General features: G+C 40.8%; 1 protein-coding gene across 1 annotated transcript; it reads right to left on the bottom strand.

The window, feature by feature from the left end:
• Window positions 1-48,416: 48,416 nt before the first annotated feature.
• On the bottom strand, window positions 48,417-138,973 carry LOC118938938. Its single transcript, XM_036945601.1, has 5 exons — window positions 138,878-138,973; window positions 134,890-135,153; window positions 134,111-134,837; window positions 130,663-130,696; window positions 48,417-48,888 (listed from the first exon to the last, which is right to left on the bottom strand). The coding sequence occupies exons 1-5, from the start codon at window positions 138,971-138,973 to the stop codon at window positions 48,417-48,419; spliced, it is 1,593 nt and encodes a 530-aa protein (XP_036801496.1).
• Between the last annotated feature and the right edge of the window lie 5,206 nt (window positions 138,974-144,179).

Raw genomic sequence — 144,179 nt, 5'->3', positions numbered from 1 at the left:
CTGATCCAATGAACCATGGTGTTTCTGTTCAAAAAATTGGTTTATTAATAACTTTTCAAGTTAATAATTGTGCACTCTCCTCAAACAATAGCATGGTAGTCTTTCACCTTAATAGCTACTGTAAATTGGACAATGCAGTTAATTTAACAATAATTGAAGTTTTCTGCCAATATCAGATATGTCTTTGTCCTGGGAAATGTTAATGTTATTTACAACCTCATGCTAATCGCATTAGCCTACGTTAGCTCAACCATCCCATGGTTGGGACACTGATCTTTAAAGATCCTTAAGAGGTTTTTTAATCTAGTATAATTTTCATAACACTATTGAGGTAGAGAATAGTGTTTCCAGACCCACCTGTGTTCGACAACAGATGATAATCAGATGATAATTAGACAAGGGCACTGTAGCAAAATGAACGAATGGTGCAGCACAATGCAATTGCACATCCGATGAAGCATTCACAGTATAGGTGAGCCTAGCATGATGATATTTGATTCTTGCTGCTTACATTTTTGCTAAACAATATGTTCTAAAAAATGTTGAGTAGTACACAGTTTGTCGTTTTAGTAAATAGTAGGCAAGACACGGCCATGAACTTTCACTAAAGCCTCCATCTTTCTTAAGCTTTTTCTACCTACCTACCTACCTACCTACCTACCTACCTACCTAACTGTCTTTCTCTCACTCTCTCACTCTCTCACTCTCTCACTCTCTCACTCTCTCACTCACTCCCTCACTCCCTCCCTTTCTTTCTCCCTCCCTATCTTTCTCCCTCCCTCTCTTTCTCCCTCCCTCTCTTTCTCCCTCCTAACAGCAGGGACGGTGGCCTGCATCTAACGGCAGGCAAGATGGCCTGCATCTAACGGCAGGGAAGATGGCCTGCATCTAACGGCAGGGACGATGGCCTGCATCTAACTGCAGGGACGATGGCCTCTATCTAACTGCAGGGACGATGGCCTGGATCTAACTGCAGGGACGATGGCCTGCATCTAACAGCAGTACAGATGGCCTGCATCTAACAGCAGGGAAGATGGCCTAAATCTAACTGCAGGGACGATGGCCTGCATCTAACAGCAGGGACGATGGCCAGCATCTAATTGCAGGGACGATGGCCAGCATCTAACAGTAGGGACGATGGCCTGCATCTAACAGCAGGGACGATGGCCTGGATCTAACAGCAGGGACGATGGCCAGCATCTAACAGCATGGACGATGGCCTGAATCTAACAGCAGGGACGATGGCCTGGATCTAACAGCAGGGACGATGGCCAGCATCTAACAGCAGGGACGATGGCCTGGATCTAACAGCAGGGACGATCACTTTTTCACTATGTCAGTATCACTTTTTCACTATGTCAGTATCACTTTTTCACTATGTCACTATCACTTTTTCACTATGTCACTATCACTTTTTCACTATGTCAGTATCACTTTTTCACTATGTCAGTATCACTTTTTCACTATGTCACTATCACTTTTTCACTATGTCAGTATCACTTTTTCACTATGTCAGTATCACTTTTTCACTATGTCAGTATCACTTTTTCACTATGTCAGTATCACTTTTTCACTATGTCACTATCACTTTTTCACTATGTCACTATCACTTTTTCACTATGTCAGTATCACTTTTTCACTATGTCAGTATCACTTTTTCACTATGTCACTATCACTTTTTCACTATGTCAGTATCACTTTTTCACTATGTCACTATCACTTTTTCACTATGTCACTATCACTTTTTCACTATGTCACTATCACTTTTTCACTATGTCACTATCACTTTTTCACTATGTCAGTATCACTTTTTCACTATGTCACTATCACTTTTTCACTATGTCACTATCACTTTTTCACTATGTCACTATCACTTTTGAACACTCTTTGCTGAATACAAAAAAAGACACCTACACACACAATACCCCGTAATGAAAAAGTGAAAACATGTTTTTCGAGAAAAAAAAAATGAAATTAAAAATGAAATTAAGAGATATCTAATTTACCTAAGTGATATATGTTAGAATCACTGTTGTTGGCTGTGATTACAGCTGTGAGTCTTTCTGGGGGTCGGCTCTAAAAGCTTTGCACAGCTGGATTATCCAGTATTTCCATATTATTACTACAAAAACTCTTCAAACTCTGTCAAGCTGGTTGTTCATCATTGCTACTCAACCATTTTCAAGTCTTGCCATAGATTTTCAAACCAATTTAAGTCACATCTGTAACTAGGCTACTCAGAAACATGTAATGTTGTCTTGGTAAGCAACTCCAGCGTAGATTTGGTTTTGTGTTTTAGGTTATTGTCCTTCTGAAAGGTGAATTTGTCTCCCAGTGTCTGGTGGAAAGCAGACTGAACCACGTTTTGCCTGTGCCTCTACTATGCTTATTTTATCCTAAAACAAACACACACACACACACACACACACACACACACACACACACACACACACAAAACATACACTCACACAAGAAAGCAAAGGCACTGTTCAAGTCAACATAAATATGTAGGCAATCAGGTTAAGCAGAAATATCATCCTATCAAATTAAACTAGTTTTCTCGCAGTCATGCATCCCATTTATTTCCAGCTCTTATCAGCAATTGCTCATGTTTTAATTAACCTTGGTGACTTATTGTTAATCATGACAATAGTATCCTTAACTCCCCACTGCACCTTTGGGGATGTGGAGCAGGTTCTAAGAATGTTTCTTTAACAACAGGTTCTAAGAATGTTTCTTTAACAACAGGTTCTAAGAATGTTTCTTTAACAACAGGTTCTAAGAATGTTTCTTTAACAACAGGTTCTAAGAATGCTTCTTTAACAACAGGTTCTAAGAATGTTTCTTTAACAACAGGTTCTAAGAATGTTTCTTTAACAACAGGTTCTAAGAATGTTTCTTTAACAACAGGTTCTAATAATGTTTCTTTAACAACAGGTTCTAAGAATGTTTAACAACAGGTTCTGAGAATGTTTAACAACAGGTTCTAAGAATGTTTCTTTAACAACAGGTTCTAAGAATGTTTCTTTAACAACAGGTTCTGAGAATGTTTCTTTAACAACAGGTTCTAAGAATGTTTCTTTAACAACAGGTTCTAAGAATGTTTCTTTAACAACAGGTTCTAAGAATGTTTCTTTAACAACAGGTTCTAAGAATGCTTCTTTAACAACAGGTTCTAAGAATGTTTCTCTAACAACAGGTTCTGAGAATGTTTCTTTAACAACAGGTTCTAAGAATGTTTCTTTAACAACAGGTTCTAAGAAGGTTTCTCTAACAACAGGTTCTAAGAATGTTTAACAACAGGTTCTAAGAATGTTTCTTTAACAACAGGTTCTAAGAATGTTTATTTAACAACAGGTTCTAAGAATGTTTAACAACAGGTTCTGAGAATGTTTAACAACAGGTTCTGAGAATGTTTAACAACAGGTTCTGAGAATGTTTAACAACAGGTTCTAAGAATGTTTAACAACAGGTTCTGAGAATGTTTAACAACAGGTTCTGAGAATGTTTAACAACAGGTTCTGAGAATGTTTAACAACAGGTTCTGAGAATGTTTAACAACAGGTTCTGAGAATGTTTAATAACAGGTTCTGAGAATGTTTAACAACAGGTTCTGAGAATGTTTAACAACAGGTTCTGAGAATGTTTAACAACAGTTTCTAAGAATGTTTAACAACAGGTTCTGAGAATGTTTAACAACAGGTTCTGAGAATGTTTAACAACAGGTTCTAAGAATGTTTAACAACAGGTTCTGAGAATGTTTAACAACAGGTTCTGAGAATGTTTATCAACAGGTTCTGAGAATGTTTAACAACAGGTTCTGAGAATGTTTAACAACAGGTTCTGAGAATGTTTAACAACAGGTTCTGAGAATGTTTAACAACAGGTTCTGAGAATGTTTAATAACAGGTTCTGAGAATGTTTAATAACAAGTTAAAAGTAGAAGCAGAGGGGAGGAAAAAAGAGAGTGACTGTGTGCGTCCCTAATGCCACCCTCTTCCTTATATAGCGTGTATTACTTTTCACAAGAGCTCTATGGGCCCTGGTCAAAAGCAGTGCACTTTAAAACACCATTCTGTATACTTCTGGCCCTTCTTTGGACACTGTGTTAACAACCCTCCAGACGAGCTTCAATGCCATACAACTCTCCTTCCGTGGCCTCCAACTGCTCTTAAATACAAGTAAAATTAAATGCATGCTCTTCAACTGATCCCTGCCCACACCTGCCCGCACGTCCAGCATCATTACTCTGGACAGTTCTGACTTTATGTGGACAACTACAAATACCTAGGTGTCTGGTTAGACTGTAAACTCTCCTTCCAGACTCACATCAAACATCTCCAATCCAAAGTTAAATCTAGAATTGGCTTCCTATTTCTCAACAAAGCATCCGTCACTCATGCTGCCAAACATACACTCATAAAACTGACCATTTTTCCAATCCTTGACTTTGGCGATGTCATTTACAAAATAGCCTCCAACACCCTACTCAACAAATTGGATGCAGTCTATCACAATGCCATCCGTTTTGTCACCAAAGCCCCATATACTACCCACCACTGTGACCTGTACGCTTTTGTTGGCTGGCCCTCACTTCATACTCGTCGCCAAACCCACTGGCTCCAGGTCATCTACAAGACCCTGCTAGGTAAAGTCCCGCCTTATCTCTGCTCGCTGGTCACCATAGTTGCACTCACCCGTAGCACGCGCTCCAGCAAGTATATCTCTCTAGTCACCCCCAAAGCCAATTCCTACTTTGGCCGCCTTTCCTTCCAGTTCTCTGCTGCCAATGACTGGAACGAGCTAGAAAAATCTCTGAAACTGGAAACGCATCTCCCTCACTAGCTTTAAGCACCAGCTGTCAGAGCAGCTCACGGATCACTGCACCTCTACATAGCCCATCTATAAATAGCCCAAATAACTACCTCTCCCCCTACTGTATTTATTTATTTATTTTGCTCCTTTGCACCCCAGTATTTCTACTTTGCACACTTATCTACTGTCAAATCTACCATTCCAGTGTTTTAATAGCTATATTGTATTTACTTCGTCACCATAGCCTATTTATTGCCTACCTCCCTTATCTCACCTCATTTGCTCACATTGTATATAGACTTTTCTACTGTATGTGTTGTTTTACGTGTCGCACTGCTTTGCTTTACCTTGGCCAGGTCGCAGTTGTAAATGAGAACTTGTTCTCGACTGGCCTACCTGGTTAAATAAAAAGGTCAAATTTAAAAATGTAAAAAAAAATAGAATATTGTGCCATTTGACAAGACAAAATAGTAACAAAACTGGTTCATGGAACCAATTTGAGCTGTGAAGAGGAGGAAGTGGGTACGCCAGATTAGTGTAGCAGAATACCATGTCAATCAGTCAATCAAAGCCTTTACAATGAAATCATTAAGACACAGTCAGGTAGACACAGTCAGGTAGACACAGTCAGGTAGACACAGTCAGGTAGACACAGTCAGGTAGACACAGTCAGGCAGACACAGTCAGATAGACACAGTCAGGTATACACAGTCAGGTATACACAGTCAGGTAGACACCAGATTAGTGTAGCAGAATACCATGTCAATCAGTCAATCAAAGCCTTTACTATGAAATCATTAAGACACAGTCAGGTAGACACAGTCAGGTAGACACAGTCAGGTAGACACAGTCAGGTAGACACAGTCAGATAGACACAGTCAGGTAGACACAGTCAGATAGACACAGTCAGGTATACACAGTCAGGTATGCACAGTCAGGTAGACACAGTCAGGTAGACACAGTCAGACACAGTCAGGCTAGTGTATCGAACCTCGTCCTCCTCTTCTGAGGAGGAGAAGCGAGAAGGATCGGAGGACCAAAACGCAGCGTGGTAAGTGTCCATAATGTTTATTTTAAAACATAAACTGAACACTACGAAATACAAAACAATATACGTGAAATGAACGAAACTGTCCCGTGTGGCGACAAACACTGACGCGGAAGACAAACACCCACAACCCAAAACTGAAACCCAAGCCACCTAAGTATGATTCTCAGGGACAACAATTGACAGCTGCCTCTGATTGAGAACCATACTAGGCCAAACTCAAAAACCAACATAGAAAAACAAACAGACTGCCCACCCAACTCACGGCCTGACCATACTAAAACAAAGATAAAATAACAGAACTATGGTCAGAACGTGACAGCTAGAATATTGATGGAAACACGCCTAGATTGTCTCAGTCTACACTGAGTTGTGTTTGCACAGCCTCACTCTCTATCTTAATTACATGGCTGAGTAGATGTGTATTTCATCGTCATTGACGATTACGAAAGCCTGTAAAACATGTTCAGTTTCTGCTTGCTTAGGTAGCCCCAACTATGTACTAGTTAATCTGTGCTTCCTCGTCAGATTGGCTAATGGCTGTACTAGCTGGGTAGCCAGTTGTAAAGCTCTGTTGCCAATCGGTGTGTGTGTGTGTGTGTGTGTGTGTGTGTGTGTGTGTGTGTGTGTGTGTCTATGAATGTGAGAGAGTGTGTGTGTGTGTGTGTGTCTATGAATGTGAGAGAGTGTTTGCATTTGTGTGTGTGTGTGTGTGTGTGTGTCTGAATGTGAGAGAGTGTTGGGGCGGTGGTCTGTACCATTAAACCCATTACATTCATTCCATATGATCGTTGGGTGACTCTGGACAGTCTGTGACAACCACCTCTGTTTATTCGATAGCAGCCTAATTGAGAATCATAGCAGGTATGACCTTTTCTCAATGCAATATAATTGGCTACAGTGTCACAGACAAAGACAGGTGTTGTCTTGTCAGCAAGATTGTTACTATTTTTTAAACATGTCGTCCTGTGTAGGAGAATGCAGGGCAGGTCATTATGATGGGATTAATAACACAAGGTGCTGTAGCAACACACACACACACACACACACACAGGTATACACGTCTACGTGCCCCCACACACACGCATACAGGTATACACGTCTACGTCCACACACACACACACACACACGCATACAGGTATACACGTCTACGTCCACACACACACACACACACACAGGCATACACGTCTACGCCCCCCCCCCCCCCATACACACACACACACATACAGGTATACACGTCTACGTCCCCACACTCACACAAACACACACAAACGTACCCCTGAGCCTCAAAACCCAAGTAGACAGAGTTCTCGCCACTGTTGTTCATCTAAATTACAGCCTCAACACAACAAGGCATATTGTGCCTAGATGATGAGGAAAACAATGGGATCCTAAATGTGCTAAATGAAGATTAGTGGGACAGTCTCATCCAAACTCCCGTCTTTGCAGTATATAATGACAACATTCTCCAGGAGTAACGCGACGGCCTTCGTCTGTTCCCTTTCTCTCTGTCTGTCTGTTTACTGCAGCTCAAGGATAATCTCCTCACGCTGCTTTTAAAGCTATCGACAATATTCAACACAGACACTTCAGAGAAACACTCAGAGTACATTAAACAAAGAGCTCAGTGGTGATTCATCGACTGCGAGTAGTCCGTAATAGTGGGCCGTGCTGTTTAAAGAGTCATAACTCTGGTTCCATTCAGAGTGAAAGTATTACTGTGTATGAAAAGTTGCACTACTGAGATTTTTTTTTTTTTACCTTTATTTAACCAGGCAAGTCAGTTAAGAACAAATGCTTAGTTTCAATGACGGTCTAGGAACAGTGGGTTAACTGCCTGTTCAGGGGCAGAACGACAGATTTGTACCTTGTCAGCTCGGGGGTTTGAACTTGCAACCTTCCGGTTACTAGTCCAACTCTTACTTGTCCAACTCACTAGGTTACCCTGCTACCCTGCCACAAGTTAGACTAATGAGATGCTTAATCAATGGTCATATGACACCTTCACTCACTGTAGAACATGTTTATGAAGCTGTCACACACAACAGTCGGAAAAAATAACACGGTTGTGATGTAATGTAAAGTTTGCTTTTGAATGATACCTTTGGGATGGCTCAGCATAGATCTGATCCTCGTTCCTCCGTCCAATCACCTGTGAATGATACCTTTGGGATGGCTCAGCGTAGATCTGATCCTCGTTCCTCCGTCGAATCACCTGTGAATGATACCTTTGGGATGGCTCAGCGTAGATCTGATCCTCGTTCCTCCGTCCAATCACCTGTGAATGATACCTTTGGGATGGCTCAGCGTAGATCTGATCCTCGTTCCTCCGTCCAATCACCTGTGAATGATACCTTTGGGATGGCTCAGCGTAGATCTGATCCTCGTTCCTCCGTCCGATCACCTGTGAATGATACCTTTGGGATGGCTCAGCGTAGATCTGATCCTCGTTCCTCCGTCCGATCACCTGTGAATGATACCTTTGGGATGGCTCAGCGTAGATCTGATCCTCGTTCCTCCGTCCGATCACCTGTGAATGATACCTTTGGGATGGCTCAGCGTAGATCTGATCCTCGTTCCTCCGTCCAATCACCTGTGAATGATACCTTTGGGATGGCTCAGCGTAGATCTGATCCTCGTTCCTCCGTCCGATCACCTGTGAATGATACCTTTGGGATGGCTCAGCGTAGATCTGATCCTCGTTCCTCCGTCCGATCACCTGTGAATGATACCTTTGGGATGGCTCAGCGTAGATCTGATCCTCGTTCCTCCGTCCGATCACCTGTGAATGATACCTTTGGGATGGCTCAGCGTAGATCTGATCCTCGTTCCTCCGTCCGATCACCTGTGAATGATACCTTTGGGATGGCTCAGCGTAGATCTGATCCTCGTTCCTCCGTCCGATCACCTGTGAATGATACCTTTGGGATGGCTCAGCGTAGATCTGATCCTCGTTCCTCCGTCCGATCACCTGTGAATGATACCTTTGGGATGGCTCAGCGTAGATCTGATCCTCGTTCCTATGTCCGATCACCTGTGAATGATACCTTTGGGATGGCTCAGCGTAGATCTGATCCTCGTTCCTCCGTCCGATCACCTGTGAATGATACCTTTGGGATGGCTCAGCGTAGATCTGATCCTCGTTCCTCCGTCCGATCACCTGTGAATGATACCTTTGGGATGGCTCAGCGTAGATCTGATCCTCGTTCCTCCGTCCGATCACCTGTGAATGATACCTTTGGGATGGCTCAGCATAGATCTGATCCTCGTTCCTCCGTCCGATCACCTGTGAATGATACCTTTGGGATGGCTCAGCATAGATCTGATCCTCGTTCCTCCGTCCGATCACCTGTGAATGATACCTTTGGGATGGCTCAGCATAGATCTGATCCTCGTTCCTCCGTCCGATCACCTGTGAATGATACCTTTGGGATGGCTCAGCATAGATCTGATCCTCGTTCCTCCGTCCGATCACCTGTGAATGATACCTTTGGGATGGCTCAGCATAGATCTGATCCTCGTTCCTCCGTCCAATCACCTGTGAATGATACCTTTGGGATGGCTCAGCATAGATCTGATCCTCGTTCCTCCTTCCAATCACCTGTGAATGATACCTTTGGGATGGCTCAGCATAGATCTGATCCTCGTTCCTCCGTCCAATCACCTGTGAATGATACCTTTGGGATGGCTCAGCATAGATCTGATCCTCGTTCCTCCGTCCAATCACCTGTGAATGATACCTTTGGGATGGCTCAGCATTGATCTGATCCTCGTTCCTCCGTCCAATCACCTGTGAATGATACCTTTGGGATGGCTCAGCATAGATCTGATCCTCGTTCCTCCGTCCAATCACCTGTGAATGATACCTTTGGGATGGCTCAGCATAGATCTGATCCTCGTTCCTCCGTCCAATCACCTGTGAATGATACCTTTGGGATGGCTCAGCATAGGTCTGATCCTCGTTCCTCCGTCCAATCACCTTTGAATGATACCTTTGGGATGGCTCAGCATAGATCTGATCCTCGTTCCTCCGTCCAATCACCTGTGAATGATACCTTTGGGATGGCTCAGCATAGATCTGATCCTCGTTCCTCCGTCCAATCACCTGTGAATGATACCTTTGGGATGGCTCAGCATAGATCTGATCCTCGTTCCTCCGTCCAATCACCTGTGAATGATACCTTTGGGATGGCTCAGCATAGATCTGATCCTCGTTCCTCCGTCCAATCACCTGTGAATGATACCTTTGGGATGGCTCAGCATAGATCTGATCCTCGTTCCTCCGTCCAATCACCTGTGAATGATACCTTTGGGATGGCTCAGCATAGATCTGATCCTCGTTCCTCCGTCCAATCACCTGTGAATGATACCTTTGGGATGGCTCAGCATAGATCTGATCCTCCTTCCTCCGTCCAATCACCTGTGAATGATACCTTTGGGATGGCTCAGCATAGATCTGATCCTCGTTCCTCCGTCCAATCACCTGTGAATGATACCTTTGGGATGGCTCAGCATAGATCTGATCCTCGTTCCTCCGTCCAATCACCTGTGAATGATACCTTTGGGATGGCTCAGCATAGATCTGATCCTCGTTCCTCCGTCCAATCACCTGTGAATGATACCTTTGGGATGGCTCAGCATAGATCTGATCCTCGTTCCTCCGTCCAATCACCTTTGAATGATACCTTTGGGATGGCTCAGCATAGATCTGATCCTCGTTCCTCCGTCCAATCACCTTTGAATGATACCTTTGGGATGGCTCAGCATAGATCTGATCCTCGTTCCTCCGTCCAATCACCTTTGCTCCGTATGACAGAACTCCATGCCTTCCAACGTGACCCGCCTGCATGATGACGATCACGAGGGTCACTCACACTTTTCCTCCTTGGCCAGCTCCATCAACAGAGTTTCTAAACCCAGAGGCACAACATCGCAAGACTTACCTGGAAACACTTGAGAAACACACCAAGCAGACCAGGCAGTTTGCAGACCAGGCACCAAGCAGACCAGGCAGTTTGCAGACCAGGCACCAAGCAGACCAGGCCGGGTTTGGGGTTTGAGAAGTCAGTGAGAGAAGTTGATAATTTTCTTGAAATCTAAAGGCTTAAACAACGTCGATTCAAGCAATTTATTAAGGACTTGAACTTGTTATTACACCAACCTCGTGAACGTGGACGTTTTTCGGGCAAAATCGAATTCATATCGAAGGAGTGCCTTTGATTTTACAGCCAGCACAGTAACGCTAGACGACCGTTAGACCCGATGACATGTTTCTGCGCAGGAGCTCAGCTAGCCAAAGTCGTCATGACATCACCTACGAGTGTGATCAGCAATTTCTATTGGAGAAGGAGTTTCTGCCTTTCTTCATACTGTACTGTCTTTGGTCTCATATATGTAGGTAGAGGGGGGGTAGATAGAGGTCAAGGGTGAGGGGTCATTGACAGGTGAAATGACCCCTAGGTAGTGAGAGCATATTTTGTAATTGTAGCATAAATTTATGTGGAAGTATTTGAAGTAAAGTATCAGAGAGTACACATTTTTAATCACAATATTTTTCATGAAATGCAAAAGTAAATGTAATATGAAACTGGACAGAAACATGTCTAATTATCAAGCCTTAGGGAAAACATAATGTGGTTGGACAGAACTGGAAGATGTATTTTGTCTCACACATCACATTGCCACAAAATAGAAGACACTAGGAAGTTTTCCTGCTATGTTCAAAGACCTTTAATTTCATATGAATTTAATGAAAAAGAAAAAACGTCAGAAAAGTGATTCAAATTACATTTCCCAATCCTGGAGAGGGAGGGGGGTGGCATCCTTTGCTCACACGGTTTCCTGAAATTGTCTCAGTTGACATCAATGCTCACGCTTCACACAATACAGAGTTTTTTTCACATCATGTGATGTGAAGGTTACTTCCGCCTAAAAGAGGCCTTAACTCAATATACTTTATAAACAAACTTCATCAGTGAGATGAAATTCTAGCAGCTTAAAACTGTCGGTTTCAGTGGGAAAAAGGAAAACAGCTCTTGATAATTACCTTGTTTTTTCCTCATTTCCTTAGAGCTTATTTTTGGGCGAAGCCATGGCAGCACAAGGTGAGCTCTGACACGATGGGTGACTAAAGTTGCCGTTGGACAAGGACTCCAGAACGTGCTGTTCTGTCAACTAGAATAGCATCAACAGAAAGACCTAAAACTTTTAATTACACTCACAATCATAACTAATATAAAGCAGTTGAATAATGTAACTTAAACGTCAGGTGTTACTTTAACTGAAGGTCTATTACATCAAAAGTGGATAAGATTCCAGACTGAAGGGAGTACGTGAGTCAATGTCGTGCTTCAAATGCAGGGATGTCCTTTGAAGGAAAAGTCAAAAAAAAAAAGAAACAGTGCTGGCTGTGATATCCTTCCTCTCTCCTTTGAAGACATGGTAGACCCGCTAGGCACCGCAGCGTTGTGTCTCCTGCACCCAGCACGATCACCGTGCCTTGCAGATGCACATTCCTAAAGGAGCAGAGGGAAAAGGAGGTACAATCTGATGATTCATTGTTCATTTGGAGATCTTGATCTTACTAAATAAACACATGCAGTACAGCAGAGGCGGTTGGTGACATTTAAGATGAGGGAGGACGATTTCTTTATGAGCAGGGCCTTATTTCTATTACAGCATATTGGATGACTGACATTCATATTCCATTCACCCAGGTCAATGTAACATCGATAGGTTTAGGCTACTACATGTTACTCAGATTTCTCCTATTACCCATCATGAGGCTGCTACAACCTAGCCTGTGAATGAAAGTTTACAGGTCGAGAGAAATTAGAGTAATCAAGGTGACAGACAGTGACACATTCAACACCGCCTTACACAATCTTACCTGCGTCTAGCTGATCTAGCGTGTAATAATTAGTCCAACAGTTGCAAACAAGAGTTTCTATTGGATAAATTCAGGTATGTTAATCCCCGTTTTATTCTGTTTTAGAAACGTTTTTCAAAAGCAACGGCGGAATGATCACACGAAAACACAGTTCACTTTCATAGCATTCACATAAAAACAGCATGATAGTTGGACAATTCCTTCTCGCATCAATGTGCTCTCCTCCTCCTCCTCACCTTTTCCCTTCGCTTGTGGACTTCAGTGCACAACATATCAGCTGTCTGTGACCAGACTAAAAATAATTTTCAAGCCTTCATTTCATAACCGCTAACCGCTACACACAGCCTAAATCGTTGTCACCATATTAGCTAACGTCATAGTCAACATAGCTACTAGAACTAGAACGCGTTAGTAAACCCACTACAATCACACAGTACAGTGTACAGTCAGAAAGCAGTTTAGCAGTTACACCGGTGGGCCAAGGAGGCAACACATTTATAAAATCAAAGGTTAACCTTGACTTAAAAGAGTTCCAGTGTTGGATAGCTAGCTACGTAACATAGCATCCCTCTCTGTTGGATAGCCATAGCCAGCTAGCTAACATAGCATCCCTCTCTGTTTGATAGCCATAGCCAGCTAGCTAACATAGCATCCCTCTCTGTTTGAGCCGGGTGGTTGAGTAGGCTAAACTAGCTACCTGTATTCGCTAGCTAAGTAAATGAAAGTGGAAAAAAATATGAAATATAGCTCTCTCTCTCTCTCTCTCTCTCTCTCTCTCTCGCTCTTTCTCTCTTGTTTCTCCTTCATTTTTTAAGAATTTAATTTGTTCAAAACTGTTCAACTATTGTCTTTATCTCTCTTTGAGTCAACTAGTCACCACATTTTAGGCACTGCAATGCTAGCTGGCTGTAGTTTATGCTTTCAGAACTAGATTACATTTCTGATCCTTTGATTGGGTGGACAACATGTCAGTTCATGCTGCAAGAGCTCTGATAGGTTGGCGGATGTCCTCTGGAAGTTGCCATACCTACTGTGTTAGTCTATGGAATGTGGTGAGAACCACGAGCCTTCTAGGTTTTGTATTGAAGTCAATATACCCAGAGGAGGACGGAAATTAGCTGTCCTCCGGCTACACCATGGTGCTACCCTACAGAGTGCTGTTGAGGCTACTGTAGACCTTCATTGCAAACAGTGTGTTTCAATCATTTATTTGGTGAAATTAAAATATTGAGTATATTTGTATCTAAAAATGAAAACCTTTAAAATGTTTTGCTATTTACATTTCTATGAAATTCACTGAGGAGGATGGTCCTCCCCTTCCTCCTCTGAGGAGCCTCCACTGGAGACCACATAGAAGTGCGGCTCATGATCTAGTAGTGTGTGGTTTACAAACTACAAAAGCTGTTCAGATTAAATAAGATAATGATGTCTATGTATTTCTAAAACGGTTTCCTTCATCACATGATTTTTGTTCGCAAAATAATTCCATTATCCTCTCACCTGACTGTGACAAAATTGCACAATCATTTATCTTGTTTAAAAGATTCCAGGTCAAAACTTTGTTAGTGCTATTACTCCAGCCAAACCCTCTCTGTGCTGCACATAGTACTCTATCGACCATGTCCATGTCTCCCTTCGCACCAGATTGTTCGTGAGGACCACACAAAGACAAACTACTCAGTACGTATCAAAGCGACATCACTGCAATGGAACAAGGCTCAGATGAGGTCTAACACAATAGATCCTGGCTCAGATGAGGTCTAAAACAATGGAACAAGGCTCAGATGAGGTCTAACACAATGGAACAAGGCTCAGATGAGGTCTAACTCAATAGAACAAGGCTCAGATCAGATCTCACTCAATAGAGCAGGGCTCAGATAAGATCTCACTCAATAGATCAGGGCTCAGATCAGATCTCACTCAATAGAACAGGACTCAGATGAGGTCTAACACAATGGAATAAGACTCACCTCAGATCTAACATAATGACAGGGCTCATTGATGCGAACAAGGCTCAGATCTAACACAATAGCACAAACTGAGACTCGTTGGCTGCCTTTAAAAAATATTTTCTTATGCTAATTGATATCTTGTTTTTAGGATTTAGAGGGTGGGGATGATCGACCAATCAGATCAGCTCTTTTTCCCATAATTGGGAAAAAGATCCGAGTAGAGCTGCCTGTGTAAGCACAGCCACTGAGGAGAATATGAAAGTGATACAACCTGACATCATATAGCAAAACAACTTTCGGAACAATATTGTAAAATTTATACCGATGTATATAAGTCTGCTTTTTTGTAATGCATATTTAATACCGCCGTCTAGTGTATACCAGTGTTATCATAGCTTTGTAAAATGTGACATTTTGAGCCGTGAACTCGGCAGCTTTTAGATAGATATTATCCGGTGCTATGTTGCTCCTGTGTCAATGGTAACACCGCTGGTATGGCTCCTAATGGAGATAGTACTGCACATCACGGCCGAGAGCTCATTAAACCTGTATGTAAACTGTTAAGTAATGGCAAACTGGGAGGTTATATTGTGACACAGAGCAGAGCGGTTTTCTAACAGGGGAATATAAACAAAATGGCGACATTTTCACTACGACACCGTGAGTAGTGGCCCTCATTACTAGGAGAAGGCTTATGTTAAAACATATTGGTCAGTACAGCAGTAGCAATCCAGAAAAATTATACTCTGGAAACTGCTCTGATACTGACAACATACAGTATTATACTCTGGGAACTGCTCTGATACGGACAACATACAGTATTACACTCTGGGAACTGCTCTGATACGGACAACATACATTATTACACTCTGGGAACTTCTCTGATACGGACAACATACAGTATTACACTCTGGGAACTTCTCTGATACGGACAACATACCGTACAGTATCTGTATAAGTAGTTTAACTATAAAAACATGAAACATCGTATTAACATCGTATTATTAACATAGTATTAACACAATTATTGAAGCATTTCTATACGTGCCAAACAAACAAAAATAGCATTTGTTGTCAAAAAGATAAAGAAGAAAACACTGTGAACACCGTTATTCACTACGTTCTGATGGTATGCAACTAAACAGCAACAACAACAGTGATGTGTTTTTTGTAAAGTGAAGTTACGAAACGTTACCATAGCTCTGGGATTAGACTGTCTTCTTCATGCACCTTTCTGGTACTCTACCAGACTGCGTCGTCGGCGTTAGTATTCAACACCAAAATCAAAAGTGCGTGAACAACAAATCATCAGTACCCTCAGTAGACGATCATGACAAAGTGGATTTTAACAATAACTCTCTACCCTCTAACTACGTTGTGATGCGGCTCCATTTGTCACGTATTTCATCTCATTTCCTTTCTCCTCTCTCGTTCTCTCTCCCTCTCTCTCTCTCTCTCTCTCTCGTTCTCTCTCCCTCTCTCTCTCTCGTTCTCTCTCTCGTTCTCTCTCCCTCTCTCTCGTTCTCTCTCGTTCTCTCTCGTTCTCTCTCGTTCTCTCTCCCTCTCTCTCTCTCCCTCTCTCCCTCTCTCCCTCTCTCTCTCTCTCTCTCGTTCTCTCTCCCTCTCTCTCGTTCTCTCTCTCGTTCTCTCTCCCTCTCTCTCGTTCTCTCTCGTTCTCTCTCGTTCTCTCTCCCTCTCTCTCTCTCCCTCTCTCCCTCTCTCTCGTTCTCTCTCGTCCTCTCTCACCCTCTCTCTCGTTCTCTCTCTCGTTCTCTCTCCCTCTCTCTCGTTCTCTCTCGTTCTCTCTCCGTCTCTCTCGTTCTCTCTCGTTCTCTCTCGTTCTCTCTCGTTCTCTCGTTCTCTCTCATTCTCTCTCGTTCTCTCTCGTTCTCTCTCTCCCTCTCTCTCGTTCTCTCTCCATCTCTCTCGTTCTCTCTCGTTCTCTCTCCCTCTCTCTCGTTCTCTCTCGTTCTCTTTTGTTCTTTCTCCCTCTCGTTGTTCTCTCTCCATCTCGTTGTTCTCTCTCCTTGTCTTTGTTCTCTCTCCCTCTCTCGTTCTCTGTTGTTCTCTCTTGTTCTCTTTGTTCTCTCTCCCTCTCTCTTGTTCTCTCTTCCGCTCGTTTTTCTCTCTCCATCTTGTTGTTCTCTCTCCCTCTCTTTGTTCTCTCTTGTTCTCTTTATTCTCTCTCCCTCTCTCTTGTTCTCTCTTCCGCTCGTTTTTCTCTCTCCATCTTGTTGTTCTCTCTCCCTCTATTTGTTCTCTCTCCCTCTCTCTCGTTCTCTCTTGTTCTCTCTTGCTCTCTTGTTCTCTCTTGTGCTCTCTCCCTCTCGTTGTTCTCTCGCCTTCTCTTTGTTCTCTCTCCCTCTCTCTTGTTCTCTCTTGTTCTCTTTGTTCTCTCTCCCTCTCTCATTCTCTCTTGTTCTCTCTTTGTTCTCTCTCCCTATCTATCTGTCACACCTTGATCTGTTTCACCTGTCTTTGTGATTGTCTCCACCTCCCTCCAGGTGTCACTCATCTTCCCCATTATCCTGTGTGTATATTCTGGTGTTCTCTGTCTTTTCACAAGTCGTCTTGTTTGTCAAACTTACCAACATTTGCCCTGTCAGCTCCTGTTTTATCCCAGCCGCACTTTTTTTTCTGTCCCGTCTCTGTACCCACCTGCCTGACCCTGACCCTGAGCCTGCCCTTGACTCTGACCCTGAGCCTGCCCTTGAGCCTGCCCCTGACCCTGAGCCTGCCCCTGACCCTGAGCCTTAGCCTGCCCCTGAGCCTGCCCCTGACCCTGAGCCTTACCTGACCCTTAGCCTGCCCCTGAGCCTGCCCCTGACCCTGAGCCTGCCCCTGACCCTGAGCCTGACCCTGAGCCTGCCTGCCGACCTGTACCCTTGCCCCCTCTCTGGATTATTGACCCCTGCCTAGCTTGACCGGTCTCTTGCCCCTTGGACTATTAAACCATTGTTTATTCAACGTGTCTGCATCTGACTCTCTGATTCCTGAAACTATCTCTCTATCTTCCTCTCTTTCTCGCTCTCCATTTCGTCTCTGTTGGCAGGCCGTCCATGTACAATGAGTGAACCATTTACAATATAGAATAATTTAATATGATATGCTGTATAATAAGTCATCTGTTGCAGATGTTTTCATTCTCTGCTGGGCCCTCCTCTCATTTATCAAACCATATCAGTTACCGTCAAATGAGAGAGAGAGAGAGACAGAGAGAGAAATGGAGAGAGACGGAGCGAGATGGAGAGAGAGAGGGAGATTTGTTTTTTAAATGTTTTTATTTCACCTTTATTTAACCAGGTAAGGAGGTTGAGAACAAGTTCTCATTTCCAACTGCGACCTGGCCAAGAATAAAGCAAAGCTGTGCGACAAAAACAACAACAACAGAGTTACACATGGAGTAAACAAACATACAGTCAATAACACAATAGAAATGTCTATGTACAGTGTGTGCAAATGAAGTAGATTAGGGAGGTAAGGCAATAAATAGGCCATAGTGGCGAAATAATTACAATTTAGCATTAACACTAGAGTGATAGATGTGCAGAAGATGAATGTGCAAGTAGAGACAAAGGGGTGAAAAAAGAGCCACAAAAAAAATATGATGAGGGGATAATGTAGTTGGGTTGGAGAGGGAGAGAGAGAGAGATTACACAGATCCACAAAGAATTCGAAAAACAAATCCAATTTTGAAAAACTCCCATATCTACTGGGTGAAATTCCACAGTGTGCCATCACAGCAGCAAGATTTGTGACCTGTTGCCACGAGAAAAGGGCAACCAGTGAAGAACACACACCATTGTAAATACAACCCATATTTATGCTTATTTATTTTATCTTGTGTCCTTTACCATTTGTACATTGTTAAAAAACTGTATATATATATAATATGACATTTGTAATGTCTTTATTGTTTTGAAACTTCTGTATGTGTAATGTTTACTGTTAATTTTTATTGTTTATTTCACTTTATATATTCACTTTATAAATTATCTACCTCACTTGCTTTGGCAATGTTAACACATGTTTCCCATGCCAATAAATCCCTTGAATTGAATTGAATTGAATAGAATTGAGATGGAGATTGACACAGAGGGAGAGATGGAAAGGGAGAGAGACACAGAGAGAGATGGAAGGGGAGAGAAACAGAGAGAGAGAGATGGAAAGGGAGAGAGACACAAAGAGAGAGCGAGAGAGAGAGAGAGAGAGAGAGCGAGAGAGAGAAGGATAGAGACAGACAAAGAGATGGAGAGAGACCGAGATGGAGATGGAGAGAGACAGAGAGAGATGGAGATGGAAAGGGAGAGAGAGAAGGAGAAGTAGAGAGACAGAGAGAGAGAGAAGGAGAAAGACTGAAAAAGAAGGAAGAAGAAGAAGGTGGAGGAGGGGAGCGCTTGGTCTGCTTTCTCTCGCTATCTCTCTCTTTCTCGCAGTCGCTCTCACAATGACTTTCATTCACTGTGCAGTCAGTCCATGACCTTAAACCCTTATGAATTGTGTATAGATGAACACGCACCAAGGGCAGAGTGTTAAATGATGCAACGGCACACTAAGTACATTAAGATTTAACATAAAGACCTCTGAAGCCATAACTGCCCTCTGTCCTGGGATCCATTAACCTTGTCACTGGGAGAAAGGGACATGTCCAGAGAGAGAACATGGCCGCTTCTGCCACGCCTTATGGAAGACACCGGTACTCAAATAGGCCTTATGTTCGACAGACATAAGGTAAGCCTACCATTTCAAAAGATAAAAAGTGGTAGTAATAAATATATCAAATTAACTTCTTAAGGTATAGGGGGCAGCATATTCACTTTTGGATAAATAGCGTGCCCAATTTCAACTTCCTGCTACTCATGCCAAGAATATAAGATATGCATGTTGTTAGTATATTTGCATAGAAAACACTCAGAAGTTTCTAAAACTTTTTGAATCATGTCTGTGAGTATAACAGAACTTATGTAGCAGGCAAATACCCGAGGACTAACCGTTCGAGAATTTTTTTTTTTTAGGTCTGTCTGTTCAGTGAGTCTCATTGGGAAACTATATTTCTTAGGCACCTGTTTTCAGTTCCTACCGCTTCCACTGGATGTCACCAGTCTTTGGAATTTGGTTGAGCTTATTATTTTGTGCAATGAAGAAGTACGGCCATCTTGGTAAAAGGTAACTCTGTTGAGAGTGCGCAAGACTTGAAAATGAGCGTTAGTTTCCTCTCGTCCTCTATTGAAATCAGATAGACCCGTCTTCAATTTGATCGATTATTAACATTTAAAAATACCTAAAGTTGTATTACAAAAGTAGTTTGAAATGTTTTGGCAAAGTTTACAGGCAACTTTTGAGATATTTTGTAGTGACGTTGTGCAATTTGGAAGCTTTTTTGTTCTGGATCAAACGCGCCAAATAAATTGACATTTTGGATATATATGGACGGAATTAATCTAACAAAAGGACCAATTTTGATGTTTATTGTATTCAAAGGTAAGGCATGTTTTATATTTTATTTCTGCGTTTTGTGTAGCTCCTGCAGCGTTGAAATATGCTCTCTTTGTTTACTGTTGTGCTATCATCAGATAATAGTATATTATGCTTTTTGCCGAAAAGCCTTTTTTTAAATCTGACATGTTGGCTAAATTCACAACGAGTGTAGCATTAATTTTGTATCTTACATGTGTGATTTAATGAAAGTTTGATTTTTATATAATTTTATTTGAATTTGCCGCTTTTCCCTGGCTTTTGGCCAAGTGGGACGCAAGCGTCCCCTATACTAGAAGTATACAAATTCAAAACAACAGAAATCTCATGATTAAAATTCCTCAAACATACAAGTATTTTACACCATTTTAAAGATACACTTGTTGTAAATCCAGCCACAGTGTCCGATTTCAAAAAGGCTTTACGACGAAAGCAAGTCAGCACCTAGTCACAGAAAAACACAGACATTTTTCCAGCCAAAGAGAGGAGTTACAAAAAGCAGAAAGAGAGATAAAATTAATCACTAACCTTTGATGATCTTCATCAGATGACACCCATAGGACTTCATGTTACACAATACATGTATGTTTTGTTCGATAAACTTCATATTTATATCCAAAACTCTCAGTTTACATTAGCGTGTTATGTTCAGTAGTTCCAAAACATCTGGTGATTTTGCGGAGAGCCACATCAATTTACAGAAATACTCATAATAAACATTGCTAAAAGATACAAGTGTTATGCATGGAATTTTAGATCCACTTCACCTTAACTTCTCTAGGGTAGGAGGCAGCATTCAGAATTTTGGATGAAAAGCATGCCCAAATTAAACGGCCTGCTTTTCGGGCCCAGAAGATATGATATGCATATAACTGGTAGATTTGGATACAAAACTAGTGTCTGTGAGTATAACAGCACTGAACTGATTTGGTAGGTGAAAACCTGAGAAAAATCCATTCAGGAAGTATTTTTTGTTGTCGGTTTTGTAGTTTTCTAATCAATGCCATTACAGTATCCATTGACTTAGGACTCAATTTGCGTTCCTATGTCTTCCACTAGATGTCAACAGTATTTAGAAATTGTTTCAGGCTTGTTTTTTTAGTTTTTTTTCTTATAAATGAGGGAGTAATCTCACTGGATGTTGGCCAGAACATACCCTAGAGACGTTAATGCAACCGCTGTGTCAGATTTCAAAAAAACTTTACGGAAAAAGCACGCCATGCACTAATCTGAGTACAGCGCTCAGACACAAAAACAAGCCATACAGATACCCGCCATGTTGTGGAGTCAACAGAAGTAAGAAATAGCATTATAAATATTCACTTACCTTTGATGATCTTCATCAGAATGTACTCCTAGGAATCCCAGTTCCACAATAAATGTTTGATTTGTTCGATAAAGTCCATAATTTATGTCCAAAACCTCCTTTTTGTTTGCGCGTTTAGCCCAGTAATCCAAATTCATGAGGTGTGAGCACTAGGTCCAGATGAAAAGTCAACCCGTTCCGTTACAGTTCGTATAAACATGTCAAACAATGTATAGAATCAATCTTTAGGATGTTTTTAACATAAAACTCCAATAATGTCCCAACCGGAAAATTCCTTTGTCTTTAGAAATGCAATGGAACTCAGGTCGCTCTCACGGGTGCGTGCGTGATTAGCTCATGGCATGACACCTGGTTGAAACAGCTCTCTTTCTCTCCCCCTTCATAGTAGAAGCCTCAAACAAGGTTCTAAAGACTGTTGACATCTTGTGGAAGCCGTAGGAAGTACAATATGACCCCATAGACACTGTATATTCGATAGGCAATGACTTGAAAAACTACAAACCTCAGACTAGAAAAGGGAGAATAGCAAAAGCTGGAGAACTAGGAAAACCGCTGGTTGACTGGGACAAACAAGACGAACTTGCACAGAGAGACCGGAAACACAGGGATAAATACACTGGGGAAAACGAGCTAATTTGGAGGGGGTGGAGACAATAACACGGACAGGTGAAACAGACCAGGGTGTGACAGAAGTTGACATCTCTGATTTGTACCATCCAGTCTACTAATTCAACAACCTGACGTTGACATCCCTGAATTTACAGAACCCTTTTTAACCATTCAAAATAAGTCCACTTCTATGGCTTGTTTTATCTTAACGTCAACATATTTCTTCCACCTTTACTTTCAAGCCTATCCAACCAATGGACCGTTAGTTCGTCCGTCCTTTGAGACGTTCAGTAATACTCAGAACATCTGTTGTCTCTCCAACTTTAAAAAACATCAAAATGTTGTCATACACCAGAGAAATCAAAGAACCAAGACAATTGACCATCGCCACCAGAGATCACTTTGTAGAGCAGAGCTGAGAGGGTTAGTCCACTGTTGAAACCCCTGATCATATTGTAGAGTCTAGCTGAGGGTTAGTCCACTGTTGAAACCCCTGATCACATTGTAGAGTCTAGATGAGAGGGTTAATCCACTGTTTAAACTCCTGATCATATTCTAGAGTCTAGCTGAGGGTTAGTCCACTGCTGAAACACCTGATCATATTGTAGAGTCTAGCTGAGGGTTAGTCCACTGTTTAAACCCCTGATCATATTGTAGAGTCTAGCTGAGGGTTGGTCCACTGTTTAAACCCCTGATCGCATTGTAGAGTCTAGCTAAGAGGGTTAGTCCACTGTTGAAACCCCTGATCATATTGTAGAGTCTAGCTGAGGGTTAGTCCACTGTTGAAACCCCTGATCACATTGTAGAGTCTAGATGAGAGGGTTAATCCACTGTTTAAACTCCTGATCACATTCTAGAGTCTAGCTGAGGGTTAGTCCACTGCTGAAACACCTGATCATATTGTAGAGTCTAGCTGAGGGTTAGTCCACTGTTTAAACCCCTGATCACATTGTAGAGTCTAGTTGAGGGTTGGTCCACTGTTTAAACCCCTGGTCACATCGTAGAGTCTAGCTGAGGGTTGGTCCACTGTTTAAACCCCTGGTCACATTGTAGAGTCTAGCTGAGAGGTTTTCCCCTGTTTAAACCCCTGATCATATTGTAGAGCGGAGATGAGAGGATTAATCCACTGTTTAAACCCCTGATCATATTGTAGAGTCTAGATGAGACGATTAATCCACTGTTTAAACCCCTGATCATATTGTAGAGTCTAGCTGAGATGAGAGGATTAATCCACTGTTTAAACCCCTGGTCAAATTGTAGAGTCTAGATGAGAGGATTAATCCACTGTTTAAACCCCTGATCACATTGTAGAGTCTAGATGAGAGGATTAATCCACTGTTTAAACCCCTGATCATATTGTAGAGTCTAGCTGAGATGAGAGGATTAATCCACTGTTTAAACCCCTGATCACATTGTAGAGTCTAGATGAGAGGATTAATCCACTGTTTAAACCCAAAGAACCTTTGAGCTGGCTTCCTAAACCTATAGCTCAGAAACAATGCCCTTATTTCTGTCACTCAACCTGCCCCCATTAGCATACTGCCAGGGAGATATTAGCATGTCAATTATGTCAGAGGATGACATTTTAAAAGCTTGTAAAGGACTAGTATGAAATCACAGAAATGAATTGCAAAAACCCTGCCTCATTCCTTTTTCATAAGGAATTGAAAGTCCTTTACATCCCTCCGTGAGAAAAAGGAGAAAAATCCCCAAATAGTTCTACATTACGGAGACTGGTATCAAATGATTCAGAGCGTTTTGGAACAATGGATCATTGTTGAATTTTTTTATATAATAATATTTTTAACCCCTTTTTGAAACTTTTGTGTTCGTGTTTTTGTTATTCACCCAATGTTCACGGGTCTGGTGGACCCACAAAATGATTTGGTATTTAAAAAAATACAGCCATAACAACTTACATAAAAATACTTCATGGTTAGATACTGACTTTTATCAATTGCAAGCAATATAGACAGCATACAAGTTCACATATTGCCACTTACCTCTGCTACATCACATTTATCCATAAAAGCTCTATTCGGTTTTTTTTACTCTTATATAAAATGTGATTTTTGTCAACAAAAATCAATTATAATCAAGACGCAGGGTGGAATAAATCATGTTTATCTTGAACAAATACAAATTAAAGAAGGTTTTCATCACTTGTGATGTTTATTGCTTTGATTTGAACAAATTGGAAGGACACATTTTACATACAGTATTTTATGGAATGAATGAGTCCAATTGAACACATATTAAGGCTGTTCTACACACTACATGAGACAACGTTTTCCTGTGTGTGTGTTGCAAAGGAGTTTCTTGCACTTGATGCATGTGTACTGTGTCTTCCTGTCCTTTTTGGCCGTGAACACAAACTTAGGAATTGACAGGCCTGTTCCGTGTATTCAACAGCTGAGGTGGGAGCTATGGCTTGTTTTTTTTTTCATACTGGTCATACCATCATCAGCTTACTCTTGAGGAGCTCCGTTCCCAGCTTGTGCGATGTAAAAAAAGTTATTGCATGTGTTGTTGTGGTCACGGAGTCCCTGTGTCATGACCAGGACAACCCACATCCCTTGGTTCTGCTCAGGGGTTCCTCCATCTGGCTTCCCGATATGCAATTGCAAGTTCCACTCACATGATGAAGCAGCATCACAGGCAGCCCAGATCTTGATTCCATATTTTTCAGGTTTAGACAGTATGTACTGCCTGTAGGGTTATAATAACTCCAAAGTAAACATGTAAATGAGTTTGGTCCGTCTCCTTCCATCTCTCTCCAAAAACACGCCTTCCCTCCAAATTGGTGCAGTCTAGAATGATTTTCTGGATGGTGTCTGGGATGAACCGTTGAAAACAAGTCTGTTCTGCAGAGGAGTAACCGGCACTGGTTGCATCCTTATCACACAAAACATGTTACATCCATATTTCTAATCCTGCAGGCTGCTGATGAGCTGGTTGCATCCTTATCACACAAAACATGTTACATCCATATTTCTCCTCCTGCAGGCTGCTGATGGGCTGGTTGCATCCTTATCACACAAAACATGTTACATCCATATTTCTCCTCCTGCAGGCTGCTGATGAGCTGGTTGCTGATGGGCTGGTTGCTGATGGGCTGGTTGCTGATGGGCTGGTTGCTGATGGGTTGGTTGCTGATGGGCTGGTTGCTGATGGGTTGGTTGCTGATGGGCTGGTTGCTGATGGGCTGGTTGCTGATGGGCTGGTTGCTGATGGGCTGGTTGCTGATGAGCTGGTTGCTGATGGGTTGGCTGCTGATGGGCTGGTTGCTGATGGGTTGGCTGCTGATGGATTGGTTGCTGATGGGCTGGTTGCTGATGGGCTGGTTGCTGATGGGCTGGTTGCTGATGAGCTGGTTGCTGATGGGTTGGCTGCTGATGGGCTGGTTGCTGATGAGCTGGTTGCTGATGGGTTGGTTGCTGATGGGCTGGTTGCTGATGGATTGGCTGCTGATGGGCTGGTTGCTGATGGGCTGGTTGCTGATGGGTTGGTTGCTGATGGGCTGGTTGCTGATGAGCTGGTTGCTGATGGATTGGCTGCTGATGGGCTGGTTGCTGATGGGCTGGTTGCTGATGGGTTGGTTGCTGATGGGCTGGTTGCTGATGAGCTGGTTGCTGATGGGTTGGTTGCTGATGGGCTGGTTGCTGATGGGCTGGTCCTGGGGTTGGCTGAGGGTCAATCTCATCCTCTTCTTCCAACTCACTGTCAGACTCAGAGACATTATCCTCATAGTCGGAACATTCTTAATCTTCCAAACTGGAAGACTCCACTACCACACTAACTCCTCTCTCCACTAAAAATTATTTTTAAGGCCTTATTAGCAGAGATTATTTTTGCCATACTGATTTTTTTTTTGTGTTAAGGAGCCACACAATACAAAGTTATTTATTTACTCACAGGAATAACAAATGAGAAGTGAAAAGGTTTGATGCCGTGAGGCTGGTCATCACATGACCTCTGAGAGAACAGCTGGCATTCCTCAGGTCTTTTATTTTACTAGTTCTTAGAACGTCATGTGACGATCCCAAAGCGTCTCTGGGGGGACATTTTCTAGTTCCCGGTTTGACCCGGGAACATCCCCCCAAAAAACGTGTTTTGAACGTTCTTGAGATGTTATGTCATGGTCAACTGGAGGTATTTTTTCGAGTTCCCAGTTTGTCCCGGGGACGTCCCCCAAGGAAAGTTTTCGGACGTTGTTGAGACGTTTTGTTATGGTCCCCTGAAGCTCCCCTGATTGTCCCAGGTGTCAGAATGGTGTTATTTTTTCAATTCATTTTTTATTGCTCTTAGTGCTTGAAATAGGGTATTTTTCACATGATTTTATACATTCAATATAACATGGGAACATGCTGTAGGAATGCATATGCCCCTACAAAAATATAAAATACTTAAGTAATACTTTCAGAACAAAACATACAATAGAAACTACAAAGTACACACAAAAAACATGCCTGAATATGTCAATTATAATAATAAGACTCACAAAGGTAGATCCATTACATACGAAACTTAGTTAGGCAGTTTACTGTAGAGTAGAAGGAAATTGCAGTTTTCAAATGAAGTTCTCTAGGTGGAGTAACTTTGCCAGATCACGGTCGATGCAGGGACTGAACCTGTTAAAACGTGTTTTAATTGTCATTTTCTTTATTGGGTGTGCTTGTTATTAATACCAATTAAAGTTTTTCAGCAAGCAATCTTTGACAAATCAGGACAGGTCGTTTAACTGAGCAGTCAATACGATCGCATGCTGTAAAACAGTTATCACTAAGGTCACTACAGAAAACACCAAACTGATAGCTTTCAGGATTATTTGTGACATCAAGGAGAGGAGCCTTTTCTGTGTGTTTGGAGTCTACTCCCTCCCTCCACTCACTCACTCACTCACTCACTCACTCACTCACTCCCCTCTCCTCCACTCCACTACCTCCTCTCCACTCTACTCCTCTCCACTCTACTCCCCTCCACTCTACTCCCCTCCACTCCCCTCCACTCACTCACTCCCTTCTCCTCCACTCCACTACCTCCACTCCACTACCTCCACTCCACTCCAATACCTCCACTCAATCCCTCTACTAAACTCCCTTCCACTCCCCTCCACTCCACTACCTTCACTCCACTACCTCCACTCAACTCCACTACCTCCACTCAACTCCACTCCACCACCTCCACTCAACTCCACTCCACCACCTCCACTCAACTCCACTCAACCACCTCCACTCAACTTCACTCCACTACCTCCACTCAACTCCACTCAACTACCTCCACTCCACTACCTCCACTCCCATCCACTCCACTCCCTTCCACTCCACTACCTCCACTCAACTCCACTCCTCCACCTCCACTACCTCCACTCCACTACCTCCGCTCAACTCCACTCCACCACCTCCACTCAACTCCACTTCACTACCTCCACTCCCATCCTCTCCACTCCCTTCCACTCCACTACCTCCTCTCAACTCCACTCCACCACCTCCACTCAACTCCACTCCACTAGCTCCACTCCCATCCTCTCCACTCCCTTCCACTCCACTACCTCCACTCCACTCCACTCCACCACCTCCACTACCTCCACTCAACTCCACTCCACCACCTCCACTCAACTCCACTCCACTACCTCCACTCCCTTCCACTCCACTACCTCCACTCAACTCCACTCCAATAGCTCTACTCCCATCCTCTCCACTCCCTTCCACTCCACTACCTCAACTCAACTCCACTCCACTACCTCCACTCAACTCCAATCCACTACCTCCACTCCCATCCACTCCACCACCCCCACTTTTTTCAGCAACCAAATCTGTAAGTGACCTAAGATGAATTGTGAGCAGGTGTGGTCTGGTCTGGTCTGCAGTGGCTGGCGGGCTAGCTGGCCATGGCGTGCACTATCGATTGCCCTTTCTCACCAATGTGGCATTCAGACAACAGACAGACAGACAAGCGAGAGCAGCACCCTGAGTTGCTGCCGGAACCAGAGACACAGGTCTCTGCAGCCTGGAGACTGCCAGCCCGCCCAACTGCCTACCTGATGCAGCTGTTAATTATTCTTTATTAATGCGCCTGACATTTGGGCTGGTGATCTTCTCCTAGACCTGTCGCTTGCCCTGCCTGCGATAGCCTCTGATGTGACAGAGGGAGAGGACAGGGGAGAGGGGGAAGGAGGGACGGAGGGACGGAGGGACAGAGGGACAGAGGGACAGGGGGAATGAGGGACAGAGGAAATGAGGGACAGAGGGAATGAGGGACAGAGGGAATGAGGGACAGAGGGAATGAGGGACAGAGGGAATGAGGGACAGAGGGAATGAGGGAATGAGGGAATGAGGGAATGAGGGACAGAGGGACAGAGGGAATGAGGGACAGAAGGAATGAGGGAATGAGGGACAGAGGGAATGAGGAAATGAGGGACAGAGGGAATGAGGGAATGAGGGAAAGAGGGAATGAGGGAATGAGGGACAGAGGGAATGAGGGACAGAGGGAATGAGGGACAGAGGGAATGAGGGAATGAGGGACAGAGGGAATGAGGGAATGGGGGACAGAGGGAATGAGGAAATGAGGGAATGAGGGAATGAGGGACAGAGGGAATGAGGAAATAAGGGAATGAGGGTCAGAGGGAATGAGGGAGGAGACTCATTACCTTTAAGCCCAAATCTGTCATCTGCGCCACCTTGAAGTTCACTACCTTGAATAGCAGCCTGAACTGAGGGACTTCCGCAGAGCTACGAGAGAGGAAACATTCATTTGACTGGAAGATGGAAGTAGGAGGAGAAGGAGGAAGAGGAGGAGGAGGAGGAGGAGGAAGAGACAGAAAGGGGCTCATGGAGAAATAGGAAAAGTTCATAAATATCCCCTTAGAGTCTAAGTAACATAATACAAGCAATCTAAATCTGTCAGTTTAAAACTAGAGATGTGTCTGCGAGCAGGAGTTGTGACAGAGCTTTCAATTTTTGGGCAAATATGGAATATTGATAATGATAAATATAGTTTATTTATTTATAGTCCTATCATGATGGAACGGTCCCAAACCCTAGACACCCACCTGAGCGGCCCACACACTAAGGATAAGTCGTTATCTATTTTATAGGCCTAGTGCAATAGTCTATACACAGCCGAGGCAGAGAGATACACGCGGTCAGAGACCCACTAAGGCAGCCCTGCCTTCTAAAGATGCCTGGCAGGTTTGGTCCTACAAAGCTAAAGCCCCCGGATGGCTGAGCATAACATAATATACAAGGAATTTCTCCAAGCTGCTAATGAGAACCTTGCCGATCTTGTACCTAGCCGGTGTGGTGGATTCCGGTGTGGTGTCCTTACCCAGGCAGTGGCAGTACTGGCAACACTAAGTGCAGTAACCCACGGGGATGGTGGTCACACTCAGACAATCAGAGAGGGGGCAAATTTTTGTGGCCCTGGCAACGCAAAATAATCGAAAGATCTGACTGTACAGAGAGGCTTGGGTGAAACGATCACAACAGGGGACCAGTGTGTGTGTGTTTCAGGGGGAAGGGGCTCTATCTGATCTCTATCACCTACGACGTGATGTTGGTTCATCAAATCTCCCCGTTCTCAGTTTTTGCAGGCCTTCTCAAACAGCTGCAACTGTATTTAGCCTTTTCACATCAAGTCTGCTCTTGAGTTGGGCTCGGAGTTGTTCTAGTCCTATTAAGTCCCAGGTTGGGATCAAAGAGTTGTTCTAGTCCTATTAAACAAAGTCCCCGGTTGGGGACAAAGTGTTGTTCTTGTCCTCGTAAACAGTTCGGGATCATTTTTGGATATACTTCTTGTTATTTTGTAATATTACAACCAGACTGAAATATTCCTTTCTTGTAGATGAATAAAATAAATGTTATGTCAATATCAACTCTAAAGAGGTGTAGGTGTGACAAGAAACAGTGGTGGCATTAGGAAGATTTACTTCCGATCTACTTTTGTTTTTTGAACATGGTGATGTCATCGTAGCGCAGACGAGCCAGCAAGGAAGTACAGCTGATGCTGGCAGTACCACATCAAATCAGAACGATACGGAAGTTTTTCTGGAATCCGATCCAGAGGAGGGAGAGCTGGTTTCCTCACCTGGAGGATTCACATTTTTACTGAAGATCTGAAGTGGGAACTGACACACATGGTTTGCTTACTTGCTTAATGACGTAGACCGTTGAATTCCCTGTGGAAAATAGCTAGGCATTCAATGAACCACAACCGCTTCCAACCCTGTTTGTCCTGTTTCATTCGTTCCATTGAATGTGTGCTTGGTTTATCCCTGTGCAATACTAGCGATGCTTGCCAATGCCTGTCTAAATTGACCGACTGTTTCCTGGTCAGTTTCGCTTGTCCTTGACGTGCTAAACCCAGACTAAGTGTTTGATTGCACATGTAAAACATTTCAAAACTCTAATTAGAAAAATGGCCTGCCAAACTAAAAGCTATAACTGACAATACTGACTGAACTAGCCAATGATTTACGAACTAGAAAAATACAGAAAGATAACAGCATTCATCTAATGATGTTGAAGAGATATACAGATTACTGGAACACAAACAGTTGAAAGAGAACACAGCAGCAGCAACACAGCAGCAGCAACACAGCAGCAGCAACACAGCAGCAACACAGCAGCAGCAACACAGCAGCAGCAACACAGCAGCAGCAACACAGCAGCAGCAACACAGCAGCAGCAACACAGCAGCAGCAACACAGCAGCAGCAACACAGCAGCAGCAACACAGCAGCAGCAACATAACCAGGAGTGGAATAAACCCCCCCAAAAAATACTCAATGAAATAAAAGCCTTTTCGTGAACTAACTTGCATTACTGATAGCTAATTAATTGAGGAAAATTGTACTTACTATTTCTGTGACATGTGCTTGTCCCACCTAGCTATTTTAAGATGAATGTAAGTCGCTCTGGATAAGAGTGTCTGTTAAATGACTCAAATGTCAATGAAAATGAGAGGGAGGATGCTTGGTCTCCTTGTTAAGATTATATAGATCCATACATGAAGGATCTGCTGGTTTCTGCGGTATCATGCCTGAGCAGGCAACATAATACGTGATATTAATTTAGATAATTCATGAGTTTCATGAACTGTGAAGCTCAAATTTGCTGCATGGCAATGTGTTTAATAGTCCCTATGAGCAGTTCTGAGGCCTCCCTATTATCCCTGCTGCCGTGGAAACCAAACAACCCATCCATTTCAAACACCATCTCTGTTTTTCTAATTCTTCTCACACTCTAATTGAAACAGTGAACACCCAACTACTTGATTGATGTGTGGGTAACACTGGGTACAATTAGCCCACCGAACATTCACACAGAACCAGCAATCAAAAGCGGGGCTTAAAAATTCTGTGAACCAGGATATCTGGAAAACCTGGGAATTTATTGAAAGTTCCCAGACTTTTTGCTACCCTAATCAAAAGCACAATTCAACTTCGATGGATGAAACATGGCTCCCCCCTGCCCAGTTTACATCATCATAAAACAACTGGACACACATCAACGCTGCTTTCGCAAGATGAACTGAGCCAACCATGGCTTTTCCTAGCCTTTTGGGGGCCCTAAGCTAAAATTAAAAACATTTTGTGGCCCCCCCTACTGACGGCGGAGATAAAACAAAGAGTTTAGAGTTAATTTCCTGCTTTCTGCCATGGTGGGCAGAGAAAACGTGTCCGTTTTTAAGCACGTCTAATGTAATTCAACATATTTTGCCATGGGGCGAAGAGAAGATATTTGTATAACTGATTTTATGCAATTCTATTAATTTTGCCATGGGGTGGATAGTTCTTTTGTTGTTGTAGTTTTACAGGTAATTTACTGCAATATAAAACAAATGGCATAGGGTTGAATTTTTTCTTTTGCAGGTTTAAAACTAATTTCCTGCAATTTGTTGCTGCTGCGTTCTCTTTCAACTTCTACACATGACTTACAGTGCGTTCGGAAAGTATTCGTACCCCTTGACAAATAGGGAGGCCGGCAGTACTTGGTTAACAGTCGTGGAAAAGAGGCTTGCTTCCCCCGGCCGCTCCACACATCTGCTGTTCTTTTGGCCTTATTTATTGTGAGATGCTCTGGAGGTTTTTCAACAACACGTGGAGATGTTTCTACTTTCACACGTTATTCAGTGGAGAGAACACAAAGCTTACAGCTAGAGCTGATACACTGCCTTCAGAAACTATTCACATCTCTTGACTCATTATACAATTTGTTGTGTTACAGCCAAAATTGATTAAAAATATCATTTTTGTCCTTACCCATCTACACACAATACCCCATGATGACAAATTGAAAACATGGTTTAGAACTGTTCACAAATGCATTGAAAATTAAATAGAGAAATATTTTATTCAATAAAGTATTTACACCTTGGAGTCAATAATTTGTAGAACGACCTTTGGCAGTGTTTACAGCAGTGACTCTTTCTGGGTACGACTCTAAGAGTTTTGCACTAGATTGTGCAACATTTTCCCATTGTTCCCAAAATTCTTCAAACTCTGTCATGTTGGTTGTTGATCATTGCTAGACAACCATTTTCAGGTATCGCCACAGATTTGGCCTTGTGTTTCAGTATATTGTCCTGCTGAAATATAATCCTCTACGATTTTGCCTGTGCTTAGCGTCATTCTACTTCTTTTTTTTCCTGGAAAAGTCCACAGTCCTTAACCATAACAAACATAAACATAACATTATGAAGCCACCACTATAATTGAAAATATGGAGTTTGATACTTAGTAAAGTGTTGTATTGGATTTGCCTCAAACATAACACTTTGTTTTAAAGACAACAAGATAATTGCTTTGCCACATTTTTTTTTTTAAACATTTTTTTATTGCAAACAGGATGAATGTTTTGGAGTACTGTTCTTCTGCACAGACTTCCTTCTTTTCATTTTGTCATGTAGATTAGTATTGTGGAGTAATTACAATGTTATTGAACCATCCTCAGTGTTCTCCTATCATAGCCATTAAACTCTGTGACTGTTTTAAAGTCACTATTGGCCTTATTGTTAAATCCCTGAGCGGTTTCCTTCCTCTCCGGCAACTGAGTTAGGAAGAACGTCGGTATCTTTCTAGTGACTGGGTGTATTGATGCACCAACCAAAGTGACTGGGTGTATTGACACACCATTCAAAGTGACTGGATATATTGACACACCATTCAAAGTGAGAGAGTGTATTGACACACCATTCAAAGTGTAATTAAGAATTTGACCATGCTCAAAGGGATATTCATTGTCTGTTTATTTTATTTATATATATACAGTATATATATACAGTATATATATATAAATATATATATATAGGTGCCATTCATTTTTGAGGCATTGGAAAACCTCCCTGGTCTTTTTGGTTGAATCTATGTCAGAAATGTACTGCTCGACTGAGGGACCTTTCATATAATTGTATGTGTGGGGTAGAGAGATGAGGTAGTCATTAATATATCATGTTATATACTATTATTGCATACCGAGGGAGTCCATGCAACTTATTATGTGACTTGTTAATTTAAGGATTGGGACCTTTTTTTTTCAATTTTTGCCAAAAATGACCAAATCTAACCACCTGTAGCTCAGGACCTGAAGCAATGATATGCATATTCTTGACACCATTTGAAAGGAAACACTTTGAAGTTTGTGGAAATATGAAATAAATGTGGAAGACTATAACACATTACATCAGATAAAAGATTATACAAACAACAAAAAACATTTGTTTCCAAAAACATGTTTATTTTCATCGTCTTTGAAATGCAAGAGAAAGGCCATATTATAATATTGGAGTTACATCGTAATTTAGATTTTGGCCAATCTAATATATGTAAAATGTGGGCTGTGCACAACATGATTTAGAAAAAGGGCAAGGGGTGTGAGTACTTTCTGAAGGCACTGTATGTCATGTTAGTATGATGTCTGAGTTTTTATTTATTATTTATTTTACCTTTATTTAACTAGGCAAGTCAGTTAAGAACAAATTCTTATTTTCAATGACGGCCTGGGTGAGAGTGACTAACAAAAATCAATAGCTTCGCTAGACTAATTTACAAATCCAAAAAACAAAAAAACGTTTTTCGACATGGCTAAACTGACGTAAAAGAGAGAGAGAGAATCTGCTGACGCAACAACCACATTTAAAAATGGCACCTTGTGTATTCTACGATTCTAACTAGAAAACAGTACATTGAGAGTTTCCCCCAAAATAAATAAACAAAAATAAGGGTTCCTTATGTCGGTTACGGCTGGCGTTTTTCTGTCTTGAACTCCTGAGACAAAACAGTAACACGTTCACTCAGGACATATTGCACCCCTCAGTTCCTGGTTGTAGATAGACACTAATACCATTGCTATTGGATAAGGACGATAAAGAATCAAGAAAGAATTTTAAAAAACCTGCTGCCATGTGTTTTCCTCTAAATGAAAGGAGGATTTGATATCATCAGTAATGTTGAGATGGACTACAGCTAGGAGCATGGAGCTGAGAGGAGCTGAGCAGCGATAGCCCTCTTTATCTTCCTCTTTGTCTTGAGCTTATCTACTCATCTGCTAGGTAACCACCCTGACCTTACACATTTAACGAGAGAGGAGAGGATAACTGCCGCCCTTACAGAGATGTTAAATAAGTCACAGCAGAGGTGGCTGGCGGTGAGAGAGGAGAGGAGAGGAGAGGAGAGGAGAGGAGAGGAGAGGAGAGGAGAGGAGAGGAGAGGAGAGGAGAGGAGAGGAGAGGAGAGGAGAGGAGAGGAGAGGAGAGGAGAGGAGAGGAGAGGAGATTAGAGGACACATAAAGCTTTTGTAATTGTGCCTTTTATCCTCAAGGAAGTAATGAAACCTCACTATTGGGCTTCTCTTTCTTTCTGAGGGGTGTTAGCAGATTAGTCTTGGTAGGGAGGAGGCAGAAGGGGAGGCTGGGGAGGGGGGTGTTCAGGAGAGTTTTACCGTTGGTTACAGTTACGTAGCGCTGACTTAAAAAGTAAAGTGTATATACGGATCCTATATATACTGATCCTATATATACTGATCCTACTGATCCTATATATACTGATCCTATACATACTGATCATATATACACTGATCCTATATGTACTGATCCTATAAGAACTGATCCTACTGATCCTATATATACTGATCCTGTATATACTGGTCCTATGTATACTGATCCTATATATATACATATATATATATATATACTGATCCTGTATATATACTGATCCTATATATATATACTGATCCTATATAAACTGATCCTATAAATACTGATCCTATAAGAACTGAACCTACTGATCCTATATATACTGATCCTATATATTATAATCTTACATATACTGATCCTGTATATGCTGATCCTATATATACTGACCCTATATATACTGATCCTATAGGTACTGATCCTGTATATACTGATCCTATATATACTGATCCTATATATACTGATCCTATAAGAACTTAACCTACTGATCCTATATATACTGATCCTATATATACTGATCCTATATATACTGATCCTATAAGAACTGAACCTACTGATCCTATATATACTGATCCTATATATACTGATCCTATATATACTGATCCTATAAGAACTGAACCTACTGATCCTATATATACTGATCCTATAAGAACTGAACCTACTGATCCTGTATATACTGATCCTATATATACTGATCCTATAAGAACTGAACCTACTGATCCTATTTATACTGATTGTATATGTACTGATCCTATAAGTACTGATCCTGTATATACTGATTCTATAGGTACTGATCTTGTATCAACTGATCCTATATATATATATACTGATCCTATATATACTGATCCTATAAGAACTGAACCTACTGATCCTATATATACTGATTGTATATGTACTGATCCTATAAGTACTGAACCTGTATATACTGATCCTATAGGTACTGATCATGTATATACTGATCCTGTATATATACTGATCCTATAAACTGATCCTATATATACTGATCCTATATATATACTGATCCTATATATATACTGATCCTATATATATACTGATCCTATATATATACTGATCCTATATATATATATACTGATCCTGTTTATACTGATCATATGTACTGATACTGTATATACAAATCATATATATATATATATTGATCCTATATATACTGATCCTATATGTAGTGATCCTGTACATACAAATCCTATATATATTCTGATGCTATATCTACTAATCATAGATATATATATATATATACTGATCCTTTATATAAACTGATCCTATATATTCTGATCCTATATATACTGATCCTGTATATACTGATCCTATATCCTGATTCTATATGTACTGAACCTACTGATCCTATATATACTGATCCTATATATATGGATCCTATAAACTGATCCTACAAACGGATTCTATATGTATATACTGATCCTATATATACTGATCCTATATGTATACTGAATCTAAAAACTGATCCTATATATATATATATACATGTACGGATCCTATATATACTGATCCTATATATACGGATCCTATATATACTGATCCTATTTATACTGATCCTATATGTACAGATCCTATATATACTGATCCAATATATACTGATCCTATATGTACTGATCCTATATGTACTGATCCTATACATACTGATCCTATAAACTGATCCTATAAACTGATCCTATATATATATATATATATATATACTAATCCTATATGTACTGATCCTATATATACTGAACCTACTGATCCTATGTATACTGACTAACGTGACATGGAAATAGTTATTTTTCTCTAAGTTACTTGCGGAACCAAAACCAGAAACACTGGTTTAAATACCAGAATGACTATTTAGTCAAATTGTGGACGGATTTTTGGATCAGTAGGATGGTGTCAATATGCGTCAGAATAACGATCCATCAGTTGTTTTGTATGTCATGCCCTGACCGTAGAGAGCTTTTTATGTCTCTATTTTGGTTTGGTCAGGGTGTGATTTGGGTGGGCGTTCTATGTTAATTTTTCTATGTTTTTCTATTTCTATGTTTTTGGCCAGGTATGGTTCTCAATCAGGTACAGCTGTCTATTGTTGTCTCTGATTGGGAACCGTACTTAGGTAGCTTTTTCCCACATGGGTTTTGTGGGTAGTTATTTTCTCTTTAGCGTTTGCACCTTACAGAGAACTGTTTCGGTTTCATTTATTCTCTGGTTATTTTTTGTATTAGTGTAAATAACCATGAACACTTTACCACACCGCACTTTGGTCCGACTACTCTTCCTCATCCGACGACGAAAGCCGTTACACTGTAGAATAAGTAAAAACGTGTACACCCATTCCTCACAATGCTGTCATTTTGAAAGCGTTCATTACTGTAAAAGCGTTCATTACAGTGAAAGCGTTCATTACTGTAAAAGCGTTCATTACTGTAAAAGCGTTCATTACTGTAAAAGTGTTCATTACTGTAAAAGCGTTCATTACAGTGAAAGCGTTCATTACTGTAAAAACGTTCATTACTGAAAAAGCGTTCAGTACTGTAAAAGCGTTCATTACTGTAAAAGCGTTCATTACTGTAGGAAATGCATCCTTAGCAGCAGGCAGCCCTACAAGGTGACATGTGGGTTAAAAGCGGTAAGCCCACACACTATCAATGCCATTTTACTTGAATTAGCTGTTACCATGGGACTAAATGAAGCTCAGCATGATACCCTGAATATCTCTGAGCTACACTATGACAACACATACTCACAGCCAGGCAAACACACACACACACACACACACACACACACACACACACACACACACACACCTGGTGTTCTAATAATAATTCAACACGAGGAAAAAGAAGAATGGAGGGAAAAGACAGAAGGACAGATGATCAAACGAATATGCCATGTAGCAGTTCAAAACCATGAGGCTTTACGCAGACTGCTGTCATCAGTGATATCGGTCAGGGCCCATGAAGAACAATCCGTATGCTTCTGTATTTTTTTAGTTTATTTTTATTAAATAATAATAAAAAATAATAAAAAACGTGTCCTTTTCCTTTAGAACATAAAATGAAAATAACATAAAATTAATGTCAGTTGACGTTGACTCCTGTATGTTTTAGACAACAAAAAAAAAAGACAGATTCTCCCATTCAAAATGTCCCCTTAACAACGCGTCTCAACTGAGTCATCTGTGTTGACTTTGACATATTGCGTAAGTCTCCGTTCTGTTGTATTTTCCCTGGTTTATTTCCTCCTCCCGTCACCTGTTTTCTAACGGGGAATCTGATGTGTATCGTCGCAGAAGGCTAGGCTTGGATAATAAACTAGAGGGGGAAATGATGACTTTAATGACAGAGGGTGACAGACACGTTGCACCTGGGCCCGCACCGACACCATAACAAAGGGTTGAGAGACACCATTAATACCTAGCTTGATGCTGCAGCACCCCTCTAAATCACCCACTAAGGGGGACTTAGAGACAGGAGAATGTAATGTACAGTCAGAGGCAAGCGCAGCGCAGAGCAGCACAGTAGAGCTCAGTATAGTATAGTATAGTATGCTATAGTATAGTATAGCATAGTATGGTATATTATGGTATAGTGTAGTAGAGCTTAGTATCGTATAGTATAGCATGGTATAATATAGCATAGTATGGTATATTATGGTATAGTATAGTAGAGCTCAGTATAGTATAGTATAGTATATTATAGCATAGTATGGTATATTATGGTTCATTATAGTAGAGTATATAATGGTATAGTACAGTATATAATGGTATAATATGGTATAGTGTAGTATTGTATATTATAGTATGGTATGGTACGGTATAGCATAGCATAGTATGGTATAGTAGAGTAGAGTATAGTAGAGTATGGTATAATATGGTATAGTATAGTACAGTATATTATGGTATAATATGGTATAGTGTAGTATTGTATAGTATATTATGGTATGGTATAGTAGAGTAGAGTATAGTATGGTATAGTATGGTATAGTATAGTAGAACTCAGTGTAGTATGCTATAGTATATTATAGCATAGTACGGTATATTATGGTATAGTATAGTAGGGTCTAGTATAGTATAGTACGGTATAGTATAGTATAGTATAGTATATTATGGTATAATATGGTATAGTGTAGTATTGTATAGTATAGTATGGTATGGTATAGCATGGCATAGTATGGTATAGCAGAGTATGGTATAGCATGGCATAGTATGGTATAGTAGAGTAGAGTATAGTAGAGTATGGTATAATATGGTATAGTATAGTACAGTATATTATGGTATAATATGGTATAGTGTAGTATTGTATAGTATATTATGGTATGGTATAGTAGAGTAGAGTATAGTATGGTATAGTATGGTATAGTATAGTAGAACTCAGTGTAGTATGCTATAGTATATTATAGCATAGTACGGTATATTATGGTATAGTATAGTAGGGTCTAGTATAGTATAGTACGGTATAGTATAGTATAGTATATTATGGTATAATATGGTATAGTGTAGTATTGTATAGTATAGTATGGTATGGTATAGCATGGCATAGTATGGTATAGCAGAGTATGGTATAGCATGGCATAGTATGGTGCAGTATATTATGGTATAATATGGTATAGTGTAGTATTGTATAGTATAATATGGTATGGTATAGCATGGCATAGTATAGTATGGTATAGTAGAGTATGGTATAGCATGGTATAGTATGGTATAGTATATTACAGTATATTATGGTATAATATGGTACAGTGTAGTATTGTATAGTATAATATGGTATGGTATAGCATGGCATAGTATAGTATGGTATAGTAGAGTATGGTATAGCATGGTATAGTATGGTATAGTATATTATGGTATAATATGGTATAGTGTAGTATTGTATAGTATAGTATGGTATGGTATAGCATGGCATAGTATGGTATAGCAGAGTATGGTATAGCATGGCATAGTATGGTATAGTATAGTGCAGTATATTATATAGTATATTATTAGTATAGTATGGTATGGTATAGCATGGCATAGTATAGTATGGTATAGTAGAGTATGGCATAGCATGGTATAGTATGGTATAGTATAGTACAGTATATTATGGTATAATATGGTATAGTGTAGTATAGTATAGTATGGTATGGTATAGCATAGCATAGTATAGTATAGTATAGTATAGTATAGTATGGTATGGTATAGCATAGCATAGTATAGTATAGTATAGTATAGTATAGTATAGTATAGTATAGTATGGTATGGTATAATATAATATATGTAGGCCGTCGTTGTAAATACGAATTTGTTAGGCAAATAGTTAAATAAGTTTTTTTTAGTTTTTAACTATAGTATATTATAGTATTGTATAGTAAGATGCTGTACAGTAGATACAGTAGAGTACAGTGTAGTACAGTAGAGTAGATCACAGTACAGTGTATACAGTGTAGTACAGTAGAGTAGATCACAGTACAGTGTAATACAGTGTAGTAGAGTAGAGTACAATGTAGTACAGTGTAGCACAGTAGATACAGTAGAGTCCAGTACAAAACAGTGTGGTAAAGTAGAGTACAGTACAGTAGATAGTGTAATACAGTGTAGTAGAGTACAGTATAGTACAGTAGAGTACAGTGTAGTACAGTAGATACAGTAGAGTCCAGTGTAATACAGTGTAGTAGAGTACAGTGTATACAGTGTAGTACAGTAGAGTAGATCACAGTACAGTGTAATACAGTGTAGTAGAGTACAGTAGATACAGTAGAGTACAATGTAGTACAGTAGATACAGTAGAGTCCAGTGTAATACAGTGTAGTAGAGTACAGTACAGTAGATACAGTAGAGTCCAGTGTAATACAGTGTAGTAGAGTACAGTAGATACAGTAGAGTACAGTGTAGTACAGTAGATACAGTAGAGTGCAGTGTAATACAGTGTAGTAGAGTACAGTACAGTAGATACAGTAGAGTACAGTGTAGTACAGTAGATACAGTAGAGTCCAGTCTAGTACAGTAGATACAGTAGAGTACAGTATAGTACAGTAGATACAGTAGAGTCCAGTGTAATACAGTGTAGTAGAGTACAGTACAGTAGATACAGTAGAGTCCAGTCTAGTACAGTAGATACAGTAGAGTACAGTATAGTACAGTACAGTACAGTAGATACAGTAGAGTCCAGTGTAATACAGTGTAGTAGAGTACAGTACAGTAGATACAGTAGAGTCCAGTGTAATACAGTGTCGTAGAGTACAGTAGATACAGTAGAGTCCAGTGTAATACAGTGTAGTAGAGTACAGTAGATACAGTAGAGTCCAGTGTAGTACAGTAGATACAGTAGAGTCCAGTGTAATACAGTGTAGTAGAGTACAGTACAGTAGATACAGTAGAGTACAGTGTAGTACAGTAGATACAGTAGAGTCCAGTGTAGTACAGGACAGTACAGTAGATACAGTGTAGTAGAGTACAGAGTCCAGTGTAATACGGTGTAGTAGAGTACACTACTGTACCGATTTCGTCCTTGTTCCTCTCCTAATAATCATCAGAGCTTTTGATGAATGTATTCCCGCACATTATGAATCCTCAATATGAGCGAGACACCTCACCTCCAAATGAATTGTTCTACTATTATTATTGTGTGTGGCCAGATGAGCTTAGCAACAGAAACATGCAATTCTATAAAGCACCACACACCCCTGAGGGTTTTGCAATAGAAATGATCGCTTGTAGCCTCAATGTTTTCTCCGTTCACTATTGTCTTTGTGAAATGACTCATTTGCATTAATTTTCCACAACGAGGAAGAAGTAAGGAAAGTATTGCCTTCCCGTCTATTCACACCACTGATTGGATGATGTCTATCACCACCAGGAAGATATTGGATGATGTCTATCACCACCAGGAAGATATTGGATGATGTCTATCACCACCAGGAAGATATTGGATGATGTCTATCACCACCAGGAAGATATTGGATGATGTCTATCACCACCAGGAAGATATTGGATGATGTCTATCACCACCAGGAAGATATTGGATGATGTCTATCACCACCAGGAAGATATTGGATGATGTCTATCACCACCAGGAAAATATTGGATGATGTCTATCACCACCAGGAAGATATTGGATGATGTCTATCACCACCAGGAAGATATTTGATGATGTCTATCACCACCAGGAAGATATTGGATGATGTCTATCACCACCAGGAAGATAAATATCAACTGACAATTAGGGGTGACAATAGAAGCATTTGACTGATTACACAGAACTGAACTATCACGTGAAATCTGATATATCCTGTATCTAAAGTGAACCACGCTTTAAAGTATTATATAAAACAATGTTTTAAATAAATACACTATTGTAAGAAATTATATTCTGAGGCTGAAATAACATGGGTTTCATAACTATATTCAGACCACACTGTCAACTACCAGCAACATGGACATCGTAGGTCTACTCTTCACCCTTCACACGTATGTTCTGTCATCTCCATCAAGAGAGACAGGAAGGGGTGTATGGAGAGAGAGAGAGAGAGAGAGAGAACTGGAGTGTGTGAGAGACGGAGAGAAAGCGAGAGATGCCTTCATGTGTAACAGTAAGCTAATAGACCGAGATGCCACTTGGCCCTAATTTAAATGTAGCTTTAATGTTTTCTCTGTACACCATTCAGCATGTCAAAGAGAAATACTCAAAATAATTCACGTGACACTGAATAATATAAAAAATATTTACATGTCTGCATTTATTCATAACGTGTAGACGACATTTCCATCCACATATTCAATACGTTCATCTAATGCATTAGCTCGTTCAAACATCTGGTCCTCCTAATAGTCCTCAGCAATAACTATCATCATAAAATGATATCAATGAACTAACATTACCCAATCACAATAAACAACAGAACCTTACTCAAACAGATCACAAAGGAAACCTTACTTTTTTCAAGGTAATGTAAGATCCAATCTTTCTTTAACCGGGTATCTCGTTTAAGAAAAAATATATATATTTACAATGACGACCTACCAAGAGGCGGCGGTCATCCTGTGGGGACGGGGGCTGGGATTAAAAATAAATAAAGATGTTGAGATTTGTTGTTCTTTCCTCTCTACCAGTCCCAGGTATGCCTCGTTGTAACAAAGGGCATGACCAAAGATAAACATTTGAAAAGACAAGATGGCCGACGTTTTACGTGCCCCTAAACGATTGTGTTTTTATGTATAAAAAAAAATGGTGTTGCTTGTAAGTTATTTTTTTCAACTTATTTTGTGCATAATTGTCACGTTCTGACCTTTATTTCATTTGTTTTGTATTTATTTAGTATGGTCAGTTTTGGTCCGCCTCTCCTTCACCACAGGAAAACCCTTACAATAATGTTGCTGCTACCGTCTCTTATGACCAAAAATAACTTCTAGACATCAGAACAGCGAGTACTCACCACAAACTGGCAGAAGCTTATTTTTTCCATTAACTTGTCCGACGAGCCCGACGTGAACAACATACTGCTTTTCCGAGAACAGGCCCAAATCTCCAGTCATTTGAGAGAATTTGTAAGCGATCGAATAAATTCCCCCCTGCCATTCTACTAGCTAACATGCAATCATTGGAAAATAAAATCGACGGAAGATTAAAATACCAACGGGAAATTAAAAACTGTAATATCTTATTCTTCATGGAGTCGTGGCTGAACGACGACATTATCAACAGCTGGTGCAAGATGTCTAAGGAAGTCTCGAGGTTTTGCTCGCCTGAGGTTGAGTATCTCATAATGAGCTGAAGACCACACTATCTAACTAAATGTTTTCATCTGTATTTTTCGTAGCTGTCTACATACCACCACAGACGGATGCTGGCACTAAAACCGCACTCATTGAGCTGCATTCCGCCATAAGCAAACAGGAAAACACTCACCCAGAGGCGGCGCTCCTAGTGGCCGGGGACTTTAATGCAGGGAAACTTACATCTGTTTTAAGAAATTTATATCAAAATGTTAATTGTGAAAACAGAGGGAAAAAAATACCATAGACCACCTTTACTCCACACACAGATGTGCGTACAAAGCTCTCCCTCACCCTCCATTTGGCAAATCTGACCATAATTCGATTCTTCTGATTCCTTCTTACAAGCAAAAAATGAAAGCAGGAAGTACCATTGACTCGGTCAATAAAAAGGTGGTCAGATGAAGCAGATGCTAAGCTACAGGACTGTTTTGCTAGGACATCAGTCATTGGCTTCATAAATAAGTGCATCGATGACATCATCACCACAGTGACCATACGTACGTACCCCAACCAGAAGCCATCGATTACAGGCAACATCTGCACTGAGCTCTGAGGGGTGGCCAGTCCTCTTCTGGCTGTGCCGAGTAGAGATTATAACAGCACATGGCCAAGATGTTCACACATTCATAGATGACCAGCAGGGTCAAATAATAATAATCACAGTGGTTGTAGAGGGTGCAACAGGTCAGCAGCTCAGGAGTAAATGTCAGTTTTCTTTTCATAGCCGATCCTTCAGAGTTAGAGACAGCAGGTGCGGAAAAGAGAGAGAGTCGAAAACAGCAGGTCTGGGACAAGGTAGCACGTCCAGTGAAAAGGTCAGGGTTACATAGCCGCATGCAAAACAGTTGAAACTGGAGCAACAGCAGGTGGACTAGGGAGGACTGGGAACATCAAGGAGTCATGAGGCCAGGTCCTATGGCTCAGGTCCTCTGAGAGAAGAGAGAAAAGAGAAAAAGAGAGAAAGAGAGAGAGAGAGTTAGCATACTTAAATTCACACAGTCCCATTCTCATCGGAGGGGCTGTAGTGAAGCAGGTTGAGAGCTTCAAGTTCCTTGGTGTCAACATCACCAACAAACTATCAATGTCCAATTACACCAAGCCAGTCATGTGTAATTTCATTATTCCAATATGTTTTCATTAATTATCATTATTTTTTACCTTCATTTAACTATGCAAGTCAGTTAAGAACAAATTCTTATTTTCAATGATGGCCTAGGAACATAGCCTGTTCAGGGGCAGAACAACAGATTTGAACCTTGTCAGCTCGGGGGTTTGAACTTGCAACGCTCTAACCACTAGGCTACCCTAATTGAATATACTTAGTCGATTTTATGAGAATTTGTAAGATTCTTATTTGCATATAATAGACCGAGACCAGTCTTATCAAAATTAGATAATAGTATTTATTCTCGGAGCGCGCTCCCATGTAACCACGAACAACAGTTTATATACAAAATATGACGTCATAGGTTATAAAATATTCTTTCTCCCAACAGTTCAAAAGTTCATTCCCACCCCTTTGCTCTCTCTCACCCCAGATACAAAGTTAAATCGATTAAACTTTCTGAAGTCTTCATACCCATCACCATTCAGCAGACAGTTCCAGCTAATGGAACAACTGAGAAAACACACACTGCCTTATCTAAACATCCCAGAGCTAAGTTGAGTCGGTTCAACCATAGGTTAACGACCCTTTCTGCTTACTTAAAAACCCACACTTCCAGTCTTCTCCAACCTGGCTGGAATGGTATTTATTTAATTCAATTACCCCCTGTTACATGCTCCACAATCTCTCCCTTATGAATTAATATTATTAATCAGATATAATGAAACAGAGGATAAGTTTAATTAGTTATAGTTCTATTTAAAATGTAGATATTGTTTAGTCATTATTCATAAAATTCCTAACAGCATGACAAAACCTATTCCCCCTCAGGAGACTGAAAATATTTAACATGGGTCCTCAGATCCTCAAAAGGTTCTACAGTTGCACCATCGAGAGCATCCTGACTGGTTGCATCACTGCCTGGTATGGCAACTGCTAGGTCTCCGACCGCAAGGCACTACAGATGGTAGTACGAACATCACTGGGGCCAAGCTTCCTGCCATCCAGGACCTCTATACCAGGCGGTGTCAGGGGAAGGCCCTAAAAATTGTCAAAGACCCCTGCCACCCTAGTCATAGACTGTTCTCGCTGCTACCACATGGCAAGCGCTACCGGAGCACCAAGTTTAGGTCCAAGAGGCTTCTAAACAACTACAGCAAGCGCTACCGGAGCACCAAGTCTAGGTCCAAGAGGCTTCTAAACAACTACAGCAAGCGCTACTGGAGCACCAAGTCTAGGTCCAAGAGGCTTCTAAACAACTTCTACCCACAAGCCATAAGATTGTTCTCTCTGCTACCACATGGCAAGCGCTACCGGAGCACCAAGTCTAGGTCCAAGAGGCTTCTAAACAACTTCTACCCCCAAGCCATAAGATTGTTCTCTCTGCTACCACATGGCAAGCGCTACCGGAGCACCAAGTCTAGGTCCAAGAGGCTTCTAAACAACTTCTACCCCCAAGCCATAAGACTCCTGAACACCTAATCAAATGGTTACCCCCCCCCACTCTTTTACGCCGCTGCTACTCTGTGTTATTATCTATGCATAGCCACTTTAATTACTCTACCTACATGTACATATTACCTCAATTACCTCGACTGGCCGGTGCCCCCGCACATTGGCTCTGTATTGGTACTCCCTGTATATAGCCTCTCTATTGTTATTTTACTGCTGCTATTTAACTACTTGTTACTTTTTATTTCTTATTCTTATTAATATTTTTTAAACTGCATTGTTGGTTAGATGCTTGTAAGTAAGCATTTCACTGTAAGGTGGACCTGTTGTATTCGGCGCTTGTGACCGATAAAATTTGATTTTAAATGCTTGTCTGTTTAATTCCTTCAGTGGATCCCCTTACTGTGTCAATGATGTTGTGCCTTGGGAGGACGGATGTGGCGACCATCGCCCAGACCACAAAGTGATGACAATGGATTGTGAGTATGTAAATGAAAAGGTTGCCCGTAGCAACTGGTACTTGTTCCCCTTCTTCCAACTGGCAACTGGCACTCATTCCTAGGTACTGTACATACCAGCGGGTGAAAGGGGAGTGTGGCAACACCAGATGACAAAGGAAACATTTTAATATGAAGAGAGACGTTTTTTATATCTGAAGTACAGAGTCAAAGAAGAGACAACTTTCATCTTAGAGTATTTTGACAAGATAATAGTTTTGATCATGCAGCTGAGAAGGCCTATCAGACACCATCCAAATATTTCCCCACTGGGATGGATAAAGGAATTAAATCTATTAAAAATGGCAGAAAAAGTGAGTAAAAAATATCAAAAAGATATATACTTTATTCTTAATGATACAAATGTTATTCTATTCTGTCATTGTTTGAAAATGAGAAACATGAAAATATATATCCATTTATTTCTTCAAGGTTTCAGCCTTGATTTCCATGTTTCCAACAATGAACTAAATAAATACCCATCATCCTCTCCTGACAAGGGTCATTCAAAATCCTCCCAAGGTCTCTATGTTTTCATTAACTGCAATTGAAATTCATACAGCTATTCAACAAGGCCCGGGCTGCATACACAGCAGTATTCAATGACAATATCATCACTCATAGCACAGTACAGCTGTACACTGGCAGACAGAGACAGACAGAGAGACAGACAAAGAGACAGACATAGAGACAGGCAGAGAGACAGACAGAGAGACAGACAGAGAGACAGACAGAGACAGACAGAGAGACAGACAGAGAGACAGACAGAGAGACAGACAGAGAGACAGACAAAGAGACAGACAGAGATATACATAGAGACAGACAGAGAGACAGACAGAGAGACAGACAGAGAGACAGACTGAGAGACAGACAGAGAGACAGACAGAGAGACAGAGGAAATGAGTAGAATAAGAGCCCATCAAAATAAAAAGAGATGGGTGATTACGGTTTGGGTTAGGCTGTACATACATTGTTTTTGAGTCAAACTCTTTCATTTAAAGCAATGGCAGCCTTCGTTCAGTGTATGGACACTACATAATACTGCCCTCTCCTCCTCCACAATGACCGAGTGTGTCCCTTTGTATCATGCAAATATGCCACATCACTCCAATTCAAGTGTAGGCCTCCTACAACATTCATTATCATTCTCCACTACCAGCGAACAACCTATCCTTGCCACAGACAGACAGACAGACAGACAGACAGACAGAAAGACAGACAGAAAGACAGACAGACAGACAGACAGACAGACAGACAGACTGAGAGACAGACAGATAGACAGACAGAGAGACAGAGGAAATGAGTAGAATAAGAGCCCATCAAAATTAAAAGAGATGGGTGGTTACGGTTTGGGTTAGGCTGTACATACATTGTTTTTGAGTCAAACTCCTTCATTTAAAGCAATGGCAGCCTTCGTTCAGTGTATGGACACTACATAATACTGTCCTCTCCTCCTCCACAATGACCGAGTATGTCTCTTTGTATCATGCAAATATGCCAAATTCCCCCCGTTCTATCCCACTATCAGCAGGAGATCTGTGGAGGGGGCAGGAACTCTGTGGAGGAGGCAGGAACTCTGTGGAGGGGGAAGGAACTCTGTGGAGGAGGTCGGGGCTCTGTGGAGGAGGTCGGGGCTCTGTGGAGGAGGTAGGGGCTCTGTGGAGGAGGCAGGAACTCTGTGGAGGAGGCAGGAACTCTGTGGAAGGGGCAGGAACTCTGTGGAGGAGGAAGGGGCTCTGTGGAGGAGGAAGGGGCTCTTTGGAGGAGGAAGGGGCTCTGTGGAGGAGGTAGGGGCTCTGTGGAGGAGGTAGGGGCTCTGTGGAAGGGGCAGGAACTCTGTGGAGGAGGCAGGAACTCTGTGGAGGGGGCAGGAACTCTGTGGAGGAGGCAGGGGCTCTGTGGAGGAGGAAGGAACTCTGTGGAGGAGGAAGGGGCTCTGTGGAGGAGGAAGGGGCTCTGTGGAGGGGGCAGGAACTCTGTGGAGGAGGAAGGGGCTCTGTGGAAGAGTAAGCGGGAACTATGTGTTTCATTATACACAATTAAATACAAACTGAAAATGGTCTACAAGACGAAATGTTTGTTTTTGTTGCCTATATATTAATTTAATAGCATACATTAATTGTCAAAATGTATGTTTTGAGTGTGGACCCACTACATATTAATGGGGTATAGTTCAGTACGATTCAACATTTTACAACTGTCACCTGCTCCTGCCGATGCTGGATATCCATCACAAAATATCTGGCTTGAACCTCTATTTGTTATCACCGCCAGTCAGCAATACAGGTGATGAGATATCTATCTCCTCTCACAATCCGGGACGAATTGTATCATAATCTATGAGTCTTACACTTCCCTCCTTCTCTCTAACATTACAGGAGAAATACACTCTTTGAAGAGCGTGGCCTTCGGAAGCCAATGAACGTCACTGGTGGGTGTAGCCGGTGCATGGATGTCAGGCTCAGAAGAGCAGAGAGATGAGTGGACAAAGCACTTTACTTAGGCAATCATAAAACAGAACAAAACCGGGTCGCAAAACAAATGACCAAGGAACAAGTGAGGCAGCACAAAGCACAAAACACAAGAACAAAATACCGGCTGCCACAAAACAAGGGCATAAAACAAAACCCGGAGCAAACCAACCGGAAGCATGTCAAACAAAACCCCACACAGACATGGAGGGAACAGAGGGCTAAATACACATAGTAATGATGATGAGACGTAAACCAGGTATGTAGGAAAAACAAGACAAAACAAATGGAAAATGAAAAGTGGATCGACGATGGCTAGAAGACCAGCGACGTCGACCGCCGAACGCCGCCCCGAACACCGCCCCGAACAAGGTGAGGAACCGACTCCGGCGGAAGTCGTGACAATGAAGTCCCTCAGCACACTGAAAGAACATAATTTAAGGATTTATGGAATGTATGTCCACCCAATATTGCCCAAATTTTTACCCTGGCACTAGCATTTGAGGTTTATGGGGATAGGTGGGGAATATTCCATCTCTGATTTGTTTTCAGCGTAAAGGTGGTGGAGTGGAGCTAACCTTGTGTCACATCCTGACCTTAGTATTCTTTGTTTTCCTTGTTATTTTTGTTAGGTCAGGGTGTGACATGGGTGATGTATGTGTTTTTTGTCTTGTCTAGGGTTTTTTTGTATGTTTATGGGGCTGTATCCCTTCTAGGTATATTTTATGTCTATGGTTGCCTTGATTGGTTCTCAATTAGAGGCAGCTGTCTATCGTTGTCTCTGATTGGGAACCATATTTAGGCAGCCATATTCTGTGGGTACTTTGTGGGTGATTGTTTCCGTGTCTGTGTTTGTTTCGCCACACGGTACTGTTTCGGTTTTTCACGATTCGTTAATTTTTTTTTGTACTGTTTCGGTTTATTCATTAAAACTATGGACACTTACCACGCTGCATTTTGGTCCCTGCTACACTTCCTCTTCAGACGAAGAAGAGGAAATCAGCCGTGACATCTTATTTAAAACTCAAACCATTAAAGTCATATACTGGCGTTCGGGCTGGTGAGTTCAGTTTTAATTCTGGCTAATAACAGAGTATTATTTCTAAAAGGAAACTAATGTGTCGACTGCGTTTGAGACTCCCTGAATATGTATTTATCTCTGAGCTGTTTCAATTTCTCCAGGAATTTTGTTAATTTACATGCAGTTCTAATCCTATTCTATGTGTTTTTAATGAAGCCACAGAGATGAACTGAGATGTTCTCCTCCCTAAGCATGAAGCCAAGGAGATGAACTGAGATGTTCTCCCCCATAAGCATGAAGCCAAGGAGATGAACTGAGATGTTCTCCTCCCTAAGCATGAAGCCAAGGAGATGAACTGAGATGTTCTCCTCCCTAAGCATGAAGCCAAGGAGATGAACTGAGATGTTCTCCTCCCTAAGCAGTGATTTGAATTTCTCTGTCATCTTACCATTAGGATCGAGCCCATGGTGTAACGCTTCATAGATCAGTGGAAACATGGATTGCAAAATACATCAGAATGTATTGGTTAATTGGGTCATGGAAAACGGACTCTATTGGTTAATTGGGTCATGGAAAACAGACTCTATTGGTTAATTGGGTCATGGAGAACATTATTGGTTAATTGGGTCATGGAGAACAGACTATATTGGTTAATTGGGTCTTGGAAAACAGACTCTATTGGTTAATTGGGTCATGGAAAACAGACTCTATTGGTTTATTGGGTGATGAAAAATAGACTCTATTGGTTAATTGGATGATGGAAAACAGACTCTATTGGTTTATTGGGTCATGGAAAACAGACTCTATTGGTTAATTGGATGATGGAAAACAGACTTTATTGGGTCATGGAAAACAGACTCTATTGGTTAATTGGGTCATGGAAAACAGACTATATTGGTTAATTGGATGATGGAAAACAGACTCTATTGGTTAATTGGGTCATGGAAAACAGACTCTATTGGTTAATTGGATCATGGAAAACAGACTCTATTGGTTAATTGGGTCATGGAGAACAGACTCTATTGGTTAATTGGATGATGGAAAACAGACTCTATTGGTTAATTGGGTCATGGAAAACAGACTCTATTGGTTAATTGGGTCATGGAGAACAGACTCTATTGGTTAATTGGGTCATGGAGAACAGACTCTATTGGTTAATTGGGTCATGGAGAACAGACTCTATTGGTTAATTGGGTCATGGAGAACAGACTCTATTGGTTAATTGGGTCATGGAGAACAGACTCTATTGGTTAATTGGGTCATGGAGAACAGACTATATTGGTTAATTGGGTCATGGAGAACAGACTCTATTGGTTAATTGGGTCATGGAGAACAGACTCTATTGGTTAATTGGGTCATGAAAAACAGAGTCTATTGGTTAAAATGTAAAGTACATGGTTAAAGGTGTTAAATTGTCCAACATTGCGTCTTAAAAAACGTACCTAACGGGATATAATGAAGACACTCAAATACATCTTTCTCCAACCCCAGCTAGGGCATGAAATTATTACGTGCCCCCATTTACATGTGCAGTGTAAAGAAATCCTATGTAGACGGAACACATTACTGTATTCAAGCTCACTTCAAACAACCCTGAGCTAAAACAACAGCCAAACCATGTTCTACATCTCCAAGGGTTTTAACATCTTTACAGGACACCCATGAGCAGTATGGAGGGACAAATTAAACATTAACTAGGTGTGAGTGGTGTGTGTGTTTGGAAAATAACCACCGGGGGACTAGTTTAGATTGTGGGGGAGGAGGTTTCTCGGCGAGTACAAAGCTGAACGGTGGCGATTACCTAAGTCGTTTGTCCAATAATTAACAATTACTTTTTATCCCATCCTCTCCACCCCCCCACCCCCCCCCCTCCTCCCCCTTCTTCCTAGGACCCCTCCCTCCCCTTGCTTCATTGTCACATCTGGGACTGTTGCCATGGTGACCCCGTGGGTGAAGCCTTACCTCATGCTTCTCAAAGTGCTCGGCACTCACTCAGATTTGTGTGTTCAATGTCATCAAAGTTGTACTCTAGGTTCACGCAGCTCTGCTGTGAAAAGGAGAGGGAGATAAAGAAAGAGAGAGAGCCAGAGAGATAGAGAGCAGGATGTATTTTATTGTTTGTTCATCTGTTTGGTGTCTGATGTATTGAGTTGATTGTAGGGTTATTACCATGACTTTCTGTCTCAATCCACTTCAATATCATCACAGCACACACAGCTTTTAGGAAAAGAGAACAAACATTTTATCTCCTTTCATGCAAATTTCACTTTAGCTCCAAAGCCCAGGCTTTGTTTTGAATGAATCATCAAATACTGACATTGGAAAGTTATAACACTGGACTTTCTCACCGCCCTCCTCCCCTCCCCTCTGGGCGAGCCGTTGTCATGGCGACGCCCCTACCTTGGGGTTAGGGGATGGACTGAGCCGGAGAGAGAGAGAGGAGCCTGGGGTTAGGGGATGGACTGAGCCAGAGAGAGAGAGAGAGAGGAGCCTGGGGTTAGGGGATGGACTGAGCCAGAGAGAGAGAGGAGCCTGGGGTTAGGGGATGGACTGAGCCAGAGAGAAAGAGAGGAGCCTGGGGTTAGGGGATGGACTGAGCCAGAGAGAGAGAGAGGTACCTGGGGTTAGGGGATGGACTGAGCCAGAGAGAGAGAGAGGAGCCTGGGGTTAGGGGATGGACTGAGCCGGAGAGAGAGAGAGAGGAGCCTGGGGTTAGGGGATAGACTGAGCCAGAGAGAGAGAGAGGGGAGCCTGGGGTTAGGGGATGGACTGAGCCGGAGAGAGAGAGAGAGAGAGTTAATTTTTATTGTTTATTTCACTTTATATATTCACTTTATATCTTATCTACCTCACCTGCTTTGGCAATGTTAACACATGTTTCCCATGCCAATAAAGCCCTTGAATTGAATTGAATTGAATTGAGAGGAGCCTGGGGATAGGGGATGGACTGAGCCAGAGAGAGCGAGAGAGAGAGAGAGAGAGAGAGAGAGGAGCCTGGGATTAGGGGATGGACTGAGCCAGAGAGAGCGAGAGAGAGAGAGAGAGAGAGAGAGAGGAGCCTGGGGTAAGGGGATGGACTGAGCCAGAGAGATAGAGAGGAGCCTGGGGTTAGGGGATGGACTGAGCCAGAGAGAGAGAGATGAGCCTGGGGTTAGGGGATGGACTGAGCCTGAGAGAGAGAGAGGAGCCTGGGGTTGGTGGGTGGACTGAGCCAGAGAGAGAGAGAGCGAGAGAGGAGCCTGGGGTTAGGGGATGGACTGAGCCAGAGAGAAAGAGAGGAGCCTGGGGTTAGGGAATGGACTGAGCCGGAGAGAGAGAGAGGAGCCTGGGGTTAGGGGATGGACTGAGCCAGAGAGAGAGAGAGGAGCCTGGGGGTAGGGGATGGACTGAGCCAGAGAGAGAGAGGAGCCTGGGGTTAGGGGATGGACTGAGCCAGAGAGAGAGAGAGAGAGAGAGAGAGAGATAGAGAGAGAGAGAGAGAGAGAGAGGAGCCTGGGGTTAGGGGATGGACTGAGCCAGAGAGAGAGAGAGGAGCCTGGGGGTAGGGGATGGACTGAGCCAGAGAGAGAGAGAGGAGCCTGGGGTTAGGGGATGGACTGAGCCAGAGAGAGAGAGAGAGAGAGAGAGAGGGGAGCCTGGGGTTAGGGGATGGACTGAGCCGGAGAGAGAGAGAGGAGCCTGGGGTTAGGGGATGGACTGAGCCGGAGAGAGAGAGGAGCCTGAGGTTAGGGGATGGACTGAGCCTGAGAGAGAGAGAGGAGCCTGGGGTTAGGGGATGGACTGAGCCGGAGAGATGAGCCTGTGGTTGGTGGGTGGACTGAGCCAGAGAGAGAGAGAGGAGCCTGGGGTTAGGGGATGGACTGAGCCTGAGAGAGAGAGAGAGAGAGAGGAGCCTGGATGGTTTTGACATACTAAGGATTAGCGAGGAAGGAACCTTTGTCCTCCCGCCCCCGGGCCAAATAACCACTCAGCACAGCCTAATCTCCCTCATTCCTTCCATCCCTCAAGTTTATGGGTGTGTGCGTCTGTATTACCAGGTGTCCCATGTGTGTGTGTGTGTATGTGTGTGTGTGTATATGTGTGTGTGTGTGTGTGTGTGTGTGTGTGTGTGTGTGTGTGCGCGCGTGTGTGTGTGTTTGTTTCCAGACCCCACAAAGTCTAATAATCTACTCATTCTTAAAACCTTTTGTGACTAGGGGGCTGTATTTTCATTTTTGGAAAAAATAACGTTCCCGTAATAAACTGGATATTTTGTCAGGACAAGATGCTAGAATATGCATATAATTGACAGCTTTGGATAGAAAACACTCTAAAGCACCCTGAACTGATATTGCAGGCGAAAGCCGGAGAAAAATCCAATCCGGAAGTGCCTCATGTTTTGAAAGTGCTGCGTTCCAATGCGTCCCTATTGAGCAGTGAATGGGCTATCAACCAGATTACTCTTTCTCTGTTTTCCCCAAGGTGTCTACAGCATTGTGACGTAGTTTTACGCATTTATGTTGAGGAATACCCGTGTGGCTACATTGCGCAGCTGGTCACCTGATGCTCCCAGGGTGACTCTCGCGTAAAGTACAGAGGTAGCCATTATTCCAATCGGTCCTACTGAAAAAACTATTTTCCCGGTGGAGATATTATCGAATAGATGTTTGAAAAACACCTTAAGGATTGATTATAAACAACGTTTGCCATGTTTCTGTCGCTATTATAGAGCTCATTTTGAATATTTTTCGGCGTTTTCATGACTGCAAATTCCGGGCGATTTCTCAGCCAAACGTGAAGAACAAACGGAGCTATTTCGGAACATTGGCTATCTAACTGGGAGTCTCGTGAGTGAAAACATCTGAAGCTCATCAAAGGTAAACAATTTAATTTGATTGTTTTTCTGATTTCCGTGACCAAGTTACCTGCTGCTAGCTGGACAAAATGTTATGTTTATATTTTCAAGGAATATTTATGTCCGTTGCGTTATGCTAATTAGTGTCAGTCGATGATTACGCTCCCTCATGCGGGATGGGGAGTCACTAGAGGTTTTAATAGCTGGATCATACAGCCCTTGATGTTTAAAAACAAACTTGAACAATATTCTACCCTTCCAGTTAAAACAAAACAAGGCAGGTAGTCTAGTGGTTAGAGGACACAGGTAGCCTAGTGGTTAGAGGAGGCAGGTAGTCTGGTGGTTAGAGGACACAGGTAGTCTAGTGGTTAGAGGAGGCAGGTAGCCTAGTGGTTAGAGTAGGCAGGTAGTCTAGTGGTTAGAGGAGGCAGGTAGTCTAGTGGTTAGAGGAGGCAGGTAGTCTAGTGGTTAGAGGAGGCAGGTAGTCTAGTGGTTAGAGGAGGTAGGTAGCCTAGTGGTTAGAGGAGGCAGGTAGTCTGGTGGTTAGAGGAGGCCGGTAGTCTAGTGGTTAGAGGAGGCAGGTAGCCTAGTGGTTAGAGGAGACAGGTAGTCTAGTGGTTAGAGGAGGCAGGTAGTCTAGTGGTTAGAGGAGGCAGGTAGCCTAGTGGTTAGAGGAGGCAGGAGCCTAGTGGTTAGAGGAGGCAGGTATTCTAGTGGTTAGATGAGGCAGGTATTCTAGTGGTTAGAGTAGGCAGGTAGTCTAGTGGTTAGAGGAGGCAGGTAGTCTAGTGGTTAGAGTGTTGGTCCAATATTTGGAAGGTTGCTGGATTAAATCCTCGAGCTGACAAGATAAAAATCGGTCATTTTGCCCCTGAACAAGGCAGTTAACCCACTGTTCCCCGGAAGGTCGTCATTTGTAAATAAGAATTTGTTCTTTATCTTAACTTGTTTTAAAAAAGTATGTTCTTCAATAAACTTCTGGCAAATAAAATGCCCGAGGATAGCCAATTGGCTTGAAGCTCAGTTTGTTATTTTAACCATTGCAGCTTTAGAACATGTATATTATCTTAAAGCTCCTTAAAAATTGTGAAACTAATACACATATACAGGGAGGGAAGGGATTTTATCCATTAAGATAATGTTTACTGAAGGAGGGAAGGGATTTTATCCATTTAGATAATGTTTACTAAAGGAGGGAAGGGATTTTATCCATTTAGATAATGTTTACTAAAGAAGGAAGGGATTTTATCCATTTAGATAATGTTTACTTAAAGAAGGAAGGGATTTTATCGATTTAGATAATGTTTACTAAAGAAGGAAGGGATTTTATCCATTAAGATAATGTTTACTAAAGGAAGGAAGGGATTTTATCCATTTAGATAATGTTTACTAAAGAAGGAAGGGATTTTATCCATTTAGATAATGTTTACTAAAGGAAGGAAGGGATTTTATCCATTAAGATAATGTTTACTAAAGGAGGGAAGGGATTTTATCCATTTAGATAATGTTTACTTAAAGAAGGAAGGGATTTTATCCATTTAGATAATGTTTACTAAAGGAGGGAAGGGATTTTATCCATTAAGATAATGTTTACTAAAGGAAGGAAGGGATTTTATCCATTTAGATAATGTTTACTAAAGAAGGAAGGGATTTTATCCATTAAGATAATGTTTACTTAAAGAAGGAAGGGATTTTATCCATTTAGATAATGTTTACTAAAGGAAGGAAGGGATTTTATCCATTAAGATAATGTTTACTTAAAGAAGGAAGGGATTTTATCCATTTAGATAATGTTTACTAAAGAAGGAAGGGATTTTATCCATTAAGATAATGTTTACTAAAGGAAGGAAGGGATTTTATCCATTTAGATAATGTTTAATTAAAGAAGGAAGGGATTTTATCCATTTAGATAATGTTTACTTAAAGAAGGAAGGGATTTTATCCATTAAGATAATGTTTACTAAAGGAAGGAAGGGATTTTATCCATTTAGATAATGTTTACTTAAAGATTGAAGGGATTTTATCCATTTAGATAATGTTTACTTAAAGAAGGAAGGGATTTTATCCATTAAGATAATGTTTACTAAAGGAGGGAAGGGATTTTATCCATTTAGATAATGTTTACTAAAGAAGGAAGGGATTTCATCCATTAAGATAATGTTTACTAAAGGAGGGAAGGGATTTTATCCATTTAGATAATGCTTACTAAGGATGGAAGGGATTTTATCCATTAAGATAATGTTTACTAAAGAAGGAAGGGATTTCATCCATTTAGATAATGTTCACTAAAGAAGGAAGGGATTTTATCCATTAAGATAATGTTTACTTAAAGAAGGAAGGGATTTTATCCATTAAAATAATGTTTACTAAAGGAGGGAAGGGATTTTATCCATTTAGATAATGTTCACTAAAGAAGGAAGGGATTTTATCCATTAAGATAATGTTTACTTAAAGAAGGAAGGGATTTTATCCATTAAGATAATGTTTACTAAAGGAGGGAAGGGATTTTATCCATTTAGATAATGTTCACTAAAGATTGAAGGGATTTTATCCATTAAGATAATGTTTACTTAAAGAAGGAAGGGATTTTATCCATTAAGATAATGTTTACTAAAGGAGGGAAGGGATTTTATCCATTAAGATAATGTTTACTAAAGGAAGGAAGGGATTTTATCCATTTAGATAATGTTTACTAAAGAAGGAAGGGATTTTATCCATTAAGATAATGTTTACTTAAAGAAGGAAGGGATTTTATCCATTAAGATAATGTTTACTTAAAGAAGGAAGGGATTTTATCCATTAAGATAATGTTTACTTAAAGAAGGAAGGGATTTTATCCATTAAGATAATGTTTACTAAAGGAAGGAAGGGATTTTATCCATTTAGATAATGTTTTCTAAAGGAAGGAAGGGATTTTATCCATTTAGATAATGTTTACATAAAGGAAGGAAGGGATTTTATCCATTAAGATAATGTTTACTAAAGGAAGGAAGGGATTTTATCCATTTAGATAATGTTTACTTAAAGAAGGAAGGGATTTTATCCATTTAGATAATGTTTACTTAAAGAAGGAAGGGATTTTATCCATTTAGATAATGTTTACTAAAGGAAGGAAGGGATTTTATCTATTTCGATAATGTTTACTAAAGGAAGGAAGGGATTTTATCCATTTAGATAATGTTTACTAAAGGAAGGAAGGGATTTTATCCATTTAGATAATGTTTACTAATGGAAGGAAGGGATTTTATCCATTTAGATAATGTTTACTAAAGGAAGGAAGGGATTTTATCCATTTAGATAATGTTTACTAAAGAAGGAAGGGATTTTATCCATTAAGATAATGTTTACTAAAGGAGGGAAGGGATTTTATCCATTTAGATAATGCTTACTAAGGATGGAAGGGATTTTATCCATTAAGATAATGTTTACTAAAGGAGGGAAGGGATTTTATCCATTTAGATAATGTTCACTAAAGAAGGAAGGGATTTTATCCATTAAGATAATGTTTACTTAAAGAAGGAAGGGATTTTATCCATTAAGATAATGTTTACTAAAGGAGGGAAGGGATTTTATCCATTTAGATAATGTTCACTAAAGAAGGAAGGGATTTTATCCATTAAGATAATGTTTACTTAAAGAAGGAAGGGATTTTATCCATTAAGATAATGTTTACTAAAGGAGGGAAGGGATTTTATCCATTAAGATAATGTTTACTAAAGGAAGGAAGGGATTTTATCCATTTAGATAATGTTTACTAAAGAAGGAAGGGATTTTATCCATTAAGATAATGTTTACTTAAAGAAGGAAGGGATTTTATCCATTAAGATAATGTTTACTTAAAGAAGGAAGGGATTTTATCCATTAAGATAATGTTTACTAAAGGAAGGAAGGGATTTTATCCATTTAGATAATGTTTACTAAAGGAAGGAAGGGATTTTATCCATTTAGATAATGTTTACATAAAGGAAGGAAGGGATTTTATCCATTAAGATAATGTTTACTAAAGGAAGGAAGGGATTTTATCCATTTAGATAATGTTTACTAAAGGAAGGAAGGGATTTTATCCATTTAGATAATGTTTACTAAAGGAAGGAAGGGATTTTATCCATTTAGATAATGTTTACTAAAGGAAGGAAGGGATTTTATCCATTTCGATAATGTTTACTAAAGGAAGGAAGGGATTTTATCCATTTAGATAATGTTTACTAAAGGAAGGAAGGGATTTTATCCATTTCGATAATGTTTACTAAAGGAAGGAAGGGATTTTATCCATTTTGATAATGTTTACTTAAAGAAGGAAGGGATTTTATCCATTTAGATAATGTTTACTAAAGGAAGGAAGGGATTTTATCCATTTCGATAATGTTTACTAAAGGAAGGAAGGGATTTTATCCATTTAGATAATGTTTACTTAAAGAAGGAAGGGATTTTATCCATTAAGATAATGTTTACTAAAGGAAGGAAGGGATTTTATCCATTTAGATAATGAATACTAAAGGAAGGAAGGGATTTTATCCATTTAGATAATGTTTACTAAAGGAAGGAAGGGATTTTATCCATTTAGATAATGTTTACTAAAGGAAGGAAGGGATTTTATCCATTTAGATAATGTTTACTTAAAGAAGGAAGGGATTTTATCCATTTAGATAATGTTTACTAAAGGAAGGAAGGGATTTTATCCATTTAGATAATGTTTACTAAAGGAGGGAAGGGATTTTATCCATTTCGATAATGTTTACTAAAGGAAGGAAGGGATTTTATCCATTTAGATAATGTTTACTTAAAGAAGGAAGGGATTTTATCCATTAAGATAATGTTTACTAAAGGAGGGAAGGGATTTTATCCATTAAGATAATGTTTACTAAAGGAGGGAAGGGATTTTATCCATTTAGATAATGTTTACTAAAGAAGGAAGGGATTTTATCCATTAAGATAATGTGTACTTAAAGAAGGAAGGGATTTTATCCATTAAGATAATGTTTACTAAAGGAGGGAAGGGATTTTATCCATTTAGATAATGTTTACTAAAGGAAGGAAGGGATTTTATCCATTTAGATAATGTTTACTAAAGGAAGGAAGGGATTTTATCCATTTAGATAATGTTCACTAAAGATTGAAGGGATTTTATCCATTAAGATAATGTTTACTTAAAGAAGGAAGGGATTTTATCCATTAAGATAATGTGTACTAAAGGAGGGAAGGGATTTTATCCATTAAGATAATGTTTACTAAAGGAAGGAAGGGATTTTATCCATTTAGATAATGTTTACTAAAGAAGGAAGGGATTTTATCCATTAAGATAATGTTTACTTAAAGAAGGAAGGGATTTTATCCATTAAGATAATGTTTACTTAAAGAAGGAAGGGATTTTATCCATTAAGACAATGTTTACTTAAAGAAGGAAGGGATTTTATCCATTAAGATAATGTTTACTAAAGGAAGGAAGGGATTTTATCCATTTAGATAATGTTTACTAAAGGAAGGAAGGGATTTTATCCATTTAGATAATGTTTACTAAAGGAAGGAAGGGATTTTATCCATTTAGATAATGTTTACTAAAGGAAGGAAGGGATTTTATCCATTTAGATAATGTTTACTAAAGGAAGGAAGGGATTTTATCCATTTCGATAATGTTTACTAAAGGAAGGAAGGGATTTTATCCATTTTGATAATGTTTACTTAAAGAAGGAAGGGATTTTATCCATTAAGATAATGTTTACTAAAGGAGGGAAGGGATTTTATCCATTAAGATAATGTTTACTAAAGGAGGGAAGGGATTTTATCCATTTAGATAATGTTTACTAAAGGAAGGAAGGGATTTTATCCATTTCGATAATGTTTACTAAAGGAAGGAAGGGATTTTATCCATTTAGATAATGTTTACTTAAAGAAGGAAGGGATTTTATCCATTAAGATAATGTTTACTAAAGGAAGGAAGGGATTTTATCCATTTAGATAATGAATACTAAAGGAAGGAAGGGATTTTATCCATTTAGATAATGTTTACTAAAGGAAGGAAGGGATTTTATCCATTTAGATAATGTTTACTAAAGGAAGGAAGGGATTTTATCCATTTAGATAATGTTTACTTAAAGAAGGAAGGGATTTTATCCATTTAGATAATGTTTACTAAAGGAAGGAAGGGATTTTATCCATTTAGATAATGTTTACTAAAGGAGGGAAGGGATTTTATCCATTTCGATAATGTTTACTAAAGGAAGGAAGGGATTTTATCCATTTAGATAATGTTTACTTAAAGAAGGAAGGGATTTTATCCATTAAGATAATGTTTACTAAAGGAGGGAAGGGATTTTATCCATTAAGATAATGTTTACTAAAGGAGGGAAGGGATTTTATCCATTTAGATAATGTTTACTAAAGAAGGAAGGGATTTTATCCATTAAGATAATGTGTACTTAAAGAAGGAAGGGATTTTATCCATTAAGATAATGTTTACTAAAGGAGGGAAGGGATTTTATCCATTTAGATAATGTTTACTAAAGGAAGGAAGGGATTTTATCCATTTAGATAATGTTTACTAAAGGAAGGAAGGGATTTTATCCATTTAGATAATGTTCACTAAAGATTGAAGGGATTTTATCCATTAAGATAATGTTTACTTAAAGAAGGAAGGGATTTTATCCATTAAGATAATGTGTACTAAAGGAGGGAAGGGATTTTATCCATTAAGATAATGTTTACTAAAGGAAGGAAGGGATTTTATCCATTTAGATAATGTTTACTAAAGAAGGAAGGGATTTTATCCATTAAGATAATGTTTACTTAAAGAAGGAAGGGATTTTATCCATTAAGATAATGTTTACTTAAAGAAGGAAGGGATTTTATCCATTAAGATAATGTTTACTTAAAGAAGGAAGGGATTTTATCCATTAAGATAATGTTTACTAAAGGAAGGAAGGGATTTTATCCATTTAGATAATGTTTACTAAAGGAAGGAAGGGATTTTATCCATTTAGATAATGTTTACTAAAGGAAGGAAGGGATTTTATCCATTTAGATAATGTTTACTAAAGGAAGGAAGGGATTTTATCCATTTAGATAATGTTTACTAAAGGAAGGAAGGGATTTTATCCATTTCGATAATGTTTACTAAAGGAAGGAAGGGATTTTATCCATTTTGATAATGTTTACTTAAAGAAGGAAGGGATTTTATCCATTAAGATAATGTTTACTAAAGGAGGGAAGGGATTTTATCCATTAAGATAATGTTTACTAAAGGAGGGAAGGGATTTTATCCATTTAGATAATGTTTACTAAAGAAGGAAGGGATTTTATCCATTAAGATAATGTTTACTTAAAGAAGGAAGGGATTTTATCCATTAAGATAATGTTTACTAAAGGAGGGAAGGGATTTTATCCATTTAGATAATGTTTACTAAAGGAGGGAAGGGATTTTATCCATTAAGATAATGTTTACTAAAGGAGGGAAGGGATTTTATCCATTTAGATAATGTTCACTAAAGAAGGAAGGGATTTTATCCATTAAGATAATGTTTACTTAAAGAAGGAAGGGATTTTATCCATTAAGATAATGTTTACTAAAGGAGGGAAGGGATTTTATCCATTTAGATAATGTTCACTAAAGAAGGAAGGGATTTTATCCATTAAGATAATGTTTACTTAAAGAAGGAAGGGATTTTATCCATTTAGATAATGTTTACTAAAGGAGGGAAGGGATTTTATCCATTAAGATAATGTTTACTAAAGGAGGGAAGGGATTTTATCCATTTAGATAATGTTCACTAAAGAAGGACGGGATTTTATCCATTAAGATAATGTTTACTTAAAGAAGGAAGGGATTTTATCCATTAAGATAATGTTTACTAAAGGATGGAAGGGATTTTATCCATTAAGATAATGTTTACTAAAGGAGGGAAGGGATTTTATCCATTTAGATAATGTTCACTAAAGAAGGAAGGGATTTTATCCATTAAGATAATGTTTACTTAAAGAAGGAAGGGATTTTATCCATTAAGATAATGTTTACTAAAGGAGGGAAGGGATTTTATCCATTTAGATAATGTTCACTAAAGAAGGAAGGGATTTTATCCATTAAGATAATGTTTACTTAAAGAAGGAAGGGATTTTATCCATTAAGATAATGTTTACTAAAGGAGGGAAGGGATTTTATCCATTAAGATAATGTTTACTAAAGAAGGAAGGGATTTTATCCATTTAGATAATGTTTACTAAAGAAGGAAGGGATTTTATCCATTAAGATAATGTTTACTTAAAGAAGGAAGGGATTTTGTCCATTTAGATAATGTTTACTAAAGGAAGGAAGGGATTTTATCCATTTAGATAATGTTTACTAAAGGAAGGAAGGGATTTTATCCATTAAGATAATGTTTACTAAAGGAAGGAAGGGATTTTATCCATTTAGATAATGTTTACTAAAGGAAGGAAGGGATTTTATCCATTTAGATAATGTTTACTAAAGGAAGGAAGGGATTTTATCCATTTAGATAATGTTTACTAAAGGAAGGAAGGGATTTTATCCATTTCGATAATGTTTACTAAAGGAAGGAAGGGATTTTATCCATTTAGATAATGTTTACTAAAGGAAGGAAGGGGTTTTATCCATTTAGATAATGTTTACTTAAAGAAGGAAGGGATTTTATCCATTTAGATAATGTTTACTAAAGGAAGGAAGGGATTTTATCCATTTAGATAATGTTTACTAAAGGAATGAAGGGATTTTATCCATTTAGATAATGTTTACTAAAGAAGGAAGGGATTTTATCCATTTAGATAATGTTTACTAAAGGAAGGAAAGGATTTTATCCATTTAGATAATGTCTTAAAACGTTTATACTGGCAATGATTAGAACGTGAGCCCTGTGGTGGTAATATTCACAAGCACTGACTCAATTACATTCTCCACACAAAACAAAATGCAGTAGGCTTGAATTTGCAACTAATAAGGAAAACTTGATTGAAAGTTCAAGTCAGTGATTTTACAAACTGAGTTATCTGTCTCAGTTTCTCTGTCTCTGTCTCTAATTCAATGCGATTAACAAATGTTTTCTTTCATTTTGTCGTTCAAACAAATACAGGTAGACCACAAAAGCCACAACCCTGATTGGCAGAAGAGTGAAGACCCTGATTGGCAGATGAGTGAAGACCCTGATTGGCAGATGAGTGAAGACCCTGATTTGAAGCACCTGCTACTCGTTGGTTGTCCACCTATGTCCCTATAAATGCTGTTCTGAAAGAAAAAGTTTTGTAACGTTATAGGCTTTGGTTTTTTTCCATTTATGTTTTGAGGTTGGACTTTAGCACGTACAGCTCGTTAGCACGTAGGGAGCGCAGATTGGTGTCACCTTGTTAGTCAGTATGTGTTACACCTGTGGCGGCTTGTCAATCTCATTAGTGGGAAGGGATTTGACCTTTGCTGGCCCAGGGGCTATTTAAGAGTGGCTGGTCTAGTGCACGTTGGCAGCAGCTAATGGGGATCCTAATAAATACTAAATAGGTAGCCTATTATATCACATACAGTTCTTTAGTGTCTGCTACTGTGGTGAGTTAACTATTCTGCATCTCCATCGGCCTCCATGCCCCATGCCTATAAGTTCAAGCTCACTCTTCTCAGATCATCCCTCAGCACACCATGTTTAGCTTCCAGCTAAATGTGATTTGCCCATTCCACCTCCCCTCCTTCTCCCCATCTCCTCACCTCTCTCCCTTCCTGGTTTATATCCTCACCTCCCTCCCTTCCTAGTTTATCTCCTCACCTCCCTCCCTTCCTAGTTTATCTCCTCACCTCTCTCCCTTTTCTGGTTCTTCTCCTCTGGGGGCTCTGCCTAGATTGGCATAACACTGGCCTCTCTCTGCCTGGCACAGGCACTTATTGATCTCCCATCAGTGTAAAGTGAGAAAGCCAGACACATGTAGGCAGGCCAGGCAGCAATCCCTCCCTCTCCCCCGGGCAGCAATCCCTCCCTCTCCCCCAGGCAGCAATCCCTCCCTCTCCCCCAGGCAGCAATCCCTCCCTCTCAATGGTAAAACGAATGGTACATTTAATTTGTAACGACCCTGAAGTGGAAAAGGCCAACAGTAGAGGTGTTGTCTCGTGTTTAGAGACAACGGGTGAGGTGTTGTTTAAAGACAACGGGTGAGGTGTTGTGTTGTTTAGAGACAACGGGTGTTGTGTTGTTTAGAGACAATGGGTGTTGTGTTGTTTAAAGACAACGGGTGAGGTGTTGTGTTGTTTAGAGACAACGGGTGAGGTGTTTAGAGACAACGGGTGAGGTGTGGTTTAGAGACAACGGGTGTTGTGTTGTTTAGAGACAACGGGTGTTGTGTTGTTTAGAGACAACGGGTGTTGTGTTGTTTAAAGACAACGGGTGAGGTGTTGTGTTGTTTAAAGACAACGGGTGAGGTGTTTAGAGACAACGGGTGAGGTGTTGTTTAGAGACAACGGGTGAGGTGTGGTTTAGAGACAACGGGTGTTGTGTTGTTTAGAGATAACGGGTGAGGTGTTGTTTAGAGACAACGGGTGTTGTGTTGTTTAGAGACAACGGGTGTTGTGTTGTTTAGAGACAACGGGTGAGGTGTTGTTTAGAGACAACGGGTGAGGTGTTGTTTAGAGACAACGGGTGTTGTGTTGTTTAGAGACAACGGGTGAGGTGTTGTTTAGAGACAACGGGTGTTGTGTTGTTTAGAGACAACGGTTGAGGTGTTGTTTAGAGACAACGGGTGAGGTGTTGTGTTGTTTAGAGACAACGGGTGAGGTGTTGTTTAGAGACAACGGGTGCGGTGTTGTTTAGAGACAACGGTTGAGGTGTTGTTTAGAGACAACGGTTGAGGTGTTGTTTAGAGACAACGGTTGAGGTGTTGTTTAGAGACAACGGTTGAGGTGTTGTTTAGAGTCAACGGGTGAGGTGTTGTGTTGTTTAGAGACAACGGGTGAGGTGTTGTGTTGTTTAGAGACAACGGGTGAGGTGTTGTTTAGAGACAACGGGTGAGGTGTTGTTTAGAGACAACGGTTGAGGAGGTGTTGTGTTGTTTAGAGACAACCGGTGATTTTGATGACTCACTCGACACAACTGTACACACGTTGACGTGAATGCATGTGCACGTATGTACACATGAGCAACACACACACACACACACACACACACACACACACACACGAGCAGTTTAAGCCCTCTAGACATAATTATATAATTAATCAGTCAGACAACAAAGGAAATGGTGAGCGCTGTCAGTTTCCTGTTAACAGCTCTGTCTGTTTGACAGCTTTTTAACTTACATGTAGAACCACTCTGAACAGGATGATGTGTAAAATCTCTGGCTAGCGTAGCGAACCATCTGTGGAGGAGAAAACGATACAAGCGTAACGTATGGATGGGAATGCCGCGTTGCCTGGCCAGGGTTATTGAGCATTATTGAGCCCCATTGCAACAATTATGGACATTATCTTCCGATGGCAATGACAAAGAGAACACTCATCTCTATAGTCCAGGCCAGGGCATCTCTATAGTCCAGGCCAGGGCATCTCTATAGTCCAGGGCATCTCTATAGTCCAGGGCATCTCTATAGTCCAGGCCAGGGCATCTCTATAGTCCAGGGCATCTCTATAGTCCAGGGCATCTCTATAGTCCAGGCCAGGGCATCTCTATAGTCCAGGGCATCTCTATAGTCCAGGCCAGGGCATCTCTATAGTCCACGGCATCTCTATAGTCCAGGCCAGGGCATCTCTACAGTCCATGGCATCTCTATAGTACAGGGCCTCTCTATAGTCCAGGCCAGGGCATCTCTATAGTCCAGGCCAGGGCATCTCTACAGTCCAGGGCATCTCTATAGTCCAGGCCGGGGCATTTCTATTGTCCAGGCCAGGGCATCTCTACAGTCCAGGGCATCTCTATAGTCCAGGGCATCTCTACAGTCCATGGCATCTCTATAGTCCAGGGCATCTCTATAGTCCAGGTCAGGGCATCTCTACAGTCCAGGACAGGGCATCTCTACAGTCCAGGCCAGGTAATCTCTACTGTCCAGGGCATCTCTATAGTCCAGGGCATCTCTACAGTCCAGGGCAGGATATCTGGGTTGTGTTCATTAGGATAAAAAAAACTTTTCAAACTGGGACGTAGGCCTAGTATCCAATAAGAACAAAGATGTGTATTGTACAGTACCAGTCATAACTTTGGACACACCAAGTCATTAAAGGGTTTTTACTATTATCTACATTGTAGAATAATAGTGACTAATAGCTGTTCTTGCTATAATCTGGCCTTGATCTTTACCAAATAGGGATATCTTCTGTACCTTGCCTTGTTACAACACACCTGATTGGCTCAAAAGCATTAAGAAGAAAATAAATTCCACAAAATAACTTTTAACAAGTTACAGCTGTTAATTGAAATATATTCCAGGTGACTACCTCTTGAAGCTGGTTGAGAGAAGGCCAAGTGTGTCCAAAGCTGTTATCAAGGCAAAAGGTGTCTACTTTGAAGAAACTCACATATAATATATTTTGATTTGTTTAACACTTTTTTTTGGTTACTACATGATTCCATATGTGTTATTTCATAGTTGTGATGTCTTTACTATTATTCTACAATGTAGAAAATAGTAAAAAATAAAGAAAAACCCTTGAGTGATTAAGTGTTCCAAACTTTTATCTGGGACTGTAAGTTGCAAAACATTTTTTCCACATTTTACCCTGTTGAAGACAACCCTGTTTTATCCTCAATAAACCTGGATTTGAACACCATAGGATGCTGCCTGGTGACCTTGTTATTCTTCTTAATTTAACTGTTTTGTAACCACAGTAGATTAGCCAGTGTCAAACATGGTTAGTGTTTCCTGTAGCCTTGCCTGGCTCTGATCACCATCTATTTGTTTCTCTTGTACATTTTCCACTTGAGGAGACCAGGTCAATACAGGGCTGTTAGTGGGGCTCTCTGCTGGAGATACAGGGCTGTTAGTGGGGCTTTCTGCAGGAGATATAGGGCTGTTAGTGGGGCTCTCTGCTGGAGATACAGGGCTGTTAGTGGGGCTTTCTGCAGGAGATACAGGGCTGTAAGTGGGGCTCTCTGCTGGAGATACAGGGCTGTAAGCGGGGCTCTCTGCAGGAGATACAGGGCTGTAAGTGGGGCTCTCTGCTGGAGATACAGGGCTGTAAGTGGGGCTATCTGCTGGAGATACAGGGCTGTTAGTGGAGCTTTCTGCAGGAGATTCAGGGCAGTTAGTGGGGCTCTCTGCTGGAGATACAGGGCTGTTAGTGGAGCTTTCTGCAGGAGATACAGAGCTGTTAGTGGGGCTCTCTGCAGGAGATACAGGGCTGTAAGTGGGGCTCTCTGCAGGAGATACAGGGCTGTAAGTGGGGCTCTCTGCAGGAGATACAGGGCTGTAAGTGGGGCTCTCTGCAGGAGATACAGGGCTGTAAGTGGGGCTCTCTGCAGGAGATATAGGGCTGTTAGTGGGGCTCTCTGCAGGAGATACAGGGCTGTAAGTGGGGCTCTCTGCTGGAGATACAGGGCTGTTAGTGGGGCTTTCTGCAGGAGATACAGGGCTGTAAGATGCAAAACCTAAAACCAGGTCTGGAGTATGCAGACCAGGGAGGGTCTATTTAACACTCAAGGTTAATAACAGGAGCTTTCTGTTAATCTTGGTTTTCTATCTGTGCAATACATCATGTTGACCCAAGAAATGAAACAAACGTTTCTGGTATGTTACATTGGTGAAACTAGTATCTTGTGATTTCATCAGGATTTCATCAGGATTTCATCAGGATTTTGTAATGTTCCACATTGACCTTTTATCTAGAAATACCCAAAACACGTTTTCTCTCATTTGTAAAGTTTAGTCCTAGTCTCTAATTCATGTTTCGTAGTGCTATTTCTTGCTAATCAGATTCTTGCTAATGTGGTTATGTTATTGTAAAGAATAATGTTTGTTAATTAACTCTATGGCAGTTACTCTCTCACCTTTTTTCTATTTTCTCCTCAGGGTGTTAATTCTGTTTGTTGTTTGGAACAACCTCAAACCAATTGCAACACGTTATAATTAATGGCCAAATGTAATGTTTCTAAATGAAAGCAGCGCAGGTCTGACACATTACAGTTGTAACGGGTGGATATTATACAAACAAAACTATTTGAATAAGATACAGACAGATAAATCAATATAATATGGCCAAAAGTATGTGGACGGCTCTTCAAATTAGTCGATTCGGCAAATTTCAGCCTCACCCATTGCTGACAGGTGTATCAAATCGAGCACACAACCATGCAATCTCCATAGACAAACATTGACAGTAAAATGGCCTTACTGAAGGATGCCACCTTTCCAACAAGTCAGTTTGTAAAAAAATAAAGAATTGCCCTGCTAGAGCTGCCCTGGTCAACTGTAATTGCTGTTATTGTGAAGTGAAAATGACTAGGAGCAACAACGGCTCAGCCGTGAAGTGGTAGGCCACACAAGCTCACAGAATGAGACTGGCGAGTTTTGAAGCGCGTAGAAATTTTTAAAAAATCGTCTTTCCTCGGTTGCAACACTCACCTCCGAGTTCCAAACTGCCTCTGGAAGCAACGTCAGCACAATAACTTTTCGTCGGGAGTTTCATGGATTGGGTTTCCATGGCCGAGCAACCGCATATAAGTCTAACACGGAACCCAAACCGGCTGCGCGCGTGCGCCATCGTGCGCAAATGTATTTTGTCCCCCTACACCAAACGCGATCACGACACGCAGGTTAAAATTTATAAAACAAATTATGAACCAACGTCATTAATTTGGGGACAGGTCGAAAAGCATTAAACATGTATGGCAATTTAGCTAGTAGCTTGCACTTGCTAGTTAATGTGTCCTATTTAGCTAGCTTGCTGTTGCTAGCTAATCTGTCCTGGGATATAAACATTGAGTTGTTATTTTACCTGAAATGCACCAGGTCCTCGACTCCGACATTTAATCCACACATAGAACTGCCAACCGAATCGTTTCTAGTCATCTCTACTCCTTCCAGGCTTTTTCATCTTTGAACCTATATAGTGATTTGCATCTACGCTTTCATAGTATTACCACGACAACCGGCAAAACATTTCATCTTTCAATCCCCCACGTGGGTATAACCAATGAGGAGATGGCACGTGGGTACCTGCTTCTATAAACCAATGAGGAGATGGGAGAGGCAGGACTTGCAGCGTCATCTGCGTCAGAAATATAAATGACTTCCATTTTAGCCCTTAGCAACACAGACACTCATGGGCGCAGTAATTGAATAACATGGATTTCAAAATGTATTTTGCGACGCGAGCGGTCTGGTCATGCCAACGCCAAGCATCAGCTAGACTGACTAGACTGGTGTAAAGCTCGTCGCCATTGGACTTTGGAGTATTGGAAACATGTTCTCTTGAGTGATGCGTCACGCATTACCATCTGGCAGTCCGACAGATGAATCTGGGTTTGGCGGATGCCAGGAGAACACTGCCTGCCTAAATGCATTGTGCCAACTGTAAAGTTTGGTGGAGAAGGAATAAGGGTCTGGGGCTGTTTTTCATGGTTCGGGCCCCTTAGTTCCAGTGAAGAAAAATCTTAACGCTGCAGCATACGATAACATTGTAGATGTTTCTGTGGTTCCAACATCGTGGTAACAGTTTGGGGAAGACCCTTTCCTGTTTCAGTATGACAAAGCCCCTGTGCCTAAGTGAGGTCTATACAGAAATGGTTTGTCGAGATCGGTGTAGAAGAACTTGAATGGCCTGCACAGAGCCCTGACCTCAGCCCCATCAAACAACACCTTTGGGATGATTTGGAATGCCCACTGCGAGCCAGGCCTCATCAACCCATTCTTGAAAAAAATAGATGCTTTTCATCTTTACGAAGGTTGAACGGTTCTGGTTCTGAATAAATACAGTAACTGCCTACCGACATCACGTGTTTGAACTTCTTTCAATCTACCCCTGAGTTCAATAAATGCCTCAGGACTACCTGACATGATGACTCCTTGCTGTCCCCAGTCCACCTGGCCGTGCTGCTGCTCCAGATTCAACTGACCTGAGCCCTAGGACCATGCCCCAGGACTACCTGACATGATGACTCCTTGCTGTCCCCAGTCCACCTGGCCATGCTGCTGCTCCAGATTCAACTGACCTGAGCCCTAGGACCATGCCCCAGGACTACCTGACATGATGACTCCTTGCTGTCCCCAGTCCACCTGGCCATGCTGCTGCTCCAGATTCAACTGACCTGAGCCCTAGGACCATGCCCCAGGACTACCTGACATGATGACTCCTTGCTGTCCCCAGTCCACCTGGCCATGCTGCTGCTCCAGATTCAACTGACCTGAGCCCTAGGACCATGCCCCAGGACTACCTGACATGATGACTCCTTGCTGTCCCCAGTCCACCTGGCCGTGCTGCTGCTCCAGATTCAACTGACCTGAGCCCTAGGACCATGCCCCAGGACTACTTGACATGATGACTCCTTGCTGTCCCCAGTCCACCTGACCGTGCTGCTGCTCCAGATTCAACTGACCTGAGCCCTAGGACCATGCCCCAGGACTACCTGACATGATGACTCCTTGCTGTCCCCAGTCCACCTGGCCGTGCTGCTGCTCCAGTTTCAACTGTTCTGCCTGTGATTATTATTATTTGACCATGCTGGTCATTTATGAACATTTGAACATCTTGGCCATGTTCTGTTATAATCTCCACCCGGCACAGCCAGAAGAGGACTGGCCACCCCACATAGCCTGGTTCCTCTCTAGGTTTCTTCCTAGGTTTTGGCCTTTCTAGGGAGTTTTTCCTAGCCACCGTGCTTCTACACCTGCATTGCTTGCTGTTTGGGGTTTTAGGCTGGGTTTCTGTACAGCACTTTGAGATATCAGCTGATGTACGAAGGGCTATATAAAATAAATTTGATTTGATTTGATTGAATAGGCTGCTGTATTTAACATTAGGCAAAACAGAGCTTGCGTCCCTCTTCTAATAGTCTATTGGTATAAGAAATGCAAATATATATATATATATATTACTAGCAAACTATTCTATTCTAGTTGTTCCTGTATGGGACTCCAAGAGACAAGGAGCCTTAAGGAGAGAGGCCAGTGGAACACAGGTACTTACATATAGCTCAATTGACAAGAGGCTGTAAATTAGGAGCTTATTATGCATAACCCATCATTATTTAGCTAAATACAAGACTAATACTGCAATGAATTTAGTACCTGAAAGAAATACATTTATTATTATTATTATTATTTAGACATATAGGACATCTAATATATAGGGTTAAATATCAATCTAGAACAGGATTATTATTATTATTTTCTATGAAATGAGTGCTCGCGTGTCATTTTTTATAGCAGTGATATTCGAGTGATTGGTTGTTTTAATAACTCTGCACCTACTATAAAACATTATAGGTGACCCTCTGAAAGCTAGATGTAGATGGGGTAAACACATGCAGCCTTTATATTAATGTAGCACAGGCTATGCTGCAGCAAATGCAGACCTAACTGTCCCAATAGACGTTAGTGACCATGACGATGTCATAGGTCTTCATGCATTGTGAACTGAGCTCCATACTGAGATGGACCCACCATGAGTGTTAATCATTCATCATGCAGAGGTCATAGATAAAATAGACTCTGATACCGGTACCCCTTGTTTATAGCCTCGTTGCTGTTACTTTTATTGCGTTACTTTTTTTTTTTTCAATTTTAGTTTATTTAGTAAATATTTTCTTAAAACTCTTATTTTTCATTTAACATGGTTAAGGGCTTGTAAGTCAGCATTTCACTGTACGGTCTATACCTGTTGACACCTGCTGGTTTGATTACATTTGATTAGACATGCCTGGTTTAGACTTTTCATGTAATTTAACTGTTCCATTTCACGCCATGCTGTTCATATAAATCATTTATTATAATGTATCACAGTTATTTATCACAGGAAAGGGGAGTGATTTTGGTTGGTCAATCCCAGTCAATCTCGGTATCTTGGTTCCCGCCATTCAACCCTATATATAAATGACTGGACTATTTAAATTTTGGAGAATCTGTTATACAATTGGTTATATAGTTATGTATAGTAACCCTAGGTGTAAAACAGTCAATAATGGCTACTTCTCAGAATGTATTAAATTGGAAAGAGGTGAAAAACAAGGTTGTCCATTATCAGCACAACTGTTTATTATGGCCATTGAAATGTAAGCTTTACAATCGGATTCAACAATAATATCAAGGAGCTAGAAATCCAGGGTTTAAAAACAAAGGTGTCATTGTACGCTGACGATTCATGTTTTCTTTTAAATCCCTGCACAGCCTCATAGGGCATCTTAAGTACTTTTAAATTACCGTGTAGTTTAGCAATAAAATGGTCCGATATTGAAGTGGTCATACTCGGTGTTCATATCCCAATATATTTAAACAGAAAGATCTTGCTACCAAGGAAAGGACAATTTGTGGAAAAATGTAGTCATGTCCCAGTTTAACTATTTACTTATGACCCTACTTACACCTAACTATTGTTTTTATTTATTATATGAGCAAACAATATTCCACTTTATTTGGAACGGCAAGCCGGACCAAATTAAACGGAACTATTTATATAAATACTCTATTTATATAATGATATAATTCAAAAGGGCAAAAATGATTAAATATTAAAGCATTGGACCTCTCACTAAAGGCATCAGTCATACAAAAACGACGCTTAAATCCAAACTGGTTTCCTTGCAGATTAGTAAGAATGGCTCACCCCATGTTAAAGAATGGGCTTTTCACTTAATTCAGATTACAACCTCTCACTTTCAGTTATTTGAAAATTAAATTATCTCCAAAATACCACCATTTTTTAACCTGTCTACGATACTGGTTCCCAATTGGGGATCAACCCTCCCACGTTCAGCTGAAACGGTGGCGCATGGAACGCAAAAATATTCTTAAAAATATTTAACCTCCACACATTAACAAGTCCAATAGCTCAAATGAAAGATAAACACCTTGTTCATCTAGCCAGCAAGTCAGATTTCTAAAATGTTTTACGGCGAAAACATAGCACATATATATGTAAAACCACCACCAGACACAGCTCATTTCAATAGCCAAAACATGCAATCAACAAACGCAGGATTAAAAAATAAATCGCTCACTAACCTTTTGAAAATCTTCATCAGATGACAGTAATATGACATATTACACAGTACATATATTTTTTTTTCAATAATATGCCATTTATATCCATAAATGTCCATTTACAGTGAGTTCACCTTCAGAAATTACTCAAAAATGCCCGCAGGAAATCTATGTAGCGCGGCAAGATAACGTAAATAGACATCATAAACTTTGACTAAATATACATGTTCTACATATAGTTAGAAAGATACACTGCTTCTTTATGCAACCGCTGTGTTAGATTTATTTTTAACGTTACAGAAATCGCACACTATTCCATATGCTGAGACAGCGCTCAGTTCCAAGCTACATTTCCACGTAATGTTGGAGTCAACAGAAACACAGATGTAAGCATAAATATTCCCTTACCTTCGATGGTCTTCGTTCAGAATGTTCTGGAAGGCTTCATACTTACCCAATACATCGTTTGGTTTCAAGTCTTGCGTCTTTGTATTAGCTACTGCTAATAACATCAGCTGAAATGCACCCAAAACGTCCTCTGGTCCGGATAAGTTGCGCATCAAAACTTCAAAATTACACATTATATGTCGACTAAACAGGTCAAACTAAGTGCAGAAGCAAGCTTTATGATGTTTTAGACATGCAAAACAAACTTCAATTCAATCGGCCATCGTCTGCCCTTCTCTTGAGTGCTGGAAACAAAGGAATGGCTGGGACCAATTCGCGCCCATACGCACAGCCTATTCTCTCGTGGCACGCACTAATTTCACTCCCATAGGGATTTGAACGATTTGAAGCTCTAATGAAAGAGGACATCTAGCGGAAGAGATAGAAAGTGTCCCCAGAATCATAGCTCGTTGGGAAGGGTGGGGGCCATGACGTCAAAGTTGCTCCAACTTTCATGGCCACAAAAACTAGTTTGGAAGAATGCCTGCCCTGTGAGTTCTGCTATACTTACAGACATAATTCCAACGGTTTTAGACTCTTTAGAGTGTTTTCTATCCAATAATAATTTTTATTTGCATATATTAACAATTTTTGACAGATTTATTTTCCAGTTTACTAGGGGTACCCAATCGTATGTCTGCCATATCCTTAACAGGTTTTAAACAAGATACAGAAAGCTGGTTGCAATTTCAGTTTAATCCACCAGAAAAGACAGAACAAATATTAGAATAAATATTATGGCTAAACTCTAATATATTAATACCTTTTTTTTAAAGACCAGCCAGCCACATTCTGTCAGAGTCTCAGAGAATATATCCTACAAAATGGAGGTATTTTTTAACTAGTCAAGTCAGTTAAGAACAAGTTCTTATTTTACAATGACACCTACCCCAGTCAAACCCTCCCCTAACTCTGACAGCGCTGGTCTAATTTTGCGCTCCCGATCACGGCCAGTTGTGGGACTCCCGATCACTGTCAGTTGTGATACAGCCTGGGATCAAACCAGGGTCTGTAGTGAAGCCTCTAGCACTGAATGCAGTGCCTTAGACCACTGCGCCACTTGGGAGGTGTCATTGTAAGAGAGGTTATATTCTCTCTCCCTGCTGACTGCTCTGTTTCTGTGTTGCTTCAACCAGCTAATTCACCACGCTAATCAATGGTGATGGATTCACCACTACAACCAGCTAATTCACCACGCTAATCAATGTTGATGGATTCCCTACTACAACCAGCTAATTCACCACGCTAATCAATGGTGATGGATTCCCTACTACAACCAGCTAATTCACCACGCTAATCAATGGTGATGGATTCCCTACTACAACCAGCTAATTCACCACGCTAATCAATGGTGATGGATTCACCACTACAACCAGCTAATTCACCACGCTAATCAATGGTGATGGATTCCCCACTACAACCAGCTAATTCACCACGCTAATCAATGGTGATGGATTCCCCACTACAACCAGCTAATTCACCACGCTAATCAATGTTGATGGATTCACCACTACAACCAGCTAATTCACCACGCTAATCAATGGTGATGGATTCACCACTACAACCAGCTAATTCACCATGCTAATCAATGGTGATGGATTCAACACTACAACCAGCCAATTCACCACGCTAATCAATGGTGATGGATTCACCACTTTTTTTAATGGTAAAAGCTTAATATACTGAACATATGGTGTATATGCAAAGCCTATGCATACATTTATATTAATGGTTTGGTGAAGTTCTTTAACCATAATAACCAAGCATCCAGTCTACTGGTCTACTTTAATCATGAGTAAATATGCGGATTTATTACACACTGAGTGTTCAAAACATTATGAACACCTGCTCTTTCCATGACATAGACTGACCAGGCGAATCCAGGTGAAAGCTATGATCCCTTATTGATGTCGTTTGTTAAATCCATTTCAAATCAGTGTAGTTGAAGCAGAGGACACAGACGGATGTTAATCCTTGAGACAATTGAGACATGGATTGTGTATGTGTGCCATTCAGAGGGTGAATGGGCAAGACAAAATATATAAATGCCTTTGAACAGGGTATGGTAGTAGGTGCCAGGTGCAACTGTTTGTGTCAAGAACTGCAGCGCTGCTGGGTTTTTCACTCTCAACAGTTTCCTGTGTGTGTCAAGATTGGTCCACCACCCAAAGGACTTCCAGACTACTTGACACAACCGTGGGAAGCATTGCGGTCTTCATGGACCAGCATCCCTGTGGAAGGCTTTAGACATCTTCTGGAGTCAATGACCTGACAAATTGAGGGGGCAACTCGATATTAGGAATGTTTTCCTAATGTTTAGGATACTCGGTGTATTTAGATGAACGGTGATGAATGTTATCTTTTCTTTATCAAAGCAACAGAGCAAGACGTCCACCAATGACTGGGGATGTTTTTCCTTGCCGAAAGTATTTTGCCAACAAACAGTTTTCTTCCTGATCCTGATTCTTCCATCCAAACACCGTTCTAATGCTTAACCAATAAAGCCTCGTCTTCTTCAACTAGCTCTCTGTCTCACATCAGAATTACACATTCATCCATGTTTCTCAAATGTAACATTTTTTTTTAATGTTTAGGCATTGGAATAGTTTGCGGTCACATGCGCATCCTCAAAGACATGGTATTATTTGTTAGCCTAACAGCACCTAACAAACAAAGCGTACTGTTAAAGCTCCCAATTCACAGCTTTATTGACAACGTTTCCATCTGAAACTGATTTTTTTCAACTGACTTGCCTAGTTAAATATATTTAAAAAATAAAATGTAAGATTAGGCATTAACTTGAATTTTTAAGGTTTAGGGTGAAGTTTATGCGTTAACTCGGGAATCTTAAGGTTAGGCATTAACTAGGAATGGTTAGGGTAAGGTTTGGGATAGGCTTAAAACAACACTGCTATGCTCACTGAGTCTGTACATAGTCAAGGATTTTCTTCATTTAGGATCAGTCACAGTGGTCAGGTATTCTGCCACTCTGTTCTCTCTGTTTCGGGATAGATAGCATTCCAATATGTTCTTTTTTTGGTTGATTCTTTCCAGTGTGTCAAATAGTTACCTTTTTGCTTTCTCATAATTTGTTCAGATTGAGTGTAATGTCCACGTATTTGGGGACCATAGTAGAATTTGTTTTATTAAGCTCAGTCTGGTATGAGAACTGTAGCCCCTATCTGCAAATGGGTGTCTACGGGAAAGCTGAGTATATTGGCTATTGATTGGTGCCTTCAAATCTTCCGTGTGACTTGCTGCCATATATGGGCACACGAATGTATAAATTAAGGCCAAGCCGATGACCTCATTTCAAGATGGCTGCTACCTACAGTACAATCCGGTTAGTGTTTTGAAGCATAAGCTAAATAAACACAGAATCTGTTGTAGGATGTCTTATTTGTCAGCCTTTGACCTATCGTTATTGATCACCAGCCCCGAGAATCAAAATGTTTTGTTTACACAACGTTTTCACCAAACGGCAAACATCTTACAAGGTACGCTTCGATTTTGGTCTGTGTTTGAGCTACAGCTACGTGGGGCTATGAAATTAATCATTAGGTTGGTAGAAAGAACATCTAAGGCCAGTGTTATCCGATGATGTATGACTTAATAGCAACATCGAATGACCGCCAGGTGACAACATCTTTGCTCATCAAAAATATGATGTTTCCACTGTAGGCATCCATTACAGTCTTGTAGCCAATGAGAAAAGCTTTCCAGGTATATGCAGTTGACCTGGGTAGGACAAAGCAAGGCCTAGAATTTTATTTTGGTAATGTGAACTATTACTACCTCACTCAGAGACTTGGAAATGTCACATGACCACACCTTTTCTTTCTGATGTTGTGGAAGCCATATGATGTGTTTCCAGCTCTAGTCATCAATTATTCACTTTTAGCAGGTCAATGAAATAAATAAATAAATATATTTTAAAAAATAAAACTATTATTTAGTGTGTGCTTCAGCTATGTTACTCCTATCCGTCTTCTGACAATTTCCTCACAATTTCCCAGATGTCTTCATTCCAAATATACCAAGTTTCTGAATGTCAGAATCATGTAACTACACACAAATGGCAGTTACTTTTGGGTATGTCTACTTAGGCGGAAATCTACATTTTGCCATTACATTTGAGAATTTAAATGTTTTTCTGTCCTGGGGCTCTGTGGGGTCTGTTTGTGTTTGTGAATAGAGCTCCAGAACCAGCTGGCTGAGGGGACTCTTCTCTTGGTTAATCTCTCTGTAGGTAAGGGGTCTGTAGGGGTCTGTTTGTGTTTGTGAACAAGCTGACTGAGGGGACTCTTCACTCTGTAGGTGAGAGCTTTGTGGTGGAGGGAGTGGAGGAGTCGTCTCCAAGAGAAAGTTTTTCCTGCCTTGCTCTCTCTTTGATTCTGTGGAATTCTTGCTGGAAGTGGTTAAAATTGCCCTTCACCACCACGGTTCCATTGCTGTACAGGATGACAGATGATGTCTCAGTCTCAACATCCTCGATTTACACTATTCTGATTGTCCTCCGCCGTAGTGGGCTCTTATAGCTATCTGCCCAAGGATGGTCTGTGTGGAAGATTAAGTTACTTACTGTGACGCACTTAGGCGTAGTGGGTGCGGGGTCAGGGAGTCAGGCGGGTCAGGGAGTCAGGCGGGTCAGGGAGTCAGGCGCAGGAGGCAGAAGGTACAGAATAATGCTTTATTCCGGCACAGAGAAAATCACACACGCCAATACCGGGCACACATACACGATTGCCCCAAAACCAGGACCCAACTAGTCCGAAGGAAAAAGCAAAAGTAAACACACTACCACGCATAAACACAGTTTAAAAATAAGCCCGCACAAAGAAATAGCCCAACTAAAAACCTAAACAAGAAACAGGGGAATCCAATAAGACAAAACAAACAGAAAGGGAAAAGGGATTGGTGGCTGCTAGTAGACCGGTGACGACGACCGTCGAGCACCGCCCAAACAGCAAGAGGAGCCACCTTCAGTAGGAGTCGTGACACTTACAGTGCCTTGCGAAAGTATTCGGCCCCCTTGAACTTTGCGACCTTTTGCCACATTTCAGGCTTCAAACATATTGATATAAAACTGTATTTTTTTGTGAAGAATCAACAACAAGTGGGACATAATCATGAAGTGGAACGACATTTATTGGATATTTCAAACTTTTTTAACAAATCAAAAATTGGAAAATTGGGCGTGCAAAATTATTCAGCCCCCTTAAGTTAATACTTTGTAGCGCCACCTTTTGCTGCGATTACAGCTGTAAGTCACTTGGGGTATGTCTCTATCAGTTTTGCACATCGAGAGACTGAATTTTTTTCTCCCATTCCTCCTTGCAAAACAGCTCGAGCTCAGTGAGGTTGGATGGAGAGCATTTGTGAACAGCAGTTTTCAGTTCTTTCCACAGATTCTCGATTGGATTCAGGTCTGGACTTTGACTTGGCCATTCTAACACCTGGATATGTTTATTTTTGAACCATTCCATTGTAGATTTTGCTTTATGTTTTGGATCATTGTCTTGTTGGAAGACAAATCTCCGTCCCAGTCTCAGGTCTTTTGCAGACTCCATCAGGTTTTCTTCCAGAATGGTCCTGTATTTGGCTCCATCCATCTTCCCATCAATCTTAACCATCTTCTCGGTCTCTGCTGAAGAAAAGCAGGCCCAAACCATGATGCTGCCACCACCATGTTTGACAGTGGGGATGGTGTTTTCAAGGTGATGAGCTGTGTTGCTTTTACGCCAAACATAACGTTTTGCATTGTTGCCAAAAAGTTCCATTTTGGTTTCATCTGACCAGAGCACCTTCTTCCACATGTTTGGTGTGTCTCCCAGGTGGCTTGTGGCAAACTTTAAACAACACTTTTCATGGATATCTTTAAGAAATGGCTTTCTTCTTGCCACTCTTCCATAAAGGCCAGATTTGTGCAATATATGGACAGAGTCTCCCACCTCAGCTGTAGATCTCTGCAGTTCATCCAGAGTGATCATGGGCCTCTTGGCTGCAACACTGATCAGTCTTCTCCTTGTATGAGCTGAAAGTTTAGAGGGACGGCCAGGTCTTGGTAGATTTGCAGTGGCCTGATACTCCTTCCATTTCAATATTATCGCTTGCACAGTGCTCCTTGGGATGTTTAAAGCTTGGGAAATCTTTTTGTATCCAAATCCGGCTTTAAACTTCTTCACAACAGTATCTCGGACCTGCCTGGTGTGTTCCTTGTTCTTCATGATGCTCTCTGCTCTTTTAACGGACCTCTGAGACTATCACAGTGCAGGTGCATTTATACGGAGACTTGATTACACACAGGTGGATTGTATTTATCATCATTAGTCATTTAGGTCAACATTGGATCATTCAGAGATCCTCACTGAACTTCTGGAGAGAGTTTGCTGCACTGAAAGTAAAGGGGATGAATAATTTTGCACGCCCAATTTTTCAGTTTTTGATTTGTTAAAAAAGTTTGAAATATCCAATAAATGTCGTGTCCCACTTGTTGTTGATTCTTCACAAAAAAATACAGTTTTATATCTTTATATTTGAAGCCTGAAATGTGGCAAAAGGTCGCAAAGTTCAAGGGGGCCGAATACTTTCGCAAGGCACTGTACCTTCCCATTTTTTGTAGCACTCTTCAAAAGTGTCTCTGGATTGTCCAAGCTTTTTCTTTTGCACTTTCTCATATTTAATATCCTAAGTGTACTATACTGTGGTGACCTCTGCATTAGGAGAAGACATGGAGCAGAGGGCCAAAGAGACCTCTGCATTTTGGGTCATGTGAGGAACTCTGCTGTCATTGTCGTGCTCATGGGATTTCCCACCTCTCAGTTGCAATCGGTTCTGTTCTTTCCTGGGAAGCTTGGTAGCCTTTTAACATAGCATTTAGTCTTTATCATATAAAATATCTAGAGAATATTGTATTTTTTTTTCTAGGCTTTTGAAGTAGCTTCAGACTGAACATTACTCAGTTTCAGGTTAGATGAAATGTTCTGTTGTCTGTTGTGCTTCTTTTGCTGATTTTCTGAAAGTGTGTTGGACAGTCCTTGGCAGTAAGAATCCTTCCAAAAACTGTTTTGATTTGGAGTGAAGGTTATGTTTTGGAGGGTAGTATCCTGTATAGATTTATCCAACCCTAAATCTATATTTTTTTGTAGAAAAATGCTGAAAGATTCAGGAGCACATCTGCTCATCTCTCTCTCTCTCTCTCTCTCTCTCTCTCTCTCTCTCTCTCTCTCTCTCTCTCTCTCTCGCTATCTCATATTTAGGTTTTAGAAGGCCTCTCTCACTAGCTCCTATTCCTCACACTCTCTCTGTGCTTTAGTGTTATAAGTTGCTTCTAGGAGGTTTATTAGGCATCTGAATGTAAGTGCTTTAATGAGACACGATGAAAGTGAAGAGGACAAAAAAGTTGCCATCGGTGAATCCTGACTGGAATTCATCTTAAATTGCCTTCTATAATCATCGATCAGCACCCTGTCACAGTCAAGGTCCAATTAAAATGAGGAGAAAAAAAAAAAAATGTTTTAAAATGTTTTTTAATTCCGATCACTATCAAAATCTTACGTCAAGAAATATGAAATATGCATACATTAAAGGGATAACAGTTTCTCTTGACTCTTCTTAATTGATAATTAAGGTTTGCAGACACAGGAATAACGTTTTACAAATAAATGAAGGTTCCTCTCAATCTGAAAGTTAACTTGTATTCATGTACACCAAAATAAAAGTATACAGTGCCTTGAGGAAGTATTCATACGCTTTTAATTATTCCACATTTTGTTACAGCCTGAATTCAAAGTGGCTTTAAACATTAAAACAAGTTCTCACCCATCTGCACACAATACCCCATAATGACAAATCAAAATGTATTGTAGATCAAATACAGAAATATCTAATTTAAATTAGAGGTCGACCGATTAATCAAAATGGCCGATTTAATTAGGGCCGATTTCAAGCTTTCATAACAATCGGAAATCTGTATTTTTGGGCGCCGATTTACCGATTAAAAAAAAATATATAATAATAATAATTATACCTTTATTTAACTAGGCAAGTCATCTAAGAACACATTCGTATATTCAATAACGGCCTAGGAACAGTGGGTTAACTGCCTTATTCAGGGGCAGAACGACAGATTTTCACCTTGTCAGCTCGGGGGGTCCAAACTTGCAACCTTACAGTTAACTAGTCCAACGCAATTAACGACCTGCGTTGCACTCCACAAGGAGACTGCCTGTTACGCGAATGCAGTAAGCCAAGGTAAGTTGCTAGCTAGCATTAACCTGTTGCGACGACCAAACCCAGATCCGGGATTCTATTTATAGACCTAAGCTCATTACCATAACGCAACGTTAACTATTCATGAAAATCGCAAATGAAACGAAATAAATATGCTATCTCTCAAGCTTAGCCTTTTGTTAACAACACTGTCATCTCAGATTTTCAAAATATGCTTTTCAACCATAGGAAAACAATCATTTGTGTAACAGTAGCTAGCTAGCGTAGCATTTAGCGGTAGCATTAGCATTAGCATTTAGCAGGCAACTATCACAAAAACAAGTAAAGCCTTCAAATAAAATAACTTACCTTTGAAGAACTTCTGATGTTTTCAATGAGGAGACTCTCAGTTAGATAGCAGATGCTCAGTTTTTCCAAAAAGATTATTTGTGTATTAGAAATAGCTCCGTTTTGTACATCACATTTGGCTACCAAAAAAAAAAAAAAAATAAAAAAAAATTCAGCCCTCAAAACGCAAACTTTTTTCCAAATTAACTCCATAATATCGACTGAAACATGGCAAACGTGGTTTAGAATCAATCCTCAAGGTGTTTTTCCACATATCTCTTCGAAGATATATCCTTCGTGGAAGCCTGGTTTCTCCTTGCTCTCAAATGGAAAAATAATTGCACCTGGCTTTGCGCTCCAATTTTTTTTTTTTGTTTTTTTTTTTTGAATTTTACCCCTTTTTCTCCCCAATTTCGTAGTATCCAATTGTTGTAGTAGCTACTATCTTGTCTCATCGCTACAACTCCCGTACGGGCTTGGGAGAGACGAAGGTTGAAAGTCATGCGTCCTCCGATACACAACCAACCAAGCCGCTGCTTCTTTAACACAGCGCACATCCAACCCGGAAGCCAGCCGCACCAATGCACCGGAGGAAACACAGGAGTCGCTGGTGCGTGATGAGACAAGGACACCCCTACCGACCAAGCCCTCCCTAACCCGGGCGACGCTGGGCCAATTGTGCGTCGCCCCACGGACCTCCCGGTCGCGGCCGGTTACGACAGAGCCTGGGCGCGAACCCAGGACTCTGATGGCACAGCTGGCGCTGCAGTACAGCGCCCTTAACCACTGCGCCACCCGGGAGGCCCCTCTTTGCGCTCCAATTTCGACGCAGGGACACCAGGCGGACACTTGGAAAATGTAGTCTCTTATGGTCAATCTTCCAATTATATGCCTACAAATACGTCACAATGCTGCAAACACCTTGGGGAAACGACAGAAAGTGTAGGCTCATTCCTTGCGCAATCACAGCCATATAAGGAGACAATGGAAAACAGAGCTTCAGAGATTCTGCTCATTTCCTGGTTGACGTATCATCTTGGTTTCGCCTGTAGAATGAGTTCTGGGGCACTTACAGACAATATCTTTGCAGATTCTGAAACTTCAGAGTGTTTTCTTTCCAAAACGGTCAATAATATGCATAGTCGAGCATCTTTTCGTGACAAAATATTGCGCTTAAAACGGGAACGTTTTTCATCCAAAAATGAAATAGCGCCCCTAGAGATCCAAGAGGTTACTTATCTTAAAAAAAACTATCAATCAAAATCACTAGTTAACTACACATGGTTGATTATATTACTAGATATTATCTAGTGTCCTGTGTTACATATAATCTGACTGAGCATACAAGCATACAAGTATCTAAGTATCTGACTGAGCGGTGGTAGGCAGAAGCAGGTGCGTAAACATTCATTCAAACAGCACTTTCGTGTGTTTTGCCAGAAGCTCTTCGTGTGCGTCAAGCTTTGCTCTGTTTATGACTTTTAACCTATCAACTCCCGAGATGAGGCTGGTGTAACTGAATTGAAATTGCTATCTAGTTAGCGTGCGCTAATAGCGTTTCAAACGTCACTCGCTCTGAGCCTTCTAGTAGTTGTTCCCCTTGCTCCGCATGGGTAATGCTGCTTCGATGGTGGCTGTTGTCGTTGTGTTGCTGGTTTGAGCCCAGGTAGGAGCGAGGAGAGGGACGGAAGCTATACTGTTACACTGGCCATACTAAAGTGCCTATAAGAACATCAAATAGTCAAAGGTTAATGAAATACAAACGGTATAGAGGGAAATAGTCCCATAATTCCTATAATAACTACAACCTAAAACTTCTTACCAAGGCTTCTTACCTTGGAATATTGACGACTCATGTTAAAAGGAACCACCAGCTTTCATATGTTCTCATGTTCTGAGCAAGGAACTTAAATGTTAGCTTTCTTACATGGCACATATTGCACTTTTACTTTCTTCTCCAACACTTTGTTTTTGCATTATTTAAACCAAATTGAACGTGTTTCATTATTTATTTGAGGCTAAATTGATTTTATTGATGTATTATATTAAGTTAAAATAAGTGTTCATTCAGTACTGTTGTAATTGTCATTATTACAAATACATTTTTAAAAATAGGCCGATTAATCGGTAGCGGGTTTTTTTGGTCCTCCAATAATCGGTATCGGTATCGGCGTTGAAAAATCATAATCGGTCAACCTCCCAATTTTAAATACACTACCAGTCAAACATTTGGACACACCTACTCATTCCAGAGTTTATGTATATTTTTACTATTTCATACATTGGATAATAATAGTGAAGACAACTAAACTATGAAAAAACATATATGGAGTCATGTAGTAACCAAAAAAGTGTTTAAAACGTCTAAATATCTTTTATATTTGAGATTCTTCATAGTAGCCATCCTTCGACTTGATGACAACGTTGAACATCCATCCATGCTTTGTAGTAGCACCTGTGGGCAGTGACTGCAGCTGAGTCTTATTGGGTAAGTCTCTAAGAGCTTTCCACACCTGGATTGTGCACCATTTGCCCATTTATTATTTTCTAAATTATTCATGTTCTGTCAAATTGGTTGTTGATCATTGCCAGACAAGCATTTTCAGGTCTTGCCATACATTTTCAAGTATATTTAAGTCCAAATTGTAACTCGGCCACTCGGGAACATTCACTGTCTTCTTGGTCAGCAGCTCCCGTCTAGATTTGGCCTTGTGTTTTAGCTTATTGTCCTGCTAAAACGTGTTCTCCCATCACAACCATTAAACTCTGTAACTGTTTTAAAGTCACCATTGGCCTCATGGTGAAATACCTCAGCGATTGACTTCCTCTCCGGCAACTGAGGTAAGAAGGACGCCTGTAGCTTTGTAGTGACTGGGTGTATTGATACACCATCGAAACTGTAATGAATAATTTCACTTTATCGCTCAACGGGATGGTCAATGTATACTTGTTTTTTTATCATCAACCAATAGGTTCCCTTCTTTGCAAGTCATTGGAAAACATCCCTGGTCTTTGTGTTTGAAATTCACTGCTCAACTGAGGGACCTTACAGATAATTGTATGTGTGGAGTACAGATATGAGGTAGTCATTCAAAAATCATGTTTAACACTATAATTTCACACAGAGTCCTGAACTTTTTTAGATTTGCCATAACAAAGGGGTTGAATACTTTTTTACTCAAGGCATTTAAGCTTTTCATTTTTTACTCATTTTGTATACATTTCAAAAAAACATAATTCAACTTTGACCTTTTGGGGGTATTTTGTGTAAGCCAGTGACAATTTAAAAAAAAAAATGTAATCCATGTTAAATTCAGGCTGTAACACAAACAAAATGTGGAAAAAGTCAAGGGGTGTAAATATTTTCTGAAGGCTCTCTCTCTGTGTTTGACCCGTGAGGCTGTCAAACACTCATATGGGTGGGTGTAAATATTATCTGAAGGCTCTCTGTGTGTTTGACCTGTGAGGCTGTCAAACACTCATATGGGTGTAAATATTATCTGAAGGCTCTCTGTGTGTTTGACCCGTGAGGCTGTCAAACACTCATATGGGTGGGTGTAAATATTATCTGAAGGCTCTCTGTGTGTTTGACCCGTGAGGCTGTCAAACACTCATATGGGTGGGTGTAAATATTATCTGAAGGCTCTCTGTGTGTTTGACCCGTGAGGCTGTCAAACACTCATATGGGTGTAAATATTATCTGAAGGCTCTCTGTGTGTTTGACCTGTGAGGCTGTCAAACACTCATATGGGTGGGTGTAAATATTATCTGAAGGCTCTCTCTGTGTTTGACCCGTGAGGCTGTCAAACACTCATATGGGTGGGTGTAAATATTATCTGAAGGCTCTCTCTCTGTGTTTGACCCGTGAGGCTGTCAAACACTGATGTGTTTTCATTGTATTGGGATGCTGTCTGCACCATATCAGATCTGAAACTTAAGTTTGACACGTTATTTTCTGTCCATATAATATACAACAAACATTGGTTCTGTATGTAAGAATGACACTCAACTACACATTTAACTTAAAAGTTAACATCTCTGTTTGAGAATTTGAACCAATAAAGTATTTTTTGGGGGGTGATAATGATATCCAATGTTTTTACCTGTTCAGGGTTCAAACATAGTAATCATAATCAGTGGTCTTTTGACCCTCGTGTCGTCTACAACAGTAGGTTCTCTCCTCTGCCAGGAAATGTATTTTATTCTAGTATTTTAATGTGAAATAATTGTACTCGCACAGTGTTACGGATGAGACCACATTAGCACCTTTGCCAGGTTTGTGTAACCATTGAAGGGATATAAATTGAGTCAAATGAGGAACAAATGGTTCATTCCATCACGTTGAAATAAATGGATTATGGCTCTAGTGGTTCTGCAGTGAGAAGACAGATTGCTCATTAAATCATTTGCATGTCGGGGGAGAACAAAAAAGAAGAGATTAATTTATATTCAGAAATATATGAAGACATCAAAACAAAAAAAGGACTCCAAAATGTTTTGTCGTGCTGTCTTACCAATTGTTCAGATAATTAGTAGTGACAACCCGCGTGGGTATTTTGTCAGTTTAGGTAAAACGAGGTGTCGTGTTTTTAGTTTGAGAGGACAGAAGTGTTCTTCAGAGTGGGAGGATTCCACATGGTGATGCCTAATGTTGATTTTGGTTTAGAGATCTAAACATTATATTTTTCCTCTTTTTTTCTAATGGAAATTCATCTTTTAAAGATAAGTTCATGATGACAGTCTTTTTGTAAACTGCTATGGTCAGAAGACACAACAACCTCAGAGTACTGACGCTAAGTCCTCTGTGTCTACACCACCACAACAACCTCAGAGTACTGACGCTAAGCCTTCTGTGTCTACGCCACCACAACAACCTCAGAGTACTGATGCTAAGCCTTCTGTGTCTACGCCACCACAACAACCTCAGAGTACTGATGCTAAGCCTTCTGTGTCTACGCCACCACAACAACCTCAGAGTACTGACGTTAAGTCCTCTGTGTCTACACCACCACAACAACCTCAGAGTACTGATGCTAAGTCCTCTGTGTCTACACCACCACAACAACCTCAGAGTACTGACGCTAAGCCTTCTGTGTCTACACCACCACAACAACCTCAGAGTACTGATGCTAAGCCTTCTGTGTCTACACCACCACAACAACCTCAGAGTACTGATGCTAAGTCCTCTGTGTCTACCATGGGCGCAACTTTGATTTTAGAAGTGGGGGGACATTTGACTCGTTCCAATGATAAATCTGTGGGGGGGACAAGTGAAAGTTGTGCCCCTAGTGTTTTTTATACTGATTCTCTAGTATAATATTGTATTGTTTGTGGAGGGAATCCCTTCCGTCTTCTGAGATGGACATTTGTTCAGCAGTGGCCAACATCTCAAGGCCACATTGGAAGCCTCTTTAAACTATGCTGCACCATTTCTCCCAGCATCTCAAGGCCACATTGGAGACCTCTTTAAACTATGCTGCACCATTTCTCCCAGCATCTCAAGGCCACATTGGAGACCTCTTTAAACTATGCTGCACCATATCTCCCAGCATCTCAATTGATCCCTGATCTGTTGATCCACTCAGTACCTGGTGGATATCCATGCACCAGCAGGGGGCGCTGAGATGGAATATTTACATAGTGGACTGGGTTAAAATGTAGGTGTGTGTGTGTGTGTGTGTGTGTGTGTGTGCGTGTGCGTCTTGGCTTGGTTAAAGCAGGTAATTTTGTTGTGAACAGAGCATGTGAGGCAGACATGGTTGGTTCGTTATCTCGGACTACCTCAGTATAATTGCACGACACTGATCAACCTAGACATTGATTCTCCCTGCCTGATCAAAAGTTAGCAGGCTGCAGCACCGCACCCGGAGGAGTACACTGTGTGAGGTGTGTGTGTGTGTGTGTGTGTGTGTGTGAGAGAGAGAGAGAGAGAGAGAGAGCAAACGAGATGTGTGTGTTAGTCAGGTTGCGTAGAGGGGTATGTATGGGTGGGGATGCATGTGGTCGATGGGTATTACCCCTGGTAATCTCAGCAGTGACCCTCTCTCCCCAAGTGGCCCTCTCTCCCTACCCACTTCCATCATAGGATTAACCAACAGATGCATGGTTTATTACAACACAAGCAATTCCCTGAATAAGCCGCTCCTTACGAGTTGTGGGGGAGATTAAAGGAATTATGTTAAGATTGGATGTTGATAGAAAGTGCTCGTAATTATTTTTCCTCTAAGCACATTTCATTTTAAGGAATGAAGGAACACACCACCATGTGTCTTATCGAACAATAGAACACACAACCATGTGTCTCAATGAACAATGGAACACACAACCATGTGTCTCAATGAACAATGGAACACACAACCATGTGTCTTATCGAACAATGGAACACACAACCATGTGTCTTATCGAACAATGGAACACACAACCATGTGTCTTATCGAACAATATCTTATCTGTCCTATTGAGGTTGAGCTTGAGGTGGTGGGTTGACATCCAAGCTGAGATATCTGCCAGGCACGCAGAGATGGTGTCAGAGGGGGGGGGGAAAGTAGTTGTGTTATCGTCATAGCAATGATAGAAGAGACCATGTGAGGATATGACAGAGCCGAGTGACTTGGTGTACAGAGGGAGGAGGAGAGGGCCTTGAACTGAGCCCTGGGGGACACCAGTAGTGAGAGTATGTGATGCAGACACAGATCCTCTCCACTGTACCTGGTAGGAGGGACCTGCCAAGTAGGAAGCAATCAAAGAGTGTGCAGAGCCAGAGACACCCAGCCCTGAGAGAGTGGAGTGGAGGATCTGATGGTTCACTATGTTGAAGTTAACAGATAGATCTAGGAGGATGACAAGAGAGGAGAGAGAGTCAGCTTTGGCTGTGTGGAGAGCCTCCATGACACAGAGAAGAGCAGTCTCGGTTGAGTGACCCGTCTTGACTGGTTATAGGGTCAAGAAGATCTTTCTGAGAGAGATACCGAGAGAGTTGATCAGAGACAGCATGCTCAAGTGTTTTGGAAAGAAAAGAAGTGTTGATTTGAGAAGACAGCCTGGTGCATGGGGCTGCCACAGGACCCACCGGGCTGGGGAGACCTACAGGAGGCCTGATGCGTGGACGAGGCACCGGATGGACCGGGCTGTGGGGGAGCACTGGAGCTCTGGTGCATACCACTCGCACCTCTCTCTTAGGCTCAATACCCACATTTGCCTGGCACGGGCGGAGCGCAGGCATAGGGTGGACTGCACCCTCCCAGCGCCCCGGAGACACAGCACGCAGAGCTGGCGCAGGATACCCTGGGCCGAAACGGCATACCGGAGACCAAACACGCTGGGCTGGCACAACAAGCCAAACTGAATGCCCACTCTCGCTTGGCACTTGCGGGGGGCTGGCCTATCGCGCACCGAGCTATGAGCGCGTACTGGCGACACCGTGCGCATGACCGCATAACACGGTGCCTGACCAGTACTGCGCTTCTTCCGGTAAGCATGGGGAGTTGGCTCAGGTCTATCGCCTGACTCCGCCAATCTCCCCGTGTGCCCCCTTCCCCCAAAAACTTTGGGGCTGCCTCTCGTGCCTGTTGCGCTGCCTCTCGTGCCTGTTGCGCTGCCTCTCGTGCCTGTTGCGCTGCCTTATCTCATATCGCCGCCACTCAGCTCTCTCTGCCTCCAGATCTTCCTTGGGGCGGTGATATTCCCCAGCCTGTGTCCAGGGCCCCTTGCCTTCCAGTATCTCCTCCCAGGTCCAGGAGTCCAGAACCCTCTGCTCCTGGTTACCACGCTGCTACGTCCTTTTTTGGTGGGTAGTTCTGTAACGGTTTTCCTCCTCTTCTGAGGAGGAGTAGGAAAGATCAGACCAATGCGCAGCTTGGTAAGTGTCCATATTTTATTGAAATATAACCGAACACTGAATACAAAAGAACAAGAGAACGAAGTGAAAGCCGAAACAGTTCTGTATGGTGAAACACAGATACAGAAAACAACTACCCACAACCCATAGTGGGAAAACAGGCTGCCTAAGTATGGTTCTCAGTCAGAGACAACGATAACCAGCTGCCTCTGATCGGGAACCATACCAGGCCAAACACAGAAATACAAAAACATAGAACAACACATAGAATGCCCACCCCAACTCACGCCCTGACCAAACTAAAATAGACACATGAAAATATGTAGGGTGTTTTAAAATATTTTGTTAGACAAAGAGAGGCAGGTTTTATCTCTCCAGGCCCTAGTGGCTCAGATTAATCACAGTTATTTGATAAGAAAATGAATAAATCTCACAAGACAAGCTAATATCTGTGTTCCCCTCCGTATGGGAATCCCCCGAGGTCTGATAGCTAACTGGCAGCTGCTAAAGTGGAATGAATATCTGACAGAGTTTAGGCGTTAAGTGTGCCATATGCCAGATTCCATGTCCTTTATGTAATCCACTATTGTGCGTTTTACATTTAGCTATGATTATAGCTTTTTCCCAATAGTTTCATCTGGCATCAAAATGATAATCTATGTATGTAAAATATGAAGGTAGTTTGAGGTCAATGGTGGAAAAAAGTACTCGATTGTCATATTGAGTAAAAGTAAAGATACCTTCATAGAAAATGACTCAAGTAAAAGTAAAAGTCACCCGGTAAAATACTACTTGAGTAAAAGTCTAAAAGTATTTGGTTTAAAATATACTTATCAAAAGTAAATGCAGTTGCTAAAATATACTTTAGTATCAAAGGCAAAAGTATAAATCATTTCAAATTCCTTACTATAAGCAAACCAGATGGCACCATTTAAAAAAAAAAATACTGGATATCCAGGGTCACTCTCCAACATTCAGGCAGTACCAGTCAAAAGGTTGGACGCCCCTACTCGTTTGAGGATTTTTCTTAATTTTCACTTCTTTCTACATCGTAGAATAATAGTGAGGACATCAAAACTATGAAACAACACATATGGAATCATATAGTAACACAAAAAGTGTTAAATAAATAAAAAATGATTTTAGGTTCTTCAAAGTAGTCACCATTTGCATTGAAGTAGCACCAAGCTCAAAGTACATCACTCAGAGCTCACAAATGTCAGTCGCCCCATTGTGGCGACACTTGGTATAGATGACTATCGGTGTAACGTCTGATGGACATATGTCCTTAAACAGAACATTTAGTTAGAAAAATGAGATGTACATCTCATAAATGAAAGAAAACATAAAATTAACAAAACTGTGACCACACATTTTAGACATGAAGCAAACCAAAAAGAGCAACATGAAATCAGGGAAATCGGACAAAGGAATGTTTTTCTAGAAATAAAAGAGGGCACGCCAACTAAAGTTGTTAACCCTCCACATCTCTTACAGTTTTTTTTCGATTGCTAAACGACAGTGGGCACAACTGGAGTCACATGTGCAAAACTCTAACTACAGTCAGCACTACCAACAGTCACCTGAGCTAAACAGTTCACATCACCTGCAAAACTCATTCCAAGCAACTCTTAACACATGGCTCAAAACACGCTCAGTGCAGCCAAACACTATGCACAACCCTCACTGAGATAACACACACTGTCACTCAGAACACACTGAGAGTAAAAACACTAGCATCAAACACCAATACAGAAAATACAAACTTTTCATCTTTACAGTTTGAACAATTTCAGTGACTTCATACAAAGTAATGTTTTCTTCAAAGAAAAGAGTGACATTCTTTCACATGATTTCTTAAAATTTTTAGAACATAACAATTCTTTAAGGTAAATGAAAATTATCCTGCCTCTCTCTAGCATCAGGCCACAGGTTTTCTTCAACATAACATCTAATGTTTTCTCTTGCCATGCACCTGGGGAAGAACCTTCTGGAGTGCCTTATCCATCCCTGGCAGTCCTCTGGACTCGTGTCCTCACATCCGGCACGCATGGCTTCCAAAAGAGACATTTGGTCATGTGGGTGGTGATCAAACACTTTCCACCTCCAGGCAGAGAAAAACTCCTCTATTGGGTTGAGGAAGGGTGAATATGCAGGCAGGTACAAACCATAAATATGTGATGTGCTGCAAACCAATCTGTGACAGCTGCAGAGTGGTGAAAAGCAACGATATCGCAAACTATGACAAAAACTTGGGGGTTTCTTACTGGCTCCCCCTGTTCTGCTGGCACTAGCTGAGCATAGAGCTGTTCTAGGAAAGCTATAAGCCTTTCTGTGTTGTATGGGCCAATGAGTGGTGTGTTGAGAAGCAAACCATCATTGGCCATTGCAGCACACATAGTGATATTTCCCCCCCCTTTGGCCTGGAACCTCCACAGTGGCCCTTTGACCTATAACATTCCTTCCTCTGTGCCGTGTTTTGGCAAGGTTAAATCCAGCTTCATCGATAAATACAAATGAATGTGGTCTTTCCAGTGCTTCCACCTCCATTACTCTCTGAAAAACAGTAAGTGCACAGTTTTACTGTAGAAATGCTAGTGTTTTTTTTTACTGTAAATATTTTGTATAGCTGTGTACGTAACCTCAGACGTCTTACCTGGACATATTGGTATCTTTGCTCTTTTACCCGTTCACTGTTTCTCTCGAACGGTACAGTGTATAACTGTTTCATTGTAACTTGGTGTTTCTTTAGGACTCAATCAATAGTTGTTGTGCTGACAGAATTAACATTTTAAAATATATCATTATCAGCCAGCACTCTATCTTGAATCTCACGCAGTTTTATTGCATTGTTGACAACAACCATGTCAACAATAGCATTTTCCTGCGCATCTCAAAATATTTTTCCTCTTCCCCCTGTTGGGGGCAGCCTTTGGGTCCTGTTGTAAAAATATATTTTACAGTCAAACTTACTGTAATATATATCTGTGTAAATATTCTATAATTGCAATACAAAATAGATTCCTGTAATGTTTTCATTTACTGTAAGGATGTAACTCTCACCTGTTTGCATGATGGAAAATTCGCATTACAGATGCCAATGTGGATCTTTGCAGATTGGGTTGCACCCTCAACCCTGCCTCTCTCAATGAGAGACCATGGTTCACGATATGGTCTATAAGTGTAGCCCTTATTTCATCTGAAATAACAGCTCTGTCTTCTTTGTCTTCCTCCACGCATCCGCCCTCTCCCTGCCACCCTTCTCCCTCCACGAACCCATCTTCCTTGTTCCATTTCCAAAATGAGTCTTTCTGAGCTCTACCTATACATACTGTAATATGTGTGTGTGTTCACTAACAAGTCTAAAACAAGACACCTGCTTAGCCTTTCAGCTGAAATTGCAATCAGCAGTGTTTGAAAGGCACAAGGCTGAAATCTATTCCGTTTTGAATGTGTGGTTCACAGTTTTGACAGCAGTGTGTTAGCATTTGAACAAAGTGCTGTAAATCCACAGTGTTGTGCAGGTTGTGGTTTAAGTCATGGGATAAGTGTGTAGAGTTTTGAAAACTGTGTTCAAGCAATGAAAAACAAACTAGAGTTTGGTCCACATGAACTGCTGCTGTGCAGACTGTAGTTACAGTTTTGCACATGTGACTCCAGTTGTGTCCACTGTCGTTTAGCAATCGAAAAAAACTGTAAGACTGGATCACTGGGCCAGCCGCTCTTAAATAGCACCCGGGCCAACACAGGTGAAACACCGTCCCACTAATGAATTGGACAAGCCGGCACAGATGTAACATGCAGACTAACAAGGTGACACCCATCAGTGCGCCCCGTGTGCTAATTAGCTATTCGTGCTAAAGTCCAACCTCAAAACAGACATGGAAAAACCAAAGCCTGTAACGTCTTCCCCCTTAAAACAAGTTTGCTCAACCCCAACAGAAACACAACTTCCATTGCGCCACATCATCATCTTAAAATGTGTCTCTTCTTAAATGCGTCGTCTTCTCCTATGTAAACATAGTGTCTACTGGCTGTCAACAATTAAAAATTAGTGCTCCCAGTGCTTAAGCATTACGTCATAATGGTGCGGGTAATGAATAAATGACTGGTTTTACATTATGTCATAATGGGTAATGAATAAATGACTGGTTTTACATTATGTCATAATGGGTAATGAATAAATGACTGGTTTTACATGATGTCATAATGGGTAATGAATAAATGACTGGTTTTACATTATGTCACAATGGGTAATGAATAAATGACTGGTTTTACATTATGTCATAATGGGTAATGAATAAATGACTGGTTTTACATTATGTCATAATGATATGGGTAATGAATAACTGACTGGTTTTACATTATGTCACAATGGGTAATGAATAAATGACTGGTTTTACATGATGTCACAATGGGTAATGAATAAATGACTGGTTTTACATTATGTCATAATGATATGGGTAACGAATAAATGACTGGTTTTACATTATGTCACAATGGGTAATGAATAAATGACTGGTTTTGAAAGGTGTCATAATGGGTAATGAATAAATGACTGGTTTCACATTATGTCATAATGATATGGGTAATGAATAAATGACTGGTTTTACATTATGTCATAATGGGTAATGAATAAATGACTGGTTTAACATTATGTCATAATGGGTAATGAATAAATGACTGGTTTTACATTATGTCATAATGGGTAATGAATAAATGACTGGTTTTACATTATGTCATAATGGGTAATGAATAAATGACTGGTTTTACATGATGTCATAATGATATGGGTAATGAATAAATGACTGGTTTTACATGATGTCATAATGGGTAATGAATAAATGACTGGTTTTACATGATGTCACAATGGGTAATGAATAAATGACTGGTTTTACATTATGTCATAATGATATGGGTAATGAATAAATGACTGGTTTTACATGATGTCATAATGGGTAATGAATAAATGACTGGTTTTACATGATGTCATAATGGGTAATGAATAAATGACTGGTTTTACATGATGTCATAATGGGTAATGAATAAATGACTGGTTTTACATTATGTCATAATGGGTAATGAATAAATGACTGGTTTTACATGATGTCATAATGGGTAATGAATAAATTACTGTTTTTCTGTTCTGCTATAATGATATGGGTAATGAATAAATGGCTGGTTTTCTATTCTGCTTGGTGGAAAGTTAATGAGAAGATATTCGTATGGGCTGTTATTAGATCAGTTGTGCCTGGCCTTTCCTTCAAAATTCAGTAGCCGTTCAATATTGTGCAACAAATGACCCTGACGTTCCTTGTTGTTGCTATAAAAGACATTCTAGTACGTGGCGTGTAGGACGTACACCTGTTCTGGAGCTGTTCAATATGCAAAAGCAGAAATGTGTGTGTGTGTGTGTGTGTGTGTGTGTGTGTGTGTGTGTGTGTGTGTTACAAAATGTACCTCCTTCCCACAATGTTGATCATAAACAAGTTAAGGGTTATGTAGTGCTGAGACGGGTGAAAGGTTAAATGTTAGCACATATTTTCCTGCCCTACCCTTACTCATCTGCTGGAATAAATAGAGGGATTTCCACATATTGATCTGCCTTTAGAGAATGAGAGCAACAGCATTTGGGTCAGCAATGTTAAATAAATTGAATATAGGCTAAAGATATCATTTGTTCTCGTGAATTAGGAGAAACGGTGGACTGAACATAAATTTGAATACACTAGGCTCTGGATACATAATGTCGGGATTGGAGGGCATGCAGTCCTAGTGAATACATTTAACAGTCCTAGTGAAGACATTTAGCAGTCCTAGTGAATACATTTAGCAGTCCTAGTGAATACATTTAACAGTCGTAGTGAATACATTTAGCAGTCCTAGTGAATACATTTAGCAGTCCTAGTGAATACATTTAGCAGTCCTAGTGAATACATTTAGCAGTCCTAGTGAATACATTTAGCAGTCCTAGTGAATACATTTAGCATTCCTAGTGAATACATTTAGCATACAGTCCTAGTGAATACATTTAACATGCAGTCCTAGTGAATACATTTAACAGTCCTAGTGAATACACTTAACAGTCCTAGTGAATACATTTAGCAGTCCTAGTGAATACATTTAACAGTCCTAGTGAATACATTTAACAGTCCTAGTGAATACATTTAGCATGCAGTCCTAGTGAATACATTTAACATGCAGTCCTAGTGAATACATTTAGCAGTCCTAGTGAATACATTTAACATGCAGTCCTAGTGAATACATTTAGCAGTCCTAGTGAATACATTTAGCAGTCCTAGTGAATACATTTAACAGTCGTAGTGAATACATTTAGCAGTCCTAGTGAATACATTTAACAGTCCTAGTGAATACATTTAACAGTCCTAGTGAATACATTTAGCAGTCCCAGTGAATACATTTAACAGTCGTAGTGAATACATTTAGCAGTCCTAGTGAATACATTTAACAGTCCTAGTGAATACATTTAACAGTCCTAGTGAATACATTTAGCAGTCCTAGTTAATACATCTAACAGTCCTAGTGAATACATTTAACAGTCCTAGTGAATACATTTAGCAGTCCTAGTGAATACATTTAGCAGTCCTAGTGAATACATTTAGCAGTCCTAGTGAATACATTTAGCAGTCCTAGTGAATACATTTAACATTCCTAGTGAATACATTTAGCAGTCCTAGTGAATACATTTAGCAGTCCTAGTGAATACATTTAACAGTCCTAGTGAATACATTTAACATGTAGTCCTAGTGAATACATTTAGCAGTCCTAGTGAATACATTTAGCAGTCCTAGTGAATACATTTAGCAGTCCTAGTGAATACATTTAGCAGTCCTATTGAATACATTTAGCAGTCCTAGTGAATACATTTAGCAGTCCTAGTGAATACATTTAGCAGTCCTAGTGAATACATTTAACAGTCCTAGTGAATACATTTAGCAGTCCTAGTGAATACATTTAACATACAGTCCTAGTGAATACATTTAGCATACAGTCCAAGGGAACATAGCCATGCTATCTAAGAACGCACCATCTCATACATTCCATTGCACTGACCACCTGGTAATAACTCTGCCTGCTATTTCAAAACAGTTGAAACACTATATGCTGTTGATTTGGGATTAAAGCCATACAGATTTCTCTATGAGACAGAGAGACCACAGCCTGGCCAGTCTGTAGGGAGGTATAATAGCAGTCAGTCTGATGGGAGGTTTAATAGCAGTCAGTCTGTAGGGAGGTATAATAGCAGTCAGTCTGATGGAAGGTATAATAGCAGTCAGTCTGTAGGGAGGTATAATAGCAGTCAGTCTGATGGGAGGTATAATAGCAGTCAGTCTGTAGGGAGGTATATTAGCAGTCAGTCTGTAGGGAGGTATAATAGCAGTCAGTTTGTAGGGAGGTATAATAGCAGTCAGTCTGATGGGAGGTATAATAGCAGTCAGTCTGTAGGGAGGTATAATAGCAGTCAGTCTGTAGGGAGGTATAATAGCAGTCAGTCTGATGGGAGGTTTAATAGCAGTCAGTCTGTAGGGAGGTATAATAGCAGTCAGTCTGATGGGAGGTATAATAGCAGTCAGTCTGTAAGGAGGTATAATAGCAGTCAGTCTGATGGGAGGTATAATAGCAGTCAGTCTGTAGGGAGGTATAATAGCAGTCAGTCTGTAGGGAGGTATATTAGCATTCAGTCTGTAGGGAGGTATAATAGCAGTCAGTTTGTAGGGAGGTATAATAGCAGTCAGTCTGTAGGGAGGTATAATAGCAGTCAGTCTGTAGGGAGGTATAATAGCAGTCAGTCTGATGGGAGGTATAATAGCAGTCAGTCTGATGGGAGGTATAATAGCAGTCAGCCTGATGGGAGGTATAATAGCAGTCAGTCTGATGGGAGGTATAATAGCAGTCAGTCTGATGGGAGGTATAATAGCAGTCAGCCTGATGGGAGGTATAATAGCAGTCAGTCTGATGGGAGGTATAATAGCAGTCAGTCTGTAGGGAGATATAATAGCAGTCAGTCTGATGGGAGGTATAATAGCAGTCAGCCTGATGGGAGGTATAATAGCAGTCAGTCTGTAGGGAGGTATAATAGCAGTCAGTCTGATGGGAGGTATAATAGCAGTCAGTCTGATGGGAGGTATAATAGCAGTCAGTCTGATGGGAGGTATAATAGCAGAAGGATCGCAGCCTGGCCATAATATTCATTACTATATACCTATAATACCTATAATTAATGTGGTCAAAGGGAGGACGGAGAACACTGACTGTATCTATTTCCAGTCAACATGTTTGTTTCGTGTTGATCCATTAGGTTTAGACTGATGTTGTAGCCTGGTCTCAGATTTGTTTGTGCTGTTCGGCATGTCTTCTCCACTAAGTCTATATGCAGTAAATCAGAGTAGTGTCTTCTCCACTAAGTCTATATATTGTAAATCAGAGTAATGTCTTCTCCACTAAGTCTATATACAGTAAATCAGAGTAGTGTCTTCTCCACTAAGTCTATATACAGTAAATCAGAGTCGTGTCTTCTCCACTAAGTCTATATACAGTAAATCAGAGTAGTGTCTTCTCCACTAAGTCTATATACAGTAAATCAGAGTGGTGTCTTCTCCACTAAGTCTATATACAGTAAATCAGAGTAGTGTCTTCTCCACTAAGTCTATATACAGTAAATCAGAGTAGTGACTTCTCCACTAAGTCTATATACAGTAAATCAGAGTAGTGTCTTCTCCACTAAGTCTATATACAGTAAATCAGAGTAGTGTCTTCTCCACTAAGTCTATATACAGTAAATCAGAGTAGTGTCTTCTCCACTAAGTCTATATACAGTAAATCAGAGTAGTGTCTTCTCCACTAAGTCTATATACAGTAAATCAGAGTAGGGTCTTCTCCACTAAGTCTATATACAGTAAATCAGAGTAGTGTCTTCTCCACCAAGTCTATATACTGTAAATCAGAGTCATGTCTTCCCAACACAAATTCTAAATGTATTCTCTTCCTGGACTTTAAAGACACTGAATCAATGGAGATGAAATAGACTATCACAGGCCATCTGCTCGTGCCTACTGACAGACAGCTACAGCTACAGAAGCTAGTCCCAGAGGACAGATCAGTTGCACTCACTTCCCTGCATCGCAGCACCAAGTTAAACCAACCAGGATCCAACAACCAGGATCCATAACGTACAGATGTCCCTTAGGTGTGTTGTGTCTGGGAGTGTTGTGTGAGTGTGTGTGTGTGTGTGTGTGTGTGTGTGTGTGTGTGTGTGTGTGTGTGTGTGTGTGTGTGTGTGTGTGTGTGTGTGTGTGTGTGTGTGTAAATGTGCGCATGTGTGTATGTGCAAGAGAGTGTGTCTCAGGGGAGGAGCATAGTCTCACCTGATCACGTGACCCCTCTGTCTGCTTCAATGTCCATCTGCAAACTCAATCCCCACGGTGGAGTTCATAAACTAGCCTAGTTCATAACCTAGCCTAATTCATGACCTAGCCTAGTTCATAACCTAGCCTAGTTCATAACCTAGTCTAGTTAATAACCTAGCCTAGTTCATAACCTAGTCTAGTTCATAACCTATCCTAGGTTCATAACCTAGTCTAGTTCATAACCTAGTCTAGTTCATAACCTAGCCTAGTTCATAACCTAGTCTAGTTCATAACCTAGCCTAGTTCATAACCTAGCCTAATTCATGACCTAGCCTAGTTCATAACCTAGCCTAATTCATGACCTAGCCTAGTTCATAACCTAGCCTAGTTCATAACCTAGTCTAGTTCATAACCTAGTCTAGTTCATAACCTAGCCTAGTTCATAAGCTAGTCTAGTTCATAACCTAGCCTAGTTCATAACCTAGTCTAGTTCATAACCTAGCCTAGTTCATAACCTAGCCTAATTCATGACCTAGCCTAGTTCATAACCTAGCCTAATTCATGACCTAGCCTAGTTCATAACCTAGCCTAGTTCATAACCTAGTCTAGTTCATAACCTAGCCTAGTTCATAACCTAGTCTAGTTCATAACCTATCCTAGGTTCATAACCTAGTCTAGTTCATAACCTAGTCTAGTTCATAACCTAGCCTAGTTCATAACCTAGTCTAGTTCATAACCTAGCCTAGTTCATTACCTAGTCTAGTTCATAACCTAGCCTAGTTCATAACCTAGTCTAGTTCATAACCTAGCCTAGTTCATAACCTAGTCTAGTTCATAACCTAGCCTAGGTTCAAAACCTAGTCTAGTTCATAACCTAACTTAGTTCATAACCTAGTCTAGTTCATAACCCAGCCTAGTTCATAACCTAGTCTAGTTCATAACCTAGCCTAGTTCATAACCTAGCCTAGTTCATAACCTAGCCTAGTTCATAACCTAGTCTAGTTCATAACCAATCCTAGTTCATAACCTAGCCTACTTCATAACCTAGTCTAGTTCATAACCTAGTCTAGTTCATAACCTAGCCTAGTTCATAACCTAGCCTAGTTCATAACCTAGCCTAGTTCATAACCTAGTCTAGTTCATAACCTAGCCCAGTTCATAACCTAGTCTAGTTCATAACCTAGCTCATAAGCTAGTCTAGTTCATAACCTAGCCTAGTTCATAACCTAGCCTAGTTCATAACCTAGTCTAGTTCATAACCTAGTCTAGTTCATAACCTAGCCTAGTTCATAACCTAGCCTAGTTCATAACCTAGCCTAGTTCATAACCTAGTCTAGTTCATAACCTAGCCTAGTTCATAACCTAGCCTAGTTCATAACCTAGTCTAGTTCATAACCTAGTCTAGTTCATAACCTAGCCTAGTTCATGACCTAGCCTAGTTCATAACCTAGTCTAGTTCATAACCTAGTCTAGTTCATAACCTAGCCTAGTTCATAACCTAGCCTAGTTCATAACCTAGTCTAGTTCATAACCTAGTCTAGTTCATAACCTAGCCTAGTTCATAACCTAGACAACAGGCAGGGCTGGCTCCACTTGCTTACACACCCGGATAGCATGTGACATATTTAACCAGTGTTTTTTCCCCTTCTCCTCTCCTCTGTCTACTTCCATCCTTTCCTCAGAGAGCCTCAGATAACACCGGAGAGGGAGAATCACTCGGTCATCAAGCCCTGAGACTCACTCGGTCATCAAGCCCCGAGGCTCACTCGGTCATCAAGCCCTGAGGCTCACTCGGTCATCAAGCCCTGAGACTCACTCGGTCATCAAGCCCCGAGGCTCACTCGGTCATCAAGCCCTGAGGCTCACTCGGTCATCAAGCCCCGAGGCTCACTCGGTCATCAAGCCCTGAGGCTCACTCGGTCATCAAGCCCTGAGGCTCACTCGGTCATCAAGCCCTGAGGCTCACTCGGTCATCAAGCCCTGAAGCTCACTCAGTCATCAAGCCCTGAGAATAAATTGAAAATCAAGCACTGATTTACTTTCTGCTTCTTAGCCATGCACAGGCTCAGAAAACAATTTGCAAAGGACACTTTTCAAAGGCCATTCAATGACACATATTACCCATAAAACCTGTTATCGATGCAAGCACACAGTTTGTTTCAGGTGTCCACTGTATTTTCTCTCTGTCTCTGTCTGTGTGGGGGGGGGCTTTATTGGCACGGGAAACATGTTAACATTGCCATGGCAAGTGAAACAGATAAACAAAAGTCAAATAAACAATGAAATGTAAATGTTATGTCTATATACAGTGCACTTTAAATGCACTTGAATTTGATATGATTCAGTCCTATTCCTTAACTTAGATTTTCAGTTGAGATTGTAGACATGAATCCAACATATCAATTAGTAATTTGTAGAAAAACTGGAATTAAAGCCAGAGTAAATTTGTTTAAAAAAACATGTCCTTCAAATGGTGATATTTTGTTCTGTTCAAAACTAAACATAATTCATTTTCACTTTTGCAATACAGTAAATAGTCTATTAACTTGTCGACAAGTTAACAAATTACATGCTGAATACATGTCTCCAGCTAAACCAACAATACAAGTTAAAGAATAAGTTTAAGCCAGTGGCTCAGATGAAATTATCCAAGAATTTGACACATCTCTTTTAAATATTGATATTTAGTTGCGTTGTCAAACAAACACAATTCAATATTACTTTTGTAAGAAAGTAAATCGACTAAAGTTAAAACTTCTTCAGGATTGGTGGGTCCCCTGAGGGACAGTTGAGCTAACGTAGGCTATTGCGATTAGCATGAGGTTGTAAGTAACAAGAACATTTCCCAGGACCAAAAACATATCTGATATTGGCAGAAAGCTTACATTTGTGTTAATCTAACTGCACTGTTCAATTTACAGTAGCTATTACAGTGAAAGAATACCATGCCACAGTTTTGAACATGAAAGTTATTAATAAACAATTTAGGCACATTTGGGCAGTCTTTACAAACACTTGAACAGAAATGCAATTGTTCATTGGATCAATCTGAAACGTTGCACATACACTGCTGCCTTCTAGTGGCCAAGATCTAAATTGCACCTGGGCTGGAATACATTATGGCCTTTCTCTTGCATTTCAAAGATGATGGTACAAAAAAATACAAAAATAAGTGTTGCTTTTTTTCTTTTTAAAATCTTTTACCAGATCTAATGTGTTATATTCTCCTACATTCTTTTCACATTTCCATAAAATTCAAAGTTTTTCCTTTCAAATGGTACCAAGAAAATGCATATTCTTGCTTCAGGGCCTGAGCTACAGGCAATTAGATTTGGGTATGTCATTTTAGGAGAACATTATTTTTTTAAAGGGGCCAATCCTTATTAACCAATGGCTGTATCTGGAAACGGAATTTTGAAGATATAAATAGAATGTATAGAGCACACACAATGTCCTACTCTATTCCAATCTATCTGACTGACAGTCATATTTTATTTTTTTATTTTATGAAATATTTAATTTGGCCTTTTCTACTATGGCCAATAGAAAGGCATTGAATAGAAAATAACACATTAATAGCTGCCAGAAAATACAGTGAAAACATTTATGAAAAGGAAGTGTCTTTTGAAATGCAGGTTTTATTTTTTACACCCCTTCTATTTGTTGGCACAAAACTACCTTCATTCGTTTGTATGGGTCACCTTGAGACGAGTCCTGTGACACTTGTGGAGGTCCAAGAGCAAAAAGGGAAAACACCATCATTTTCCCTGAGAGTCTCCACTTTCCATAGAGTGGTCATAATAGTTTGTAGTCCAATTTTCAGGATGTCTCATGGTCCGACAAACATCGCTGTGGCTCGGCCACCTTTCACCGCAAATGCGGACGGGCGAAATAGGTGGATGTGGTGAATTGAGACGCAGCCCATTCTAAAACCTGATATATCTGTGTGACAGGATCCATAACCTGCCCTTCAAACGATGTGTGATGAAGTGACATCTCTCTTTCAGACACTTTTCAGCAGTTTCATTTCTGTAAGGAACTGAAACTATCAACTTCCCCTTCCTCCTTTCTGATTTTTTTTGTATGTGGTTTCCTGACACTCCGGCCGGGCCCATCAGATCTCTCCCCCAATCTGAGGCTTATTTCCAGGCTACCTCAGCAGGTGAGGGGCTTTCAGGCTCGGCTGGGGCTAAGGAGTCACTGAGCCTACGTCTAGACCAATAACATCTATGTATGAATGGACAAAGGAACCGATCACATGACACCATTGATTCCTATGTGAAGACTCAACAGTGCATTGAAGCCAAATTAAGTTGGTTAAGATGGCGTCTCGTGGAGACATGACATGTGCAGTTTAAGCTACTCCAGGAAGTGACGTGGGGAGGCTAGTTCAGTGCTGGCCCCTCTCATTGAGTGGGAGATTCTCGTTTTAGCAAAACACCATCATCCGTCCTCTCTCCTCCATCCGCTCTCCACCTTGACCTGAAAACCGATAGGTCGAGTAGGTCGAGGAGTGTGTCAAGTCGTTAGTAGGTAAACAGAAGAATGTCCTCTCCCGGGCGCTGAAGACATGGACGTCGATTAAGGTGGCCCCCTGCACCTCTCTGATTCAGAGGGGTTGGGGTTAGATACGGAAGACACATTTCAGTTGAATGCATTCAGTCATACAACTGCCTAGGTATCCCCCTTCCCTTTCCTACACGTTAGCCAGCGTTCATTGAGGATACTCATGTGTATCCTGCCTCTGAAGAATTTTGAAATCTGCCACCCTTCCTTTTGAATCATATTTTTCTTTGTCAGAGGAGGAAAACATTCACCTGCTTAAAAACAATATGCTACTTATTATTTATCGATAAAATATTTGGCACAACTAATTTAATGTTATCCCTCCACACATTTATTATGGGATCCACCCCTGTAAACCTAATTAGCCTAATGATCTGCGAGTGGAGAAGAGTACATTTCCATCCTCGTTCACAATTATTGGCACCACGACCGTCTTTTAAAAAAAAAAGACGTTTTTATTTATTTACATGAAGATTGACCAGGTAGATGGGCATTTTTTCCCGTCACTGTAATGTGGGACCCTGTTTTCTGCAAACAATGCCTGCAGTACCGCGTTCGGCCTTGCTTTTTTCCGTGGCTTCAATGAGAGGGGGCAGTCGTTCTCCCCTGCTCTAGATACCGTCCTTGGATGCTCCACGGCAGGCTTTGTCCTAAGCCACCTGGGTAATGTCCAAGCCCGAGGCTGAAGCTCCTTCTGGGTCCTCTCAGCTCAGTTCACCGCCTCCCCCCTCTGTTTCCTTTTCGGGAACACAAAGAAGAGAAACTTTCTTTTTTAAACATTGAATACACCGCAAAATAATAGAATTTAGAGCTGCATATACTACAGGCTAATAGAATTTGAGTTGAAAAATACAGTGCCTCAAGTCATTTCAGTGTATGGCTAGGTCTGAATACTGTTTACACAGGGAACATACTGACTGCATCTCTCCAGACTAATCACAGACCTTGGCTAGGTCTGAATACTGTTCACACAGAGTACATACTGACTGTATCTCTCCAGACTAATCACAGACCATGGCTAGGTCTGAATACTGTTTACACAGGGAACATACTGACTGCATCTCTCCAGACTAATCACAGACCTTGGCTAGGTCTGAATACTGTTCACACAGAGTACATACTGACTGTATATCTCCAGACTAATCACAGACCATGGCTAGGTCTGAATACTGTTCACACAGAGTACATACTGTAATCAGAGACCATGGCTAGGTCTGAATATTGTTTACACAGGGAACATGCTGACTGTATCTCTCCAGACTAATCACAGACCGTGGCTAGGTCTGAATACTGTTCACACAGAGTACATACTGACTGTATCTCTCCAGACTAATCACAGACCATGGCTAGGTCTGAAAATTGTTAACACAGGGAACATACTGACTGTATCTCTCCAGAATAATCACAGACCTTGGCTAGGTCTGAATACTGTTCACACAGAGTACATACTGACTGTATATCTCCAGACTAATCACAGACCATGGCTAGGTCTGAATATTGTTCATACAGAGTACATACTGACTGTATCTCTCCAGACTAATCACAGACCTTGGCTAGGTCTGAATACTGTTCACACAGAGTACATATTGACTGTATCTCTACAGACTAATCACAGACCATGGCTAGGTCTGAATATTGTTTACACAGAGTACATACTGACTGTATATCTCCAGACTAATCACAGACCATGGCTAGGTCTGAATATTGTTCACACAGAGTACATACTGACTGTATCTCTCCAGACTAATCACAGACCATGGCTAGGTCTGAATATTGTTCACACAGAGTACATACTGACTGTATCTCTCCAGACTAATCACAGACCATGGCTAGGTCTGAATACTGTTCACACAGAGTACATACTGACTGTATCTCTCCAGACTAATCACAGACCGTGGCTAGGTCTGAATATTGTTCACACAGAGTACATACTGACTGTATCTCTCCAGACTAATCACAGACCTTGGCTAGGTCTGAATACTGTTCACACAGAGTACATACTGACTGTATATCTCCAGACTAATCACAGAACATGGCTAGGTCTGAATATTGTTTACACAGAGTACATACTGACTGTATATCTCCAGACTAATCACAGACCTTGGCTAGGTCTGAATACTGTTCACACAGAGATCATACTGACTGTATCTCTCCAGACTAATCACAGACCATGGCTAGGTCTGAATACTGTTCACACAGAGTACATACTGACTGTATCTCTCCAGACTAATCACAGACCATGGCTAGGTCTGAATACTGTTCACACAGAGTACATACTGACTGTATCTCTCCAGACTAATCACAGACCTTGGCTAGGTCTGAATACTGTTCACACAGAGTACATACTGACTGTATATCTCCAGACTAATCACAGACCATGGCTAGGTCTGAATATTGTTCATACAAAGTACATACTGACTGTATATCTCCAGACTAATCACAGACCATGGCTAGGTCTGAATATTGTTTACACAGAGTACATACTGACTGTATCTCTCCAGACTAATCACAGACCTTGGCTAGGTCTGAATACTGTTCACACAGAGTACATACTGACTGTATATCTCCAGACTAATCACAGACCATGGCTAGGTCTGAATATTGTTTACACAGAGTACATACTGACTGTATCTCTCCAGACTAATCACAGACCTTGGCTAGGTCTGAATACTGTTCACACAGAGTACATACTGACTGTATCTCTCCAGACTAATCAGAGACCATGGCTAGGTCTGAATACTGTTCACACAGAGTACATACTGTAATCAGAGACCATGGCTAGGTCTGAATATTGTTTACACAGGGAACATGCTGACTGTATCTCTCCAGACTAATCACAGACCGTGGCTAGGTCTGAATACTGTTCACACAGAGATCATACTGTAATCATAGGCCTTTCATATCCAAAATAATGGAAAACAGTTCATGCTGTTTTTACACTAATGAGCTTGTTTTAGTTTCTTATACCAAGCAATATGTCCCAATAAAGTTAAAATGTTTTGCTTACAAATCAAGGGTAACTGAGCTTAATTGAGGTAACTGAGCTTAATTGAGTTGGTTGTGTAAACCCTTTACACAATTAGATGTTTTCACAGTTGCCTCTCTGTCATTTATGATCCTTTGAACATCTTGGCCATGTTCTGTTATAATCTCCACCCGGCACAGCCAGAAGAGGACTGGCCACCCCTCATTGCCTGGTTCCTCTCTAGGTTTCTTCCTAGTTTTTAGCCTTTCTAGGGAGTTTTTCCTAGCCACCGTGCTTCTACATCTGCATTGCTTGCTGTTTGGGGTTTCCGGCTGGGTTTCTGTACAGCACTTTGAGATATCAGCTGATGTACGAAGGGCTTTATAAATAGATTTGATTTGATTTGATGTAGCATAATGTTCTGTAATGTCATGTTCTGTAATGTCATGTCGCATGATGTTCTGTAATGTCATGTAGCATAATGTTCTGTAATGTCATGTAGCATAATGTAATGTCATGTAGCATAATGTTCTGTAATATCATGTAGCATAATGTTCTGTAATGTCATGTAGCATAATATTCTGTAATGTCATGTAGCATGATGTAATGTCATGTAGCATAATGTTCTGTAATGTCATGTAGCATAATGTTCTGTAATGTCATGTAGCATAATGTAATGCCATGTAGCATAATGTTCTGTAATGTCATGTAGCATAATGTTCTGTAATGTCATGTAGCATAATGTAATGCCATGTAGCATAATGTTCTGTAATGTCATGTAGCATAATGTACTGTAATGTCATGTAGCATACTGTAATGTCATGTAGCATAATGTTCTGTAATGTCATGTATCATAATGTACTGTAATGTCATGTATCATAATGTTCTGTGATGTCATGTAGCATAATGTAATGCCATGTAGCATAATGTTCTGTAATGTCATGTAGCATAATGTACTGTAATGTCATGTAGCATACTGTAATGTCATGTAGCATAATGTTCTGTAATGTCATGTAGCATAATGTACTGTAATGTCATGTATCATAATGTACTGTAATGTCATGTAGCATAATGTTCTGTAATGTCATGTAGCATACTGTAATGTCATGTAGCATAATGTACTGTAATGTCATGTAGCATACTGTAATGTCATGTAGCATAATGTACTGTAATGTCATGTAGCATAATGTACTGTAATGTCATGTATCATAATGTACTGTAATGTCATGTATCATAATGTTCTGTGATGTCATGTATCATAATGTACTGTAATGTCATGTATCATAATGTTCTGTGATGTCATGTAGCATAATGTGATGTAATGTGATGTAATGTCATGTAGCATAAGGTACGTTAATGCCATGTAGCATAAGGTACTGTAACGTCATGTAGCATAATGTACTGTAATGTCATGTAGCATAAGGTACTGTAACGTCATGTAGCATAATATTCTGTAATGGTTGTTGGTGGTACACAATATTTAAGAGAGTTGGATTATCATCCTCAGTATTTTGCCAAAGATAAGAACATTATCTTATCTGTAAAAAATGTGCCTTGTCACCTAAAACACTCAAACGTTTAGATGCACAATCGAGAGCATCCTGTCGGGCTGTATCACCGCCTGGTATGGCAATTGCACCTCCCTCAACCGTAAGGCTCTCCAGAGGGTAGTGAGGTCTGCACAATGCATCACCGGGGGCAAACTACTTGCCCTACAGGACACCGACAGCACCTGATGTCACAGAAAGGCCAAAAATATCATCAAGGACAACAACCACCTGAGCCACTGCCTGTTCACCCCGCTATCATCCAGAAGGCGAGGTCTGTACAGTTGCATCAAAGCTGGGACAGAGAGACTGAAACACAGCTTCTATCTCAAGGCCTTTAGACTGTTAAACAGCCATCACTAACATAGAGAGGCTGCTGCCAACATACAGACTCAAATCTCTGCCCACTTAAATAAATGGATTTAATAAAGGTATCACTTTAAAGGTCATTTTAAATAACGCCACTTTATATAATGTTTACATATCCTACATTACTCATCTCATATGTATATACTGTATTCTATACTATCTACTGCATCTTGCCTGTACCACACGGCCAACGCTCATCCATATATTTATATGTACATATTCTCAGTCATCCCTTTACATTTGTGTGTATAAGTTAGTTGTTGTCAATTTGTTAGATTACTTGATAGATATTAACGCACTGTCGGAACTAGAAGCACAAGCATTTCACTACACTAAGCATGTGTATGTATCCAATAACATTTGATTTGATAAACGCTTGTGTACTTACAAAGTATCACATTACTCTCTTGCTAACTACTTAGCTTATAAAAAACATTTTTTTTTGTCATTTCAGCCTCCCCTGATATACAACAGGATGTGATGACAGAGGATGGCTTCTATAAAATGACATTTCTTTGCTGGACCACAAACCTACACATAGCCTTGTATAGCCGATTGGTAGAATTTCATAAAAGTTGTGAAACACCATTTAGTTTTATTTTAGATTACCGTCAAGGAATACCTCTGTACAAGCCTTGCTAGAAAGCAGAAACCTAATATTTATTTATTTACATTCATCTGGAATTACACACATCTCATTAATCTTGATTTCACCAGTTTAGATTCAAATATTAGAACGCTTCTATGAAAGTTTTGAGCAACTGTCTGTCAAACTAGGTGTAGTAAGTAACTAGTTGACGTAACTAGTTGAAGTAAGTAACTAGTTGAAGTAAGTAACTAGTTGAAGTAAGTATCTAGTTGAAGTAAGTAACTAGTTGAAGTAAGTATCTAGTTGAAGTAAGTAACTAGTTGAAGTAAGAAACTAGTTGAAGTAAGTATCTAGTTGAAGTAAGTAACTAGTTGAAGTAAGTAACTAGTTGAAGTAAGTATCTAGTTGAAGTAAGTATCTATTTGAAGTAAGTATCTAGTTGAAGTAAGTAACTAGTTGTAGTAAGTAACTAGTTGAAGTAAGTAACTAGTTGAAGTATCTAGTTGAAGTATCTAGTTGAAGTAACTAGTTGAAGTAAGTAACTAGTTGAAGTAAGTAACTAGTTGAAGTAAGTAACTAGTTGAAGTAAGTATCTAGTTGAAGTATCTAGTTGAAGTATCTAGTTGAAGTAACTAGTTGAAGTAACTAGTTGAAGTAAGTAACTAGTTGAAGCAAGTATCTAGTTGAAGTATCTAGTTGAAGTATCTAGTTGAAGTAACTAGTTGAAGTAACTAGTTGAAGTAAGTATCTAGTTGAAGTAAGTAACTAGTTGAAGTAAGTATCTAGTTGAAGTATCTAGTTGAAGTATCTAGTTGAAGTATCTAGTTGAAGTATCTAGTTGACGTAACTAGTTGAAGTAAGTAACTAGTTGAAGTAAGTAACTAGTTGAAGTAAGTAACTAGTTGAAGTAAGTATCTAGTTGAAGTGTCTAGTTGAAGTATCTAGTTGAAATAACTAGTTGAAGTAAGTAACTAGTTGAAGTAAGTATCTAGTTGAAGTAAGTAACTAGTTGAAGTAAGTAACTAGTTGAAGTAAGTATCTAGTTGAAGTATCTAGTTGAAGTAAGTAACTAGTTGAAGTAAGTATCTAGTTGAAGTATCTAGTTGAAGTAACTAGTTGAAGTAACTAGTTGAAGTAAGTAACTAGTTGAAGTAAGTAACTAGTTGAAGTAAGTATCTAGTTGAAGTAAGTAACTAGTTGATGTAAGTAACTAGTTGAAGTAAGTAACTAGTTGAAGTAAGTAACTAGTTGAACTAAGTAACTAGTTGTAGTAAGTAACTAGTTGAAGTAAGTAACTAGTTGAAGTAAGTATCTAGTTGAAGTAAGTAACTAGTTGATGTAAGTAACTAGTTGAAGTAAGTAACTAGTTGAAGTAAGTAACTAGTTGAACTAAGTAACTAGTTGTAGTAAGTAACTAGTTGTAGTAAGTAACTAGTTGAAGTAAGTAACTAGTTGAAGTAAGTAACTAGTTGATGTAAGTAACTAGTTGAAGTAAGTAACTAGTTGAAGTAAGTAACTCGTTGATGTAAGTAACTAGTTGATGTAAGTAACTAGTTGAAGTAAGTAACTAGTTGAAGTAAGTAACTAGTTGAAGTAAGTAACTAGTTGATGTAAGTAACTAGTTGAAGTAAGTAACTAGTTGATGTAAGTAACTAGTTGAAGTAAGTAACTAGTTGAAGTAAGTAACTAGTTGATGTAAGTAACTAGTTGAAGTAAGTAACTAGTTGAAGTAAGTAACTAGTTGATGTAAGTATCTAGTTGAAGTAAGTAACTAGTTGAAGTAAGTAACTAGTTGATGTAAGTATCTCTGTTCATGGAAGATTATCTGACCAAACCGATTTAACAAACACACTTTAATTGCGGAACGTAGAATTTTCTCACCATATTGTGTCCCATCGGTGAATAGTTAATAACTGTCTACATCACAAATGAGATTCCACCTTTGAAAACTCAGATCGGTGTGGTTATAGCTAGAAATAGATACTGTTTATCTCACCCTGAAAAGGCTGTCCACTGCGGTACATCACAGGGGCAGATCATTGTTCGTTAAGGGTGTGATTTGATCTTGCCCAGTGTCTAAAAGGTTACCTTTCTGTGTCATTCAGGGTGTCCTCTTTGCCATGTGAAGGTTGGCTTGCCTTTCGGGAGATGCGAGAGCTGTTGATGTTTTTAAAACTATGAAGGAATTGGTGGCCTAAATAGAGACGAAATGACTGTTGCATCACTATGTCGTTATCTTATTCCCTCCACTTCCTGATTGGACATAACTGTGTTTGTAGTTTAGTTGCCAGGACCTTACCTCATGTGTAAAAATGGTGGTGTAGATGGACTACGGTAGGAATGTTTGTCAATGGATAACCCCCCCCCCCCCCCCCCCCCACCCACCCCCCATGTTACATTCAGCATTGAGGAAATCAAAAAGCTTACTTTATCATTTCTCACTGTAAGTTTCAATGATCCAAGAGCAGCATAACAATATCATGAATAAATGGTAAAAACAATGGACAAACAGAAATATAATTTGTGGAAAGATTAAACACTCCAGTGTGGGCTCTCAGTGTACTCTTTCGGGTAGCTTTTCCTGTGCAAACAGAAGCAAACCATGATGAAACATTACAGACATAACCTGCAACATTGCACCTGAGGAAACCATGAATGTGTTTATGTGTTGGTGTGTGTGTGTGTGTGTGTGTGTGTGTGTGTGTGTGTGTGTGTGTGTGTGTGTGTGTGTGTGTGCGTGCGCTCGCGTGTCTGCATGCATGCGTGAATCTGTGTGTGTGTGTGTGTGTGTGTGTGTGTGTGTGTGTGTGTGTGTCCACAGACACGTGTGTAAGTCCACGTGCGTCTCGTCAAATATGTCAGCCTTCCTTTTTTCTTTAATAGAAGAAAGCACCTTTTTCTTTAAGAATGTGAAAATGGCTATCTAGAACCTAGAAGGATTCTTCAGCTGTCCCCAAGGCAGAACCCGTTGAAGAACCTTTTTTTTGTTGGTTCCAGGTAGAACCTTTTTTTGATGCCAGAAAGAAACCTTTTAGGTTCCATGTAGAACCCTTTTCACAGAGGGGGGGGGGGTCCTTCTATGGGGACTAGCCGAAGTTCCCTTTTCACAGAGGGGGGGGGGGGGGGGTCCTTCTATGGGGACAGCCGAAGAACACTTTTCACAGAGGGGGGAGGGGGGGGTCATTCTATGGGGACAGCCGAAGATCCCTTTCTGAACTCCTTTTTTTTCTAAGAGTGCAGGGTAGCTAGCGGAGTGCAGGATAGCTACGCGGGGTGCAGGGTAGCTACGCGGAGCGCAGGGTAGCTACTCGGAGTGCAGGGTAGCTACGCGGGGTGCAGGGTAGCTACTTGGAGTGCAGGGTAGCTACGCGGGGTGCAGGGTAGCTACGCGGAGTGAAGGGTAGCTACGCGGAGTGCAGGGTAGCTACGCGGGGTGCAGGGTAGCTACGCGGAGCGAAGGGTAGCTACTCGGAGTGCAGGGTAGCTACGCGGAGTGAAGGGTGGCTACGCGGAGTGAAGGGTGGCTACGCGGGGTGCAGGGTAGCTACGCGGAGTGAAGGGTAGCTACGCGGAGTGCAGGGTAGCTACTCGGAGTGCAGGGTAGCTACTCGGAGTGCAGGGTAGCTACGTGGAGTGCAGGGTAGCTACTCGGAGTGAAGGGTAGCTACGTGGAGTGCAGGGTAGCTACTCAGAGTGCAGGGTAGCTACGTGGAGTGCAGGGTAGCTACGTGGAGTGCAAGGTAGCTACGCGGAGTGCAAGGTAGCTACTCGGAGTGCAGGGTAGCTACGTGGAATGCAGGGTAGCTACGTGGAGTGCAGGGTAGCTACGCGGAGTGCAGGGTAGCTACGCAGAGTGCAGGGTAGCTACGTGGGGTGCGGTTTATCGACGCGGTGTGCAGGGTAGCTACGCGGAGTGCAGGGTAGCTACTCGGAGTGCAGGGTAGCTAATCAAATCAAATCAAATCAAATCAAATGTATTTATGTAGCCCTTCGTACATCAGCTGATATCTCAAAGTGCTGTACAGAAACCCAGCCTAAAACCCCAAATAGCAAGCAATGCAGGTGTAGAAGCACGGTGGCTAGGAAAAACTCCTAGTGGGGTTGCCAGTCCTCTTCTGGCTGTGCCGGGTGGAGATTATAACAGAACATGGCCAAGATGTTCAAATGTTCATAAATGACCAGCATGGTCGAATAATAATAAGGCAGAACAGTTGAAACTGGAGCAGCAGTACAGTCAGGTGGACTGGGGACAGCAAGGAGTCATCATGTCAGGTATTCCTGGGGCATGGTCCTAGGGCTCAGGTCCTCCGAGAGAGAGAAAGAAAGAGAGAATTAGAGAGAGCATATGTGGGATGGCCAGTCCTCTTCTGGCTGTGCCGGGTGGAGATTATAACATATACTCGGAGTGCAGGGTATCTACTCGGAGTGCAGGGTAGCTACGTGGAGTGCAGGGTAGCTACGCGGAGTGCATGTTAGCTACGCGGAGTGCAGGGTAGCTACGCAGAGTGCATGTTAGCTACGCGGAGTGCAGGGTAGCTAAACAGAGTGAAGGGTAGCGACATGGGGTGCAGGGTAGCTACGCGGGGTGCAGGATAGCTACACGGAGTGAAGGGTAGCAACGCAGGGTGCAGGGTAGCTACTCGGAGTGCAGGGTAGCTACGCGGGTGCAGGGTAGCCACGCAGAGTGCAGGGTAGCCACGCGGAGTGAAGGGTAGCTACGTGGAGGAATTGACACATACTTGTTCCTGTTATAAAACCACATCCTTTTCTTGCAACTCCATCAGATTCCATCAGCACACACACTGGGCTATAGCAAGTACTCCCACAACACCTACAAAATACTTCCCAAGATAATAGTTACTAAAACACCGTAGCTCCTTCTGCAGCTCTGCTGCGCCGGGGAAAATGGGGAATAGCAGTGTGTCTCCCGTGGCTACTCCACAATTAAATGTTATTGTTAGTTGCAGGTCATTGTGAAAGTGATGTGTCAGCGGCCATAATTGCTAATTAATTCACCATCTCAGAAAATAAGCCAGCGATGACACACACACACCCACACACACACACACACACACACACACACACACACATTCAGTCTGTTTGTATTTAACCTGCTAGTGAGAGCTGTGCTGCTCGGACGCGTTCCCATTATGACCGACGGCGTGTGGCTTTAATGAACAATTATGAGTGGAAGCAGCAGCAGCTGTTATGTCTATGCAAGAAGTTATCCTTTCGCCTACCTTGACACAACGTGATGAAGTTGATAAAGAAAATGACAGTGTGTTATTTAATGAAGAGCAGGCACTCACTGTTAATTACATGAACCATTGTCTTCCGACAGGTGGTGTCACACCTGCGACAGACTCGTCCCTCAACCGACAGTGCAGCTGGATCGTCGCCCAATCTGATACAAGACAATGTTGATTAACATGATCACATTCATGAGATCCTTTTTTAGTATCCATTTTTATTCTTTACTTTTTTAATTGTAAAGAATTTGCACAACACTAACACACAATATGCCAAATGATAGACCAGCCCAATAGGTCATAACTATTAAAATCACAAGAGCAATAATCAACAAGAACTACCATTATATTTACAGTGCAGTACAGTGCCTTACAGTGTAGTTGTTCAATGCAGTACAGTGCAGTTCAGTGCACGTTGGTATAGTTGAATACAACAGCATCACTGATTCTGAGATACCGAAAAAAATATTTGTTTAAATCTGCGATTGATTGAGGTGTTATACCTTCCTTCTAAAAGCAGGGGCTGTTGTATCCGTGGCTATGTGGCTGTAGTACACTCAGTGGGGACCAAACCAAACTGTAACCTACGTAGAATCGATGACCCCACTTGCCTCCCCCATGGCTGATGATAGCCCCTCCCCCCATGGCTGATGATAGCCCCTCCCCCCATGGCTGATGATAGCCCCTCCCCCATGGCTGATGATAGCCCCTCCCCCCATGGCTGATGATAGCCCCTCCCCCCATGGCTGATGATAGCCCCTCCCCCATGGCTGATGATAGCCCCTCCCCCATGGCTGATGATAGCCCCTCCCCCATGGCTGATGATAGCACCTCCCCCACGGCTGATGATAGCCCCTCCTCCCACGGCTGATGATATCACCTCTCCTTGTTCTATGCATGTACCTGGCATCATCAGATCACACCCCCTCATTAAATATCTCCTACTGAATTCCTCCTCCAGGTCAGTCCAATGAGTCACACTTTTATCCAGAACATTACATGACCCCCTACATGAACTGGAATCAAGATAAAACCCTGGAGCTCAGTACTGCAGTTGAATCACCTTCAAACACATAGGGACCATCCCAAATGGTACCCTATTCCCTATGTAGTGCACTACTTTTGACCAATGGGGATAAAGGGAATAGTCACACTAGTCACTTTAAAAATGCGATTTCAGATGTAGCCCCAGCCACGAGAGGCTGAGTACTGTAGACTCCTAGCTAACTCCATGCAACTTAGTTTATACTGTAGCTCATACAAGCATTGCCTAGATCCCTTAAACTCAACTCTGGAAACAAATCCAGTTACGGTGATATTTTCATTGTTACCAAATCAAAGTTTATTTGTCACGTGCGCCGAATACAACAGGTGTAGTACTTACAGTGAAATGCTTACTTACAGGCTCTAACCAATAGTGCGAAAAAAAAGGTATGTGTGTGTGTGTGTGTGTGTGTGTGTTAAAGTGACTATGCATATAAGATAAACAGAGAGTAGCAGCAGCGTAAAAGAGGGTTTGGGACACACTTTGCAAATAGTCCGGGCAACCATTTGGTTACCTGTTCAGGAGTCTTATGGCTTGGTTGATTTAGACCTGGGACACCAGGTGTGTGCAATTAATTTTCAGGTAGAACAGAAAACCAGCACCTTCCAGACCTAGAACAAAAAACCAGCACGTTCCAGACCTAGAACAGAAAACCAGCACCTTCCAGACCTAGAACAGAAAACCAGCACCTTCCAGACCTAGAACAGAAAACCAGCACCTTCCAGACCTAGAACAAAAAACCAGCATGTTCCAGACCTAGAACAGAAAACCAGCATGTTCCAGACCTAGAACAGAAAACCAGCATGTTCCAGACCTAGAACAGAAAACCAGCACCTTCCAGACCTAGAACAGAAAACCAGCACCTTCCAGACCTAGAACAGAAAACCAGCACGCTCCAGACCTAGAACAGAAAACCAGCACGTTCCAGACCTAGAACAGAAAACCAGCACGCTCCAGACCTAGAACAGAAAACCAGCACGCTCCAAACCTAGTAAGATCAGAGTTGATGACCTCTGGTCTAGATACTGCTGGATATTTAATGTTATCATTTGACAATGCTAGAGAGGCAAGCTAGCTAGCTGCACGCTAGATAACGTTAGCTAGCTAGATAATGCACCTCGGTCTCATAGCAAAGGGTCTGAATACCGTATATCTGGGTTTTAAAAAATATATATTTGCAAACATTATTGTGTTTATCGTGTGTAGATTGATGGGGGATAAAACATTTTTTTAAACATTTTGGAAATAAGGCTGTAAAGTAACAAATTGTGAATGTCCTGAATGCTTGTTGAATGCTCTGTATCTACATCAATTACCTCGTACCCCGTGTATATAGCCATGTTATTACCTCGTACATACACTGCTACTACTGTTTATTATCTATCCTGATGCCTGGTCACTTTATCCTTAACAGTATGTACATATCTACCTCAATTACCTCGTATCCTTCCTGCACATTGACTCAGTACTGGTACCCTGTGTATATAGCCTAGTTATCATTACTCAGTACTGGTACTCTGTGTATATAGCCTAGTTATCATTACTCAGTACTGGTACTCTGTGTATATAGCCTAGTAATCATTACTCAGTACTGGTACCCTGTGTATATAGCCTAGTTATCATTACTCAGTACTGGTCCCCTGTGTATATAGCCTAGTTATCATTACTCAGTACTGGTACCCTGTGTATATAGCCTAGTTATAATTACTCAGTACTGGTACCTTGTGTATATAGCCTATATATCATTATTCATACTGGTACCCTGTGTATATAGCCTAGTTATCATTACTCAGTACTGGTACCTTGTGTATATAGCCTAGTTATCATTATTCATACTGGTACCCTGTGTATATAGTCTAGTAATCATTACTCAGTACTGGTACCTTGTGTATATAGCCTAGTTATCATTATTCAGTACTGGTACCCTGTGTATATAGCCTAGTTATCATTGACTCAGTACTGGTACCCTGTGTATATAGCCTAGTTATCATTACTCAGTACTGGTACCCTGTGTATATAGACTAGATATCATTATTCAGTACTGGTACCCTGTGTATATAGCCTAGTTATCATTGACTCAGTACTGGTACCCTGTGTATATAGCCTAGTTATCATTACTCAGTACTGGTACCCTGTGTATATAGACTAGATATCATTATTCAGTACTGGTACCCTGTGTATATAGCCTAGTTATCATTATTCAGTACTGGTACCCTGGGTATATAGCCTAGTTATCATTGACTCAGTACTGGTACCCTGTGTATATAGCCTAGTTATCATTACTCAGTACTGGTACCCTGTGTATATAGACTAGATATCATTATTCAGTACTGGTACCCTGTGTATAAAGCCTAGTTATCATTGACTCAGTACTGGTACCCTGTGTATATAGCCTAGTTATCATTACTCAGTACTGGTACCCTGTGTATATAGACTAGATATCATTATTCAGTACTGGTACCCTGTGTATATAGCCTAGTTATCATTATTCAGTACTGGTACCCTGTGTATATAGCCTAGTTATCATTATTCAGTACTGGTACCCTGTGTATATAGCCTAGATATCATTGACTCAGTACTGGTACCCTGTGTATATAGCCTAGTTATCATTATTCAGTACTGGTACCCTGTGTATATAGCCTAGTTATCATTATTCAGTACTGGTACCCTGTGTATATAGCCTAGTTATCAGTACTGGTACCTTGTGTATATAGCCTAGTTATCATTACTCAGTACTGGTACCTTGTGTATATAGCCTAGTTATCATTACTCAGTACTGGTACCCTGTGTATATAGCCTAGTTATCATTACTCAGTACTGGTACCCTGTGTATATAGACTAGTTATCATTACTCAGTACTGGTACCCTGTGTATATAGCCTAGTTATCAGTACTGGTACCTTGTGTATATAGCCTAGTTATCATTACTCAGTACTGGTACCTTGTGTATATAGCCTAGTTATCATTACTCAGTACTGGTACCCTGTGTATATAGACTAGTTATCATTATTCAGTACTGGTACCCTGTGTATATAGCCTAGTTATCATTATTCAGTACTGGTACCCTGTGTATATAGACTAGATATCATTGACTCAGTACTGGTACCCTGTGTATATAGCCTAGTTATCATTATTCAGTACTGGTACCCTGTGTATATAGCCTAGTTATCATTATTCAGTACTGGTACCCTGTGTATATAGCCTAGTTATCAGTACTGGTACCTTGTGTATATAGCCTAGTTATCATTACTCAGCACTGGTACCTTGTGTATATAGCCTAGTTATCATTACTCAGTACTGGTACCCTGTGTATATAGCCTAGTTATCATTACTCAGTACTGGTACCCTGTGTATATACACTAGTTATCATTACTCAGTACTGGTACTCTGTGTATATAGCCTAGTTATCATTACTCAGTACTGGTACCCTGTGTATATAGCCTAGTTATCATTACTCAGTACTGGTACCCTGTGTATATAGACTAGTTATCATTACTCAGTACTGGTACTCTGTGCATATAGCCTAGTTATCATTACTCAGTACTGGTACCCTGTGTATATAGCCTAGTAATCATTACTCAGTACTGGTACCCTGTGTATATAGCCTAGTTATCATTACTCAGTACTGGTACCCTGTGTATATAGACTAGTTATCATTACTCAGTACTGGTACTCTGTGTATATAGACTAGTTATCATTACTCAGTACTGGTACCCTGTGTATATAGCCTAGTTATCATTGACTCAGTACTGGTACCCTGTGTATATAGCCTAGTTATCATTACTCAGTACTGGTACCCTGTGTATATAGACTAGTTATCATTACTCAGTACTGGTACCCTGTGTATATAGCCTAGTTATCATTACTCAGTACTGGTACCCTGTGTATATAGCCTAGTTATCATTACTCAGTACTGGTACCCTGTGTATATAGCCTAGTTATCATTACTCAGTACTGGTACCCTGTGTATATAGCCTAGTTATCATTACTCAGTACTGGTACCCTGTGTATATAGCCTAGTTATCATTACTCAGTACTGGTACCCTGTGTATATAGCCTAGTTATCATTACTCAGTACTGGTACCCTGTGTATATAGCCTAGTTATCATTACTCAGTACTGGTACCCTGTGTATATAGACTAGTTATCATTACTCAGTACTGGTACCCTGTGTATATAGCCTAGTTATCATTACTCAGTACTGGTACCCTGTGTATAGAGCCTAGTTATCATTACTCAGTACTGGTACCCTGTGTATAGAGCCTAGTTATCATTGACTCAGTACTGGTACCCTGTGTATATAGCCTAGTTATCATTGACTCAGTACTGGTACCTTGTGTATATAGCCTAGTTATCATTACTCAGTACTGGTACCTTGTGTATATAGCCTAGTTATCATTACTGTCACGTTCTGACCTCTATTTCTGTTGTTTTGTATTTATTTAGTATGGTCAGGGCGTGAGTTGGGTGGGCAGTCTATGTTTGTTTTTCTATGTTTTGGGGTATTTCTATGTTTTCGGCCTAGTATGGTTCTCAATCAGAGGCAGGTGTCATTAGTTGTCTCTGATTGAGAATCATACTTAGGTAGCCTGGGTTTCACTGTGTGTTTGTGGGTGATTGTTCCGGTCACTGTGTTTGTTGTCACAGGATAGGACTGTTTTGCGTTTTCACATTTCTTGTTTTTGTTAGTTTGTTCATGTGTAGTGATTTATTAAAACATGAATAACCACCACGCTGCGCTTTGGTCCGCTTCTCTTCCTCCTACAGACGAACGCCCTTACAGAATCACCCACCTACCAAGGACCAAGTGGCGTGGTAAACAGAGGCTGCAGCAACAGCAGCAGCAGGAGAAGCGACTGGTGCAGCAGGAGCAACAGCAGCAGCAGCAAAAGCAGCAGCAGGAGGAGCAACAGCAGCAGCAGCAAAATCAGCAGTGGGAGAGGCTGCACTACTTGGAGAGATGGACTTGGGAGGAGATTCTAGACGGGAAAGGACCCTGGGCAGAGCCAGGAGAATATTGCCGCCCCAAGGCCGAGCTGGAGGCAGCAAAAGCAGAGAGGCGGCATTATGAGGAACTAGCACGGCAGAGCGGATGGAAGCCCGAGAGTCACCCCCAAAAATTTCTTGGGGGGGGGCACAGGGGGAGTGTGGCAGAGTCAGGAGTCAGACCTGAGCCAACTTCCCCCGTTTATCGTGAGGAGCCAAGGAGGAGCTCAGAACCAGAGCTGGTGTTGGAGGTGAGCGAAGCAGAGACTGTGAAGGAGTTAATGGGGAAATTGGAGGAGAGTGATATGAGGGACTTGCTGGTTTGGTGCATGAGGCACGACATTCGCCCGACGGAGCGTGTCAGGGATTTAATGGCACCGGGGTCAGCTCTCCATACTCATCCTGAGGTGCGTGCGAGGGGTCTGGTAAAGACTGTGCCAGCCTCACGCACCAGGCCTCCTGTGCATCTCCCTAGCCTTGCACGTCCTGTGCCATCTCAGCACTACAGTGCTCCTAGCAGTGCTAACTGTGGCGGGCGTGGTGCTGGTCAGGCACCGTGTTATGCAGTTGTGCGCACGGTGTCCCCAGTACGCGTGCTTAGCCCAGTGCGCTACATCCCAGCTCCCCACATCTGCCGGGCTAGGGTGAGGATCCAGCCAGGGGCCGCCAGTGCCGCCAGTCAGCCAGGGGCCGCCAGTGCCGCCAGTCAGCCAGGGGCCGCCAGTGCCGCCAGTCAGCCAGGGGCCGCCAGTGTCGCCAGTAAGCCAGGGGCCGCCAGTGCCGCCAGTCAGCCAGGGGCCGCCAGTAAGCCAGGGGCCGCCAGTGCCGTCAGTCAGCCAGGGGCCGCCCGAGCAGCTGCCCCTCTGTCCAGAGCAGCTGCCGCCCCTCTGTCCCGAGCAGCTGTCCCTCTGTCCCGAGCAGCTGCCGCCCCTCTGTCCCGAGCAGCTGCCGCCCCTCTGTCCCGAGCAGCTGCCGCCCCTCTGTCCCGAGCTGCTATCGCCCCTCTGTCCCGAGCAGTTGTCCCTCTGTCCCGAGCAGTTGTCCCTCTGTCCCGAGCAGCTGCTTCACCTCTGTCCCGAGCTGCCCCTCTGTCCCGAGCAGCCCCTCTGTCCAGTGGGGTCATTGAGAGGGGTGGCCATGGTGAGTAAGCCAGGGAGGCGGACAATAAGGCGGACTAAGACAATGGTGAAGTGGGGTCCGCGTCCCGCGCCAGAGCCGCCACCGCGGACAGACGCCCACCCAGACCCTCCCCTATAGGTCAAGGTTTTGCGGCCGGAGTCCGCACCTTTGGGGGGGGGTACTGTCACGTTCTGACCTCTATTTCTGTTGTTTTGTATTTATTTAGTATGGTCAGGGCGTGAGTTGGGTGGGCAGTCTATGTTTGTTTTTCTATGTTTTGGGGTATTTCTATGTTTTCGGCCTAGTATGGTTCTCAATCAGAGGCAGGTGTCATTAGTTGTCTCTGATTGAGAATCATACTTAGGTAGCCTGGGTTTCACTGTGTGTTTGTGGGTGATTGTTCCGGTCACTGTGTTTGTTGTCACAGGATAGGACTGTTTTGCGTTGTCACATTTCTTGTTTTTGTTAGTTTGTTCATGTGTAGTGATTTATTAAAACATGAATAACCACCACGCTGCGCTTTGGTCCGCTTCTCTTCCTCCTACAGACGAACGCCCTTACAATTACTCAGTACTGGTACCCTGTGTATATAGCCTAGTTATCATTACTTAGTACTGGTACCCTGTGTATATAGCCTAGTTATCAGTACTGGTACCCTATGTATATAGCCTAGTTATCAGTACTGGTACCCTGTGTATATAGCCTAGTTATCATTACTCAGTACTGGTACCCTGTGTATATAGCCTAGTTATCATTACTCAGTACTGGTACCCTGTGTATATAGCCTAGTTATCAGTACTCAGTACTGGTACCCTGTGTATATAGCCTAGTTATCATTACTCAGTACTGGTACCCTGTGTATATAGCCTAGTTATCAGTACTCAGTACTGGTACCCTGTGTATATAGCCTAGTTATCATTATTCAGTACTGGTACCCTGTGTATATAGCCTAGTTATCATTGACTCAGTACTAGTACCCTGTGTATATAGCCTAGTTATCATTATTCAGTACTGGTACCCTGTGTATATAGCCTAGTTATCATTACTCAGTACTGGTACCTTGTGTATATAGCCTAGTTATCATTGAGTCAGTACTAGTACCCTGTGTATATAGCCTAGTTATCATTATTCAGTACTGGTACCCTGTGTATATAGCCTAGTTATCATTACTCAGTACTGGTACCCTGTGTATATAGCCTAGTTATCATTACTCAGTACTGGTACCCTGTGTATATAGCCTAGTTATCATTACTCAGTACTGGTACCTTGTGTATATAGCCTAGTTATCATTGACTCAGTACTAGTACCCTGTGTATATAGCCTAGTTATCATTATTCAGTACTGGTACCCTGTGTATATAGCCTAGTTATCATTACTCAGTACTGGTACCCTGTGTATATAGCCTAGTTATCATTACTCAGTACTGGTACCTTGTGTATATAGCCTAGTTATCATTACTCGGTACTGGTACCCTGTGTATATAGCCTAGTTATCACTACTCAGTACTGGTACCCTGTGTATATAGCCTAGTTATCATTACTCAGTACTGGTACCCTGTGTATATAGCCTAGTTATCATTACTCAGTACTGGTACCCTGTGTATATAGCCTAGTTATCACTACTCAGTACTGGTACCCTGTGTATATAGCCTAGTTATCATTACTCAGTACTGGTACCCTGTGTATATAGCCTAGTTATCATTACTCAGTACTGGTACCCTGTGTATATAGCCTAGTTATCACTACTCAGTACTGGTACCCTGTGTATATAGCCTAGTTATCATTACTCAGTACTGGTACCCTGTGTATATAGCCTAGTTATCATTACTCAGTACTGGTACCCTGTGTATATAGCCTAGTTATCATTACTCAGTACTGGTACCCTGTGTATATAGCCTAGTTATCATTACTCAGTACTGGTACCCTGTGTATATAGCCTAGTTATCATTGACTCGGTACTGGTACCCTGTGTATATAGCCTAGTTATCATTACTCAGTACTGGTACCCTGTGTATATAGCCTAGTTATCATTACTCGGTACTGGTACCCTGTGTATATAGCCTAGTTATCATTACTCGGTACTGGTACCCTGTGTATATAGCCTAGTTATCATTACTCGGTACTGGTACCCTGTGTATATAGCCTAGTAATCATTACTCAGTACTGGTACCCTGTGTATATAGCCTAGTTATCAGTACTGGTACCCTGTGTATATAGCCTAGTTATCATTACTCAGTACTAGTACACTGTGTATAAAGCCTAGTTATCATTGACTCAGTACTAGTACTCTGTGTATATAGTCTAGTTATCATTACTCAGTACTGGTACATTGTGTATAGCCTAGTTATCATTACTCAGTACTGGTACCTGTCACGAATCTCGCCGAAGATTGTTTCTGTTTATTGGGTTTAATTGGGTACACCTGTTTTGAGTTAGTGTTTGTTTGTAGGCTATTTAAGGGCACTAGGCCTGCTGGGTATTTGTGCGGGCTTGTTTTCTGTTATCGGGTGTATGAGTGTAAAGAGTATTTTTTCCGGACAGTTTAGTCCATTGTATTTTGGGACGGGTTGTTTCATGCGCCCTGGTGTTTTGCATGTCGTGGCTCCACAGTCTATGGAATAAAATATCCACAAACTGAATTACCTGCTCTCTGCGCTTGACTCCTCCACTCACCATTGTAGAAGTTGTAACAGTACCTTGTGTATATAGCCTAGTTATCATTACTCAGTACTGGTACCCTGTGTATATAGCCTAGTTATCATTACTCAGTACTGGTACCCTGTGTATATAGCCTAGTTATCATTACTCAGTACTGGTACCCTGTGTATATAGCCTAGTTATCATTACTCAGTACTGGTACCCTGTGTATATAGCCTAGTTATTATTGACTCAGTACTGGTACCCTGTGTATATAGCCTAGTTATCATTACTCAGTACTGGTACTCTGTGTATATAGCCTAGTTATTATTGACTCAGTACTGGTACCCTGTGTTTAAAGCCTAGTTATCAGTACTGGTACCCTGTGTATATAGCCTAGTTATCAGTACTGGTACCCTGTGTATATAGCCTAGTTATCACTACTCAGTACTGGTACCCCGTGTATATAGCCTCGGTATTGTTATTCATTGTGTATAAAGTATTACTTTTATTATTAGTTATCATTGCTTCAGTTGTTTCTTGTATTTATTTTTTGCTTCTCACTGCATTGTTGGTAAAAGCCTGTAAGTAATAATTTCACTGTGTCTTACACTGGTTGTTCACGAGGCATTTTACAAATTACATTTGATTTGATTTGAGCTGCACTGACTCTGTTCATTAATCTAACGTGAGATAGACACCAAGCAACATCTCATTTTCAACCATCCGATTTGAGGCATTCATGGAAATGTATGTACTTCTAACAGACCAGTGTACTGTACTGTATTATAAACTGGGTGGTTTGAGCCCTGAATGCTGATTGGCCCGAACGCCGTGATATATCAGACCGTTTACCACGGGAACGACGAAACATGTTTTTTTTTTTATTTTTTTTTTTACTGCTCTGTTTACGTTGGTAACCGTTTATAATAGCAATAAGTCACCTTGTGGGTTTGTAGTATATTGCCAATATACGTTACCACGGATAAGGACTGTATCCAGGCACTCTGCAATGCGTTGTGCCTATGAACAGCCCTTAGCCGTGGTATATTGGCCATATACCACAACACCTCGGTCCGTATTGCCTAAGTATGCCAGCTGAAAACAAATGAAAAAATACGTTCATATTTTCACAGAATGAATAGGAATGATTATGCTCAGCACATTACTGAGCATTTACTGGGATGTGACAAAGAGTGGAACAATTTTACAACCTTATTTCAAATAGAAACCATTGTGAAAAACATCTCAACAGCACAGGTACTGTGAGTGGAAAGTGGAAAGATGATGACTCATCATGAGAAACATTACAGTAATCTGCTACCGAAACTGGCACTTAAGTACAAGTAGGAAAGACAAGCAGGTGTTGACAAGCAGTTCCACTGAGCATTCAAGAGACAGAATCCTAGAGTAGCTACCCCAGAATGCTTGTTTAATTGACAACTGAGGTTTGTTCCATGATAGAACAATCTTAACCAATTGTTAACCCCGGCTAAGAACTTTGCTCTAAACTCAAAGGTTCTCTCAGGAAGAAAAAAGTGTTCTTATTAAGAATCAAACTCACCATCAAGTGATTCTGTCTTCTCTCCCTCTCTCTCTCTCTCTCCCCCCACCTGTCTCTGACGTCCCACTCTCTGTTTTGTCTCTCCCAATCCCTTTCACACATTTCTCTCTCTCTCCCTCCCTCCCTCTCTCTCTCTCTCTCTCTCTCTCTGTCTCTGACGTCCCACTCTCTGTTTTGTCTCTCCCAATCCCTTTCACACATTTCTCTCTCTCTCCCTCCCTCTCTCTCTCTCTCTCTCTCCCTCTCTCTCTCTGTCTCTGACGTCCCACTCTCTGTTTTGTCTCTCCCAATCCCTTTCACACATGTCTCTCTCTCTCCCTCCCTCTCTCTCTATCTCTCTCTCCCTCTCTCTCTCTGTCTCTGACGTCCCACTCTCTGTTTTGTCTCTCCCAATCCCTTTCACACATTTCTCTCTCTCCCTCCCTCCCTCTCTCTCTCTCTCTCTCTCTCTCTGTCTCTGACGTCCCACTCTCTGTTTTGTCTCTCCCAATCCCTTTCACACATTTCTCTCTCTCTCCCTCCCACTCTCTCTCTCTCTCTCTCTCCCCCTCTCTCTCTCTGTCTCTGACGTCCCACTCTCTGTTTTGTCATTTCTCTCTACCCCTCCACGTTCACATTGACATGTTTGGCATTTGACATGACTCTTATCCAGAGCAATTTACACTAGTGAGTGGAAACATTTTCATAATTTTGTTTCTACCCCCTCTCCCATTTTCTCTCTCCCGCTCTCAATTCACAGAAAAACCCTGTCATTCGACTAGACCACCCCTCTTCCTCTCCCCCCCCCCCCTCTCCTCTGCTCCTTCCTTCACTACACAATATTAGAGGAGTGGATGTTGACTCTAGACACTAGACTGTGTCCTTAGCGAATCAGGTTTGCGCTGCTCTGTGATCAAATAAAACAAAATGAAATTGTATTTGTCACATGTGCCGAATACAACATTTGTAGACCTTACCGTGAAATGCTTAGTTACAAGCCCTTAACAAACAATGCAGTTCAAGAAATAGTAAATAAGAAATAGTAAATATTTACTAAGTAAACTAAAGTTTTTTTTTTTTAAATAAATGTTACGCAATAAAATAATTACGAGGCTATATACAGTCGGTACCAGTACCGAGTCATTTTGCGGGTGTACTGGTTAGTCGAGGTAATTTAGTCGGGGTAAAGTAACTATGATTAAATAACAAACAGTGTGGAGTCAAAGTGTAAAAACAAAAGGGGGGGGGGTCAATGTAAATAGTCCGGGTGGCCATTTGATTTATTGTTCTACAGTCTCATGGCTTGGGGGGGTAGAAGCTGTTCCATCATGGGAGATGATTGCTGAAAACGTTAATTAACACCCACTGGTCTACTCCACCTGTTCCACAGAGTAGACAAACGTCTCAGAATCTGACCTACGGCCCTGGGTTTGTCCTGAGCTTGACCCGGGTTTGTATCATGACACAAGGCGAGACCCAGAAAGAGAATGGTCCTGGACAGGCAAAAGGGTCCAAACTAGTTCAGAGTTCAAACGGTACCGAAGGGCTGGCAGAATCAAGGTCAGGGCAGGCAGAGTCAAGGTCAGGGCAGGCAGAATCAAGGTCAGGGCTGGCAGAGTCAAGGTCAGGGCTGGCAGAATCAAGGTCAGGGCTGGCAGAGTCAAGGTCAGAGTACATGAAAAACACGCTGGTTGACTTGACTAACATACAAGACGAACTGGTACAGAGAGACAGGAAACACAGGGATAAATACACTGATACAGAGAGACAGGAAACACAGGGATAAATACACTGATACAGAGAGACAGGAAACACAGGGATAAATACACTGGTACAGAGAGACAGGAAACACAGGGATAAATACACTGGTACAGAGAGACAGGAAACACAGGGATAAATACACTGGTACAGAGAGACAGGAAACACAGGGATAAATACACTGGCACAGAGAGACAGGAAACACAGGGATAAATACACTGGTACAGAGAGACAGGAAACACAGGGATAAATACACTGGTACAGAGAGACAGGAAACACAGGGATAAATACACTGGTACAGAGAGACAGGAAACACAGGGATAAATACACTGGTACAGAGAGACAGGAAACACAGGGATAAATACACTGGTACAGAGAGACAGGAAACACAGGGATAAATACACTGGTACAGAGAGACAGGAAACACAGGGATAAATACACTGGTACAGAGAGACAGGAAACACAGGGATAAATACACTGGTACAGAGAGACAGGAAACACAGAGATAAATACACTCACAGGAACAGGTGAAACAGATCATGGCGTGACAGTTTGTCCTGGGTTTATCCTGAGTTTGACCTGGGTTTGTCTAGTTAGGGATTTTATTCTTTATATATCTCCAGTATATGTATTTCTTCCTTTTTTTAAAATAATTAAAATGGTAAGAAACAGACTATTGCATTGACCATACATGTATATTAATTACATTTTATACTAGATTAAAGCATTATTAAAGTCCAATTTTGAGGGGTTATTGCCATTGTTTTTAAAATGTTTCATTGGATTATGTATTTTAATTGAATATGAACAACGAGGAAGGGTATTTATTTGAGCTGCTCTCCAAAACAAATATCAGTCAAGAGTTTGTGGAGCGAGTGCAATTTCAGCAACGAGAAGAGAGGGTGTCTGCTGAGGATCGGATTCCTCCATTCAATCTGTGTCTACAATACACCGAGGAGTAAATAGCTTTTTTACATTTTTTTAAATAGATTGCTTAGGTCCTATCTGGGAGCCAATAAAGTGGGGACATTTCACAGAGCCCGTATTTAAACGAGCCGCAGTCAATTCCATAGTTCATTATCAAAGATACTGGTATGTAAGACCACATGTCCTGTGGCCCCTCTGGACACCTGGAACAATTAAAACATTAAATAAAAGGGGAAATATTACCGGCATGTTTAAAAAAATACACATTTTTAAAAATGTTCAGAGAGAAGAAGAAGTGTGTGTGTGTGTGTGTGTGTGTGTGTGTGTGTGTGTGAAAAGTCCTTGGGTTATTAATCAGATGGTATTTGATCAATAAGTCCTTGGGTTATTAATCAGATGGTATTTGATCAATAAATCCTTGGGTTATTAATCAGATGGTATTTGTTCAATAAGTCCTTGGGTTATTAATCAGATGGTATTTGTTCAATAAGTCCTTGGGTTATTAATCAGATGGTATTTGTTCAATAAGTCCTTGGGTTATTAATCAGATGGTATTTGTTCAATAAGTCCTTGGGTTATTAATCAGATGGTATTTGTTCAATAAGTCCTTGGGTTATTAATCAGATGGTATTTGTTCAATAAGTCCTTGGGTTATTAATCAGATGGTATTTGATCAATAAATCCTTGGGTTATTAATCAGATGGTATTTGATCTATAAACTCATCTCTCAGTTCTTTCTTTGAGTCAAAATATCTGAATATCAGTCTCTGCAGTCTCTGTCTCTGTGGGAGGCCCAGACAGAAAATACAGAACATGTCCTATAGATCTGTACTGTCCATCTGGTTTGAGGAAACCACGGTGTGATCCTGGAGGAAGGGAAGGGAGGAGAGATGAGGGGGAATCGTTACCAGAATGCACTAGAAGGAGAAAACATGAAAGAAAAGGATAATTATCTACAGAAAGAAAAATGTCTAAAGATCTTTTTCAGGATATGATTCTGCAAACATCATCATTCTTTTCAGTAAGTCTTCTATTTAATATTATCACTGCATTTAGAGCCACAACAATTGGAGACAATCTAATGGAATTAATAGATATCCTCTGTCTTATCCTCTGCTTGCTTTAAGAGGCTAAATCGCTCTATGGGAGGGCTTTATTTAACTAGCGGGAACCCTTACTCATTCCTTCATCAAACCCCTAACTCTGTGGACATAGTGTGGACTGGAAATGAGGTATAAAGACATAGCGTTAACTAGATCTCATACTGATCTAAGACAAATCAAATCCAATTTTATCCACGTGCGCTGAATACAACAGGTGTGGACCTCACAGTGAAATACTGAATACAACAGCTGTAGACCTTACAGTGAAATGCTTAATTTAGGAGCCCCTATCCAACAGTGCAGTTTCAAAAAATACGGATAAGAACAAGAGATAAAAGTAACAAGTAATTAAAAAGCAGCAGTGAAAAATAACAATACAGTGCCTTGCGAAAGTATTCGGCCCCCTTGAACTTTGCAACCTTTTGCCACATTTCAGGCTTCAAACATAAAGATATAAAACTGTATTTTTTTGTGAAGAATCAACAACAAGTGGGACACAATCATGAAGTGGAACGACATTTATTGGATATTTCAAACTTTTTTAACAAATCAAAAACTGAAAAATTGGGCGTGCAAAATTATTCAGCCCCTTTACTTTCAGTGCAGCAAACTCTCTCCAGAAGTTCAGTGAGGATCTCTGAATGATCCAATGTTGACCTAAATGACTAATGATGATAAATACAATCCACCTGTGTGTAATCAAGTCTCCGTATAAATGCACCTGCACTGTGATAGTCTCAGAGGTCCGTTAAAAGCGCAGAGAGCATCATGAAGAACAAGGAACACACCAGGCAGGTCCGAGATACTGTTGTGAAGAAGTTTAAAGCCGGATTTGGTAAGACCTCAAATCCAGTGGAGGCAACATATCCCAAAGACCCCGGCTTCTGCAGCCATCGTGCCCCATCCACCTGACCCACAGAACCAACAACTCCAATACAGGAAGTAAGTGTGAGTGATATTGTTGCAGGTGTGTGTGTCTGACTCTCCTACCTTGGCCTGCTGTAACTATGTATGTGAGTGAGTGAGATGTTAGTAACGTTCCTGAATTAAGTGTTTTCTTCATTCTAGATTGCAGCCCGAAAGCAACAAGAAGAGTCATTCTAGATTGCAGCCCGAAAGCAACAAGAAGAGGTGATGGGATGTGTGTGGACCCAAGAAGGAAAGGAAGACACTGTACACATGCATCAATTGCAAGAAAAACAATTGCAATGCACAGTTAAACTCTGTCCCTCATGTCGTGTTTAGACCGGACTTAGTTTCTGTTCAATGGGGCTCATTTGTCATTTCCATAAAATACTGTCTGTAAAATGTGTCCTTCCAATTTGTTCAATTCAAAGCAATAAATATCAATAGTGATGAACACCTTGTTTCATTTATATTTGTTCAAGATAAACATGATTTATTCCACCCGTGTCTTGATTATAAAAAAAACAAATAGCACTTTTGTTGATAAATGTGATCTAGCAGGTAAATGGCAAATATTAACCATGTATACTGTCTATGTTGCTTGTAATTGATTTAAGTCATCTACTTTATATTTTTAAAGTAAATTGTTATGCTGTATTGTCTTAAAAACCCAATAATGTTGTTGGTCCATTAGACCCGCGAACATTGGGTGAATAACAAAAACATGAACACCACACAAGGGTTAAACAAATGTGGTTTCTACTGACATTTGATATGTACAAACTATGGCATAAAGGGACTACAAGCGGATAAGAATCAATTTTGATTAAGACATTGATGAGCGATTTAGGATGGACGTAGTCAATATAACTATTTGTTCAGCACTTTGTAGTGACAGAATTCAGAATATGGGCCATTCTTACAATGTTCTCCCTGTACACCAAGTCAGAACCATAGGATAAATAAAAGGGCCCATAAACAGACAATGAAAGCTCTTACAATGTTTGTTGATTTCATTTCTCTAAAAAAGGCTGTGCACCACCAAGTCAGAACAGTAGACTAAATTATGAGGGGGAAAGAGACCAAATTATTAGGGTGAGGCACATGGGCTACTAACAGCTAACTACACAACATACACTTAGTATTACTTTCTTAGCTACAGTATACATATCTCCCTGACATATTACATAATTTATACAGCAGCATACAATACATTTTTGGACTCACTTTGTGGTGCTGTACTCACTTGAACAGGAAGGTGGCTCTCCTTCTTTGGCAAATCATGTCATCAAATATTGTCAACATTGTCATCAGTCTCCCCGTAGATTTTGCGGTGACGTAGTGTCCCCATGAGTGACAGAACACTGAGCCAATCACGGCGCAACTAGAGAACATTACCGACCCTTACACTCAGTATTTTCCGCTGGCCGTCCCACCACCACAGAAAGCACTGAGCTGGGCTGAAACACCTGCTGAAACACCTGCTGAAACACCTGCTGAAACACCTGCTGAAACACCTGCACATTGAAGCTGCTTTACTAAAGAAATCAAAAAATAGACCATGTTTGTATTCAGCTTTATTAACTCAATGAATTATTATAATTTTTAAAAATATTATTTGCAAACTGACATATGACACGTATTAATGCTGAAATAACATGCAAAATAGGCAACACATTTTTTATTTTTTTTGCTAAACAGACACGACGTCTCGTCACCGGAACCATCAGACAGTTGAGTTTGGATTTCCAATGTAAAGTATTTTACTGTAACATATTTAGTGAATTTAAAAGGATGTTACTAATTTGTTATAATAATTCATTTAGTATTTATTTTGAAGATGTTATCAACTTAATATTTTCATGTGCGTGATACTACAGTGTACTTTGTAGGAAAGCAGAACGTTGATAGAACATCAGAACAGTAAATAGATACATTTCTAACACTATACTTGGAAATTAGAATGTGTTCAGTAAAGGTAATGCTAAAATCACTGAATCTATACATGCTACTATTGACTACGGTATTATTACTGTCTATCTACAGCATGGTCATTGACATTGTCTACTAGTTATATAGTGTAAATCTGACAAGAGAAAATGCCAAAAGTATAAGGCAGAGGTAAACAATGGATAAGCAACTGAATTGATTCGGACCACGCCACGCGGTCATGGTTACTTAATGATTGCGTCAGCAGCAAGTGCCTGGTCGGTTTCAAAACATTAAATACATAGTATTCAATGAAGCACAAAATATCACAAATATGTCCACCCTCCTTTCTCCTGTAGATGTATTTTCTGTAAAAATAACTGAAATAACCTGGTCTCTTTCTCCTGTAGATGTATTTTCTGTAAAAATAACTGTTCTCTTTCTCCCTGTAGATGTATTTTCTGTAAAAATAACTGTTCTCTTTCTCCTGTAGATGTATTTTCTGTAAAAATAACTGTTCTCTTTCTCCTGTAGATGTATTTTCTGTAAAAATAACTGTTCTCTTTCTCCTGTAGATGTATTTTCTGTAAAAATAACTGTTCTCTTTCTCCTGTAGATGTATTTTCTGTAAAAATAACTGTTCTCTTTCTCCCTGTAGATGTATTTTCTGTAAAAATAACTGTTCTCTTTCTCCCTGTAGATGTATTTTCTGTAAAAATAACTGTTCCCTTTCTCCTGTAGATGCATTTTCTGTAAAAATAACTGATCTCTTTCTCCTGTAGATGCATTTTCTGTAAAAATAACTGATCTCTTTCTCCTGTAGATGTATTTTCTGTAAAAAATAACTGTTCTCTTTCTCCTGTAGATGTATTTTCTGTAAAAAATAACTATTCTCTTTCTCCTGTAGATGTATTTTCTGTAAAAAATAACTGAAATAACCTGGTCTCTTTCTCTTGTAGATGTATTTTCTGAAATAACCTGGTCTCTTTCTCCCTGTAGATGTATTTTCTGTAAAAATAACTGAAATAACCTGGTCTCTTTCTCTTGTAGATGTATTTTCTGAAATAACCTGGTCTCTTTCTCCCTGTAGATGTATTTTCTGTAAAAATAACTGAAATAACCTGGTCTCTTTCTCCTGTAGATGTATTTTCTGTAAAAATAACTGAAATAACCTGGTCTCTTTCTCTTGTAGATGTATTTTCTGAAATAACCTGGTCTCTTTCTCCCGTAATGAAAACACAGGGAGAAATAGGTGTAGATTCACATGCAGAGTGCAGCAGGTCGTTTATTTCCCCTTGGCAGAAGGCAGGAATCGTGGTCACAGGCAGGCAATGGTAAAACACAGGTAGAAAAACAGGCAGGTGAATCAAAGCTAGGACTGAAGGCTATATCTGGTTCTCACAAACAAGCTAGGAAATCTTTCTCCCTTTAGATGTCTTTCCTGAAATAACCAGCTATCTTTCTCCCTGTAGATGTCTTTCCTGAAATAACCTGCGATCTTTCTCCCTGTAGATGTCTTTCCTGAAATAACCAGCTATCTTTCTCCCTGTAGATGTCTTTCCTGAAATAACCAGCTATCTTTCTCCCTGTAGATGTCTTTCCTGAAATAACCAGCTATCTTTCTCCCTGTAGATGTCTTTCCTGAAATAACCAGCTATCTTTCTCCCTGTAGATGTCTTTCCTGAAATAACCTGCTATCTTTCTCCCTGTAGATGTCTTTCCTGAAATAACCTGCTATCTTTCTCCCTGTAGATGTCTTTCCTGAAATTACCAGCTATCGTTCTCCCTGTAGATGTCTTTCCTGATATAACTTGCTATCTTTCTCCCTGTAGATGTCTTTCCTGAAATTACCAGCTATCTCTCTCCCTGTAGATGTCTTTCCTAAAATTACCAGCTATCTTTCTCCCTGTAGATGTCTTTCCTGAAATAACCTGCTATCTTTCTCCCTGTAGATGTCTTTCCTGAAATTACCAGCTATCTTTCTCCCTGTAGATGTCTTTCCTGAAATTACCAGCTATCTTTCTCCCTGTAGATGTCTTTCCTGAAATTACCAGCTATCTTTCTCCCTGTAGATGTCTTTCCTGAAATTACCAGCTATCTTTCTCCCTGTAGATGTCTTTCCTGAAATTACCAGCTATCTTTCTCCCTGTAGACGTATTTCCTGATATAACCTGGATCCACTACAGAAGAGAAAGTAGAAATACAAAGGCAACTTTGATATGATCTTTATCAGTTATGTAGTTTCACTAGTTTTGAAAAATGGGACAAACCAAGCTTCTAGTGTTCCTTGTAATGTTCCTAGAGGTTAAATATGGGGCAAACCAAGCTTGTTGTGTTCCTTGTAATGTTCCTAGAGGTTAAATATGGGGCAAACCAAGCTTGTTGTGTTCCTTGTAATGTTCCTAGAGGTTAAATATGGGACAAACCAAGCTTGTTGTGTTCCTTGTAATGTTCCTAGAGGTTAAATATGGGGCAAACCAAGCTTGTTGTGTTCCTTGTAATGTTCCTAGAGGTTAAATATGGGGCAAACCAAGCTTGTTGTGTTCCTTGTAATGTTCTTACTTACTACACATTCAATCACAGATTCATTGGATTTTCTATCATTACAAATAGAGTGATAATTATTATGTGAACCAAGCAGTAAATATGTAATGAAATAGTATTAGCTAATATAATTGATTAAATGTATTGGTATAATATTAATCGTGAGCATATTTGACAGACTGATGATTTTGACATTGTTTTGGTACATTTGCTAAAATGTTATAATACCTGTGAAAAATATGAAACATAATTTTACATTTAAATACCATGATATGCCAATTTTACAAAACATTAAAAAAAAACTATATTTTTCATGCTTAAAAAAAAAAATAGGCATATGCCCCCCTAATTTTTTTTTTTTAGTGTAGATCAGATTGAGTGTCAGATTATGAGAGTTGACTTGTCTGAGTTTAAGGCTCTGGAAATCACATTGATCCTGGCATGATGTTTCAATAGATGTCACATGGGTTCAGAATGCACCACGCATCAGACCTGTGGGACTGACTCATACATATTCATAGTATTTCTATGATAACACGGAAAACCCGGTTATAGTCAATCTGAGAGCCTGTGGTAATTGTTTATCTCGAGAACCACTGCATAAATTGAGCTGTCGCTAGCGCGATGGACAAAAAAAAAAAAGAAGAAGAAGGAGTGATTGGTCTGGAGGACTGATAATAAATAGATTAGAGAGAGATTTGCATGAGAAAGAACCAGAGCACTGGTTCTTTCTCAACACTATCTGTTGTATCAGAAGCCCCAGGAAGTACACGCTCACTGTTGCATCAATACCACCCAATACAAATGCATAATGCATCATGGATATATGCAAATACACTTTCATAACCTGGACGTGATGATGTTTACAGCAATTGGTTGTCAGTCATTCTCCAATGGTTGGCGTTTCCGTGTACCAGCCACAAGCCTCAGTTTCAAAAGGAAACAGGTCTGGCCTGCGTCTATCTGATCATCGTACTCGGCAGAAGAAGAGGAGGACTCTCCTCGACTACGCGTATTCTTAAGCAATAACAACGTGATCCGTATTATCCACCCAAGAATACCCGTCACCGAAGAGAATCTGTAACACAGAGGGGCAATGATGGGAATCGCAAACAAGCGATCGCGTTGTGACCGCATCATCAAGTTCCTCAGTCGGTCCAAATGGCAAACTGGACAGAGAGAGGCACTGTGTCAACATCATCGATTGAAGACGCCTTGCAGCACAGCACAAGACAAGCCCCCATCACAGGCTTTTCTGCAAATAGAAATTAACAACAGTGCATTGTTCAATTCAAAGCCCAATTGTATTGTAAAACAACTATCTCTTCCAAGTGTCTGCATCTCAATTCAATTTAACGACTTTATTGGCATGGGAAACATATGTTAACATTGCCAAAGCATGTGTAGATAATCTCTCTCTCTCTCTCACACACCCTCTTCATTTCTCTATCTCTCCCATTCCCTCTTTCTCTCTCTCTCTCTCACTCCCTCTTTCATTCCCTCTCTCTCCCATTCCCTCTTTCATTCTCTCTCTCTCCCTCTAATTCTCTCTCTCTCCCATTCCCTATTTCATTCTCTCTCTCTCTCTCCCTCTTTTATTCTCTCTCTCACTCTCTCTTTCATTCTCTCTCACCCTCTTTCTCTCTCTCTCCCTCTTTCATTCTCTCTCTCCCATTCCCTTTTTCATTCTCTCTCTCTCCCATTCCCTCTTTCATTCTCTCTCTCCCATTCCCTATTTCATTCTCTCTCTCTCCCATTCCCTCTTTCATTCTCTCTCTCTCCCTCTTTCATTCCCTCTCTCTCATTCCCTCTTTCATTCTCTCTCTCACTCCCCCTTTCATTCTCTCTCTCTCACTCCCCCGTTCATTCTCTCTCTCTCTCTCTCACTCCCTCTTTCATTCTCTCTCTCTCCCATTCCCTCTTTCATTCTCTCTCTCTCTCCCTCTAATTTTCTCTCTCTCCCATTCCCTCTCATTCTCTCTCTCCAGCTCTCCCTCTTTTATTCTCTCTCTCACTCCCTCTTTCATTCTCTCTCTCTTCCATTCCCTCTTTCATTCTCTTTCTCACTCCCTCTTTCATTCTATCTCTTCCTCCCTCTTTCATTCTCTCTCTCCCTCTTTCTCCCCCTCTCCCTCTTTCATTCTCTCTCTCCCATTCCCTCTTTCATTCTCTCTCTCTCCCATTCCCTCTTTCATTCTCTCTCTCTCCCTCTTTCATTCCCTCTCTCCCATTCCCTCTTTCATTCTCTCTCTCACTCCCTTTTTCATTCTCTCTCTCTCTCTCACTCCCCCTTTCATTCTCTCTCACTCCCTCGTTCATCCTCTCTCTCACTCCCTCTTTCTCTCTCTCACTCCCTCTTTCTTTCTCTCTTTCTCTCTCTCACTCCCTCTTTCATTCTCTCTCTCACACTCCCTCTTTCATTCTCTGTCTCTCTTTCTTTCATTCTCTCTCTCCCTCTTTTCTTCTCTCTCTCCCACGCCAGTGGTTTAATAAATAGAGCTCCACAAGAGGGTAGAGGAATGGGGGTGGTGTGTGGGGCAGCTAGCCCCCTCAGCATATTCTTACCTGGGACGAAGGTAGTCTGAAGCCCTGCCCTCCTTGGAAGTCCTGGTGGTCCTGTCCTCTGGTAGCCATCAATAAGAAGGAGGAGGAGATTCCCATTTTAGCACTAATCTCTGTCTGTCTGTCTCTGTCTCTCTCTCTCAACACACGTATCCACACGTAACGAAAACTAGAAATACAGAGACACACAATGATGTATTACATTATGAGTTAGCATCCCATTTCGCTACACTCGCATTACCATCTGCTAACCATGTGTATGTGACAAATAAAATTTGATTTGATTTGAATATTACTCTTTACATACATCACAGGAGACTGAAATATAACTAAACCGTTTGACATAGAAACACCAGATTATTATAATATATATATTTTTTTAATCATGTTGATTGATTATGAAATTATGTAAAATATAAATAACATTCCACGCATGAGGCCACTAGGTCATTTGACTGCATGAAAATGTTTTAAGGAATTAATTATTTATTTTTTTAAATAAAAAAAAAATCATCAAATAAAAACTAAGTAATATACACAACTGAAATATTTTAGTATATCATAGTAATTTTTCTATTGTTGTCTACCCAAGGAGGACCTGATAGAGACCATGAAGGACCTGAAAGAGACCATGGAGGACCTGATAGAGACCATGGAGGACCTAATAGAGACCATGGAGGACCTGAAAGAGACCATGGATGACCTGATAGAGACCACGGAGAACCTGATAGAGACCATGGAGGACCTGATAGAGACCACGGAGAACCTGATAGAGACCATGGAGGACCTGATAGAGACCACGGAGAACCTGATAGAGACCACGGAGGACCTGATAGAGACCATGACAATTGAATGTTCAATTTTTTTTTTTTGTCTTTGGAATTTCCATTAAAAAGCTTTAGAATCATGTTAATGCCATTATTTCATACTACTAATAATGTTGTTTTTTAAATACTTGAAAAAACTGACGTAGAAAACAGCGATAGTTTTTCTTTTGTTTATACTCAAACTGAAACTGAACTGACCTCAAAAGGCACTAATTGCTTTGTACTAGTAGAGGTTATGAGTCACAACAACAACCGCCCACTGCCTTTTAAAACCTGAATACATCGCAGCATGACTATAGTCCCATAATATAACTAGTACTTATTAGTATGACCATAGTGTGACCATAGTTGTCCATAGTGTGACCATAGTTGACAACAGTTCCTGAATATTATCATAGCTCTAGTGCACCTCATTACATACCACCGTCAACCTAACACCCTCCCCTTAAACGATCTGGTCAAATCAAACATGCTAAGACAAAGCCTTTAATGACAGGAGGCAGGTATAACATGGGATTATTTTCAGATTATTTTGAATGTCAGACTAACTGAGACAGCAGGAGTCAGACTAACTGAGACAGCAGGAGTCAGACTAACTGAGACAGCAGGAGTCAGACTAACTGAGACAACAGGAGTCAGACTAACTGAGACAGCAGGAAGTCAGATTAACTGAGACAGACTACCTGAGACAACAAGAGTCAGACTAACTGAGACAGCAGGAAGTCAGACTAACTGAGACAGCAGGAGTCAGACTAACTGAGACAGCAGGAGTCAGACTAACTGAGACAGCAGGAGTCAGACTAACTGAGACAGCAGGAGTCAGACTAACTGAGACAGCAGGAGTCAGACTAACTGAGACAGCAGGAAGTCAGATTAACTGAGGCAGACTAACTGAGACAACAGGAGTCAGACTAACTGAGACAGCAGGAAGTCAGACTAACTGAGACAGCAGGAGTCAGACTAACTGAGACAGCAGGAGTCAGACTAACTGAGACAGCAGGTGTCAGACTAACTGAGACAGCAGGAGTCAGACTAACTGAGACAGAAGGAAGTCAGACTAACTGAGACAGCAGGAGTCAGACTAACTGAGACAGCAGGAGTCAGACTAACTGAGACAGCAGGAGTCAGACTAACTGAGACAGCAGAAGTCAGACTAACTGAGACAGCAGGAAGTTAGACTAACTGAGACAGCAGGAGTCAGACTAACTGAGACAGCAGGAGTCAGACTAACTGAGACAGCAGGAGTCAGACTAACTGAGACAGCAGGAGTCAGACTAACTGAGACAGCAGGAGTCAGACTAACTGAGACAGCAGGAGTCAGACTAACTGAGACAGCAGGAGTCAGACTAACTGAGACAGCAGGAGTCAGACTAACTGAGACAGCAGGAAGTCAGACTAACTGAGACAGCAGGAGTCAGACTACCTGAGACAGCAGGAGTCAGACTACCTGAGAAAGCAGGAGTCAGACTAACTGAGACAGCAGGAGACAGACTAACTGAGACAGCAGGAAGTCAGACTAACTGAGACAGCAGGAGTCAGACTACCTGATACAGCAGGAGTCAGACTACCTGAGAAAGCAGGAGTCAGACTAACTGAGACAGCAGGAGACAGACTAACTGAGACAGCAGGAAGTCAGACTAACTGAGACAGCAGGAGTCAGACTACCTGATACAGCAGGAGTCAGACTACCTGAGACAGCAGGTGTCGATTAGATTTTATTCCAAAGCATACGCTAACTATCCCTATATTAAATCAAATCAATTAAATTCAATTTGGGAATCGGAAAAAATGTATTTAAAAAATGTATTATCAAAGATTTAGCAGAATCAAAAAAAACATTACGATTCTGAAGAGTGAATGTGGTGAAATATATTTTGGATGTAATTGTGAGGTGTGTTTTTGTGAAATGTGAATTTACCAAGGGCCCAATTTTTTAAACGAAAATATTCCAAATGAAAGTAATTTTCACGACTTCTGCCGACGTCGATGCCTCTCCTTGTTCGGGCGGTGCTCGGCGGTCGACGGCACCGGTCTTCTAGCCATCATTGATCCATTTTTAATTTTCCGTTGGTTTTGTCTTGTCTTTCTACACACCTGGTTTTAATCCCATTCATTACCTGCTGTGTATCTAACCCTCTGTTTTCCCCTCATGTCTTTGTCAGAGATTGTTTGTGTTTCAGTATTCGTGTTGTTTGTGTTGGTGCGCGACGGGTCTTCGTACTGACTTTGTTTTATTGTATTCATGGTTTTGAAGTTATTAAATAACTCCATTCCACTCAGTTTGATTCTCCTGCGCCGGACTTCCCTGCCACCTATACACACACCACTCTGACAGTAATAATTAAATGCTGCTAGGAATGCGTACATCAAGTATGACAAGTCAAAGAAATGTCATTCCGTCTCATTCTATTTGAACTGCTCAGGGGAATACAAATAACAGTCTCCGACTAATCAATATCCACAGCTACTTCACGGATCGTTTTGTAAAATGAAAAGCCTTGTTCATCTGCATATAAATGAATAATATATATGGCTAATATATATAAATACTATATATGAATAATATATATAAATACTATATATGAATAATATATATAAATACTATATATGAATAATATATATATGACTACTATATATGAATACTAAATACTAATACTATATATGAATAATATATATATGACTACTATATATGAATACTAAATACTAATACTATATATGAATAATATATATATGACTACTATATATGAATACTAAATACTAATACTATGTATGAATAATATATATGAATACTATATACTAATACTATATATGAATAATATATGCTAATACTATATATTAATATTATATATATATATATGACTACTATATATGAATACTATATACTAATACTATATATGAAAAATATATATATGACTACTATATATGAATACTAAATACTAATACTATATATGAATAATATATATGAATACTATATACTAATACTATATATGAATAATATATACTAATACTATATATTAATATTATATATATATATATATATGACTACTATATATGAATACTATATACTAATACTATATATGAATAATATATACTAATACTATATATTAATATTATATATATATATATATGACTACTATATATGAATACTAAATACTAATACTATATATGACTACTATATATGAATACTACATATGAATAATATAGATGAATATACTGTTAATCATCACTTCACAATTGAAACCTAAAAAAAATATTATTTCTGAATTACATTATGCATGACTGCCTGGATGAAAGTTATATCTATGACTGCCTGGATGAAAGATACACCTATGACTGCCTGGATGAAAGTTATATCTATGACTGCCTGGATGAAAGATACACCTATGACTGTCTGGATGAAAGATATACCTATGACTGTCTGGATGAAAGATATACCTATGACTGCCTGGATGAAAGTTATATCTATGACTGCCTGGATGAAAGTTATACCTATGACTGTCTGGATGAAAGTTATACCTATGACTGTCTGGATGAAAGTTATACCTATGACTGTCTGGATGAAAGTTATACCTATGACTGTCTGGATGAAAGCTATAACAACTAATTACAGAAGAAAAGAGAGACTGTTAATCAATCACATTTTTTTTTAAATGTATAAAATCCAAGTGCAAAAGTATGTCATTATAATCCATTCTTGGTTAGACCTGAAAACAAAACAAAAAACACCTTAAATCACCCTACAGTACTATACTGTTATAGCTACTATATTACCTACTGTATCATTGAAGTGTCCCTAAGTGTCTCTCACTCTCTCCTCTGCTCAGAAAATTGACTAGCAAGCTGAGGCACAGGCACAACAATAGCAGCTCGCCAGCATTCCTCCTCTCCTCTCCTCTCCTCTCCTCTCCTCTCCTCTCCTCTCCTCTCCTCTCCTCTCCTCTCCTCTCCTCTCCTCTCCTCTCCTCTCCTCTCCTCTCATCTCATATCCTCTCCTCTCCTCTCCTCTCCTCTCCTCTCCTCTCCTATCCTCTCCTCTCCTCTCCTCTCATCTCATCTCCTCTCCTCTCCTCTCCTCTCCTCTCCTCTCCTCTCCTCTCCTCCCGTCTCCCCTATCCCCTCTCCCTTGTCTCCTCCCTCCTCTCTCCCCTCTCCCTCCTCTCTCCCCTCTTCTCTCTGCACTCTAAAGCAGCCTGAATGACCCCTGGAGTGCTGTTGAGAGCTGGGACATAGCCCCCACACACCAGCTATATACCCCCCACACACAGCCCAAATCCGGTCCTATAACCCTTTCCATCCACCCCCATCCATCCACCTCCAACCCAATGGGTATGTCCATCCCTCGTAGATATACACAGAATAAACAAACCTACAGAAGCTTGGACCAATACTCTTTACTCACTAACTGATATCCTGATTCTTTTTCACACATTAGTCAAAGTTCTGCCAGGTATCTTTGGCTGGAATGATTCTTTTCAGCT

The sequence above is a fragment of the Oncorhynchus mykiss genome, chromosome 15 (genome assembly GCF_013265735.2).
Source record: "Oncorhynchus mykiss isolate Arlee chromosome 15, USDA_OmykA_1.1, whole genome shotgun sequence".
In the NCBI taxonomy this organism is placed as follows: domain Eukaryota; kingdom Metazoa; phylum Chordata; class Actinopteri; order Salmoniformes; family Salmonidae; genus Oncorhynchus; species Oncorhynchus mykiss.
The sequence above is the reverse complement of the archived record's forward strand: the minus strand, read 5'-3'. Positions and strand labels throughout refer to the sequence as shown.

Excerpts from the sequence above, each read along its gene's own strand:
- LOC118938938 (XM_036945601.1), bottom strand. The coding sequence starts at position 138,973 with ATGGGAATCTCCTCCTCCTTCTTATTGATGGCTACCAGAGGACAGGAC. Across the intron at positions 135,154-138,877 it reads TCAGACTACCTTCGTCCCAG|CCTTCAGTCCTAGCTTTGAT; the intron begins GTAAGAATATGC and ends AACCAGATATAG. Across the intron at positions 48,889-130,662 it reads TTCCTCAAACCAGATGGACA|AGCCCCTTCCTCCTCCACAG; the intron begins GTACAGATCTAT and ends ACTCTTCCACAG.